General features: G+C 38.6%; 6 protein-coding genes and 2 long non-coding RNA genes across 19 annotated transcripts in view; 3 read left to right on the top strand and 5 right to left on the bottom strand.

Moving 5' to 3' along the window:
* The window catches only part of LOC122968699 (ras-GEF domain-containing family member 1B-B-like), a 14,205-nt gene extending 2,396 nt beyond the window's left edge, over nucleotides 1–11,809 (top strand). The window contains exons 2-14 of the mRNA XM_044334100.1: nucleotides 3,774–4,313; nucleotides 4,433–4,555; nucleotides 4,917–5,054; nucleotides 5,246–5,461; nucleotides 6,070–6,144; nucleotides 7,975–8,067; nucleotides 8,198–8,300; nucleotides 8,807–8,886; nucleotides 9,094–9,189; nucleotides 9,286–9,381; nucleotides 9,769–9,892; nucleotides 10,023–10,095; nucleotides 10,227–11,809. Of these exons, the coding sequence (XP_044190035.1) occupies nucleotides 3,780–4,313; nucleotides 4,433–4,555; nucleotides 4,917–5,054; nucleotides 5,246–5,461; nucleotides 6,070–6,144; nucleotides 7,975–8,067; nucleotides 8,198–8,300; nucleotides 8,807–8,886; nucleotides 9,094–9,189; nucleotides 9,286–9,381; nucleotides 9,769–9,892; nucleotides 10,023–10,095; nucleotides 10,227–10,260 (1,785 nt within the window). The 5' untranslated portion in view covers nucleotides 3,774–3,779 and the 3' untranslated portion in view covers nucleotides 10,261–11,809. The remainder of the gene's footprint in view (nucleotides 1–3,773; nucleotides 4,314–4,432; nucleotides 4,556–4,916; nucleotides 5,055–5,245; nucleotides 5,462–6,069; nucleotides 6,145–7,974; nucleotides 8,068–8,197; nucleotides 8,301–8,806; nucleotides 8,887–9,093; nucleotides 9,190–9,285; nucleotides 9,382–9,768; nucleotides 9,893–10,022; nucleotides 10,096–10,226) is intronic.
* Nucleotides 11,810–11,900: 91 nt separating this feature from the next.
* antxr2b (ANTXR cell adhesion molecule 2b) lies at nucleotides 11,901–27,458 on the bottom strand. Of its 5 annotated transcripts, none has more exons than XM_044334105.1 (18): nucleotides 27,371–27,458; nucleotides 26,096–26,265; nucleotides 21,569–21,640; nucleotides 20,489–20,560; nucleotides 20,229–20,310; nucleotides 19,894–19,998; nucleotides 19,529–19,597; nucleotides 18,342–18,422; nucleotides 18,171–18,231; nucleotides 17,890–17,985; nucleotides 17,015–17,084; nucleotides 15,399–15,477; nucleotides 14,807–14,902; nucleotides 14,601–14,651; nucleotides 13,438–13,533; nucleotides 13,124–13,297; nucleotides 12,801–12,881; nucleotides 11,901–12,054 (listed from the first exon to the last, which is right to left on the bottom strand). In XM_044334105.1, exons 4-18 carry the CDS (start codon nucleotides 20,551–20,553, stop codon nucleotides 12,016–12,018), a joined length of 1,245 nt encoding a protein of 414 aa, XP_044190040.1. In that variant the 5' UTR covers nucleotides 20,554–20,560; nucleotides 21,569–21,640; nucleotides 26,096–26,265; nucleotides 27,371–27,458; the 3' UTR covers nucleotides 11,901–12,015. The 5 variants fall into 5 exon arrangements, with proteins under 5 accessions (XP_044190040.1, XP_044190038.1, XP_044190039.1 ...); XM_044334103.1 differs by having other exon boundaries at nucleotides 26,152–26,265; XM_044334104.1 differs by lacking the exon at nucleotides 27,371–27,458 and adding an exon at nucleotides 26,677–26,761 and having other exon boundaries at nucleotides 26,152–26,265.
* LOC122968701 (progestin and adipoQ receptor family member 3-like) lies at nucleotides 26,690–34,628 on the top strand. Of its 2 annotated transcripts, XM_044334106.1 has the most exons (7): nucleotides 26,690–26,858; nucleotides 27,411–27,653; nucleotides 27,921–28,083; nucleotides 29,028–29,183; nucleotides 29,724–29,921; nucleotides 30,153–30,243; nucleotides 32,042–34,628. In XM_044334106.1, exons 2-7 carry the CDS (start codon nucleotides 27,457–27,459, stop codon nucleotides 32,182–32,184), a joined length of 948 nt encoding a protein of 315 aa, XP_044190041.1. In that variant the 5' UTR covers nucleotides 26,690–26,858; nucleotides 27,411–27,456; the 3' UTR covers nucleotides 32,185–34,628. The 2 variants fall into 2 exon arrangements, with proteins under 2 accessions (XP_044190041.1, XP_044190042.1); XM_044334107.1 differs by lacking the exon at nucleotides 29,028–29,183.
* Nucleotides 34,629–37,276: 2,648 nt separating this feature from the next.
* slc26a1 (solute carrier family 26 member 1) lies at nucleotides 37,277–50,075 on the bottom strand. Its single transcript, XM_044334097.1, has 8 exons — nucleotides 49,890–50,075; nucleotides 44,290–44,767; nucleotides 43,780–43,986; nucleotides 42,693–42,939; nucleotides 42,005–42,236; nucleotides 41,396–41,579; nucleotides 40,502–40,789; nucleotides 37,277–40,220 (listed from the first exon to the last, which is right to left on the bottom strand). The coding sequence occupies exons 2-8, from the start codon at nucleotides 44,689–44,691 to the stop codon at nucleotides 39,639–39,641; spliced, it is 2,142 nt and encodes a 713-aa protein (XP_044190032.1). The 5' UTR covers nucleotides 44,692–44,767; nucleotides 49,890–50,075; the 3' UTR covers nucleotides 37,277–39,638.
* A 5,402-nt stretch (nucleotides 50,076–55,477) lies between these two features.
* On the bottom strand, nucleotides 55,478–56,473 carry LOC122969051. The gene is made up of 2 exons (XR_006398923.1): nucleotides 56,347–56,473; nucleotides 55,478–56,195 (listed from the first exon to the last, which is right to left on the bottom strand). It is a non-coding gene; the product is annotated as an uncharacterized LOC122969051 (long non-coding RNA).
* A 7,286-nt stretch (nucleotides 56,474–63,759) lies between these two features.
* On the bottom strand, nucleotides 63,760–121,637 carry si:dkey-247m21.3 (5-hydroxytryptamine receptor 4). 6 transcript variants are annotated; one of them, XM_044334416.1, is made up of 6 exons: nucleotides 121,587–121,637; nucleotides 99,016–99,097; nucleotides 98,170–98,340; nucleotides 93,780–93,980; nucleotides 92,433–92,586; nucleotides 89,712–90,549 (listed from the first exon to the last, which is right to left on the bottom strand). In XM_044334416.1, exons 2-6 carry the CDS (start codon nucleotides 99,036–99,038, stop codon nucleotides 89,881–89,883), a joined length of 1,218 nt encoding a protein of 405 aa, XP_044190351.1. In that variant the 5' UTR covers nucleotides 99,039–99,097; nucleotides 121,587–121,637; the 3' UTR covers nucleotides 89,712–89,880. The 6 variants fall into 6 exon arrangements, with proteins under 6 accessions (XP_044190347.1, XP_044190350.1, XP_044190346.1 ...); XM_044334412.1 differs by lacking the exons at nucleotides 98,170–98,340; nucleotides 99,016–99,097; nucleotides 121,587–121,637 and adding exons at nucleotides 63,760–65,170; nucleotides 94,121–94,409 and having other exon boundaries at nucleotides 89,885–90,549; XM_044334415.1 differs by lacking the exons at nucleotides 98,170–98,340; nucleotides 99,016–99,097; nucleotides 121,587–121,637 and adding exons at nucleotides 71,695–71,806; nucleotides 94,121–94,408 and having other exon boundaries at nucleotides 89,885–90,549.
* On the top strand, nucleotides 108,629–116,070 carry LOC122968894. The gene is made up of 5 exons (XR_006398906.1): nucleotides 108,629–108,858; nucleotides 109,034–109,185; nucleotides 109,284–109,612; nucleotides 113,455–113,891; nucleotides 113,996–116,070. It is a non-coding gene; the product is annotated as an uncharacterized LOC122968894 (long non-coding RNA).
* Nucleotides 121,638–123,837: 2,200 nt separating the features above from the next.
* zcchc9 (zinc finger, CCHC domain containing 9) lies at nucleotides 123,838–129,351 on the bottom strand. Of its 2 annotated transcripts, none has more exons than XM_044334572.1 (6): nucleotides 129,242–129,351; nucleotides 126,235–126,645; nucleotides 125,921–126,071; nucleotides 125,750–125,842; nucleotides 125,600–125,668; nucleotides 123,838–124,112 (listed from the first exon to the last, which is right to left on the bottom strand). In XM_044334572.1, exons 2-6 carry the CDS (start codon nucleotides 126,628–126,630, stop codon nucleotides 124,000–124,002), a joined length of 822 nt encoding a protein of 273 aa, XP_044190507.1. In that variant the 5' UTR covers nucleotides 126,631–126,645; nucleotides 129,242–129,351; the 3' UTR covers nucleotides 123,838–123,999. The 2 variants fall into 2 exon arrangements, with proteins under 2 accessions (XP_044190507.1, XP_044190508.1); XM_044334573.1 differs by having other exon boundaries at nucleotides 126,235–126,660; nucleotides 129,242–129,283.
* Between the last annotated feature and the right edge of the window lie 14,828 nt (nucleotides 129,352–144,179).

Here is a 144,179-nt window from a genome sequence, read left to right as displayed (position 1 = left end):
CAGCTTTGTGAAAACCATGAGTAAGTGATATGAGCACAGCCTGGACTTTAACCTCGTTTATTGTAGGGAACAAGGCTGACCATGAAGGGTTTCCCTCAGACTAACATGCCTGTCTTGCTCACCCTTCTTACCTGTTGTAGCTTATTAGTCTCAAAGTACACGGGGAACAAAATAAAACAAATATTGCATGTCATTACAATGGCATGTACTACTCTGAACAGCTGATAAATTGTTTTACAGGTCCCCTTATCAGGCGCGCGCGCCATTTGTCCAGCCTGTTCTTTTCTCTCATGCCATCCATATTGTGTTAACCTACGTGCTGAACTCCACACAGGCGCCCCTGTTGTGAACACTGATAATGGCATGTATATCTGTGATGGAAAAGACGTGTTTTAAGGGGATTTCAAAGTAGGAGCATCATTGGAATTGATTAAACTATATACTGAACCTTCAAATACAATGGGCAATATGGGTAGATTTACAATAACGTTGAAGTATTTTCTAGCTTCTGGCTCTGCTTAAAGGCCTCAAAAAGTCACAAAAAGTCTTTGTTTTCCAACTAATCTTGTCTCCTTCAGCTCCTGTTATAGTTGAGCATCAGGGGGTTTCAGCACTGACTATTATTAGGTCAGAGAGCACGTAGATGCTTACAGGGGTCAATTGGCTTTGAATAAGGACAATTTAGAATGACTGGGTTAGCTCCAGTGTGCTTGCATGCAATGTTGCATAATTGCTATATAGTCCACTTTGCACTGTATATGTTCATACATAATACCTTTAAGTCTATTCAAGTCTCCTTTGCGCCAAAGGTTGGCTGCTGCCTTTTGACCCTTCAGCCACGTGTAGTAATATCTCCTTATGTCAATATGTGAGTTTCGATATGCTCCTTAACTAAAGTCACCAAGAGAAATTCCTGTATGTTTATTGCACTTGAGAAATAAAAGTGTGGTTTTATGGCACACAAACTCGCAGTTTATGATATCTATCAAGGTATAATAAGAGTTCACGCCTCACAGAAGAATGAGATAGCCTTTTTTACTGGTTGGACTGATATGAAAATGATCCTAGCCTCGGTACAGGCAGAGGCAGAGCGTCATGCTGTACAGGCTGATGGTAGCGAACAGAGTGTGTGAAAGCTGCTGTGTGTGTCTGATCTGCTGTGATCTGCTGTGATCTCTTCCTGGGGGTCTTTGTGTGGTTGTTAATGCCATGACAGGATAGATAATACCTCTATTGTTGAAGATCTCCCCCTCGTCCTCCCCCTCCTGTTATAACTGGCCTCAGCATAGCTGGGCGTACCTTTTAAAACCACATTATGTGACTTAGAAAAAAGTAATCTGCCTAAAAGGTTGAAAGATTGAGTTTGTTTTCAGCTTTCAAACTAACTGAAGGGAAGTTGGGGCTTTTGCAAATCTGCAGGGATACAAGAAGGAAGTGTTGTCCAGCTGTAAAACAAATGGATGAACACCTGCAACGCCCCCAATCAGTTTATTTTTGTCAGGGTCAAAAAAACCTCTAAAGCTTTCAAACAGTCATAGCACACTAAAACATTTTATGAAAAGCCAAACAAAGGCCACATTCATACAGTAGGACATTTGGACCACCAAATAGCGTTGTTGTGCACATGCCTCTTTGAAGCAGCATGAACAGTTTTCACTGGTTTAGATCCATTAACAGATGATATTTGCCTGCAGCTCCGCCTAAAGTTCGATTAGTTTTAACCTCTTGATGAACTGGGTTATGACATTTAAGTGGTGCACGCTACAGTTTGTGTCGCTTCGTCAACAGAGGAGGTATTGTCTGTTGTGTCACATTAGGAAAAAGGAAAAAGGCTTTAAAAATGTAGAATGCAACACACATGAAACTCTATCCTTGTGGTTTTGTCAGTACAATGTTATACCAAAACTGTACATTTCTGCCATTTCCTGTATTATTATTACCACATCAAACTCCTCCGTAAAAAGGCTGCAATCTTTCAGAGTTTACAGACAGAGAGAATGTAAACAATACTTTCAATATGAAATTATGCTCCCAAACGTCATCATTAAATTGTCCTTACGGAGTCCAACCTATGATTTAGAAAGAGTAAAAATTTCAATGCTGCAGCATAGAAGCCGCAACTACCCAAAGGGTCAGCTTTTTAGGAATTCAGTCTGGAAAATCCACTGGTTTAAAAGTTTTAATGTGTTTTTCTCGTCTATAAGGTCACCTTAGAGTACAAACAGAGGCTTGGAGGAAGAAAAAAAAGACATCCAAACTGGAGTAAATATTACTCAGTAGATTCTTATCTCAACTTGACCACCAGAGCCAAGCTCATGCAGATTACACATTGTAACTTTAGGAAGGTAAAGTCACTGTAATCTTTTAACCGAGTTAGAAGGAGAACAGCAGGCAGAGATCACAGAGTTCAGAAGACGGGCTGGCACTGGACTGGCTTACACTGGCATGACGCCAGGCGCTGTGGTATACGAAAGTGTGTGTGTGTGTCGCTCGAGCCATCATTTGTTTATGTGTGACATGTGTGTGTGTTTGGATTATACCGGCATGGGGCTAGGCGCCATAGTGGACAAGGGTATGTGTGTGTGTGTGTGTGTGGGTGTGTGTAAGATGTTGGCTCAGGCATACCCTCCTCTGTCGGCACTGTGATGGACAAACAAAAGTCTGCTGGATTCCTGCAGGGTTTTGTTTTCTGGCACAGTGTACGTGCATGTGTGTACATCACTGTGTGAGGTATGTATGAGTGTGTGTGCGGTTTGATTTACGCTGGCATGTGGTTCCTAGACAGACAACAGTAGCAGGATAAAGATGGCTCCAGAGTTAAAGCACGCCTCGGTGGTGATCTGGGATCAGCTTACCTACCTCAGATCCAATTATCCTCACCATTAAGACAAAAAAAAAAAAATCATTGCTGTCTTGAGGTCTTCCATCTGTCAGCCTGTTTTTTTCTTCATCATGCGGCATCGTTGTTGCCAACAAATTCAAGAACATGATTAAAGATGCAATGAATCAGAGGAAAAATCTGCCTATTTGTAGAAACTTCGTCAACAAATAACTTGTAATGGAAAGTGAATTTCACAACAATTCAAAGCCAAGAGGGATAAACAGAGGAGGGGTAAAATTATGTGATTAAGTGTAATTACTTTCACAGACACGTCTAAGTCTTTGCTTGTAGTGATCAAGTCTAACAGATATTTTCACAACCTGTGAATTAAACATCAGCCACATTCTCAGGGAGTGAGAAGTCAACCTGTAGCCCAACAGCAACAACACAATTACAGGAGATATTTGTAGTCATGGTTACAGAGTCACTTATAGAGCCACTTGTCTTGACTGGAAGATGGACAGTTCAGAGAGAAATTGTAATGTTCTACATAAAAGATGGCACTTTCACTTTTATGGAACTATAATTAATGTCACTGCTGAGACGATTGGTGAAATAATTGATAAGCCCATCGACAGAAGATTGATCAACAATCAAAAATGGATCAATGATTAATAGTGTTTAACTCATTATTATTAGTTGCTGGTTCCAGCTTCTGATATGTGAAGATTTGCTGCTTTTACATTGTTATATATATTGAAGAAATTTGAGTTTTGGACTGTTGATTGAACAACAAAAGCAATTTAAAGACATCACCTTGGTCTCTGGGAAATTGGGACAGACATTTTTCATTATTTTCTGACATCTGTAGATGATTAACTGATTTATCAACTAAAATAAAAAGATGAAGGAACACAATAATCAATCCTTATTTGTTCTGTCTTTTCTCCAGGTCATCATGCCTCCCACCACCCCGTACGCTGGAAAGTTCAGCTCTTGCGGTCTTTACAGCAACAACAACAACCATCCTCAGCCTCACAGCCCGTACCGCAACGGCACCGCCGCAAAGCCCGCGAAGGAAAACATCTACAACGGCGCCTACTCTACCGCAGAAAACCCCTACGACATCCCACAGCCTCGCACCGCCTATCGAAGCGCCTCTTTGGGTTCTTCGAGTGTGAAGGAGCATCATTACAACAGCTGCGCGGTTTCGGAGAACCCGTACTCCTCACCGCAGCCTCACAGCCCTCGCCAGCACAGCCCTCGCCAGCACAGCTCTTCCTGTCCGGGCCGTGCACACCGTCACACCAGCAGCAGCAGCGGCAGCGAGCAGTCCTGTCGGAGCAACGCCGCTCCGCCGAAAAGCCAGCTTTACGGACATGGCATCACGGCCAGCTATGGGGAGATGTGTTACCATGACAACAGTTTGGTTTCAGCATCTCTTGAGGCGCTGATCCAGCACCTGGTTCCCACAGTGGACTACTACCCTGATGTAAGTCCCAGTCAAAGTGTAATCTCTGCATGTTTGAATAAACACATTACCTAGTTGTAAATAGACTCATTCAGTGTGAGGAAAGATCTCTGAGAGCTGTTTTGTGTTTTCATCATCAGAGGTCATATGTGTTCACCTTCCTGCTGAGTTCGCGCCTCTTCCTGCACCCCTACGAGCTCATGACGAGGGTTTGTCACCTGTGTGTGGAGCAGCAGCGGTCCGGAGACGCCCTGCTGGATAAGGTGGGCAGATTACACACTAACACACATGCACACAGGTATAATTATTTCTCGCTCCCACACCACCTCACACCCATTATAATAACACTGTCACACTCTCTCACCCACAGACATAAACACTCAGAGCTCTGTAATTCTTTTTTGGGAGGAGATATTTATTGAATATTTCATGAGCAAAGACATTTCAGACGGACAGAGAGGATACAAAATGACACTGGGGAAATAAAAATGAAGGGAAAACATTCAGTGGGAACAATGACCTAAACAAATGTCATTACATTTAGATTCAGATATTGCTCATAAATGCTATTAAACGTTTCTGATTATATGCACTCAAACACATTTAACATACGATGTTTTTCAGATCCGTTTCCGCGAGGTGGCGCCTAAGCTGGTGCAGCTGCTGACCGAGTGGACGGAGACGTTTCCTTACGACTTCAGGGACGAGAGGATGATGCGCTGCCTCAAGGACATGACGCACCACGTGGCCCGAGGGGACGAGGTCAGTGTCATGTCCTCTGTATATACATTTTAAAACAATCCAAAACAAAGAAATGTGTAGAAAGCGAGACGTAACTAGAAAACGTCTACTGCAGGGTACAAATCTATGACTTATGTTGTTGACCTCTCGGCCCAACATCCGCCTAAATCTGTGTTTATGTTTCATTTTGTGCGTTTGTGTCATTGTTCCAGTACTCGTGGCGAGCCATGCAGCAGATGACCCAGCGGCTGATCAAACGCCTGTCAGCTCTCGGCCAGTACGAGGAAGCGGTGGCCGCGCTGAACGCCGTGGCGATGGAGCGTCCCGCCTCCCTGAAAAGCAAACAGGCATCCGGACAGCGAAGCGACGTACTGAGCGTGTGCGACGACCCCTTCATCCTCGCGCAGCAACTCACACACATTGAACTGGTAAGAAGTTAGATTTGGGAATAGAAACGTGTAATCATTGTGAGACTGAGAGGCGAATCTGTAGTTAGTTAGTTGTCTGGTGAAAAGTGTTCTTGCAGGACTTTGTGTTGTGTTGATTTTGTAACATTAGGAACACATTTTAAGGTTCACGCTCATCTAAGTGTTAAACAGCTAAGTTATTGAATTTTTGTTTTACGATTGTTATTTCTTGGTTTTACTGTTTTACCCATAAACCGCGTTGTGTGGTCTGTTTTACAGCAGTTGGTGCATAAAGAAAGGTTTATTAATATAGTCATTTTATATAAAGAGAAAGGGCTTTCAGTCATATACCATTTTTTGTGGCAACTTTAAATCACTTTTAAGAGTACAAATCTGGTTTGTGTGTGTGATCTTTTTTTTTGTAATGACCCTTTATTAAAGTCGTAACTCTCCCTGCGCATGAAGACATCTCTCCAGCATCTCCTTTTTCTCATTCTCTGTCTCCTACATCATTCTTTATTTTTCTTTTAGCTCATCTTCCTGTTTTTTTTTTCTGTCGTCATCTTCCTCTTACATGTTACTGTTATTGTTGTGTTTATGCTTTTCTTCATCCTGTTCTCTGCCTCCAGGACAGGCTGAGTTTTATCGGCCCCGAGGAGTTCATCCAAACATTCGCCATGAAGGATCCTCTTGAGAACCATAAGGTATAATTGAGTTTACAACGAACGAGCTAATGTCCATGAATTAGCTCTCTCTACAGTTTTTTCAGCTTCCTCTTGGCCACTACAGCGCACAACATTCGTTTTACACCATCCCATTAGACTTTGAACTTGTATCTTGGATCTATTGAATTTCCTTGTTAGTTATCGTATTTTTGTGTGTTTCTTTCCCCTCTAGTATCGCATGTTACTAATTGACAGAATTTATAGATGATTGAGCATTTGTTTACACGAGACGAAGATGTCAACAAGATATCATAATGAAACTGAATCATTCAAATCATAGAGGAGTTTTGTGTGTAAAGAAGACACATGACTTGTTTATAATTATCAGCATCAATGATATGATACAGAGAAGACCCAGTTTGTAGTTATTTTTAAGTCATTCTTAGTTATTTTGATTTCTAGCGTCTTGGTGGTTCTGCTCTGAGCCTAATTTGTGGTCCGCTTGAGTTCAAGTTAATTTGCTTTAGAAACCACATGAAAGATCCTCCCGGCAGATAGATGTGAATTTTTTTTTTTAATGTAGCTTTTGAAACTGCATCAAACACAGTATAAAAGAGCCATTCTGCGTACGTCTGAAGAGCTCTTTCCCTGCTAAGTGGTCCTGTGAGTCAGCTGAAGGGTTGTTTTTCAATCAGCGCTGCTGAGAACAAGCTTTCAGTCGGTGTTTGTGGCCGTGCTGCATCTCGGCCTTTACCGGTGCCGTGCCAGTTATATAAGATCCACTTTGTGTAAAAGAGCGGTTGAGTCAGCGCAAGGGGTCCTGAAGTGTAGAGGGGAAGTTTGGAGTAGAGTGGGCTGCCAGAGTTGTGTAAGCGTTTAATAGAGCCACGAATCTCCGGGATTACGTCATCACGGCCGATGTCAAGTTTATTTATACACAGCTTTTATAATGTTTATTTGTATAAAAGTGCCTCTGGCAAACAGGTTCACCACGGACCGTCTCACAGAAAACCAGAATAACCAAAAGCAGATGAAAAAAAAAAAAAGAGATGAAAATAACAGCAGACACATCACAGACTGCAGTGTGCAGGTTTCAGAGGTTGTGTGGGTGTGAGGGCTCTCAAGATCCATTTGCAAAGGAAATTACAGACTAGCAGCTGCCTGTTTCTAAGTATTACTTTATATAAAATGATTTATTGGACACTGATGATGTAGAATCTCATAGAGCTAATCATGTCAGGGTTTTGTTGTTTGTTGTCAAGTATAAAACGGACAATGCGCACAAATTGCAAAACAAAATCTTACAAAAAGAATATTGTTTCAGTTTGACAAAAAAACTCAATGTCCACTTGCTTGCCTCTTTCAGAGCTTTCAACTGCATTTAATGGTTTTCCTCTGCACACACAGTTTGCTCAGTATTTGTATTGTTCAGAGGAAGATGAGGAAGACCATGAAATGGGGTTGAAAGCTCTAGGAAAGGCTAGTAAATGGACCTTGAGTAAACATTTCTTTGTCAAACTTAAACAATATTCTTCCAAGATCAAGAGTAAGCGTTCACATTTGGGACTGTTTTTCCATATGGAATTTAAAAAAGACTTTAAGTCGTCTACCCATAATTCCCCACTACGTTTTTTCTAGATGTTTCACTTTATGTTCTCACTTCTAACAAACAGGACCAGTTTGCTTTTTAATGACTGAGACTTGTGTCTTCAGACATTTTTTACTGTTTGGATCGAACACTAAACACAATGAGATACTGACAGAAACATGATTTATAAATACCAATAAAACCTTGAAAATTGCATCTCTTTCATTCTGTGGACTGTGCTTGTGTTTTGACTGTGTTCTGTCCCTCCGACTGTGTTTCAGGGTTTCTTCCGGAAGCGTAAAACCAGCAACCTGGAGGCTTACGTAAACTGGTTCAACAGACTGAGTTACCTGGTGGCCACTGAGATCTGTATGGTACGTTGTTCTTAAAGGAACAGTTCAGCAATCTCTTTATCTCTGTCTGTCTGTTAAAATTGTACATATAATACAAAACCAGTGAGTGAGGAGTCTTTGATTCACCTCCTATTGTGTTCTCTCATTTCAGCCAGTGAAGAAGAAACATAGAGCGCGCATCATAGAGTTCTTCATCGATGTGGCTCAAGAGTGTTTTAACATCGGCAACTTCAACTCCCTCATGGCCATCATCAGTGAGTATTCTACAGACACTCACTTTTCATCAACAGATGATTTATAGCAGACAACATACCCCACCCCTACACAGCAGTAATGACAGATGATCTCTGGGAAATGCCTTACAGCATCACTACACTTCTTAAACTCCTGCCAGCACACGTTAAAGGAAGTAGAAACAATAGAAATCCAACATTAGCTCAAGGTTAATACTTAAAACTGAGTCACTGCTTCTTGTTAAGCCAATAATCAACATTATTCTTAATTTCACAAGCCACCCTGTTACAACTTGTAGTTTATGTAGGCGACGCTGCTATTGTAGTTCTCACCATTTCTTGATTGATTACCCAATAATCCAGTTGAATAGAGGTCACAGCTGAAGTTTGGATAACGCTAATTAATGATTCACAACAAAAAATCTGTTCAAGGAAGTTCAAACTGAACTAGTGGAGGCTTGAAGAGATCCAGCTTGTTACAATAAGTGTCAGGTTTTCAAACATACATCTCTCTCTGTGTTTCTCAGCTGGGATGAACATGAGTCCCGTTTCCAGACTTAAGAAGACCTGGAGTAAAGTCAACACTGACAAGTTTGAAATCTTGGAGGTGAGAAAACCTGCATACATGTATCACAATATATTATCTCACCATAAGCTATTGATAGTCTGGTATCTTCTCCCACTATATGTAGTCTCTATAGTGGTACCAGTACTGCTGTCTGCATTTAATGTATGTGTGTGATTTCTTTCTTCTGTTAAACTTTTCAAGCCTGTGTCTGTTTGTTGACTGTCTTTTCTGTCTGACCTCATTCAGCACCAGATGGACCCGTCCAGTAACTTCAGTAACTACCGCACTGCGCTCCGCGGTGCCACCCAGAGGTCTGAGACTGCGCACAGCATCCAAGAAAAGGTGAGAGAGCACACAGGATGGTTCTAGAAAGAAAAAAAGTGTCACATCCCTGATGTATAATGTGAATGTTAACTTTCTGTCATGTTTTATCTCCAGATTGTGATTCCTTTCTTCAGTCTCCTCATCAAAGACATCTACTTCCTGAATGAGGGCTGTGCCAGCAGGCTGCCCAATGGACACATCAACTTTGAAGTAGGTCCACAATTCAAGTTCAAAATTACACATAAAACAGAGCTCTGTGCTTTTGACTTGACTGTTGTCATCAATATTAACAGACAGCACTATTAAAAACACATTTTCAATCAGTAATATTTCATAATTCACTGTGGAATTATGTAACAGCTACACTAATAGTTTACTGTAGGCTTTGAGAAGAGGCTTATTGTCTTTCATGTTATTTTATGATGCCCCCTTGTGGCTAAAAAAGAGCAACACATTCTCCCTCTGAATTCTTTGTTTTTATTTATGCCATATGGTCTTTATGATTTAGTGCTATTTGAGGATATACAAGAGCCAACAAATTCATTTTTTAAAGTATTGTTAGCATGAATTAAGATTGTTGTCACTGTGTTTAAACAGAAACTGTGGGAGTTGGCGAAGCAAGTGAGCGAGTTCCTGGTTTGGCGTCAGGTTGCTTGCCCATTCAACAGAGACCGCCGGATCCTCCAGTACCTCGTCACCACACCTGTCTTCAGCGAAGATGGTCAGTATACAGTCTTACAGATCACTGCATTTATCTCCTCATATATAAATCATACAACTGTCAGTGGATGATAGCAGTTTTTCACTCAGTGGGACAACAAATTAAACTCAGGCTTGTTCGATTGTTGCAGAGCTGCATCTGGCCTCATATGAGAGTGAAGGACCTGAGAACAACATGGAGAAAGACAGTCGTAGATCTCTCAGGTGGGTGTACAATCACTGACTCACTCATACACACAAAATAACCAACCAACTCAAACATTGTGTATTTTATAATTATAATAATAACAATAATATTAACTATAATAACACTGATTATCTGCTCTCCTTTTCAGATCCTCCCTTCTGCATCGAGAGAATCGGTCGTAGGAGAAAGACAATCTCCTCTGCTCTAGTAGAGTGTAAATGAACGAGGTGATATAAAGCTACAGATTCTCCATATTTAATGGACACACTTTAACATTCCCACGGCCAAAGCTTATGTTTTGGACTTGGACAACAAACGCAGCTGGGATCATATTTTCACAGAAGAACAGTGGAATATATTATACGGGCTAATGATTTATAAATCAGACACTGCAACACTCCTTAATGAAATTCATTCAGTGCCAAAGGACCCCAATTGCTGCATTTATTACTTTAGCCCTCTGCCCTGCAAGTCTTCATGAACTGAAATCATTTTTTAAACGAATGAAGCGCCTGGATTACCGATTGGATCATCATCCGTGCTTTTTCTTCAACATCAGCTCTATCTGAGGCACTTAGAGGATATCAGACGACTGCAGAAGTAGTAAAAAAGTGTATGGATTTGGTTTATTTCTTCAGTGAACCTCCATCATGGCAACAAATGGCGCAATTTGTGATGACTTCTGCTAACAATCCAGCAAATAACAGTCTCATATTGTGGAAAGACTGAAGCTATGGAAGCATGAAGCATTTATTACATCATTAGCACTGCTTCTCTCTCAGTTGAGATCAATCAAAACTACAGCGAGAGGAGAAATCCGCTCTGAAAGGAAGAATTGGTCAACATTGATTTGTATTATAAATAACAGGCTAACAACTGCTTTTAGGAGTGGTGATGCTACATCGTTGTCTTGTTGAGTGCTTCAAAACCTGCACCACATCTACTCCATTTGCTCTAAGCACTACATTCGAGCCCTTTATCCAGTTTAATAATGCAAGTCAATACATCACCCACTTATTTCCAAACATATCGGAGACACTACTTTCATCAACCACAGTCTATTTGGTTCTGAACATGATCTCTTTTTGTGACGTGTGCACTTTGACGTGTGTATTGGTGATGCAAAATCGTGTGAGTGACGGAAACATCGTGCTAATCATGCAAAGCAAATCAAATGCACTTCAAGTACATCAGTGGGGTTTTGTGTATTGTATTATAGGACTATGTGACTCCTATTTTAAGGCGTCTTTCTACAGTATTAAGTTGTATTTTGTATCAGAAAATATGTTTTTCTTTATGTAATCTCTATGAAGTTTCACCATGAGCTTGTTGCTGATTGGTCAAATGTAAGCTATTTTGTTATAAACAACACCAGTTCATCTATGACAAAGAAGTGTGTTTGGGTCTGAATGGAGGGCAAGCTGATATGTGTATGTGCAGCTTCGATATAAACGGGAAACTCATCCTCCTCTTCATCTCATCTGTGATGATGTGAGCATGATTTGATTCTTTAAAATCTGCCTATGAATGAACGTGATTCTACATTTTTGTGTTTTTAAAAAAGCTCATTTTATGTTTCAAATGTTTTATAAAGTTCTTTTTTTTTCATGTAAGCTTTTTTCAATCTTTTTTGTGTATCATTTGTGTCACCGGTCAGGGTACTTATACTGAAGGTCTTTGTGAAAAGAGATTTATATTTTTTCTTTCAAATAAACAGAAAAACTGAATAGACTCACAGTTTGTTTGTCTGTTGGTTGAGTTTGAGATGATATACAAAAACAGGTAATAAAGCAGATTTTTGAACGCAATAGCAAGACCAGGGTACATGTAATGACATTTATTTACAAAACACTCTGAAATCCCAACATGTATACATCTCAGCGTACATGTCAGTCATCTTTGGCCAAAAACAGGAATGAAGTGACAGGTGTTGATCCTCAGTGACTCTGAACTCTGGTGAAGTTAATGCAGCGGCCCTGGACACAACAAAAGACAGACATCACAGACAGTCACTGCAGTAAAATATGAACAAAACAGAGTTTATTACAAAACGAGGCACAAAAAAGCCACTAATATCCATTATCTACCAAAATATCAACATAATTTGTCATTGAAGAGAGAAAGAGCCTTCAAAACAAGTAAAATGTGCATCTTCTGCATATGATGAAGGAACCTGCTACATATACATCACACCAATTCCTTATTTTTAAGGAACGCTTTGAAAATGCATCTTCACTCAAACTTTTTGACCTCACAAGGCCATTTAAGCCAAGTTGAACACAGCTGCTTGAAATGGCAGATAGCGCATTAAAGTTCAAAATATTGGCTTTTGTTTAGAGCGCTTACACCAGTCCATCAGAATAACAACTCACAAGGATATAAATGTGAATTGGGACAGTAAATACTAAGATTTAAGGGCCTGTAGTGTAATCATACAGTAATTTTGAAAGCACAGTGTTGACATTTAGACCGTTATTCATAAGAACTGTGTTGATGCAGCAAGCTGTTATTTGTTAGTAGATAACGAGAGGAGGTGGGCCGAGCTCTGTCATTTTCTGTAATTATCTAATCAAATCATCGCGGAGTCGAGAGGGTGGATCCAGTCAAATTAACTGGACAAAACTTTAACTCATAATGAATGTTCTGAATAGACAAGCAGCTGTGTTTTCCCTCTTAGACTTCAGTGTTTGTTTTTAAAGGGAATTCTGTAGACGTTTCTTACTTTGTCTTGATGTGTCGGCCTCATGATTGCCACTCTGTCATACTGTCTCCTCAGTAATGCCACCAATGCATCAAAACGTCCCTGAAGGTCGAGTCAAACAGAGCATAAAAATATAGATAAAGAAATTTATACAACAAGCACATAAAATGTATTGTATGTGTGTGTGTGTGTGTGTGTGAGGGAACAACAGCGATTCAGAATCAGAATCAGACACATATTTAAGCTTCAAATCAGTAAATATCTACAAATAAATAAATGAATAGAAACATCATCTAATGCACCTTTAATGTGGACTGTAATGATTAACAAGGCCGGTGTCTCACCTTGATGGGAGTGTACCATTTAGCTTGAGGTGATGGATTGTAGACTGGAGGAGGTCTTGGTGGGGGTCGGGGTATGATGGGCTCCTCCACCTCCTCTGGCATGGTGACCACAGCATTTTTGGCTTTCTCTAGCCGCGAGCCTTCCTCTGTGGACCCCTTCCCACCCCAACGCACCTACAGGATTCAAGTGCAAATGTCAGGTATCACAGACAGCATGGTGGCTACTGAACCAACACAGACGTGAATGCTTGATGGATGCTTGTAAAAATAACAACGAGAACGACTATGAATATTTAGTCTGTGTTATTATTTACCTCCATGCGTTTGATTCCTCCAGGCCCTCTGCCTCCATAGTATGAAGCATCCACTGTAGGCCACCTGTGTTTGGGTGAGAGATCCTCTTCTGGTTCCTTAAAAAAATATAACAGTTAATTAACATAACTTCACAGTGAGTTACTAGCCTGGTTTACTGTTTACCTTTTAAGCTTATTGTATTAAAGTTATAACCCCAAAATATGTGCTGTTGCCATCCAATATTGAAATGATGTTGTTAATTTTAGCCCAGGTTATAATTTATTTCTATAAATATTGAATGTGATGCAGTACCATTAATGATCACTAGATGCTGATTCCAGAAAATCTCAAGCAACATAAAGCTTTGATCAAAAACTCTCAACGTCTCTCTAATGCAAACTTTTTTTTTTTCCACATTATGGTCTAAGATGATAGTTCACTTTTATTTAGTATCTTGGTGGTGATAAAAAAATCTTGTTTTATCTAAAAGGGACAGACTGAAAGTTTTATTTGCTTGATTGCCTGTCAGACACAGCTGTGGTTACATTACCCTTCCTACAACACCACTCATTTTTTCATAATCATCCAACCTCATCAGAAATGACGGACATTTTACTAATAAATATAGTACTTAAGTAATCATATAACCACCTTTCATTTACATGAAATGAGCTTTAATCTCAACTAAACCACATAACAAAGCCTTTTCTTCTCAGGTAGAGCAGTAAACCTGCATGTCTCAAAGCTAACAGTAATGTACTTGAATGTAACACGCACATAAAGATCTTTTACTTAAATTCTGCTCTACATTGTAGTTGTTTTTCATGAGAAAATATGTTTGTAATTTAGGTTGGTACAAAACATCAACAGGCAGACAATACACAAACAATTTGCTCTGAGCAGCACGAATATTAATAAAAAATAAATGAATAATACAAAATATAGATTCCAACTCACTAATCCAGACACGGCCATAAAAATGTCCCAGTTAAAGATTAGTTGCTGATTACTAATCATCAATTACTAATCAAATGGCTTCTAAATAATTGCAATACAGTAGTTGCCCAAAATACAGTAGTCTTTGCCCAAATTTTGATTTTCTGTCTCCAGTCACAGCTAAGATGACTACATGTGGTACAACCCTGCACATAATCATGTTTTTGAACAGTGTGTGGTTACTCACAATTGCAGGAGGTGGGGGAGGGGGGCGAGAGGGTGGAGGGTCTCTAATCACCTGAAACAATGTGAAAGAGTAAAAAAAAAAACAACAGTCATTGAACATTGTCTATGGACAAAGAAATAAGCTGCCTGAACTGCGACACTTTAACTTGTGGGCTTTTCCGTTATAGCTCAAGTTTAAGGTTCATGCTTTCGCCTCAGTAAACTCACCACAGTGCAGCAGAGAGGCCAGAACCACCAGAGTAAACCCAGAGCCAATAACAGCAAGAGAGCCAACAGCAACCAGAGCACCCAGAACCCATCTGACTGTAATAAACACACATAAATCAGTTATGTTACACCATACACATGTAGATACGTTCATTTATCTTAATCTATTGCTACATATTGTAATTATTATGACACTGGCACCATCCACATGTGTGTGTCCTTATTTAAACACCAGACATTTTAACTCTAGAACACAATATTTTCCTTCAGTTACACAGATTTCATGATGTGTCATATTTGGCTGTCTTGCAATAGAAAGCAAATAGCAGAATTGCCTTTATTGTGATACAGTTGCAATTATTAGTAACTTATCATTATAGCATTGGATCACAGATTCATATATGAATCTCACCACTAGTGTAAATGTAGATAATTTATATAAATGAATGAATTCTTTATTTTCTGGTTATACCATTGAAATGACAAAATAAAAATAACAACCTCTGGCAACTGACACATTTTTCTTTGGAAAAATCTCCTTCAAACCAAAAAGTGAGGTTTTTTTTTGCTACTGTATATGGTTGATACTCACACATGTTGTGGCATAGATAGTGATGGGACTGGAGATGTAGGATTGTCCATTGTTCAGGCTAACCAGCACTTCAATTGATCTGGAATTATCAAACAAAATCACTGCAAACATCTGAAGAAGAGACTGTTCCTATACACCTGTCAATGCATACATGTGATGTTCACTGAACCTTCTGTGTAATGGAAAATACAGAACAGACCATGCTGAGAGGGTGCAGAATATATATTTTTAATCCAATCAGTTCTATCATGCTCTGGGTTTGATCTAAATTAACCACACACGCCTATTTTTGTTTTACATTATTCCTCTTTTCTGGTTAAGCAGCGAATATTTCTCAACTGTTCAGCCTCCTAATTAAGCAAAACAACCTAAATCATCTTAAAACACCAGCTCCAAAGTTAGCAAAGCACTAGCATATACAGTAGTAATGTATATTGGTAACCTTGTCAGCTTCCATGTTGACCTACCAACATCTTTAGTGCCAAGAACATTCACTCATTTAAAAAGGAAGTCTTTGCCTTTCATATTCTTATCAGATCCTGACCAGATTTCCTTGTTTGCCAATAAAGTTTGTGGTTACACCTTGTTTTGTTCAAAGTTTTGCTGAAATTGAACCAAACTGAGATTGTCTCAGCTCTGTTTCTAAGTATCAAACTATACACAAGTGACTCTGTGGGGAGGGAGAGTTGCAGGGAGGGTGAGACGTGATGGAAAGTGAGAGAAGACTAGGGACAGATAGAGAGAAAGAGCGCTGTTTGAAGTGGGTGAAGTCAAATCAGCTTTGGCTCGCTCTCTAAATGCCACAGAGATATTCTAGTCCGGCTGGCTTTGGTTCATCCAATACTTAGAGCTGTTCACAGATAGTTTTACTGTAAACACTGTTCTTGTTTCTCCATTACTCACACGCACAACAGATTTTTAGTTTCTAATTTCCACCTCCTGTATTTACACAGATGAAGGAAGACATTTTGGTTAATAAATGAAACTGATAAAATGTGTCATGATGATCTATAAATATTATTATCTTTGTTGTTTTATATATCAGTCAGTGCAACTTTTACTTTATTGCCAAGGATGTATTTAATGTCCACCAGCTTTGTGAAATGTTGCCTCACATTTGTGTTTTCCAACTGAACCAATGATGAACTTTCCTCATAATTCTGAGGTAGTGATGTTATAAAATGATGTCATGCCAAATAACTTCGAACAGAGCTGAATATTTTCTTTCATAAAGATTCATGTCTTTCAATATTTATGGTAAACACAGGCTTGTGTTGACAGTGAGAGAAAAGGAATTCAGACATGCTCATAACTCTAACATGTACCTGTATATTTTGCTAAACTAACTGATTTCAACCACAAGAATTTTAGTGTACAAGAAATAAACTAGACAGAAAAACATGGACAGATAGGACAAAAACAGACCATGTGACCATGCATAATAAAGGTTCCATCACTATTTTTGGTGTTCAAACACGATTCTGATTCTGGTGGAGTTTTTCATTTTGTCTTTATGAGACCTTACGTTGACCTTACAGTTTTTTGATGAGCAACTTACACACACTTCCAAAACTACCTGTATATGCGCGTGTGTGTACAAGTGTGTGTTCACTTACTGTCCGACCTCTTGCAGAACAGGGGCTGGACACAGCAGATAGCCGTCCCTAACTACAGTCGGCTTCTGGTCTGAGAAGGAAAAGAGACAGACAAACTGTGAGACCTGTTACTGTCTATAAACAAAGAATTCTCCTACAAAAACATAACAAACAATTTTGTCTCTTTGCACAGTCTCACTGGCTCGTAGAAATGCTGCTTATGGCATTTTGAAAATCAATCATAGAGTCTTCAGTCATAGGTTACATCTTTTATGTCATTTTATGTACAATACCTTGCTGTCATGATGTTACATGTATGTAAAAACAGAACAAATACTCCATAAACCTCCTAAACTGGTACATCAGTATCTATTTTGATTGAAATTTATATTCAAATTCAAATTCAGATTCATTTTTTAATTTCTTTCCCCTCATATATTATAAACATCACAGTCAGCGTCAAGGAATGCTAAATAAAAGCAAGAGAGAGATAGCAAAAGAAAGAGTGAGAACAACACCAGCATAAAAACAAGCGAGTAAAAGGCAGAAAAAAGAAGATATGATGCAGTCATGTGTTATTTCATCACGTCCTCTCAGTGATCCCACCCCCCTCTGTCCATCTATTAATAGACTAATGAGAAAGAGAACATCTCCCTCCCTCCCTCCGTTCAGTCTCATAATGTCTCCTCTGTTCTACGGCTGAAGTCAATAAAAAGCGGCCTCTGTTTCTGGATGTCATGACTCCGACTTTCCACTGCGGCACAGAGATCTGCACATTGTATCACGTTTCACTTCATAGATGTTCATATCCTAAAGTGCGTGACAGCATGTGGGCGAATGTGAACCTGTATCCTTGATAGATCTCAACAATTGAGCTACATAGATTGTTTACTCACTGTATGTGTTTTGATTGAAAGTGAGGAAGCAGAGGACGTTGTCCATCCTCTTCGATCCGCTGAAGGCACTTCCCCTCAGTACCACATTGAAAGACTCTGAGACACATCAAACACATCAGACTATAATATTGTTATTTCATTCAGACAAAAACAGCAAATACAGGGATTGATTAGTGACATGTTATGAGCATGTTTAAATCCAAAAAAAGATTTTAAAAGCTGTCTTATTGTATTTTTTGCTGCATTATTCAGATCTAACAAACCTTTTCAAACTAACTTACCATTTACACAAACACTTGACGGCTCTATTGTGAACATTTCTGTGCATGACTGTTTCAGGATCTGTGTGGAGGCATAGATACAGGCAACAGCTCAGGTTATAAGTCTGCATTCATGTTCACTCTAACTGTGTGCACATGAATGTTTTTGTGCATCTTTGTATGTGACCTCACCGAGCTGACGATGTCTTTGAGAGCGTGAAACCCGGACAGCACCGGGAACACTTGCTCTGTGCCGTCTGCTATTTCAGCAAGCTGCGATATAAATGAAAACAATACAGCCTTTAAACACAGCTTGTCCACATTTTATATATGATTGCATATGAGACAAACTTTACATTTCAGTGGTTTATTTCTTGCTGCCTCTCTGGGAGGTCCTCTGCTGCTTTCAGTTCAATGCTACAGCAGCATTTAGGGAGGAAAAGTCTTTCTAAGCGATGAAAGCTTCAGCCTGCTGCCTAGAGCTTTCATCTGCTTTAATGGTAGCAGAACAGGAAGCTGTCTGGCATTATTTAATTAGAGAGTGATGTAATTACTTCCTCCTCAGACCACGAAGTACACTGGGTCAGTAACCGGGCAGAAGATTGCTTACACCCGTTGACTACAAGAGACTTTCCTGATCATGAGTTATGCAGTTTTGAAGCCATGCAGATGTGCCCATTCATACTGATTATACAGATCAATAATGTGGTTATGATGAGATTAAGGTTGCTGCAACAGCAAACCAAACAGCACTTAGCTGTATTACAGTATTATATTTCTCAGTAGATGTAGTTACGAGTATTTCTTTGCATTGTTAATTTTATAAGAAATAATTTATAACCTGAATACTTTTTTTTATTTCTTGCAGTCAACACAGTCAGCAGAGAACACTTGGGTTCATTCTTATTCAGCATGAAAACAACTGTGAGGACACATTATTCTTCATCCTTACTTCTTTGCTCTCTTTCAACAACCCGATACCTGCACAGGAAGAATCAAAGCCTCTCCCAGGAAATGATAACTCAAAACAAGCTGCTTCACAAAATTTATTCCATGTTTTTACAAAAACCAAATGTAGCACAAACCATAAACTTTAAAGCTCTGCCAGCTGCTTGCTGATCTGTCCTAAGGGGGTTCCAGTTGAACTCAAAGAAACTAAGCAACAAGGTTAAGGTGTGTTAATCAATCTGGGACAGAAACAACAGACTATTGAGGTTCTGACCACCATCTAAACACACACAGAAAGACAAATAGAACCTCTGTGTTTAAACAAGCAACAGTATCACTAACAGAGGTTTTTTCTCACTGTGCTGCGTGCTCAGTGGTCAACAAGTATAAGTAAAGAGAGAGAGAGGAGTAAAAACATTAAGCCATCCCACCTGTTTGTGGTCAAAGTCCATGACCCCGACACAGTATACTCTGGCTCCAAACCCTCTGGCTTTGTCAGCCTGGAAAGCACAACACAAAGAGTGAAGTCTCTCTGTTTCTACATTTCTGATGAGCACATTTTAAGTCTCTTCAAGTTCATTTTATAATTTATTTGAATGGGGCTACTTGGAAAAAATAAAACGTTTGTTATTTTTAAGGAAAATGTCTCGTAAGTTCTTCTTCTAGCATAATTTTCACCTGCACAGTCTCATTTTCATCTTACTTGTCATCCACATCATTTTATCCATTATTGTTTGAATTATCACGACCACTACATCACCACCATTATTCTCACTAGTGTGTGTGTGTGTGTTACCTCCTGTACGCTCAGTTCATAGGGGTAGATATCCAGCTTGCCATCAGTCAGAACAATGATGATGCTGGATGACGGTGAAGTTTGTGCCATCATCTGCTCCGACACCTGACGGGTGAAAGTTGACAGTAATTCAGAGGAAGTAACTCTATGTTTTTAGGTATATTATGGTGGATTTTACAAACTCTGTTCTAAAACTAAATAAAATTTATTAACCTGATTTTTAAATCCCCCCTTTAAGTTCCCATCAAAAACAATCAAGTGACAATCTGTGTAAGGAATATTGTTCCCGGCAGTAATCAAAATGTTTAATGAGGCCTTTAGATGAGCGTGCGTACCGCTTTCATGCCTTCGTGCATGAACGTTTCACCAGCAGGTCTGATTTGGCTCAGCTCATTCAAACCCTCATCTATTTTGGACCTGTGCAGTCAGATCAAAAAACACAACACAACAAAGTTTAAATAAAGACTGATAAGAACCCAGTTTCTGTGTGATCTGGTTATCTGTGTTATGCTGCTGTTGTTCAGTGAGGAGGAGGAGGAAAGAGGGAGAGAGAGACAAAAAAGAGAGACAAGTTTTAAAAATAAAAAGAGCATACCTGTCCCCAGTTAGTGGCAGGATTACAGTTGCTCTGGATGAAAAGACGATGTAGGAAACCCTCATCCTGGGACTGACACACACACACACACACAAACAAACAAACAAACACAAACACACACACACACACACACACACCAATGAAGCTTGTGAATCAACCACATCAGAAACTATGATGTGTATCTTTTAAGGCCAAATGTTCTAAGATAGTTTGAGCCTAACGTCAACAAAAATGATTCCCATAAGTGCTATTATACTGTAGGCTACACATCATGATCATCTGTGCCAGCTTTGCTTTTGATTGGACGGAAAATTGATTGACTGTCGGTTGCCAAATTTCACATCCACACATTCTTACTTTTTTATCAAGACATATCAACATTTTAACAAATTATAATGCAGTGCATTGTAAAATAACATGACATCAAGCAGCACTCAATTCAAAAAATGTCTTCTTTTACTGAATGTGAATCACTAGGCAACATGGGTCAGTCTCAGTGCCTTGCTCAATCACTGATCTGCACATATAAGGGAACTGAACCCTTCATCTTGCCAGTTTTACTTCCTTGGTCTACCCTTCAGGCTGTGCGGGAACTGTCAAAACTGTCTGTTGTGGTCAGCACTAACCTTCAACATCTGGCTGGATATTTTGCTCTTATATTTAGTAGCCCGCTATTAAACCTAAAGATATCACACACACCCTCTGCACTATTACGCAAAGGGGTTTTGGAGCAGTTGGTCTTGTAAAACGTCTGCTGCCCAAAATAGACATGCCCTACTTTCTACTCACTACTACTGTTTGTATTGTAATCTAAAGACCTTCAGTATAGACACTCCTAACTGTCTAAATAGTCTGTTTCATTAGTTTAATTTCTGCTGTACGATTCTATTCTTAATGTGCCAAGTCATCTGTAAAGCACTTTCTAACTTTGTTTTGAAATGTGTAATATAAAGTTATGTATTATTCAAAATTTTATTTATATTAAAAGTTATTTATTGTATAAATATTCCTAAAATATAAGGACCTGGAGTTGGAGGAGAGACATTTACTGTGAAAGCACTAAATGGCCACTTTACTTACCTAACAAACCTGTTGGTGAGCTGCTCCACAAATCCATAGATCTCATCCCAGTGTCCTGACACACTGCCTGACCTGCAAAACAAGCAGTGCCAGAGTGATAAATCACACACACCCAAACGTTGAAATATCAAATGACCCAAAACAAGATTTAAAACTAACCCTGGAAATAAAAACAGACATGAATATAATGTCAATTCATCAATCAGAACTCCTCTATAAAGCTTATATTTTCTATAAGAACTACATAAATAAAGTTTGGATGCTGCATTAGACTGCACTGTGCCAAGTAAAGTGTTTCATTGAGTACAAGAGCCGTAATTTATGATAAAGTAAATTCAAACAGCAATGAAAGTGCAAATCGTATAAATACTTAAAATCAGAGGAGGCACAAATGTAATAATATATAGATTTATGTGTAAATTTCACATCTTAGCAGGTTTCCCAGACTCCCGTACAGCTCTCAGGCTCTAAAGCATCCAAACAGATATACACTTTGCATACAGAATACAGAATAAACACAGACTGGGTGTTGGTCAGTTTATTCTGTTCTTCCCAGTTTGACATTAGTAGTAAACAGAGAACAGATTGTTGCTGTTGGAATGTCAGTTAATGACTTGTATATTTAACTGCAACATAATACACTGATAAAACGCCCCAAACAATCATAGACAACACAGAGAAGATTAAAAGAAATCCTGCCAAACCTGCAGGGAAGCAGCAGAGGAACATGGAAAACTAAACACAGCCATACATGGAGAGGACTGAGTCAAAGACTGCCTGTGCACTGAGGTAACAAATATGAGATTAATATGTTGCTCTGTTTTATTCCTTTAAGCAAACACATGCATGCAAACAGATAAAAGTGACACAAACACAATCTGTATTCACTCACTTGTCTAAAACAAAATAAATATCAAACGCTCCATCGCAAGAAGCATCATCCCCATCATGCAACGATGAGTTCACAAACACACTCCCAAAAAGTAGGATTTTGCAACATATCCATAACCGATCCATAATCCATATGTTACATATCAGCAGTGAGTGCTTTTTTTTTAAAAAAAAAAATCCCCAAATCAGCCGGTATGGTTATGAGTCCTTCATCTTCACAACATCAGCCAGGCGGCTCACATGTTGAGTCACTGGTGTGTGTGACACTGGACATGTGGGATGTTCACGTTGAAGCTGATAATGCAATAAACGGGGCAGGGCACACAGCTGCTACAGCTGCACTGTACCACCAGCAATAAAACAGAGCAACACTTCCCTTAGGATTCTTCAAATTAAAAAGCAGGTATAAAAATATGCAGTCAAGTAATGAACCCATACAGAAAAAAGTTTCCTATCTTGTGCTTTAATACAATTCTGATTAGTATTTATGTGGCTTTGATATATTACTTTGCTATTTTTCTAACTTTTGGCCTACATTTTCAGGTCAAATATAAAGTTATTACATATTTATAAGATACAAATACACAGCATAAAGTAAATAGTGTGAGTATCAGTGGTGGAAAGTAACTAAGTACATTTAGTCAAGTAAGGTACAAAGGTACCATTTTGAGGTATTTTATACTTCCATTCAGTGGATTCATATTCTACATACAAAGCATATGATCAGCTCATAAAATATGATGCAGTGTTATAGATTAAGCAACCCAACAGTAAATCAATTCAAATCAGCTCCACCTCGACCAGCTACAACATTAAAATGCTGCTTAGTAATACATTGGTAATGATAATAAAATATTACACTCTGACAGGGGCCATTCAACAGCACAATGAATACTTTACTTAAGTAAAAGTAGAAATATTGTCGTCTAAAAATAATCAATTACAAGTAAAAGTCCTGAACTGAAAATTTTACTTAAGTGTTAGATGTAAAATGTGTTAAATCTTAAGTAAAAGTACAGAAGTATTATCAGCAAAATGTTCTTAAAGTATCAAAAGTAAAAGTACTTATTATGCATACTGTGTTATTATATTATTATAGTATATTATATTATTTGTTTCTTTCGCTAACAAATACATTTGAGAGTATTTTAATGTTGTAGTTTATCAATGTGGAGCCAATTTTAGATACTAGATTAATGGTAATAATACTGCATCTTATTTTATTAGCACCTTCAGTAGCATCAAATGGAAATACAAAGTACAAGTACCTCAACATTGTACTTTACAGTTGAGTAAATTTACTTAGTTACTTCACACAACTGCTAATGAATATATTTACTTTTGATGCTTTAAGCACATTTTGTTGCTAATACTCTTGTACTTAATGACATTTTAGAATGTAGAGCTTTTAATCATGATGGAATATTGTTATAATGAGGTCGGACTATTAGTATTTAATTAAAGTTCTTAGTTCAAGTAAAGAAGAATTCCTATATACAAAATTAAACTAATTTAATGTAATCTGCTGTATATGATGTTTTGTTACAAACACAATAAAATGTTGTGTGAAAAAGGTTTTTATTATATCTTTTACACCACTATGCATTGATGTGCCCTTTTATTTTGAAAGCAACATCGTCTACTTCCTGCTCCTGACATCTCACACTTGACATCTCTTTGCCCAAGCAGTTGGCAAAATATATAAATATAGTGACTGACTAAGATAACAAAAATACAAAGAATGGTAGATTGATGGGTCAGATTGCTTTATATAGCTATTACAGAACATATTTGGAGCCATAAATATTCCTGCGTTTTAAAATAGATGCCATGAGAACTGTTCTCTTCCTATTAAGAGATATCCTTTCCTCTTAGTGTCAATCAGGGTGCTATGTTTCAAGCTTTGATAAAAGTTTCCCCCTCAGTCAATTATCAGTTCAGTCATGGCTTATTACAATTCATGTTTTTGCCTCCAACATTTTTTCAGGACAAACAAGTGCATCATATTTCTGTAAATTTATTGCAGATGGAAAGTAGAATTGAATAGGCTAACACAACGCCCTTGGTATGTCAGAGTGATTTGTTGCGCTTTGCATGATTCAGAAAGTGACCTCCCAAAAGTAGAAATCAAATCTTCTCCTTTGTCTCTGGAGAGGATGCACTGACTGGGCTTGCTTTACAATTGTGCAATTATACCCACTTTTTATTTCTCTAAACAATGCCTCTTCAGCACCAGAACATGTCCATGCCCTTAAAAATGCACTTTATCATTATCACAGACAGATGTAGAATCCCCTTTCACAAACAAAACCTTTACACTGTCATTCACCATCGATCTGAGACTCTCAGAGCCTCCCAGGAGTTCTTTTGTGGTGTTGTGCCGTAATTATATACTTCATTTTACTGTTTGCAGAGATGTAATGCAATGACTGCCTGTGGCTTCCCAGTAGGTTTAATTTAAACTTTTAAGGAGGATGAAGTCATAACAGTAAAAAACTGAAATAATAACATACCAAAGTCATTGTATCAGGAAATGGCATCTCTGCTGTCTGTAATTGTGTAAACCAGGGATCCCCATTGAAAAGTTCATGGGTTTTTGTGATCTGTGTTTTATTTGTGGGTGTAGGATTGGTCTCTTTCTTTCTTCTCTTTTAAGACAAAATGCATTGTTTGATATACGGTTAAAAGAGGAAGAAACTCACTGGTTTCAACATTAAGCTCTTTCACTTTTCTTCAAACCAGGTTTAAGAAAGCTATTTATCCTTGAGATGTCGACTCACTGAAATACTTAGAGGCTAATAAATTAAATGTAGATGCAAGCTGCAGTCTAAGAGAGTCGGTGTGTCATACCAGAAATGTTTAAACTCTAAGCCAGTCAGTACAAACTCAAATCCACATAACTTTTGTTTTTTTAATTCTAGCTGAGATCCAAAAGTCTCCAAGGATACCAAACAAAAAACAATTAAAACAGTCAGGTGCCTAAATGAACACTGAAATGGGGTTTTCTTGCCAGAATCACTCCTCCTATTCATACTGGCCGTTAAATCCACAAGCCTCTTTTTGTGCAAAAATATATTTATTTATCTGAAGCTAATATGAAGCTTCAGCTGCCAAAATTATTCAAATCAAGTAACTATCTTTCAGTGTTTTGTGATTATACTTCCACTGTGTCTGAGGGAACACAAAAAAAGAATTTGATGCTAAAAAGACTGTAAATGTGGCAGATAGCCACTTGATATGACTAACCCAGGCTGCTGAAGCCTCATATAAGCTTAAGATAAACTTGTAAATACATTTTTGCAGTAAATGACTATGTGGACACACTGTGGATTTTGGCCCCCATCACTTACATTGAAAGCACATCTGAAGGGGATCTTTTAACAGCCAGTATGAACAGGAGAAATGATTACAGCGAGGAAAACCTCTTTCAGTGACATATTGGCACCTGACTGTTGTTTTAAGATAGACTTGAAACACTGTGAACCTATCCTTTAATTTGGGGAAAATATCTATATAATAAAACTCAAGACATCTAGGATATTTCCATTTGAAGGGGTGATGGAGCCGTTCCATTAGATGAGAAAGAAAATATATGTGATACTGTAAGACAGTGTGGTGAAAGATGATTTTTCCAACCTTAAAGCTACTTAAAGTGGATAAAAAGTTCCCTGTAAGAATCTGCAGGTGGCTACATGGATGTCAGAAGGTGGACTGGTCTTTCTTTCCAAGTTAAAGGAACTGTTGGAAGACAGGAGAGGTCATCAGTGTTGTCCAGATGTGAGATAAATGCTTTGCTTTGGCCTCAGCTGTAAAACAAAACAGAGACAGTGTTTCTTCATAACACTAACTGAAATTAGAACAATGTGTGAACAAATTAAATCCCCCCATCCAAGCCAAAACCAATGAATTTTAAAGGAGTGTTGACATGTCTATTAAATGAGAATCCTTTAAACGTTGTCAGTAAACAACCTACAATACAATTAAATTGTCACCAGAGGAAAAGGACATGATTCATTTTAGTTTTGGTGGAGATCTACTGGGAACTGGTCAAACCACTGCAATGAATGTAATTGCAGACTGTAAGACATTATTTTCCTTATCTAGAAAGGAGAGATGTGATTCTCAGCCTTGAAATTAATAAAATGTAGGTTTTAAGACATATTTTGCAGGTAAATTCAGCATACTGTTTGACCTACACTACAGTGACCCACACTTACCAGTTGGTGGCAGTAACATTTACTATCAACATCAAAGAGAGGACAGGTTTGGCTAGGCTGATGTTATCCAGTTGTTTAAGTTAGCTTCATGTGTCTAAAATGTGATTATTTTTAAGGTAATGCTAGCTTGATAGCCATCCGAACATGGCTCAATTGCCCGTACAAGGACATCGACAGTGATGGTGAGCTTTGTGACCCTGTTTTCAATCAGTTTAGTTGACTAAAAACAATGCAGGTCAAGGTTAGCATTGTACGCTAAGTTAGCTAGCCACCGAGAATTTAGCCTACAACCACAGCTAGACAGTGATAAAACGGTGTGACATAATGTTTCACTCAGTATGTCTATTTTGCTATATTTAAATATTTATCTCAAAGCGGGAGAGAAAACAACCTTTGTGGTAAACAAGAACGCTAGTCGGTAAACAGGTAAACTAGCTAAACTTTAGCTGGCTAACGTTGCATGTAAACAGGAAACATTAAATCACGTTTTGAAATGCCAAAACTGGCAGCTGTATCTCGATGACCTACAGGTTAGCTTTGTTTTCTGCCCTTGAATTTCTGCTCTTAAAAGACTGAGTTAGTTTTACCCGGCCCCAGTTTGAGCTTCTCATCATATTATTAGCATTTAGTTACATGCACTGTAGATATGAATGGAATTAAACGGAACTGAACGAAGCTGTTGCTTCTCACTGACCACATGTGTTTCCTTTCCTCTATCCTCTCTCTTAACGCAGTCTTCACCACCCTAGTTTGCCTTGTACCCGAGGAGCCGAGATCAAGATGCTGCTGAAGATGCCCCAGAAGCTGCTGAAGACTGCCCACTACATAGAGCTGGGCAGCTACCAGCACTGGCCGGTGCTGATACCTCAGAGGATAAGACTCTACACCTATGAACAAATCCCCCTCTTCCTCAAAGAAAACCCCTACATCACAGACGGCTACAGGGCTCACCTGCCCTCCAAACTCTGCCTGAGGAGGTGGGAGCACACTGGAAACAGATTTAAAGTTCCCCTCCACTCAAAAATATGTTTTTCTTTTGTTCCAACAGTTGTGTGTTTGAGCTTTTTGAGTGTTTTGAGCTGCATTTAAAAGATCCATGTTTTAAGATGTATATAAAATACTTAACTTTCAATAATAATTTGTGTCTGACATGGTTTTTCCTCAAAAAATATGTCAGATTTGCTTTGCTGTGTGTGTACAGACTTGTGCTTTTGCTCATAGATTTTGTCTCTTTTCTCTTTCAGCATTTTTATTCTATCTAATGAGACAGTGAATATCTGGAGCCACCTGCTGGGCTTCCTGCTCTTCTTCTCTCTGGGGGTCAATGACCTCTCCACAGTACTGCCAGCCTCCGGAGCTAACAGAGAGGACTATGTCATCTACGCTATAGGACTGTTCTGCTTCCAGGTAAAAGTTACAGCTGCACACCTCATGTTATCATGGTTTGCTCATATTAGCGTAAATCAAAGGTTGGTGGACGCTGCATGGCAAAAACTTGGATTTAAACCTGGAGAAGTTTATAAATCCCGTCCTTCTTGGTTAGACAGGAAATTGAATGCAAAGATGTTTTACTAGGTTTTTGACAGTCAAACAGTGTGCTCCAGGCTGAATAAAATGACACATCCTTAGCCCTCACAGCATCCATGCTCAGAAAAAGAATGATCTCAATCATATAGCTCTGTGTGTGTGTGTAATTTATTACTTAAACAGCAATTCCTGCTGGCTTGTTCATTTTTCTGAATATTTATCTTATATATATTATCTGAATAATGATGTACGCAGTTTCTTGTATTATCATATATTTGTGTGGCTTAACAAACTGACTTGTGTAGGTTTACGTTTCCTGCTGCAGGTTCATTCAGTTCACCTCTACCTGCTCAGGTGTGTAAGCTGTGTTATAAGTGTAACAGTTGTAAAGGTGGGACACAGTGTATCGTTGCACCATAAAGAGCTAAAATAGGAATGTTAGTGTAGTTCAGAGTCCCTGCTGGCAGCTGGTGAACTGTTCAATTATTGGTGTGTTAGCTGTGTTTGTGTTGTAGGTTGTGTAACTGCTGATAATGTGATTGGAGACTTGTTGATGTATAAATGACAAGTCAGTATGATTCCCACTTATTGTAGTATATGTTACACCCCCACTCCCCATCTTGAAACCCCTTTCTGTGCCTCCTAATCCTCATGTTGTGGGTATCTGGAATGTCATTATAAATCATTATATCTGGAGGTAAGTTGTTGTATTATACTTTATTATGACATAACTTCCATGTTTCTGAATAGAAAAAGATGACTTTTACATCATCTTTCAGCATGTAATGGTACTGTGTGTGTGTATATATATATGTTCATCCCAGGTGTGCATGTTGTGTTCAGTGGGGTATCACCTGTTCTCGTGCCACCGATCAGAGAAGACTTGCCGTCGCTGGCTGGCGTTGGACTATGCAGGCATCTCAGTTGGCATCTTGGGCTGTTATGTGCCTGGGATCTTCTACGCTTTCTACTGTAATGCTGTAAGTGTGAACGAAGATGCAAGGATGACGCTGTTAGCATGTTGGCCCTTAAGAGTGCTGTGGCTTTTGTTGAGCAGTTAACAATGCATGCGCACTGTCTGAACATGTTTAGGCAAAGCACATAGTAAGAATGTATGTTTGATCAACCAGTTTGATTTTGTTGGCTGAAGGCTATTGTAGAAGTGCATTTGCATCTTTAATATGATCTAAGGAGACAAAAGAAGCAAGATCTACATCACCCTCTGTCATAAATACACAACATGTTATTGTGATGCGACTTGGAGGAGATGTCGGGACCTCTAGCTCAAGAACACAGTAAAAGAGTTACAGATAAAAAGAAAAATTACATAATGGTGGTAATTCTAGATCCAGATAACCATCAGATAACCATCACAATATGACCTCTGGGCCAGGTGTGATCTATGCAACAAATTTAACAAACTATCATGATAATAAAAAAACTGATGTCTCATAAAACAAATGTCTTCCAGCTTTGATTGGACTGTATCTAATCTGATTTGTCGCTCTCTTGTCTTACAGTTTTGGCGGCAGGTGTACCTGCTGACTGTGCTGTCGCTGATCCTGGCAGTGTTCTGCGCTCAGGTCCACCCTCGTTACCTCAGCAACGACTGGCGACGGCTGCGGATGGCCATCTTCTGCTGTGTGGCGGGCATCAGTGTGATCCCAGCGTGCCACTGGGTCTGGCTCAATGGAGGGTTCACCACTGATGTCGTTCAGGTCAGGACGTTATCTGCTCATTTAACTTCAGTCTTGCTGCTTTGTTGCATTTATGTTGTTGCTGTGACATCTGGCAGATCCTATTTGCATGATTTAATTTTCAGTTGTCAATAGCAGCCTGACATGTTAGAAAACAAGCAAAGTGATTCACTCATGAATCTCAGCCCTCTCTTCTTCTTCTGACTGTTAAATGTTGAGTCATGCAAACTTTGGTTTTTGTTGTATGTGCAGCTCTTCCTGCCCCGTGTGATGGTGATGTACTTGATAGCTGGATCTGCCTTCCTGTTCTACGTCACTAAGATCCCTGAGCGCTATTTCCCTGGTGAGTCTCTGTTTTGTTTCTTCTTTGTCTCCCTGTATGAGTACAAACCTGAAGTGGAGGGCAGTAGCATTTAACCAACCAGCTTTGACACTGAGACAGCCGCTGAACTGAACAAGATGACTTGATTAATTGAAGTTACTGTTTGTTTATTAAAAAGTGAAGTGAAAATTAAGTGAAGGAGTTTAAGCTTTTAGATGAGTTTAAAACAAAATCACAGCTGTTTAGTCTAAACCCAGTTGCTGTGTCCTACACCTAAACGCCACTAGAGGTCATTGTATCTGAGGTTTAGACATGGTTTAACAGAATTTTAAGGTAATAAAATACAGTATAATGGCAGATTTCTACAGCTCAAACCATTTTGCTATATTGTAAAAGTTTAAATCTTTCACCTTGCATGAGTTTATGACGGCAGCAATATCATAAGTCTGACAATAATGTAACTGCACCACCACAGGTCCAATATCTGTAAGGTAGACATACAGTAAGTTTGTCAGTGATGTAGGCAGGTGAGACACATTAATTGTCAGCGGAGGCTTTTAGTCACAGGAAAAATAAACACAGATGAACTGTAAGACTGATTCCCTCGCTAAAATATTTTACAGATCACTACTACTGGGTACTGCGTACTGGGTTGTATGATATCATTTACATTTGTATTAGACTGATAAATTTTTGTTTTTGTGATAATCAGTGGTGCAAGTAGACTAGAAATAATAACACACACTGTATATTGTTCCAGTAGTATTTCTAAATTCTTTTCTCAGTAGTGAGTGATATGGTCAGCTGGGAAATCAGACAGCTGAAATGGATTCTCTTAATTACCACTTAACGAGAGAACACACACATCGCTTCTTCACATTTTTGATTTGTCATGGTAGGAAAAGCACAAGTGTTACTAATAACGTAAACAATGGCTCTGTTGTATTCAAGAGTCCCAGTAAGCCGTGACAGTATATCAGTGAGCCAGCATTCACAATACCAGGACCCTTAAACCGAAGCAGCTAAACATGACTCAGCCATCATTAATCTTATTATTCAAACATGCTTTTCCTACTTACTAAAATGTCTTCTGTGAAAAAAAGGCCTGTTTTGACACAGCAATCAGGTCCAATTTAGCACACAGCTGCGTTTAAACCTCTGCCAGGTTCCGGTTTAGTTGAAAAGCAGCAAACTAGTCAGATGCTAAGTGACACACAGCGAGGGCTTTAGTTTCTAATTGTAGGCATATCAGTGCTGTCAAGTCTGTTTTTATTTACAGAAAGAGTGAGATGAGAGAGAAGAGGGATAAAAGAATTAGGTCTTATACTAAGCATTTAAATTTTAAATAACGAATGTTTGTTTTGTATGAAAATTCTCTGTAACAGTTCCACCATATAAGTATTGTGTGCACATCCACAAAACCACTGTGGGAAAGGTGCTGGATAAAAAAAAATCAATACAATTACAATACAAGGACACTGGAATCACAGCTCCCTTTAATTTTATCTGTGACATTTTGACAAAGGACTTGACCTTTCCTCATGCAAATACCCACGAGAAGGAAATGAGGAACATAGATGGCAAAATGACCACCACTGACATCATAATCATCTAATCCCATTCATATGTGCCAGGAGTTCCTTCCCATTACAAGCTGAGTTTGCCAGTTGTCATGGAATTGTTGAGATATCCATTTTTTTCTGAGAACCATTTCCTCCTGAAATGTATTTGTATTTCTGTGACTTCTGAAAAAAGCACAAGAATTAGTATAAACAATACATACAGTATCTAGAGCTAATATTTTCCTCTCCTCTCCTAGGCCAGATGAACTACCTAGGCGCCAGTCACCAGCTGTGGCACATACTGGTGGTTGTGATGTTTTACTGGTGGCACCAGACTGCTGTACACATCATGCACTTCAGGCACAGCCAGTCCTGCCCAACCCGGACCAGCAGCAGCTAAGTGAAACAGATCAAATCATTTAAAAGGCAATTGATTGTAGATTGTAATAACCAACTAAACTCATTACATTAACACTCAAAACCTTCTCACCAGTTAGCTGCTGGTTAGAAGCTGCTAGCTAAAGGTTGGTCAACCACTCACTAACAGAAGCACCTGACTATTAACTGATTAGCTGCTTGTGCCCAGGCCAGCTATTAAAGGCCAGTATCCTTTCTTAAAGTCTACTTTATTCAACAGTAGACAGCAGCTAACAGTGGCTTGGAACTACTGTGAATTTTTAATTCTCTGAACAAAAGGGCAGTAGACCAGAGCCTGTATTAGTCAGTACTTTGGGACTGCTGGCTAGGAGTCAGAAAATCTACCAGATAGTAAGGTCAGTCTTCAGAGACTGTGATCTGATGTCAAAAAAATAAGGCATGTGGCCTTGCATCATAACCATTAGATCAATGCATGAAACAGGAATTTTAGTTTATTTGTAGAAACAGACTAAGCTTTGGTGTTTTTAAATGATAATCACATCTTCTCATGGTTGGTTTAGAGTTTGATCTTCTTCTTTTTGTTTGTACAGAGGTTTTGAAAAAAATAGCCACGATTCTTTTGAATCAAACATAGTAGCCAGTGTGAACAATGCCTTTTTTTTGCCTCTACTGTTGGTTTCTACAAGACTCAATTGTATGAAAATATCTTGATCCATGTCGGAAAGCACAGAAAAAAATAATGATGACGTCAAAGAAACAACTGGAAATTCAACATTTGGACACTGTGAATTGCTAGTCTCTGGGGAAAACTATGTGTCGCTGCCTCAAATATTTAAAGCTTTCGAACAAAAAAGTAGTAAGAGTCAATCAATGAGCAATCTGAAATATCTAATGAGGTCGGGAACTGAACAAGGAAACAATGTAGGAACCATATTTATTCTACAGTGCATTGGTTTCTTAGTATTACTTGATTTCTGTTGTTTTATTTTCGTCTTGTCCGTCATGTTTTGTCTTTGGAACAAATAGGGAGTCGGTTTTTGAAAAATACTTTGATAACTCTTTGCAATGGCCAAAGCCAGTATGTTAAAGCTGCACTGGGCAAGATGTCACACCAGCCCAAATCCCAGAGCAACAGAAACAATCAAAATGTTGTACAATCACCATAATCTTTGATCATCTGTCTCCTGACATACTGTTGATTGGTTTTGGGGTCCAGTTAGGGTTCACTGCTAAGACTTTACTGACTTGCCTATTGCAGCTTTAACATATAGAAAAGTACTGTGAAAACACAACAATATTAAGGGGATATTTACTTAAATATGACTAATCAGAATGCAATCTTGGCCAGTAGGCAAGTACTAAATTGCCTAAGGTTTACAACAATACCAATAATGCTGTGTTTTTTTTAGGGTTAGCAACAAAACATATTTTTTCACTTGCCACACAGCACTTTCATGAGCTCTGAGATGTATGCCACTACTCCAATACAGTGGAGGTGATTTGAGTTTGTGGAGAATGAAAAAATGACATTTTAAAAAGTCAACCGCAACACTTTTTTTTCCAGAAACGATGTCCTCTTTATTGTGGAATAATCTACAGAACACATGGTGTGCATGGTTAAATGTCACCAGATATGTGAATATTTGTTTTTTTCTGGAAAGTTGGGTGAACTGACCCTTGTTAGGTCGCACTGATGGGTCAACCACCTGCCATACCAGCCCCAGGGGTCATCAGTTATCAGCAGAAGAGGTTATCAGTTGTCACCCCTGTGGCCCTTTTCTCACTCCTCTCATACATGGCAAATAAAGACTGGGTTTATAAAAATATTGCTTAAATCAGGCCAGTGTAAAGTGCTTCAGGTACCTTTTTAACAGTCTAGTTCCTCAGCACACATTGGGACAATTGCACATTTTAATTTTTGGTGTGTTTTACATAAATTGTGTTTGTACTTCATTTGCCTTATTATCTTTGAGTATTTGTACTGTATATACACCTACTGTTACAATCTATTTTTGGTCAAGAGGTGAACATAAACCAGAACAAAAGGGTTAAATTCAGACAGTTATCATCTTGGTATTATCTTTTCTGTTGCACCACAAGGCCAGTATGTTTATTCTTTTTTATAGTACAGTTTGATGTTCAGAACAAGTTACACATTAATGTTGAGCACTTACTGCTGCAGGCTGCAGAGCTGGAGAATGCACTGTACAGGTGCTAGAAGAAGTGACTTTCTGTTGCCTTTTTGAGTTTGTTTTTGAACATGAACCCTCAGATTATTATGAACTGCTTGATCCTTTTTTTGAATGATCTCATGATTATTTTATCCTGTGTGTTTGCTTTTTTTCCCTTGAATATCATTTGTATGATAAAGCACTGGCGCTGACTTATGAGATGTATATTTATTTCAGTGCCTCTGCAAATATATTTTTAAACATTTTGAATGAATAAAGAATGCTGTAAAATAAACTGAGTCTTTGTGTTTCAGTAGCTCAGAATAACTTGTTGTTGTTTTGTTAATTTTTGTTTGTATTTTACTTTTAATAGCAGGATCACATTAACATCTGACAATTTCGTGTTTTCATGCTCATTCAGAGGACAAGTCTGACCACTTGGAGGGGAACTGATTACAGTTGGGTTACCTAATTACCATAATCTCATGTTGGTTACTGAGGGGGAGCATTATGTGCCTGGCAGGTGTCTTATTTTCTGCTATTCACATTAGTGAATGATAGAGGGCAGCGTTGCTTCAGAAGTTGCCCATTTACAAGAAAGAGTGGGGTTTTTCTGTTCACTCAAGTGGATCACTTCAATTAGCTGTTTGAAAATTACATGCTTGTTAAATACAAAGGCCCTCTGATGACTCAGTGGGTCACAGGTCATATCGTGTGTTCACACTGTCAGTCTCAGGGGCCTGAAGTGCCAGTCTGCACATCTCAGTTTCTTCAGTTTCTTCTCAGTTTCTTCATATTTATGTAGAAAAAAGCGCCCAAAATGTTCCTCATCTTGTGATTTCAGTCCTTTCTGATGGTAGTGCTGTCATCCAAAATGACTGGATTTTGCCCTGTGGCTTTATAAATATAATTGTGTTTGAAACATATATTCAATCACTGCATCACCCTGTGCAGTAATTAATATTTGTGCAAAAGGTGACTGGCAAAGGAATTTGCAGTTGGCTTAGAATTGGGTTTACAAGGAAATTTAAAGTGGCTATAATCAATATTTGAATATTAAGAATGGATCACATGACAAGGTGTCTTGGGTAGTGATGAATCTGTAAAGAGTTTATCAACTGACTCTGCAGTCCCCCTGCAGCTCTGATGAGCTTTATAGCATCTTTCAATTCAATGTTTTTGTTTTACGTCCCACACCTTTTCTATTTTTTTTCAATTAAAAGTTGGTATCATCAGTGTTGTGTTTACAGACTGCTTTTACTGCCTCCATGTGGCCAAAAAATCAGATATTGCAGGTTTAAGCATGAAAACATTTGAAAAAGTAACTAAGAACTGGACTGTTGGAGCTGAAATGCTGTTAGACTGTTTTAACTACGATAGCATAACTGGAAATTTCTACATGTGGAACCGATGCCAAGCTCTGAGGTATTCTGTTTCAAGAACCATAAAGATAAAGAGATGAGCCTTCTGAAACACGAACTGTCATCATAAAATAAATCCTTTAAGGGTTTATATATGATCAACATGATTATTGTTGTTAAATTTTGCAATACCTGTTGCAAAGATACCATTTGAACATTTTGAAACTTAGGGTGGTGTCACAAAGGTCAGTTTGTACTTGTCGTATGAAACTTTATGAGCTTAGTAAGCTTTTAATTAGGTTTGGGATAGATACACGTGTACATAGTTAAAATAAATGTGAGCCCACGTTTTAACCGAATTCATTGTACATGATTGTAATTTTGTAAACCACTATTTGTTTTTCACTGTTGCTAGTTTTGTTGCAGTAATAATATGTGTATATACTGTAGATCAAATGGTAGCTGTGACACGTGCATGGCTCATACATGTAAACACATTTAATCATTGACAATCTTTGTCCAGACAAACTGCTTACTCTTAGCATGTTTACAGTTAATAAGTAAAAGAAGGGCCCTTAAAATATACTTGAATGTCTAACTATTCTATGAATAATTACATGAAGTCTGTGTAAGCATGTGTCTTTGGGAGAGGATGTCACATTAAATCCTGTTGCAGTGCTGTCATTCAGAATGACTGAGCATAGAACAAGACATACTGTAAGTGTTTGTAAGTATAATTATTATCTTAGAAAATAATAGCCATGAGTATATTACCTTGTGGAATAATGGATATTTGTGTAGAGCATAATGTCTGACACAGCAGCACAGTGGTACCTGGTAAAGCTGTTTAATCATCATTTTGGGAAACAATCAACTTTTCATTTTGAGGACTTCATTTTTAAAATGTAGTTGACTGGAAAACTGTTCAATATCCTGCTTATCTTTTACAAATTAATATATGAATCTAGCTGTGTCTTTGCTTTTTGCCATTGATTGTTTTATTTTTAAATGCTTTTTTTTTATTTAAAGGGTCAGTCCACTCAAATCACAAAAAAAACCCCAAAAAACATTTGTGTGGTATCTAAACATGCAAATATTTTGATTTTATATGCTGATGTTTAGAGATATCTGCTTCTGAGACTTCTGCTGCACCCCCCAGTACAATGAAGGTGAAAGGAAATTTGTATTTGCTGCTCATGGACAAATTATAAAGACGTTTTTTAAAATTATTTTCATTAGTATTATTTCTGGAAAAACAGATTGTTGCTGTATTTTTCATGTCATTTGAAACTAAAACAGTAAAGTTGTTGGTCATAAAACCAAAACAATGAGCTGAAAGACACTAAAATGCACCATAAAGGTGAAGGGAATTGCAGAGTCAGGTGATAATTAATTTATAGTTGGTCACTATGAACGACCCTTTTCATATCACAGATAGTTATTTGATCTTTTGTTATTATAAAAATATTGATTAGTGCAGCTTTAATATACTTTTAGCAAAATAAGTAACAGTTGTCATTAATGGGTGTTCCCATGATAAATGTCTCTTTCTAAAGGCAATAATACAGTCACAGACACGATCTTTTCACTAAAAACTTTAATTTAATTCAAGTAGTTGGCATTAAGGCAGTGTATATATATGGATGTTGAATGTCAACACTATGTCAAAAATGAATGTCAGACAGACTTCCTCTAAAAAAGTTGATGCTCAGTAATGACTATCACAATTCCAGTTAAATTAATGCATGGAAAAATGACAAGTATATGAAAATACAAAATGGCCATTTTTTAAATTGACAAATGAGACATGTCTTGACATGAACATGTTCACATGGAAGTAAAAATACATCCTTTTTGAAAGATTACATATATTAGTAACAAAAGTTAAATTATTTCAGTCTAGATTTCACAATTTGCACAATACATAAAGAAAAGCGTGATTTAACTAAGATGCGACGTCTGCTCTTATTCTTGCCAGTCACAAAATATTTGATTTAACAAACCAATGGCAGTGACGCATTTAATCGAATATGTGGCATCACCTGCTGCCTTCAGTTTTTTCAATAAAAATATAAATTTCAGAAGCACCAAACGATGTCTTGCTTTCATCCAGCACCCGAGAAGAGATTTCAGATGTGTAAATCCTTTATTTTTATGAGAACAGATCATAAATCTGTTCCTGTTAGGTGACTAGAGTACAGGGCAAGAGTACAAGTATGTTGTAATGAACCCTGCTTTCAGATTGAGACTGAAAAAGCACACTGTTCTCGTGAGGACACATAAAGTGTTTCTCCCCGCCACGCACAAGCACTTTCCCTGTAAGTCAGGAAACGTTTAACTTTCCTTTGAGAAATGATTTTCAGGTCCAAGGTAATAGTCTCAATGTCTGGACTCTGGACTCCTGGAGTAGAGCCATTCTGGATTTTGTCTAAAGGATTGATGTTGAAACAACTTTCATCACATTACGCTCTGCTTTTGATATTGTGTTATATGAGAAACCCAGATATAAACAGCTTTAATTGTCTGAACACAAACTAATTTGGAAATGAAAGAAAACACATTTGTGACTAATAACATTCATACAAAACAACTGTGCAATAAAGCACTAAATTAGCAAGCATGTACAGATTAAATGCATATGAAAATGCCTCCTGTATTTACATTTATTGGACCTCATTTACTGATGTTACTCATGCTAAAGATCATGGGCAGTTCCCCCTGAAAAGTCTTCAGGGTCACTTAATATCAGACTCTGTGAAACCTTCAGATTTAGTGATTAAAAATAAGCCACAATAGCTCTCCGGGGTATAGAGTTATGTGTGCGTTCCTTTAGTCTTTCCTCCTGCTAAATCCCTTTCCTTCCTCACTAGGACTTGTGTTCAGCCAGGATGTTAGTTAGAGGAAATGAGGAAAGGAAGAGAGGAAAGATGTTGAGAGGAGGTGGGAGAAGTGACCACAACTGGCACGGTCAATTAGAGATGGAGCAGCCCTAATATAAACTTCAGTCCAACTGCTAAGCAAACAAGTTTATTATGCAACCAACTTAAAACAATCATCTCTCCTTTCCTTTATTATTATCTGACATTGAAACTGAACTACATAGCAACAAAAGGTGTAACAAATATGAAAACTGAGTCGACCAAGAAATATGGGGTATATAGGTATATATAGGCCATAAATTAAAATGTTTGACTTTTATGGGTATTGTGCTTCCTTATTTTTTTATAGGCCTACCTCTGAGGAAGGGTAGAAGGTTGTCTTGAAAAAACCAGTCCGCAATAGTGTTTTCACGCTAGTGATGAGTGAAAAACTGATATGAGTACTAAAAAACTAGTTATATTATTATGAAATCAGATAATCTGAGCAGCTTAAATGAATCTAGTTGGAGTTTGAGGACGTATGGAGGAGGAAAGGGCAGCTGCAGTTTATGTACATATAAAATGATTGGCTGAGAGAAGCCTTGGAAGGCATTGCATGCAATAGATCCTGTTTGTTGTAGGATTTCCCCCTTTAGAGCAATAGGGAACGCCACAGCCTTTTATTCTCCGGTAGGGCACAAATTATAAAAATAAATGCAGCTTTCTACTACATAGATAGCACAGTCTTATGAAATGACACTCTTTGCAGTAGTGGACTGCTCTTTAAATTTTAAACAGCTTTCAAGAAGGCTTTTTGGGTAGATCAGGTTTTTTTCTGGTTTGGGTATTTAATACAAAACATTACAAAAATTCTCAAGATACTCTTCCTAATGGGACACTTTTGGTACCCTGTATTTTCTTGAACAAAGCTTCCTAAAAGGCAATCTCAATGCTACCTGATGCAGCATTGTTACAGCTGGCAAGATAGCATACTGTACCCAAATTTCCTTTTAGGATTACATAAGAAAGGACAAGAAGAAATGGAACACATCACAATATTTTCTCTATTCCCTTCTTCCAGCTGCTCTACACCATGGAGTCTTCTGACTTGCTCTCTGCTGCTGAAGGCATACTGTTTGCATGAAGAACTGCAGCATGAACTGTATGAAACAGTAGGCTGCTCATGTCTTTGTCGTTCTTCCCAAAGAACTGTCCCTTCTGCAGGGTATCGATAACTGAGGTGTTACAGCTGGCGAAGAGCACGCTTACCCCGATCTCTTTATATTCATTGACCAGCCCCTTAAACGTGGCCATGCCTGTAGAGTCTATGAAAGGGATGGCAGAGCAGTCTAAAACAATCGTGTGGAAATCAAGTTCTCTTGGAACGAGTCCTACAACAACCTCTCCGTTGGTTTTATCCCCGTTTGCCTTGGCCTGCTGTGCGGACATCTCTTTGGCCTTCTTCTCTGCCTTTCTCCTCTTAGTCATCTCCAAGAAAGGTTCAACTCCCACAGTTTTGTAGAGGGATTTGAGGAAGGACTCCTTGTTGGCGTAGTAGAGAGGAGCCTGGAAGCGGAAAACCTGAACCCTAGGTGGTGGCATGAGGTTCTTGTACTCCTCCATGTCCTCATAAAGATCAGTGTCATTGGCCCGGCCGAGGAGAGAAACCTTACATCAGATGAGATGATGAGGTTATTAAAGTAGAACATGTTAGCCTTTCATGACATATTAGATATCAGCAAGTCAGTATGGTTGATATGGTGGAGGTTCTGGTTTGCAAAATCTGCAAATTTTCATGATTTTCTACCCTAACAGCAATGAAATGGTGGGCATTCAGAAAATTTGGTCACATTTAAAAATGGGATTAGCACAAAATGTCCTTTTTTTAAATCTCAAAATATTGTCATTTGTATCAGCTTTCATTCCATTATCAGCATCAAGTCACTCACCTTAGGGTTCTGGGTCTTGAAGATAATGCAGATCATGGAGAAGACGATTCCGACCAGGAGGCCCAGCTCCACACTGATCAGAGCTGTGGCTGACATGGCCACCAGCCAAACAATAGCGTCATTCCGGCTGGCACGCCACTTAGCCGGGATGTCCATGAACTTCCTCAGTGCCCCGCGAAGGCTGACAATGATGATACAAGCAAGAACACACTTCTGGAGAGCGTGGAAAAAAGGTGCGAAGAAGAGGAGGACGAGAAGGACAACCAGGGCGCTGATCAGACTCGATACCTGATGGAGGAGCAGAGAAATGAAGAAAAACAGAAACACAGGATGAAAGAGAGAGACTTTAGTGAACACTGTCTACAAAGTTAACATGAATTGATAAAATACTTTGTTTCATTGCTCTGAATGCTGAGGCTTTGCATGTGACCTCAAGACAGACTTAAGTGCTGTTTCTAGAAACTGTTTTTGCACAAAGGAAGTTACAACTTGCAACTTCAAGAATATGAAATCAGTATTTGCTTCATTCAGAACCTTTTCCACCTGCTTTTGACAGGACAAACCTTGTAGAAGCACAATGCGTGGCGCTTCCCATTTGTTGTCATTGCCATATTAACCATATGATTAATCATTAAGCAAATAAAGGTAGTAAGAGCATTTCTCCAGATCTTTGTAAGCATGAGACAGTGTTGTCAACTCATGAGTCTATTGCAAACTGGGAGCAACAAAGATCTATAGTGAATTACATAACGTCATAGAAAATGGTAGGTGGTTTCAACAAAAAGGTCACATTGATGCTTCAAAAGCACGCCATCTGTCAAGTCAAAACCAAGAAAATTATTGGACCAATAGTTAAAAAATGGTTTTGACCATTTTCTAAAGTTAGAAATTCACCTGTGTCTGGCAACCAGTTGAGTCCTTCACCATGGTTTTTGCCAGAGCTGCACTGGTGGTGAAACAGTGGAAGAAGGAGGGGATGATGTTACAGAAGCCGATGGCTAGCATCTCCTGGTTGGGACGAACTGTGTAGCCATTTTTCTTAGCAAACATCTCAGATAGCGACACCGTGAAGGCAAAACTAGATAGATAAAGATAAGATGACATTTTGTTGATCAGTTGAGATTGTGAATTAACCTTTGCCCTCATAAAAACATGTGCAGACCTTTTCAGAGCTGAAGTGAATGTGCATTTTGGGTGATCAGACTCAATTGTTGTCTTGCATGGACAAATTCACGTGTTTCAACAAAGCTATATATGGTGAAATTTGAAGAGTGGTTACCATCAATCAAATAATCCACTTTGCTTTTATTTGCAAAATGTAAACAATAAGGAGGACAGTGTCTGAAGTTTCGTGTATTTTGGCAAGATGATCAGATCTGTCTGGACAACGAGGGCATTTATTCCTGCCGCCCAGTAATCCAGCGACTAAATTGCATCTGTAACATCCCAGATAAGAGACATGTGTAAGCAAGCAAATAGAGTGTGAAATTGGTTGTACATTACCTAATGACAGCTAGAGGGATGGCATCCAGTGCCACTCGTGACATCAGACTAAAGTTTGGCACCTGGGGAGGGATGAATCCTGTGGGGATATGACCGGAAACACTGGAGCCGTAACGGCTGTTCAGCATCCCATAATGGCTGGCCAGTGTAGATCCGGCCACTACGATCAGCTCAGTTGGCAGAGGAATCTTTAGACGATCCTTGTAGCGCTCTTGGATCTCTTTCCCTGCCACTATAATTCAAAATGAGTGTTATTCCATATTAAAGTAAGAGTTGTCTCAGAGTACTGTACATCATACTCAAGGGAATCATTAAACACAGCAGATGTCTTGTATTTGTAGAATAAATATGGTTAATTGAATACATTTGGGAATCAAAAGTAGAAATGCCATTATTAATGCATCATGAATTTTGGTTTTATGGTTTCCATGATTTCATTCCTCATTTCATTTCATAATGTTTAGGTATTTATATCTTTTACCTCTCTGGCCATGTGCAATATTTTACATATCTTTTCTCTTTTGTTGTATATAAATTATTATTGTGTCTTTGATGTACCACTGTACTGTTTGTTGGTTACATATTGTATTAAGGGTTGATTGCAGCTGTATGTAGCACTATTGCCCAAGTCAAATTTCCCCTCAGGTACAATAAAGTATATCTTATCTTATTATCTTATCTTATTTACCTAAAACAGAGATACAGATAGTGCTAGTGATGAGGTCACAAAGGTTGGTATTTTGAATGTTGGCGAAGATGTTGAACCAGGTGACGACAACTGTGCCATAGCCCTGGTGACGAGGAATCTTTAGACCCAGCAAGTATTTAGCCTGCACGGTCAGGATGGTGAAAGAGGCTCCCGTGGCAAAACCATCCAGCATGGGAGATGAAAGGTACACAGAGACAAAGCCTAGCTGAAACAGGGCCATCATGACCTGGTGAGGAAATTGGGAGGCAGAGGAGGGCAGGGAGAGGAAGAGGGTGAAGAAGGGAGGGAGAAGGTGGATAAAAAAGTGAGTCACTTATCAAATTAAATAATCTCAACATTTTTTCTTCTACTGCCACCAGCTAGCTGACATTTTTGATTCAGAATGAAATGTCTCAATAATTATTGGATGGATTGCCATGACATTTGGTACAGATATTCATGTTCCCATACAATGAATTGTAATATTTTTGGTGATCCCCTCCTTTTCATCTAGTGCCATCATCAGTTAAAAACTTCACCTCGTCCAATAAGTAATAGCCTACCCATCAGCACAACCTTTACCTTTTGTTAAGTGCTAATTTAGCAAATGTCAGCGTGCACACTATGCTAAGATAGTGATCATGGTAATTATCTGCTAGTATTGTCATTATGAGCATGTTAGCATGCTGACATTAGCATTTAGCTCACTGAATTACTGTGCCTGCTGTATGTGCAACCTCATAGAGCCACTTGTGTTACATATGTAACTCTGGGGAGACATGTTTTCATGACTTTATCATGCAATCATCATCATCATCTTCATCCTGCTGTACCACAGAAACTGTAGCGGTAAGGCTTCATCATAAACTGCTTTGGCTGACTTTTCTTTCACTGCAGTTGGCTGATACTGGCTGAGTCTGGTTTCAGGTGCATTGGTGGCAACTGGAAAGTGAGTTTAGGTAGCCAGACATCTGAGAACTTGACCGAATAATAATTGAACCATCAATAACTATGAAATTCGTCTATCAATTTAACAGCATCACATTCATTCAAATACAAAGTTGTCCAGTAGCAACTGTTCCTTTACCTGATAGATACCAGCCAAGAATGTAATGGCAGCAGCGATGCTGATGGCGTAACACTCCTTCCCGCACTGCAGGCCCATTAGCTCCACACTATGCAGTTTACCTTCTGTGAGGTTGATGCCCAATGAACCATTTAACACATCAGGACCAGAAGCTGACACATCTTCACTGAGGTCAAAACCAGCCAGGAACACCTCCCTATCCACCACCTGCAGGTACGCAGAAATAGTAAAACCTAAGAATTACAGAGCTCCAGGTTGTTATAAAGTATTACTGGTTAAAACTGTTTTAAAAATATACTTTTTCTTTGTTTATCCTCTTGTCTTATGCATGGTTAATAATGCGTAATTCTCATTTTATAATAATCATTAATGATACATTTAATAAATCTTTATAAATTATGAATAAAATATTTTTTTTATTTAAACTGTTATTTTTTATTTACCAGAATAAAAGACACTGATCTGCTTGGACTTGAGTATTTCATTTCCAACTTATGATTCATTCATTACCTGTCCAACCATGAGGCTCATGAGGCTAAAGATCCCCACAGAAACATGCCTGGACGTCCCCATGATGAAGTAGATGATGTTGGCATAAAATGAGGTGTATAAGCCATAGATGGGCTCGACTCCAGCCAGCAGGCAGTAGGCTATGGCCTGCGGTACCAAGATGATACCCACAATGACTCCGGACATCACATCACCCCAGACATACTCTCTGAGCTTGTATTTAGGTAGCCAGCGCACCACAGGGAAGAACCCAGACAGGGTGGATCGGACTCTGGGCACAGAGCAAGTCACACTCTGCTTCAGCTTGGATTTGAGGACTGATACTGTGGGCTGTCGCTGGCGAACCCGCCGTTCCAGGAGAGGTTGTGAGGTGGTTTCTGTGACCTTGGTAACCTCCTCCATGGTCTCAGGAAGGTGGAGGAAGCAGCACGGTGATATGAAGAGGGAGGGGTGGAGGATAAGATGGTCAGCTGTGCTCCTTGGTCATCATAAAGGGGAAATAAAGTGGGAAAGGGGAGAGGGAGACACACAGTGACAGACAGATGCATACAGTGAATATCAGTGGAGATGATTTCAGTCAATAGATGAGATACTGTATAGTAAAGTCACTTTGACACTTATGTTAACTGTGGTCTATTTGAAATCGGTTATGGAAACTGGCTACTGTATGGTTATGAAGAGACTGATGGTAACGTGAAACTGTAAAATAGCGGAATAAATTAAGTCTTGACTGTCCACATTAAAGGTACCGTAAAGTGTTTTTTGTAAACAAACAAAAGTTATGTTTACATTCAGTGTTTCTTATCAAAAGGCATTGTGTGCATCCTTTAGATCTAACAAATGTGTTGAATGTATTTCCTTCCTTAAACTTTGAATATCACTTTGAAAATCAATAAATATTTTCAATTCTACATTGTTTACATCCATGTTCACTAGCTTGCAGTCTTCTTCCCTGCCTTTGCAAGTGTGTATTGCGATGCTTCTTTGCGTGTTACCACCACCAACTGTTGGATCAATGAAATAGTGCGAAACCGTGGGCAGCAATGTGTATCGAGTCACCCATGTGCTTGCATGAGAATGTGCATCCTCGTGCAATACAAACAAAATGAAGACCCACTCCTACAAATATTGCTTCATAGTGCTACTAGTTTTCAAAAACTCCACAGTGGACCGTTAAACTATTTTTCTGCCTAACTAAAATTACTTTAATTTGAATTTAGCTAATTCTAATTCTGTCTAACCTGGCAGGTCTACAGGTTGACTGAATTCTGTTAAAAATTCTAGCACAAAAAATGAAAAAAGGTCAACCTTCCCACTGAAAATACAGGGTCAAAATTTACAGTTCAATCTTTTATGGATTCCTCACAGATCTAGTGAAAAATAAATTTTGCTGACTTTAATGGACTCTTTGCTATATGATGAGATATTGTGATCTCCTTTACACAGACCATTGGTTGCTTAGTAACTCATTCTTGAATCAGTGAATGATAAGGATTACAGAATAAAGGAGTGGTACGGTGAATGGCTATCTAACCCAATGTACAAATAAAACACAACACAACCATTGTGTTAAACTTCAATGAACGGTTATGCAACAATGAAGGATGTGCAGTCTTTCTTGGTAAAGGACTAAGAGCTGGCCTGGGGTTAATTAGCTCCTTTTCACAGAACACCGGTTAGTCAGTGACTAAGACAATTTGGAACAGATCCTGCTACTAGTAGGAATATAATCCACTACAATCATCTATGCTGTAAATGTACATTTTTTATAATTGTTAGGCCATTTGGGCTTGGCTCATGATTATGGCCTGTCTCATACAAATTTCATCATATACGCAGATTTGAATACAGTATAGATAAGAGATACAGACTATAAAGTTAGTGCGCTAAAAGGTTTATCAGCCATGTCCTTAAAAATTCAGTTAGCTCTGGTTTAAAAGATGAATGCCTCAGATTCTTTTGTCTTTTAAGTTCTCAAGCCAGTCCTTCACCTGAACTGATATTTCATGTATTGATATTTGCACCATTCATAATATTGACTGTGTGCAGCACCTCTTGTTGGTTATCTATACCAATGTGTTTATATAGTGGTCTGATATGTGGGCTGAGGTTGAGAAAGGACAAGGTCATTATAAAGGTATGCCAGAGCGATTGGAGAGCTAAGAAAATGTCCATGTATAGACCTTAGTAATGTTAGTGCTGCTTACAGGAAAGAGAAATCTCTAAAAATGGAAAAGCATGCTGACTTTGCAACATTTTAGCCACACTAGCAGCGGGGCTGTAGGAATGGCAACGCTACTCCACCACTTAACAACTATTGGATTGATTACCATGAAATTTTGTATAAAAATTCATAATTCTCAGAGAATAGATTTCCATCTAGTGCCACCAGCAGGTCAAAGTTTTCATTTATGTTAAGAATTATATAAAAATCTACTTAATAGATAAGAACAACATTTTACACAAATATTCATGGTTCCCAGATGATAAATCCTAATGACTTTGGTGTTCCCCTGACTTTTCCTCTCACACCACCATGACAGTGTGCTAACATGCTAATATATAGCAGATATCATTTTTTCCATTTTAGTTTAACATGTTAGCATGCTAACATTTGCTTATTAACACAAAACAAAGTACAGCTGAGGCTGATTGGTCATAAACCACATTTAGCTCAAAGCACTGCGGTGCCTACATACAGCCTCACAGAGCCACTAGCATGGCATAGGACTCTTGGCATTGTTACTTTGCAAGTACAGTAAGTGGCCATTGCAACTTCTCTCAAAATGTGCTCTGCTATTAATTACTTATCTTTGCATACTGAAATTGTCAAAATTAATTGACATAAAATCTCAATACTATCAACTCCTGTGGGAAATATCTGGCTCTTTAGCTGCTAAATGCTTCACTACCAGCTAGTCTACAGCTAATTGTGTCTGTTTGCCGTTTAGTGCTGAGAAGGTAGTGTACAATGGTTGTTTTTAGAGGGTTTTTTTTCCCTGAACACAGCTGCCCACTGTGGCTGAATACTATGAGAGCGGTGATAGTGAACTGGAACAGTAAAGTTGCAGCTAAATGATGAACTGAAACTCATTAAAGCTCCGCAAAGCCGAAGGGAACTGCAGAGTCGGGTGATACTTCTCTGTAGATTCATCACTACAAATGACACCTCTGACATTACACATTGACATTTGATACATTGTTAATATAAAAAAACATAAATTACAGCTGCTTTAAAGTAGCCAAGATTTTTTTTCCTGTAGATTAAATTATAGGGCTGTGATGTATCCTACGTTTGTAGCATTACATGATGGTCTAAATTATGTTTTAATGGGTTTCCACAGGAAATTACTGCAATTGGGCTTTAAAAGCCATAACTGACACTACCTGTTTAGATTACACTTCATGAAACATATTTATGACACTCATGAATGACGCATGTTATCACAGGGTTCACAGAAAGCCTTTCTCACAAGGTTACAGTAGTTGTTTTCAGCTGAGATAACCCTGTCAAAGAAACCCTAAAACACAAATGACGTGTAATCTGCATCTGCCATCACCACAACACTGGTATGTGCTGTGATTTAGACTTCCTGTGGCAGCGCTGGCAACTCTCACAGACTGATATGGCAGAGGGATAATGAGCAGATAAATATTATTATTATGATTATATGATTATTTACATGAACATAACAACCATATTTAAGTTTATTTACACTTCTTGAGACAGAAATATAACTAGTTATGCACTGACGATGCTTCTTAGTAGCATTACTTTGCAGAACAATAAATGTTACTTTTGCATGAAAATGTCCCCTTAAAACAAACTAATACAGAGCCTGGTTTGTGTTTACATGAATGTCTCCTGATGTCTTTAACAGATAGAAGATGAAGGAGACAAATTATGAGCCTATATAGCTTTGAGGCTCAACACATAAAAAGGAAAAACATCTTACAAAAAGAGAGCAAGAACTATCTCGCATTTGTGTTGAACAGTCCCGCCAACAGATAAAAACTGTCCAATGAAACAAGGTTTTCTTTCGAGTGGAGAAACACAGACACCTGATAAATTGCTGAGCATGAGAGGAGTCACACTGAGGACCTCTTGGAAGCAAAAGATTAAATTTACTTCAGTGTCAACCTTCATCAGCGCTGAAAACAATTGATTAAATCTGTTGCTGTGACTGTTTCAAATCAATCCGCTCCGCCTTTAATCATGTGGTATAAAAGCGCCCCGCCAGTGCTTAGAAATGACCTGAAAGCTTCCTTTGAGGGTGGAGCTCGCCTTTCATGTATATTGAAGTCTTTTCCAACTAGTCGTTAAAAGTCTAGAAGAGGTGGAAATAACTTATTAGGATACTGACATCACAGCAAAATGACAGAAGGTAGATGAGTGACTGATACTGAGCTTTCGAGACAACATCTAGCTGATATTTCATGTATTTTTTTCACCAATTTACATCAAGTAATTTAAGGTCTTCAATGTCACATCAACAGAATATTTTTTTCCACAGATCACTGCATCAGAATCAGTAATTTTCCTTGATTTTGTCAAATTTATCCCTGACTGCGGTGACAAAGTCTATAAAGGACAATTAACAGAAAAATGATTGTGTTTTATAGGGATGCGCAGATATGTAAAAATCAAAACTATCAAAATATATATAATTCAAATTTTTTAATTTTGAAACATACAGTATTTAAGTGCCTTGATGAGTTTATGACTAAATTTGTGACTCATTCACATGCAGAGTTTCAATAAATGCTACACCACTGAAACAGTCTATTGTCCCCAGTAGAGTTTCAGTTGTAAAACACACTAATAAAGACACAACATGATGTAACTGTGAACAGTAATAGTTTCACCACTCCATGATGAAAGAAAAGGCTACTAAATTTGCACAGCAGTTAACAAGAGCGTGATTCTTCCAACATCAACTTTGCTTTGCAGGCAACAATGATTTAGATAACAGGTTGGTTTTGAGAGGATGCAAATCATTATCAGAATCTCCAAGTTTAACTGGACTTGCAGAGCTAGTCAAGTGACCAATTTGAAAACGTTGAAAATGATTTACATAGACAGAAGTTGCTCTTTGGAAGACCATACTATGAGAAATAGTTACTTAGTTCCATGTTCTTCAATGTGAAAGGTCTCATGTGGACCAGGCAACACCTCTTTCGAATTGTAAGAGGGAATTCCTGTCCAGAAATTGTTAATATAATACTCATGCAAAGGAGAATCAGTATTGTAGATACGCTCCAAATATTTCATTAAAAGACTTACCTGACATTCAAATATATTCTTTAAATTACTTTTGAAACAATGTGTATACTGTATGTGCACATCATTTCACTTGCAGGTTATCAGATAATTAAAACTGTGCTGACTCAGAAGCAACATAGCATCACTAATTATTTCCCACCTCTGGCGATATTACAGAGCTATTATCCAGATGCTTTCCTAAATTTCCGGATAGAATAGGAAAAAAAAACAAATATTGAAAGCATCATTTTTTGCGCATCTAAAGCTCCTCTGCTTCCAAAATCCAAATTTTAAGAACATGCTGTTCCAGTTAGTAAAGTTATGATTATGTACTCACCTGCAGAGTCACTGCCAAACAAGACCAGAGGTCTGATGTGTCGTATTTAAACCAGCTGTCTGCTGACTGTCTAAACTTCTTCTCACTTTCTGCCTGTGTCGCTCTCTCTCTTTTCTGCTCTCTATGTCTCTCTCTCTCTCTCTCTCTCTCTCTCTGATGTCCCACAGCAGGAGATGTGAGTGTGATCTCTGCTGGATAAATAGTGAGATAAGAGCAGCCCTTTGCTCACCCTCAAACTGTTCCCTATTGGCTTGATCACTGAGAGTGGGTGGGTCTTGTCATCATTTGCATTAACTGAAAAGTAAATTTGTGGGTGTGAAGAGGGCAGTTCTGGGCAACAGGTTAAATCAAGTCAATTTTTTACTGGATCACAGTGTTTATCTGTCCTGCTGTGTTTGCAAAGTGAAAATGAGCACAGACTCGTATGTCAGCATACTGTTTAAATACATCCTACAGACAGCATGAATTACACAGCAAACATGAGATAAGGCTCACCTGAGGTGCAACAGTATGACCTGCATGGGAAACAACCTATAACTGTATTTTCTCTTAAGTACACTCATGTCAAATGGATTAAGCATTGTGTGTGTTTAAAAAGTGGAACAAACGATGTTGTGTACCTGCCAGGTTCAATGAAACCTAACACACATGCTGGTTAAAAATAACACATAAGCAAAATTGTTGTTTTCTTTAATGTTATGATCCTGTTCTACATCTATATGTTAGATTATATCTTACTTATCATGTAGGTTAAGCATGCATGTATTAAAATGTGACCTGCACAGTAAGTTTTAACATAAATAAAAGTAATTCAATTACTTTTTGTTGTATTCTCATACTAGCACAATTTGTTGATCATTATAATGATAACCTAGCTAAATCTTACTTTCTGTTTTATATAACTGCTAACCTTTTTGCAGAGCATTACATACGTAGGAATTTGGGTTTTGCAAGTTTTCCTGACTAATAATTTTTCTCTTGTATGAAAATCAATCAAAATCAATCGAGTCAAAACTTGTGCAGTTCTCATGGTCACAGTGAAGTTATCATTGCAAAATAATGCAGTTGCAAGTTCAGACTGATTTAAAAAGTCTGCCTAATCTAATATTACCACACAAGAATTGCACAACACTGACAAAAATAAAGGCATCAGTGATGTCCACTGGGGATTATCTGCTTCAAGGTAGCTTCAAACAAGTCTCAGCATGTTTATTTTTGTGCTTCATAAAAAATAAAGAACTGCAATGACTGCTTGGTGTAGGAAAACAATCTACAGTCTAAACTTGGCAGCAATACAAGTTTTGCACAGTTTGTAGTAAGTGGGATAAATGTACATGAACACTGGTACTGTTTGTCCCGTCCTTTCAGCATACGGGGGTGTGTGGAATCTTTTTGACACACTTTGGTTTTAGGCCTTGTTGGGGACATGGTGTGTATGGTCACTTATGACCGGGCAGGAAACCAAAAATGTCATCTGTTATATTTTGTTATTTTATGGTATATTTTTGTATCTGCCGCTGTTGTAATTCAGGGTTTATACGTAACATTTAAAAGATAAACACTTGTAATGTGTGTGGGGATAAAGTAAATGTGAACATGACATCAACAAAACTAATAATTTGTTTATCTCTAATAACAAAATAAGAGTTTCAGAATTAAATAAAATTGGTCATAAAACATCTCTCAAACAGTGATAATGGGGCTCGAATTTAGTGTCTGAGACAAAAGTAGGTCTGTGTGTATGCATGGGTGGGTGTATTCCTGTCTGCATTATATCCACGACTGAATGGCATCATTGTCAGTGTTGGTGTAAAGACGTTTACTTCCGTCACAATGAGGACTGGAGTCAAATTTGTAGCACACCACAGAAACATCAATGTAGAGGTTTGTGTGTCTGTTTTTGGTATGTGTGTGTGTGTGTATGTGTGTGTGTTTGTGTGTGTATTTGGTTCTGTAACATGACCACATCCCTGCGCAACAAGCCTGAAACAAGACCACAACAAGACCTCTTGCTGACAAAAAGCTTGCAAACAACAATCACGAGATGTTAGGAGTTTCTGCCTGTCTTGTCATCTTTGTTGACCCCTCACCATACTGCAAAAACCTCTCATCCCATCCCGTCTGAGGGGATTACTGCACTGCCCCTTTAAATCCACCGGCAGCATCCATCTGTCTGCATGTCTGCTCCACCGTCTACGAGCTGCATCACCCGTCTATTATGATATCAGGATGTCATTTCTGCTTTTCTTTTCTATTGTAAGAAACAAGTCAGATAAGAGAAGACTCACCCAGAGAGAAGGAGCCGCTTGAATGAGTCCTGGAGGCAACATTTGCCATACCTCCCTGACTGGTGCCTCCTCATCCAACATCAGTCTGTTTTCCTGTATACCAACGTCTACTCTGCTGCTCAGTGACTGCTTCAGGCTTCTTCCTGCTTCCTTTTGCAAAGCATGATGGGAGTGGCACTCCCCCCCCCCCTCTCCCTGCACGCTGACTGGAGCCGAGTGCAGGGGGAGGGGAGCGAGATGCAGGAGGGAGGGCTGTGGATGATGGTTACCATGGTGATTAAGCCCCTGCTGATGCGTGTGTGTATAGATGACATCCGCTCAGTTTAAGTAAAAAAAAAGAAAAAAAGATTAATATGTACAAAAAGAGATGAATATGTATATGTTTCATGATTAATTGATGGTAATAGTGGGTCAAAAGGATGTTTCTTAACAAAAAACTGCACATATCTGTTTAATAAAAGCTTTGATCAGTGTGTTCAGACCCTTCCCTTGAAAATCTACTTGTGCACAGGAATTGATGCATTTAGAGGTATCCATAATGTCTCAGTAATATATTGTTATATCTGTTTACATAGTGGGGTATCATAAAACACAAAAAGCAACACATTAATAGTACTCAAAGATGCTTTCTCCCTCCTGATGTTGGAGTGGTTGACAGGAGAGGGTTTGAATATTCATATCAACAAAGATAGAGAAGAGCTCCACCTACGCAAGTCCATCAAAATTAAACGTGGTGTTTTGTTTACATGTTCAGTTTTGATGGACTTAAGCTTATCACTTAAAAGAGTGACACTGTTTTACCTTTAGAGGACTTGATGAGTGGTAAACATGGAGCACTTCCAACTCCGGCTTAAACAAACACAACTTTTTGGCAGGTAAAACAGCTCTGAACAATGCTACTGGTTTGTGTATTAAGCAAACACTGCAATTCAAATATTAACATATAAGAAGCTGATTGGCTCTCATCTAGAACTTGTGTGACTTGTTTTCATTAACGTAATGCATAACTGTAATGCATAAAGCTCCAGACCCTCCATCCCCCCAACAATAACACCGAATAATGTTAACTGTATATATATCGTTTTATCAGTTTAACTGTAGCCTGATGTCTGTTTATTTTTGTAAACAGATTTATTTATCTGTTAATTTATCTATTTATTTTGCACATGCACAGGTAACCATTACTGTTACATAGAACAGGCTTTACTGGTTTATTTAAATACATTAAGTTTACATAGTACACAAAAGCACTTAAACTCTCCTTATAACTGTCTTTTTTAACATGCTGACACTGTCTCTGTAATATTGTGCATATCTTTATTTTTGGTCAGTGTCTAGTAAACTTTGGGCACATTTTAAGTTGATATTCAGAGTGTTGATTTTCCTAAAGAGTTGAACTCAGGCAGGCAGAATTCAAACAAATCTAGTGTGAAGCAGTTAAGCAAATTCACAGCCAGAATTGATCAATAGGGTGTGAATATGATGGAGTCAAAGAGAAAGGTCAAGGGTTTAAAGAGACTGGTGCAATGCTTTCAATCAAGCGTGATAACGACATCATAAATCTTACTTTATAAGATAATAGGATATGATACAGTATTTCAAAGGTACAGCAACAACAAATTATACAATAATACTACACAATAATATTATAATAATAAAATATAATAATATATAATAATTTATAATAATAAACTTAATATAATAAACAAAATTAAAAAACAGCAATTTAAAAACAAAAGAAAAACACACATCATATAACAGAGGAGAATAAAATGAATTTACACAAAGATATAGACTCTCAGAAGTGGGATTACAAACAGTGACATATCAAACATTCATAAAAGTTTTCCAGATAATAAAACAGCAACATACTGTTGTATTGCTGTTTTAAGAAGAGATTTAAGAGACACTAAATATGTTGGCTATCTGATCTCTATAGGCAGACTGTTCCACAGTTTGCATGTTCTAACAGCAAAGGCCCAGTCACCTTTGGTCACTAGCTGAGACCTAGGAATAACCAGCAGAGCCCCATCCACCAATCTAAGTGAACGGCCAGGCACATAGGGGGTCAATAAGTCCTTGATGTGATTTGGAGTAAGGCCATTTGATAATGCGTCTTTGGTGCTTTGGTTTTAAAATTTGTGTCTTGCACAAAAAAGTCATTTTTCTGCAATGGATTCCAACCAAGAAACAAAAAACATCCTTCTCATGTGACTGTAGAAAAATGTTGTTATCAGATATAAGAGAAAAGGGTTCACAGATGCAGCTGGTGAGGCAACACCTTGCACCTTGCATAGTGACATTTCACATTTCAAGTAGGCCTGTCTGTGTGTTTCACAGGTGTTGAGCTATTAAAGAAAATTATCCTTCAGGTCTTGGCTTCGTATGTTGGGAAAACTAATGTGTCTGACCTTCTCTAAGCACAGATAGGAACTTTGAAAACCAAAGTTGTGTCCTAATATAACATTGTGACATCATCCTCCTCAAGGATTACAAGAACACAGTGCACAAGAGTTTATTCAAGGGGCCCCTCTTCTACTTATTAACTCCTTGAGTTGAGAGTCAATGGCTTACCTGTCAGGAATGTAAATGTTTAAGGAGGATTAGCTGTAACAAAGGAAAAGTCACGCACATGAAATACCTGCTGTTGAGTCTTTGCTCACTGAAAGTTAAAGACTCAGTTTGAGTCTTAGAAGAAGGTTAAAAAGGCATTCTGTTGACTCAGTAGAGCACACTTCACACATGAGTCATACTCACCGGTGCCATACACCTGTCTTTCCATTGTGCTTCATGATGGTTAAATAATAGAACCAAAACAACGGGGGGAAAAAATCTACTACAGGAAATCACACATTTTCATTTTCAGACACAACCTGTGACCTTTATTGATCATGTAATAATATCTTAATTGCAACCCAAACCTAACTTGAACCGTGAAATTGCGAATGGTATCAAATACACACACAGCATCTTTATTCAGACACATTTTGTTCAATTGATTCTATGGGAGATTGTGAAAGTGTTGACCGAAGTCTTGTTTGTTTTTTTCATTCAGGGAACATCATCCACATGTGGGTTTGCAGGAGTGTCAATGCAGCCTGTTTTTTGAGGTGTTCCTATCTGGAGTGTAATTATTACAGAACATCTCCCTTGTAGACTTAATAGACTAACAAAATAATTATATTTTAGTTAAAATGTCACCAGCAAAAAGAAAAAAAAATAACTACTGCGGTTTGTTGGTTAAGCAGAAAAAAATATCCATGTGTAACAACTGTGTACAAAAAACAAAAAAATACAAGGTTGGTTTCACAGCCAAAAAATCTTTAATCATTAACTTTAAGTTGGTTGCTCTTCTCATGCTACATATTACATACTGTGCAGGATGTAGCATGCTTTTAACAAATATTTTAACAGCTTATCAGCAATGAACAATCATTGGAGTAAGGAAAAAGATCATTTATATAACACACTAAAAGAAAGTGTTGGAAATAGTTTTTTTCTTTCTTTCTTTCCAGTTTCTCCATGTACACTCCAACTGACCTGATGGGTCATTGATGGCACCTGTGCCTGGATATTTAACTGACCCGAAACCAGGAATCTGTAAGAACTATTGAAAGTCTGAAGGACTGAAGCATTTACTGTTGATTGATTTGCACTTTTTGTGCTATGCAGAGAAGTTGTAAGGAAAAATATTTTTACTATTTTTTAGGCTGTTTTTGTGCAGATAAACCATTTAAGTTTTAACAATAAAATGATTCAGTGGTGAAGAGGGCAGTATAGAGCACAATAAGTATAAAATGTGTAGAAATCATAAAACAAAGCAACATAAATCCAAAAAAATAAAGGACAGTTATGGTTCAGGGGTGGATTTAGTCATTTTGGGGCCTAAGGCAAACACAGGCATGGGGCCCTCCACATCCCTTGTTCTCCCCCTTTATCAATCCTTCAGTAAGACCTATTTATAACTTCTTCTCTTTACCAGTCTTCACACGGCATGTCCAGACATTGGGAATTGCATCTGTAAAAAAAAACCCACAACAAACATATTCAGTTTGACAAATGCACCCACTGTAAAATCTTATTTTCATAAACAGTATGATCTCTGTACGATAATATTGTACTTTATTGTTCATTCATATGGGAGACCTGTATTGGTTGTCATCATTTACCTTGGTTTTCTGATAGAATCTCCTTAGCGGACCTGATTGCTGTTCCCCAAATTGAATTGTTTATGGCCTTCTGTCTTCTATCTTGTGCTATTAAATTGAGAAAAAAAAAACACAAGACAATAAGAGGTCAATTATGGAGACACAAAAATAATAAACATAATATTGTTTGAAATTTTCTCTTTGTCTTTCTCTTACCCTCCCTTGAATGTATTTTTTCATTTACATTGGTTGAGTTCTTGCTTTCTCTCCAATAATCAACTCAGCTTTAGTGGGTGGGGAATATATGGAGGGAATCTTAGGGTGATTGCTACTCAGTAGTTTTTGATTATCCGTATCGCCATCTTCATCATAGTCATAGTTATCATGGAGAATGAACACAGCACTTTAGTGATGTTAGTATCCTCAGTAGGAAAAGGTTGTTACCTTTGGCAATTTTGCTAAAAACTTTCTGCTTTCTTCCCGCTTCCTCTTTTTTTATCTGTTGGCAGTCAATGCAGCTAGTGTGTGTTAAACAAAAGAGTCGTGTGTCAGGTCTTTATAACGAGATGAACATGCAACGTTTTAGTTTCTTAAGCCAAAAATCACATGCACGCTGTATCCCACTGCATCAACTTCCATCAAACCTGACAACACCACATCAGCTAGTTTGCTTCACTTGTTTACATAAAACATTGTTAATCAGCTAGCTAGCTAGCTAATTAGTAAGGGAAGCTTAAATTAATGTCCGAACATGAGCATCAAATCAGCCTATTAATTCAAGTATTGAGCCATCAAACACATCTTCAAATCACCAACATTCTCCAAGAGAAATATTTCATCAGATTAATTTATTTGTACTAGTCAGGGTGTCTACTGATTAGGCTGTAATCAGTAGACGAGTGTTCGTTCACCCCATTGAGTGTACAAAAATATTTATATACCGTCAATGGTTCACCCCTGGCGGATTCAGCAGGCTCTGGGTGACTGACTCATAGTGACTCGGGTCATTTCCGCAGATGTGCAGTAAGATTATGGTATAGTCCAATGTAGGGAGAATATAAATGTAACATTTTCACAGCAGACATTTGGACTTGTCATAGTAAGAAAAGCAAAGTTGTTACTGATAACGATGGCTCTCTTTTATTTAGGTGTCCGAGTTAGTCAGGACAGTGTGACAGTGAGCTAGTATGTACAATGGACCCTGAAACTGACTTCTGTGAAAAAGACCTTCTGCTGCAACTTTATCTCCACAATATGAAGTCACTGTCAACCTGAACACTTTCAACAACAAAAGCCAATTTGAGTTTCTAGTGTTGCAGCTACATCTAGTGGTGGTATAGTAAAGAGATGATAATGTTGGAACTGCTATTACAGCAACTGATGCTGCTTTCTTTCTGCAATCTAATAACTGAACACGCACATACACATACACACAGTCAGTGTCTATACTGTGTGTTATTGCATTATTCACTGTCAAGGTGGTTCCACAATATTTGCAAGCAGGATGTGGGTCACAGCTGTGATGTACCTTGTCAACATGTTGATGCTCTAATGGATATAGGTGGGATTTTTATTTAAAGAGCCCCTCCATACATGTTTTAAGACATATAAAAAAACTTAAATAATTTATAGAAAATTGTGCCTGATAGGGGTTTCCCACAAAAAAAGTTTAGTCCACTAAAAATTCTTAAAGTGACGTACTCCTTCGCCCTCACTGAAAAATCAAGACTCTATGAATATGCAAATATTTTTAGTTTCAAAAATTTAACTGCTGGACACAAGATGTCTCCCACTTCACTGTTGAGTCCATTCTCAGTGTATGTGCACTTGTGTAAGTTGAATACTGGACCACGATTGGCTCAAACTAGTTGTGATTCTCATTAAGTACATGCCTGAAAATCAGATTTAAGATGAGCACAGAGAAACTTTCCACTTTCAGCAGATGAATGTGAAAACAGTCTTCTAACGTTAAACTTTAGCACATAGATTATTCTGCACCGTGAAGCTCAAACATCCAACTGTAGGAACATTTTTGAGTGCAGGGGGACTTTTTTTCACTTATCCAAGTAGGCATAGGATCGATGAACAGTCTCAATCGTAAGGTATGGTATGGTCCTTCACATGCTACTCAGTTGTAGCTTTAGGTAAGTATAGTCTGGATAAAATACTGACCTGTAGATGATGTGATAACAGCCCATTTTGTTGGGCTTTTTGTCTGTATGGCCTTCAAAGAAGGACTGTGTTTTCACGCTTTTCACCAGGTCATCAAACACCCTTGCATGTCAATTTCACAAAAATAAAATCAGTATTGTGTCTGCTCTTCTAAACTGTCCTAGAGCTAGGAACTTAACCAGCCTCAGGGTTTCTGCTTTGGTCTTCAGGCTGACCTCTTACCTCCACATGGCAGAAGATAAGCAATAAAACCCCTGGAAGGCTTTATTTTTTTAAAAAAAAAATCACATTTTAAATCCTTGAGCAAATTGTTTTTTCAATGGACACCTCAGATGGAGAGGCAGATTAGGCTGGCGTCACACAGGAACAAAAAACATCTCTTGTTGCAACTCAGATGAATAATTTCTTGCGGCCCATAGAAGGATAAAATATTGGATCTGTTGCGCATGGGGTTCAAAATAATTTTGTGTTGATCTTAGTCTTAGTCAAGATGCTTTTAGAAAACCCAAGTCCAGTTTTGGCACTGCTGTGCGATGAGACAAAGCCTTGAGATCTTCATGCTTCTAACGGTGAATCCATGTAAGCCAGGACTTTTGAGAGGGCTCACAGAATAATGAATTCCTCCTCTGGATTTTCCCTAATTGGTTAATGGCCAGCAGATTTGGGGTCAGCGCCAATCAACCCAGCAAATCAGCTCAAAGATTGTTCTCGGCGGCGGAGGGAATGATTTGGGATAATCGTGTTTGCCGTTACTAATGGGGGGCTTTGTGTATAATCACCGCCCGCCACCACCAACAATAATAAAGTCTTGTTAAAAATATGTTTCAGGCCCACACAGAGCAATATTAGAGATACTTTTGTTTTCTTTTGAAGACAGGAGCACTTCACGCAGCTCAAGTTATGATGTGATAATCATCAACAGAACTGTACAAAGACTAAAATAGTCTTCCACCTTCCTAAAATGGGGAAAATGTATCTGCGTAAATAAAGAAATGTGAGTATTCACCATATTTGATGGGTGAAGTCATTCTCAAAATGGAAGTTGGGCCCCTCCAGGTGATCACAAAATGAATTTTGGAGGATATGATAAGCACGAAAGGACACAGTGTTATTACTGTGCAAATGTATTGATGTGTGTGTTGCTTTTACAATTTTTAGCATTTTAAATATAACCTGCAGGACTGGACTGTTATGATTAGTCACTTTTCTCTTATTTTTCAGAATATATACTAATCCACAGATCTACTGTAAGTGTGAACAGCTAAAAAAACCTACCATACCAAAGTATGTCCACTATGGATCCCTGGAGTGTAGAAAAACATGTTCTCGATAAATATTTTTTTCTTTCTATGACCACTCTAGGTCTCAGTAGTCCAGTAACTATCTCCATGTAGAAAAAAAGACACTGTTCATACAGAATTCTTTGAATTATAGTCTGTCATTACATTTGTATACATACATATTTGAAATATAAGGTTTTTGGGCACTTTTGGCTCCATAAAACAAAGCAAAATACACTGAAACAAGTGTTGTTTGACTGAAAGAAAAGTCCACTTATTTGGTTTTAGACTTTAGTTATAGCTTGGTTTTAGCAGTCATGATGGTTTGATGTATGAAATGGTTTTAATCATCATGTTATGTGCTGATGAAGGCAACGCGATGTGCTGAAAGCTCTGGAAAAAACAAGTGGGCCTTGTGATAAAATTTTTTATCTCTGTTTGCTTTTTCCAAGATCGAATGAAAATTCAAGCTCAAGTTTCATTGTGTTTTTGGTTGAACTGGATGAACTTTAAAATGAAGAGAAACCTTGAAGCTGCACTACTCCATATTTTATACTAACAATGGATCAAAATTACTATGTTACATGTGAGAGGTGTTGCTCGTAGTACAAGCCCACAGGGAATTATCACTCTCAGCTATACGGAGTATTTCTTTCAGTTTATTGTTTTACTTTTAGGGGCCACAACTTTACTATTTTGGTTCACTGCCACTGCTTGAATCAACAATATTTCCAGCAGAAGCGGGCAGCTGTTTTCAGCGAAAAAGTTCTGATAAACCCACTGTACATGCCACAAAAAAAAAAACAGATGGACAAAGTTAGCAACTAGCTGATGAACATAGTGCTGCATTTAAAAAGCCAGATACTTCCTTTTGGGAATTGGTGTGGAGCAAAACAGAAAAAAGAAGAGTCAGTATTGGACTTGCATTTCAGGTGGCCAGAAACAGAACGCCAAATGAATGCTAATGCTGCTCTATGTCTGCTGAATGAATCAAAACATTGTCATATTCTCTGTTTATTTGTAACCTCCATCTCACACAATAAACATGAAATACAGGGCACAGTGGACTATCAAATGTTGTCACATAGTAACAAGACATCATTTTATCTTTGAAGCTGGACATTGCAGTTGTGCTTTGAAAATAAAATAAATGGAAAGATGATGAGTTAACTGCTGTTTTTTGAGAAATTAAAATGCAGGTATCAGTGACAAAAAAAAGCAGACGGTCAAGTTGATTTAACACCTCTGTATGTTGATCTCCAAAATATGTTGCGATACACAAAGAGTGTGAGTATCAAACATTGAATGGGAGTTAAGCCTGTGTTGTAAAGGCATTTTTGATTTACCTTTGGAGCAAATGACTGTAACTGTGTGGTTAGTGAATAAAATGGAGCAGGTGGCCAATCAAAACACTCAGATATTTTCTTAGGAGTAGGTAGAGACCAAATAAGAGCTAAAATAAGATTGAATATCGACCAGAAACACAACTCCAATTCAACATCTGGGCTGTGCTTCTGTAAATTTGTTTTGGAGTCTTTCTGCCCTCTAGTGGTCAAAATCACTTAATGCAGCTTTAAAACACATCCTATCCCTCAATCAACTTTAACACCCAGACAAAGTTTTTATTCTTTGTTTTTAGTGACATTAGATCTGAACATTCACCTCATTGTAAATGAGCTTATCATCTCTATTTAGGAAAACATACAGCCATTGCTTTAGTGTAACTCTCCTCATGTAGAGGAAAGTTCACTGTGGAGACACCAACAGAAAGTGCTGCATAACGTGTGTGTCAGTGCAAAATTAACCAGTTTTAATTATTTTTTGTAGCCTTTAAAATAATGGGGAAATGTGCATGAACTGAAATGCAGATTCCTTTACTGAAGGGATTTGTAACAATGGTTTCAACTGAACATTTAATAATGTAGCAGGTAAAACAATATTGGATTTGAGGACCACAACTGATATCAAGTTATTTATTTCATTAATTGGTGCTTTATATGTTCATTTCTAATTTGTTTTTTATCTTTATTAATTTCAATGTAAAAAAAAGTTGAGAAATTGTGCCTTTTTGATTTATTACCATGTACAGTGAGTGAAATTGTGATTGTAAACTGACATTTAGGTATTTATGAAAGAAATCTGCAAAGATGTGATGAGTTTATCAGGATTAAAAAAAACAATTCAGTCTTTAAAAACACAATTGCCCATTTAAGAACAAAATGAACAAAAAACAAAATGTATAAATTGTAATGTTGCTGAATATTTATAATCATGTCACAGGGTGATACAATGAAAAATAAATAGCTCAGTCATTCTCAGAGCAGACGAGACAGGTTGTGAAATTAATTTACTCTTCCTTCAGTGGATCTGTTATCACATGTTCTACAGCACAACATATTGGTTTTAACAAGTTTAGTCTCAGGATTAAAGCCAAATTGGGTAAATGAATCTGTGACAGGATCATTTCCATTTCATTCAACCGTGTCATGGTGATTTCCAGCTGCTTCCATCCAGCTGCAGGTTCAGTTTCCACAGTGTGGGACCAAGAAAAACAAGAAACATTTGACATTTGATGAGAGGCCACATGTAGCTATTAGTCGGTGGAATCCAAACTACTTCTGAGGTTTTCATGTGGTCATGTTGTGGCTGTGTGCAAAAATGTTTGTTTATTCACTATGTGTAATACTACTTCCTGTTTCAAGCTGTGTGTCCTTCATATAGTATGATCCTTTCCTGGTGGGAACAGTTCTGTCATGGACAGTACACATTCATGCCACAAGCTTTAAGTTAGTTAGTTTTTTACAAAACCAACATGACATCATAATCAGGTGCCACTGATTGGAACTCAAACTCAACTTATTTACCATGAAAGTTTTAGGGAAGTATTTCATTACCACGTTTTTATGATGCTGTATTTCATCACAAACCATGATGTCCATTTCTAATTCTGCTCAGTACATGAATTTTGTTTACAGCTTTTCCAAACAATATAAAATGGTGGATAAGAATAAAAACGTCCACTTGTGAAGTTGCATCCAGCAGTTTCAGAGTGCTGTCTTCGAGTCATATTTAAGGGGACCTATTATGCTTTTCCTTATTTTTTGTCTTATATTAGTGTTTCCCCTATATTCATTCTGAGCGCCGCTGCTAAAATTTCACATGATCATTAATATCAATGGGCTACTAATGATTTTCACTCGCACACTGTGCGAGCATGATAACACCCTATGTTATCGTGGGATTGCTTTGAGTCATACACGAGTGCATCAAACTCCAGAATCCTCCCTCTCCTCATTCTTTAAAGGACATCTATGTGAAAGGTACTACTATAAGAGTATTGTAGCTCTGTTAAGGAATAGGGCAGTGCATAATGTATGTGCGTAGCGAGTGTGTGGTTGAGCAAGTAGAGTGAGCGTCAGAAAAGTGATGTCGAATGTGGGTGGAGCAGAAGAAAAGATTAGCAGTAAATTGTCAATCTGGCAGTAAATGTACAGTACAGGCTACAGTGTGTCAGTTAAGCCCTGCAGCTTCAACAGACCAAGAAAAGTCTCGTCTGTTGTTTCCCCAACTGCTGAAAAAGTCAAGGAGGTTAGCCCAGAAGTTAGCGACAATGGGTTAGTGTAACTGACCAGGTTCACTTGATATGGACTGACCTTTTAGGCAGACCAGCTATTCTCATTTTAGTGTCAGTCTCAGCCACTCCTAAACGGACAAAATGTCTGGCTGCTGGGTCTCTCCTGAGTTTTGGTCAGCACCCCCCCAACCCCTAAAGCAGTCAAACTAGGGGAAACACTGCATATATAATGTTACAATGTCGGATGTTCATATTAAACATGGTCAAAGTGTCAAATAACGAGGTAAACTTATGTAGAAGTAAACCCTGTGAGCAAAAAGCACAGGCTTCAGACTGCTGAACGTTTTTTTCTATTTTCAGCCTTAGTGGATGTCACCTTGTGACAGATTTCTTTAAATGGTCATTTGATTGATGCACAGCACACAAGTTCACTGCTCCGCTCCACTAACATGGCATTTTTCCATTGTTTTGGGGGTAGTCACGCTGGGTGATGACTTGAGTTGAGCTGGCATACTGTGAGTGTTTTTCCATTACACAGCACAGCAAAGTAAAATAAGTTGTTACCCTCTTGGAGGTATGCTGGTCTTCTGCAGCTCATCATCAAACATCATCATCACTGTACCTGTTTCTGCTTGTACTATTCCTCTCTGCATTATTTCTCATCTGCTGAACAAATAGCTCCAAATATCTCTGTATCTTGTTGTGTCAACCTGTGATGAACACGTTTCATTTCCTGCAAATTCTTCACAATAAAAGTTTCCTGTTATTTAGTCATTTAAACGCTTTTAATATGAAGCAGTAAAGCAGGAAATGTTGAGTTTTCATCGGCAGTAACTCAACACAACTCTGATATGTCTGGAAAGCAAAATAGAGAGGGCTCAGAGGCTAAACTGAGGGGCTGCATAAAGGGCCAGTTTAAGATAAATAAGGAGTTTTTTGAACTGTGAATCATGCAAAGTTACTCTAGTGGAGTCCAAAAACAAAAATATAGAGCTGGAAATGAGCATAATAGGTCCCCTTTAAATATCATTGATGCTGATAAAATGTAAGCATACAAATAGTTTTACAACAAAGTGAACTGTAATCTAGTAGGACCTGCAGTCACCTGTAAGACCGGCTGGCAGTAAGCTCTAACTTGTTTCTCTTTTACAAACATGGCACAAAAAGATGCCAGCTTTAAGATGTTATGGAATGTCATCAAAGAGGTTTAAAAGCAGAAGAGACATCTCCCATTGTGATAGCCAGAGTTCGGTTAGTAGTCAGCTCCTTTTTCTGATTTGAAACTGCTGACTTGATCTTTACATCCCATGATCCAGATGTTTGACTGACCAGAACAGTTCTTTGGATTTTAAAATGAGGGTGCAACATGTTGGTGGTGTGTCTGTCCATGGACACACGTAGTCTATATGCTTAATTTTGCTAATTTAGAGTCAGATTTGACTTTCTGCACCCAGCAATAGTCCCACTAACCTCTGGATTACCCCGCAGCATCAACATATATAAAAAAGTAATGATGAAGCTGAATCATAGAGTGGATATCCTGGTAAGACAACATCCTCATAATTGGAACAGTCAGGTCTGATCACAGCAGACTGTTCACAGAGAAGTCTCAAAGGTCCTCCACATCTGAATATATCACAGCTCCGTCATCAGTAAGGTGACATCATCCTGCCTCTGTCATTGCTAAGATGACATCATCGCAGGCCTCCTACTGCAAAGTCATCCTCATAGTGTCCCTAGAGAGTCCTGGGACTCCTGCTCGTTGGCCAGTATCGTGCGTCCGTTGTCGCTGTAGCTCCGGTTTGGCAGGAAGGACAATCTGAAAGAGAGACAAAGATGTCTTTAGTGAATTTTAGTTTAAGTGTTAAACCAGGCAATTCCTGAACAAAAATTCTGCTTTAACAATCAAATTAAAAAATAAATTAAATAGCCTGAATGTAAGAAAAGGTTTGGAGGGAAGGTTTCAGTCAAGGCAGTCAAAGTTGCAACACAGGTCTGCTGGCAGAAATAAGTTTCTGTGGCAGAGTCAGTGGGAACAGAAGATTAAGAGGCATGGGAAATAAGACAAGAGCGACTGGGAACCGTTGTCAACATTCTTCTCAAAGTAGGTGCCAGAGTCCTCTGCATGGGGGAGCAAGAGGAGGGAGACATGAGAAATAGGATACAAGCAGATAATAATAGTTTAAAATGGTAAAAAGAGGGTATGGAATTTGTTTTTGCAGTGCAGCAGTTTATTTAAAGTAGCAATAAAAAAATACATAACATGGCAAAAATGAATAATAATTGGTGATTTAGTCAGTGTACTGTATATTTTCACTGGTCTATTTACAAGCAGATGGATTGAGCTCAAGAAAACAAAAGCAAAATGCATTTGTTTATAATCTGAATACATGTTTATCCATGATGTTCTGGAAGAAAACACACAAACATGGGAATTGTGACAAAAAAGCAGTAAGTACATATTGATTATATTGACATTTTGAAATACATTGAGCTAATACTGACCTTTTACTAAAGATCAGATATTGGCCTGTTAGTTTTGTATTCCAATTGGAGTGGTAAAATTAGATTTTCTTCCACCAGTGGTCACGCTGACTGTAAACAAGTCCAGTTTAACCCAGTTATCTAAAACCACTAATGTGAGACTGAAAATGAAGTTTGAAAAAACATGAAAATCCTGAAAGCTGTGCCTTACAGCTACAAAATCATATCAGTTAGTTTAGCAGACACACTCTGTGGTGTCTTATATCACTGTAAATACCCTCTATAGCCTCTATTGGTCTACTTAAAGAGCAACTTAACACTAGTTGAACATCTTGTATTTGCTGACCTTCAGTGGCTGAAGTTCCCACCTTGCTCTCTTTTTTTCCAAAAACAAAGATTCATGCCATTGGAATAATTCGAAATATATATATATATATATATATATATATATATATATATATATATATTCACTAACTTTAAAATTTCATTAACACTAATTTTGTGCAAATCTTCTTGACCATAAATCATACTATTCTGCCCTCTACAGGTGAAATAATGTTTCAATTTTGACCAACCTATATGAGTGAAAACAAGCAATCTACAATGCACTGCATGATTATTATGGATAGAGGGAAGATGTTCACTTTTGAACTGATAATTACTTCCTCTTCCAAACTCATATTCAGTGATAGTAATGTAATATATTAGGAAGAAAAATTAGTATCAGAGTGACAAGAGTCAATTATGCTTTTTATGAAGTTGCATGGAAGCTTTACAAAACCCTCAAAATATTGTGATTCAAATTCCTCATAGTTGCAGGGATGACCATTTTGCTGGTGGTTTAGAACATGCTAAACATTTGAATGTCCCACTGAAAGAATGGAGAGTAATGAGTGTTTCCACCAGTGTGCCTTTGGTTAAACTATAAATTACTCTTTATTTAAATTTACATCTCAGTAAAATTCAGAAACCCTGCACTAGCCTGAAGTGGCTCTGGAGGAAACTTTTCCTTCTGTGTGAAGACTGTAGGACCTCACGAGCAAGGACCTACTGGAAAACGTCCGGGTTGAATCCTTCTGGTAAGTCCTCATGTTTAGTGAGTTGTTATCAGATAATTCACCACACACACACAGAGTTCTATGTGGAGGCATCTCCAAAGTGGGTGAGGAGGCGACGAGGGAAAGATAAACACAAATGTTCTGTAACTTCTGCTCCTCTGTTTTATGTGTTTTCTGTACTGGGAGTCTGTTTACTGTCCAAACAGCTCTGTCTCTCTGTCTCTCTCTTGCCTGCCTGCCAGTCAGTCAGTCAGTCAGTCAGTCAGTCAGTCAGTCAGTCAGTCAGTCAGTCAGTCATTCACATAGTTGTGGACGAGTTTCCCCAACAGCCACTGGGGTAGGGATTAGTAATAGACGACATCACCCTGAAATACTGAGGAGGAAATTCAGGGAAACAGGCCAGATTACAAATAAACTTGGAATGAGAGTCTGAGGTCAGAAACTTCTCCTCAAAACTCCAATGCTGTCGCAATTACATTTATGTATCACTAATGTGTATTTGCAATACATTTTGAAGGTAATGTAATTGTGGCCTGGATAGGGTTCACTGGCAACATTTTGTTCCAAAGCGGGAAGTGTGACCCTCTTATACCTAGTGAAAAGTCCTGAGGAGGAGCTCGGGGTGGATGGTTGGGTGTAAAAACCAGAGACTGATGGGAAAAGATCTATCTCTTGCTTCAAGTTGGAGTCGACTTAAGTTGCCTTCTACTGCCTGCTACTGGACCAAGACCTCAGTCTTTCCTTATCTCTAACCAAGTGCTTTTAGTTCCCTAAACATAATCAAAGAAACATTAATCAAGCTTGAGTCGCCAGGAGTTTACGTTTATTAAAAGCATGTAACGTCACCAAACATTTTTCTTCAAAAGTTTAACTCAGTAACTTATGTTTAAGACAGTTTGGAGTTCAGTCTTTGCTTTTGATTTAACACCACTCACTGGTGAAGAGTAAAGTTTATCTGAAACTAAAATGCACATATCCTGCTTTTCAGATAAACAAATTTGATACAGTGGTTGGGTTATTTATTATTGATTTAATGGGTTATTTAACTGGAGCAGAGCACATTAATAAACATTGCTGTAATTGTGCCACAGTTAGCCAAAAGACTGTTTTTCATTTGCAGTCCCTGGACAGATATTACATAGTCATGCTGAAAAAGACTGTTAAATTAAAACAGCGGCTAAAATATGAGAATATTAGCATACAGAACAAAAGTATTTATAGCATATTCTCTGCTGAAGCATTCTTCAACTTTAGTAACATAGTAGTCTGAAAAACTTGATCGATAGCCAACAGCTTCCCTTTGGAGCCACAAGTCCCAAGTCAACAACAAACCTCTGCCAACAACAGCTGTCCCCACTGCCTTGAGGAGTTTATTGAGTTTATTTTAATTGAATTGTCATGCAGAAATCCTTAAATAGCCCCTCTTGCAGCTGAATTTTTTTCATCTATTGCTCTTTATGAGTTAAAAGAAAACCCTGCTTATCTGTAAGATCTGACCCTGAGATCGGCATTATGTGAAAACTACATGCAACATCTTTGTGGGGATGAAGATCAAAACCACATCCTTTGTAACTGTAGCAGCATTAAATTTATACTGCTTTGGATTAGGCTTCATCCTGCAGCTTAAGAATGATTTACATTTGCAAATTCATCATGTACAGTTTGACCAAAAGCACTAATATACCGCTGATATAGTACAGCAAAGATGTTGTTTATACTTCTCATCACCACAAATTAATTCACTTTACTAATTCAGTTGAGATACAGGTCACTTTGCTGTACTTACATATATGGTATTGTTCATACTGTAGGCAAAACACAGCCATGTTATCCTTAAATCTTATCTGTGAGGCCAAAGCAGATGTTTTGACTACATATCAGATGATGTATGACACTTAAACACATACACATTAAATATATTAGTTCACTATACTGCATATATCTTGCCTCTGACATTAAGTGTAGCAGCTTTTAACTGGAGGCAGTGTGGCTTCAATTTGTTGAGTCTCATCTGTAGCATTAAAAAAAACCCCTGAAACAGTTATTTTTCCCCTCATAACTGAACATTCCTAGACTTAAAAAAATGGGGAAATGGAGTGTTGGAACTTTCCCACAAGTTAAATCAAATCTTATAACATCAGTTTCATGAAGAAACCACAGGGCTAACACTGTTTAGTGGTTCAGTCCCTCCAGAGATTTCCACTAATCTGTCTCGCTTTCTGCTTTTTCACTAACCGGCTTGAGAAAAAAGAGGATAAAAAAAGGTGACAGGAAAATAAATAAGATTTCTCTTGCTATACATGTGCATTTTGGTGATTTTCCGTCGATTTGTATAGTTTGAGGGCAGTGAAACATTTTATGAAGCTGTCAGCTGTCAAGTATGATACAATAAAAACTTTTAGGGAACACCAAAGCATCCTGCATGGTCACAAGGACAGAGAAGAGAAACGTCATGTGGTGTTTTACTAATTTTTCTCATGGGAATCTTCAAATATCTAATGTGTGTTTCTGTTCTGTTACTGCAGTATAAACTGAACCTGAAGTGAACTGCAGGGGTGAGGACAGCAGGACTAACATACACTGAAGCAAATCCTGTTTGTTGGTGGATATACAGCACAATGTTTAGCTCCCTTTTTAGCCATGTCATGCTGGCAGGATTGCTCTAGGAATGGTCATGTCAGTCTGTCTACCACTTTGGTCTAGACTGAAATATCTCAACGACTATTGGAGAAATTGCCATGAAATCCCCCTGATTTATCATCTGGACCCACCGACAGGTCAGCATTTTTAACAACATCTACTAGAGGTTTTGGCACACAGACATGACTGGCTCCCAAACAATAAATCCTTCTGACTCTGGTGATCCCCTGACTTTTCCTCTGTAGCACCACCGTTAACATTTGTGGGTTTTAGTGAAACTATTGGATGAATTTCCATGAAATTTGGTACACATGTTCATGTTCCCCACATGATGAACTGTAAAAACTTTGGTGATTCCTTAACTTTTCATTGACTGTCACTATCAGGTCAAAATTTAAATGTGTCCAATACTTTGGTTTTTGACCAAATAGGAAGACGGCGAACATGGTAAACATTATACCTGTTTAATATCAGCGTGTTAGCATTGTCACTGTGACCTTGTTAGCATGCTGATGTTATTTAATGGACCAATGAGTAGAATTTAGTGGCATCTAACTAAAAAAACTAAAAGGCCATATCTAGAGCCGGTGTTTGGTTTGTCCATTCTGGACTACAGTAGAAACATGGCGGTGCAACATGGAGAGCTCAGTGGAAGAGGACCCGCTACCTATGTAGATACAAAGGGCTCAGTCTAACTTAACGAAAAATATGTTTCTTATTTTCAAGTGATTATAACTAATTAAAACATACTTATTATATGAATATTATATTCCATTTCTGCCAAGTCTGTTCTGCTAGATGACACTAAACTCTACACACTGCACCTTTAAGTACAGCCTCACAGAGCCGGTAGCATGGCTGTTGTCTCTTTGTCTTGTTTCTAACATGTTTGCCACATTCATCTGAGCTAAAAATGATTTAATCATTTCAAGCTGTAGTCCATGGATTTAAATACATTTTTTTCATCCTGATTGCACAAAAGAATCAAAGAAATCAAATAACTCTTAAGTCATAAATTCTTTAATTTGGCATCTTTAGAAGCTTGGGTAAGGGTTTCTGAGCTGATTTTTATTTGAATCCTATGAGAAAAAAACTGCGACTGTATCGACACAAACCTCAATCACAGGGTTTTTCCTCAGGTTTTTCCTCTGGTCCAAAAACAGAGAGCTAAGCCTTTAAAATAAGCTGTAATTTAAATGTCATCCAATACATTTTAAATACATATAAGGCATATATTTTTTTAATCCACAAACTGAAGATCTTTAAGCTGAGGGAATCTGTTGCTTAGTAGCAGCTCTCAGAAAAAAAGGCAAGTTATAAACAGCTCAGTGCAGGTCATATTCAACTTATAGTACTATTCATTACTGCATCTGGCATCTGCAGGCTGCCAGCTTTGCTGTTATCTGTTAGTTAGTTTGATCTGTGGCTGAATTCCAGTCTGACAAATTGAAGCTGTGGATCAAAACACGCTTCAAAAGGCTACATGCTTAGGAAAAGATCCTGAGAAAGCAGGAAATTTGACTTCCTTGATCTGATTTAAAGGAATTTAATTCATTTGTGGTGGTTGGTGGGGTTTACTGACAGCAAGCATTGCAGATGAGACTTTTTAAAACTATATTTATTTATTTATTTTGTTTATGTTGGCTGTTTCCTCTACTCCTAGCTGTGTGGTGTCAACAGTTTCTACTGCTTCAGGCTGTTGATTGTGTTCTGTGTCATTTTTTCCCAGTAAACTTCCCATGGTGGCCCACTTACTGGTCTTGCTATGACATTTGGATATTAGACAAAAAAGGCTTTTGGCTTTTATAAAATAGAAAAAAAGAAAATCACAGAAAAAAAAATACAAGCTACTAATTAACAGAGGCAAGTTCACTTTCAACTTTATAAACCTTTAAGGATGCTTTTCCCCAAGGCATAGTGAAATCCTGACCCTGAAATGTCACTATATGACCATTTCCAGGTAGACAGTGTTATCATCACAATGATAATATATGCACAGTTTTTAATTTGAATTGATTTCTGATCTAAAAAAATAAAGTTTCAAAGCCACATTCAATACCTGTCATCTGATTAAGATGCGGTTCAAATATATTTAAACACTGCAAAACAAGCATTTCATGCAAAGACACAATACATGTGAACATATTGTACAACTTTATCAATCTTGGCCTTTTGTGCTTCCATGTCTTTTGTGAGAGTAAAAATCTCAGGTACAATCCTCTTGTTGCTTTTAAAAGCTATAAAAAGACGGGTTTCCTGCAGTTTCTTCCTGTCTGCAAGAAATAATAAAAAAAAAAAAACCCTCTTAACAGTTTTACAACTGGAAGCACATGTGAAATAGGATACATTTCCACTTTGTACACCACTCCAATTGCCAAATTCCCTGTCTCCTTCTCAGTCACAACACAAAACCACAATCTCGTACAGCAGGCACCGAGTCACTTGCATGAAAACATCATCTGATCTGTGACGTCACCTCAAGTGAGATCAACATGAGATAGAGGAAAGGTTTGTGTTCCTTTGATTTTGTGCTAATATCTTTCGGGGACATTAAATAATCAAATTTCACTCTTATCTCCTCACTTTCGGAGCTTAAGTAGTGAGGTTGGAGCGCTGATGAGGAAGGAAGATAAGGTGTGTTTTTCCACAGGAACACAGAGGATCATGGCATCGGTGTTACAAGTGAGCCTGTGACCGTCAGGTTGCAGTTTTAAATCCCTTGACCAGTTGAGCAGACGTTACTGGAGGAGGTTTTACTGCTTTAAATCTGAGGTTTCTGACCTCAGACCACTTTAACTTACTACTGTATGACCATTTACTGAAGCATAAAGGCCTACTGTGTTTAAAGAATTTCAGCCTGAACACATGGAGTCAGACAGACAAATAGAGTTATTATTGATAATAGTGTTATTATTTCCAATTTGCTCATTAATATAGAAATGTCAAAATAACCACACTGAGGTCATTTTACCAAGAACTGTCTACCTCAGACAGGATGAGAAAGCACTTTTGGAGGAAGATATCTCCATAGAAGGAATCAAAAAAACAGTTGGTAGTCTCAGGATAGGAAAGGCCCCAGGGAATGATGGGTTTTCAGTAGATTTCAGTTGGAAATTCGTGGATGAACTTGCCCCAAGCTATTGGTCGCTTATCGAGATGCTCTACAAAGAGTCAGGCTACCTGAGAGCATGAGGTCAGCAATTATTACACTACTGCATAAAAGGAAAGAGATCCACAGCAATGTGCTAATTACCGCCCTATATCTCTAATTAATGTGTCACCAAAGTCTCAGCAACTAGATTGGAAGAGATCCTGCCACATATCCATCAGGATCAGGTAGGGTTTATGTGAGGCAGGAGCTCTGCCGAAAATCTTTGTAGACTGTTGCATATTATGTGGAAGACAAGAAATTATGACATGCCAATAGTTGCCTTCTCATGAGGTGCTGAGAAAGCATTTGATAGAGTGGAGATCCCTTTTTTGTTTTATAATTTAGAAAAATTTGGATTTGGACCATTATTTAGGAAGTGGGTGGAATTAATGTATAATAATCCAGCCACAGTATTAACCAATGGGATTATGTCATCTCAAATCAAGTTAAACTGTAGTGTTTGTCAAAGATTGCCTTTGTCACCTTACATTTTTGCCATATTTCTTGAACCCTTAGCTTTAGCCTGACAGAAGGTAGGAAGAACACAAGCTTTTTCTTTATGCAGATGATGTTTTATTGATATCTAGAGACCTTGAAGCTGCTGTACCAGAAATGTGTTCAGTTATAAACTCATTTTCTGAGATATCTGGATATACAGTTAACTGGTTTAAATCAGAAGCCATGCCACTATCAAAGATGTGCCCTCCATATATCAGAAAAAAATGGAACTTTTAAAGGGATGCCAGAAGCCTTAAAATATCAATGCATCAAATTAACACCAAGTCTGAAAAAAATAATGGAAGCCAACATATTATCAGTCATTCCAAAAACCCAAATTTTATTAAAAAAAACAAGGATAAATTGAATATTTCCTTGATTGGTAGATTTAATTTGGTAAAAATAATTACTAATTACTCAAAACATGTAATGTGACGATAGAGAAGTTTATTTGCGCAGGAAGAAAAGCCATGAACCTAAGAAACTGTTTACAGATAAGAGTCTTTTTGGTGATAAATGGATTAAGTCTGGTATTCATACTCTTGATGATGTGATGGGAGAAAATGGATTCAGATCCTCTGACAAAATTAAAAGTAATATAATTTTCATAACTCCGAATTTTGGAGATTTCTACAAATTAGACATTGCATTCTCTCAAATAAAGAACACATTCTGCACAGTACAACTGGAATTCAGTTAAGCGAATTAAATTTTCACTTAAGATAGGACATAAATAGAAAAGCATCAAAATTCTATGAATATATTAGAAGTACACAACTGTGAAAATTACATGAACTAAAATATGCTGGGTAAGGGACCAAGATCAGGAGATTTCAGAAGATAACTGGAAAAAACCTTTTGCAAAATGGTATTGTTACTCACGTCAAATACAGTCACAACTTAATTTTATAAGATGTTAAATAGATCATACTGGATTCCTGCCAAAATAGCAAACTTAGAAACAATGATAGATGTTGGAGATATAATATAAAGATGGGAACTCTGGTGCAAATGTTATACGATTGTGATAAAACAGACAAACATGTAAGATGAAATAATTTCTTTCTTGAATAAGAACTTTGAATACACTTGATCAAAAGCACAATATGTCTCTTTTGAGACACCAGACGATGTCCATGTCAAACCAGAAATCATGGTGCAGTTTAGCTATGATAACAGAGTGTAGGATAACTCTATGCCACCGGAAATCATCTACCTTATCCACTTTTAAAGAATGGATAGAGGTATTAAGAACTATGGTAACTTATGAGTGGGATACTTACAGGGCAGCTGGAGAAGATTTATTTAATGAAGTACATTTTTGTGTTCTGTGTTTTGTGGTCTGGCTAGATTTGAATGTTATCACTGGACTGCAGATTTTTTTTCTTATAGTTGTTAACAAAAAGACTGGACAGACCCTGAATAAAGACATATTATATGTCTGTATGTATGTTCATGTGATTGTAATAATGCAACTGTTATCTAAATGTAAATGTATGACTAAAACATTAATTGAAAAAAAAGTCAAAATAGTTGAAACTTTAAATAATAAATTAAGACTTTTACTTCTCTGTCCTTATTTCTGTCGTACCACACGAGAGCAGAAATAGAACAACAAGTACAGACTGAAGCATAGCTTGGACAGCTCCAACACTCGGGAGGATTTCGCTGGCTAATTGTCAGTGTGAATTCACTCTGATACCCTGGAATCTGGGCCAGTATGGTTTTAGTATTTCCAGTACAACAAAAATGTTGGACAGATGAACGGGTGATTGAAAGGTGCAACTTGGGACCCGAAATCCAAGTAGGACTTCAGCTGCTCGCTTCAGATTCCTCGGTCAGTGAGTGTTTGTGATTGGCACCTGAACTGACATGCATGAACAAAATGGTTTTATACTGTGCTTTGATTTCACAAGAGATGTGATCCTAAAAACAAAACAAAGGCTGAAACACAGAAACAGGAAGCTGAAGTGTAACCTCTGTGCTATGATATATGAGCTTTTTACCAGGTATCACGCTGCCATGTATTAGTTGGATTTGTTTTTGTTTTGACATGTAAGATTATGGATGTAATACAGGACAGTCAACCATATTAATAACACATTACATGCTTTTAGAGACAAATAACTCCCTCCTCCTTGATATTTGTTTTGACCTGGTGATAAATGCATAAGATATACATGTATCTGCTGACCTCGTCCAGGTCCATCTAACGTCAGAGGCATTGGTTTCTTTCAAAAACCTCAAGTCATAAGAGTCTTGTCTCTCTTCTTGAGACCAAACAGATTGAAAACACCACAGAGTGAAACATCGAGGGGCACAACAGAACATCACCTTTAAACAGAGAGCATGATAATTAAAACAGATACATGACCAATAGACTGAGCATTCACACAGTAGCCAAATGCATCTTCAAGCACACACGACAAAATCCTAAAATAAACATACAATAATAAAAGGTCAACCATGTCAACCTCTCCAGAGGCTAATTAAATAGAAATTTCAAGAGAGAGAGAAAGTGACAGACGATTGATGAAGGTCCGAGTCAAATTTGATTCCTCCAACATTCCAACATCAAAACATGTTCTGGGAGACCTGGGACGCTCAACTGGAGTGTCTAGGTTTCTCAAAAACATTAAAAACACTGATCAGACACTACTCACTACAACTAGATTTAAAGGGCAAAGAAGTGTTTTTAAAAAAAATAAAGTTGTGGACCAAAACAACATGGACTGCACCACAAACTGCTTTGGCACCAAGCAACACTGGTGTCCTGCAGCCCTTTTATAAGCATGATCTGGGTTTCTAGGACAGAAAATCCTCCTCTTACAAGGACTTGACACTTCATCACCACATCTTTCAACAGATCCTATAAAGAACAGGCTCTCTTTTACTAAATGAATGCAATGCAGTCCTGATTACATATATAACGTCATTTTTATTTTCACACTGGCGGGTGTTCTGATTTGATCACTCTGGTTAAATGTCTATATTGAATTTCTTACAACGGATGTGATCATTCATTTCACTTCTTTTCATTATGTATTTGTTCCACTCATGGTAATGCATGATAAAAGATTCATGATCAAAACACAACTCAATTTATACATGACGGAAAAGGAAAACAAGAAAATCTTATTTTGCCTGCTCTTTACTCAAAACATAAATAAACAATAGACGTAGATGGTCTGTCAATTACAGTTACTTAACAACCAACACTTACAGTAACATGAGAAAAACAACAATCAAAAGCCAAACACAATAATTCACCATCAACTAAGGAAACCCATTACCTGACAACTTCATATAGTCTGATTATTCTTTCTTTATACATTTTCTTGAGCTGAAAGATATTTATACAACTCTTTAATTCATTCTGTAGAAATTTCCACAGTTTGATGCCAACAACTGCAATACACATCTGCTTTAAAGTAGTCATGCATACTGATGCTTAAAATTAAATTTCCTTCTATGGTCCTTGTATTAACTGTACAGACTCGTGTCATATACCAAGCACTAGCTATAAGAAAACAAAGACAATCCCCTCCTTTCTAAAAACAGAGCTTGTTTTGTTAGAAGAATGAGAATGATTTCATCTGACCAAGTTTTGGACCTGATCCCCTTGTCCCATTGAAGTAAAACCAGCTCACTTCCTGCTCAGAGATGAACCACCTGATAGTGAGATGCTGCTTCAATTTTAAATCCTGTACTGTATATGTGTGTATTTGCATATGTGTGTGTGTGTGTGTGTGTGTGTGTGTGTGTGTGTGTGTGTGTGAGGGCAGCAAAATGGAAGATGATCTAATTTGTCGCTCATTTGCATTTTTATTCACATATTCACTTGTCCTGTTTGAAACCTTGTCCAGTCATTAAAACCTAACTTTATCTCTTGTGACTCATAGCAAAACATTGATGAATATGATGCAGTGATTATAACACAGCAGCATTTCTCAACCTTTTCTGACTCTCACTTTTGGATACTTATACCACATTTTACTCCACTTTGAACTATTTTCAAAGGTCTACTATCAATGGATAGACTGTTTTTTTTCTAATATAAAATCACCTTAAAAAGCAGATTTGCAGAGACTTAAGACTTGCTTGATTTAGGCAAACCATCACAGTGAAAATTATGTGGCTTTATCTGCTTGTCAGGACGATTAGTGCATTCAGGGACAACCAATTTTTCATCACTTCCTGCATGTGCTTCACAGTAATGTGAAGACAGAGATAGTCCTTTACTGTAAAACTGGAAGTGTTGACAATATTAACAATACATTAATTTATTTAGTTTTTCTAAAAGTATATTTTCTGCACAAAGTAACAGTCAGAAAATGAGGATTGATGTGACATCTTACTAACAACAGAAGTTTAGCAGCTGGAGCAATGGACCATATTCACACAGTGGCCATTTTCCCTCTGATGTCAAGTAAAGCCTGTGCAAGAATGGTGAGATGGTCACTTGAACTTCATTTTTTATATGTAAAATTGAACTGATAAGCGTTACACTGACCAACAGTTGTAGTTTTACTTCTTTTTGGGACCACGGTGTGAATATGGTCCATAACCACCATGGAGGAGCTGTGTAGCATTAGTTCAGCAGTTTGGTTTGAGAGGAAAAAGATTAAAAAAAAGACTGAGCCAAGCCATGCACATTTGAATTGGTTAGACAAAGATCAGCAGTCGCATGTAATGAAGCTGTATGACACCTTTTCTCTCAGCTGTTCTGTGGACAAACTGGAGTGACTGCAGCATTGGCTCTGATCACAGTTGACTCACAGCAGCTCAGCGCTGTTAGCAAGCAATCCTACAGTATAAACCATGATGCGCCTCATGTTAACTTATATAAGAATAATCCCAGTGAGTTCCATGCAGTGAGGAAACACTACAAATTTTATATTTGGGGAAAAGAGAACGCTTGTATTGGATCGGACTCAGTATCGGCAGATACCTTAGGTATCAGAATTGGGAGAAAAAAGTTGGATTGCTAATTCAGACAAGTGGCAAATTAAAGGAGAAAACCTGATACATTGAATGGAGAAACATATCAAATGCAGATGTTCCTGTACAGGGTAGGACAGGTCACTACGAACGCCTGCAGGAAAATTTGGACCAATGTGTTAGAGCCTGTTTACTTTACCAAATGGCAATAACAAAATATTTCTATAAATGTTCCCTGCAAATGTTTTTGTCCTAGTTTTTGTTCATTTAATAGTGATATGAACAGAAACCATTGGCTAATTTGAAGAAAGGAAAACGATCTAAAAGCCTTAGGTAATGGTCAGCAATTGTAGTTAATGGGCAAAACATGCAAAAACACCTGAATTGTCTTTTTTGGATGTTTAAACCATGATGCGTCTCCAACTGCAATTCAGTCCGCTTTTCCCATTCTGATAGCCAGTCACTGTATCTATCTATACCCGAGAATGAAGACTGTTTTTATTTAATAAAACCCAATTAAAGGAAAATTAAGTGATCGACTTGTAGCCTAACACAGAGTTTTATCTGGCTGTACCAGAAACGTGGGACCGAGCTCCAAGGACTGCAGAACTCCTGGCTGATAACTACTGCACACCTCAGACGAAAAACATGCATGTCTAAATATGTTTCTGTCAGTCAAACACACGCAGACTTGTCAGTCACCATAAATTAAGTATGAAAAATAAGACTGTCCAGATTCAATCTTTTGGCAAAAGCCGAAGCAGTCAGAAACTGTCTGTAGGCAAAATCCTTCAGTATCTTAAAAGCAGCAGAAGAACATCAGCGCTGATGGATTATGTCAGATCTGACAGCGGAAGAGACGCCTCGTTTCAAGATGTCCGTCATCTTCCATTGTCCCAAATTAGGATGCATCAGCAGCATGCCACTAATTTCTAAATATATTCAAGTTTATCACGGTCAGTGTTTCAGAACACCCCATGGTTTCTTGGAGCATCTGCTTCAGAATGCTGCAGCCACATTAAGTACAAATTGTTCAAAATGAAATGCCAATGGAGAGCACTGTCATTGTGAGGGAAAAAGAAAATCTTTGTCCCGTCAAATTTTCTGGCCATGCACCAGAACTTAACCAGATGGACCACACTCTTACTGATTTCAATTTTCTGCAATTTTCTCACCCCACAATTTCCCAAGACTTCTATCTATGGGAGAAAAAGTCAGAAAAATGTCATGTGGAAAGTTTTGCAAAATGCCAGATAATACAGTACGCCTTCTATTACCTGAAAGGAAAAGCAAAATGAAAAAAGTAAATAAATACAGATATTGTATATGAGACTGCAACCTGCAAAGTGTCAATTCAGAGAGCAGTGAGTTGTTTTTGAAACTGAAAACTTCCTCAAGCCATAACTGCTTGAATTAGGTTGTATTACACATTAAGTTAACCATCATCTGAAAACACCATCATCTAGTCTGGAAAAAAGAACTCCTTACATTTCAGATGTTGTGATAGTCTCAGTTTTTGTTTTTGCTTAATGCTTATGGAAAATTTACCCAAAAACATGTAGCTTTATTGGAATTCAAAACCAACGGATGAAATTCCCAGTGAAATCAGGCTGTGACCCATTTGGATGACTAATGTGTGAGTTAAGAAAAACTGTTTATCTTTTTCAACACTCAGGGGAAAAGTTTTTTAAAAAACTCGTATATTAAACGTATATTTCATTGGAGGGCTTACATCACACAGTAAATCATAGTAAAGTGGGAGATAATCTGAAATCTGATGTGCATTTTAGCACAGTGTGTGAAGAAGCTCAGTGGCTAATAGCAAAGGGCTAAACTGAACTATGTGAATGTGTGTGACTGAGAAAATAGACCATCAAACCTCTCTGAACTGATAAACAGAAAACCTAGAGAACATCAGTTACGGTGTGTGCTGACACTGAGGTAGCATAATGAAGGAAGTATGACACCTGCTAATCAGATTTGTGGACAGAAGTGACCCTGTTTGGCCTCGGCCAAGACATCCATGCTTTTATTGCCTTATGTTTTGGCCACTGTCAGTCTCAAAATACAGTAATAAGCTGCGGCTTTTACCAAAATCAAATTAAAGTTAATATGAAATACGGGAGAAAAAAACAGAGAAGTTTATAATTCTCTGACAGTGAATAAATTCTGATCCATTTCACAACCTGCATCTCCAGTCCTCAGGAAACCCCTGTACATACTGTTAATTCTTGACCAAATTAACTCCCGAGAACCCAGGATTATCATATATTGTCAAGTGTGTGCTTGTGTGTCAATAAACTGTCTCCTACAGTATATTGTATGTAAAAGAAAGAAAGAAAGACGCATTCTCAGAAACCTCATTAACACTACAGTGCAGCTGTTGTAGTTAAATACTAAAGTTTGATCATGAAATACCATGATTAAAGTACTATAACTGGATCAACTTATCTGCTTAGTCTACTGTTCCTCTGTGAAGCAAAATATTTTCATAGAATAAATGTGAAAAAAGCACAGTGCAAAATCTAAAAAAAAAAAAAAAAAGGTATGTGGTTCAACAAATGTCTTGAACAAACGTCTTCAAGGTCTCAAATCACAGTGCAGAGCAGCATTCAACAGGTGGAGTCTGCAACAGATATTCCCTCATTGCCCTGATAACCTCAAGTGAGCACTGTGCAGATAGTCATATTGTTCATTCATTAACCACTCAGAAAAACTTCATTTATGGCAAGAAATCCTGGGAAAAGTGCCATATGTAATAGGAGATCATTCAACCCTTCTTCACACAAAAATGGGAACTGGACGTGTAAACAGCCGTCAGTTACAGCTGCCATCTTTGGTTGACAGAGATCATTTATTATCTTTTTTTTGTTATGTGTCATTATTTATAGGTTTTTGTTGTACTGCTGTGTGCCCATTAAATTGAGTTTCTATCACTCCCATACTCACGAAATACATCTAACTGTACATTTTACAACCTATAAAACACTTGCACCAACCTGCTAACCAGCTATCAGATGTTCCTTACACACACACACACATAGAAACAGTTTATGGTTCATCAAGCAACAATTTATGGTTTGGCATGCAGGGAAAGCTCTGACTGAGAACACAACGTCCAAACTGTTTCCTAGAAAACTGAACTAAACTGAATTGGACAGAATTGAACTGAGTTATATCTTCATTGCCCCTTTGAGGCAAATTTGCTCTGCAGACAGACTTTAAAGTAAAAACACGTGATCAGAACAATGAAAACAAATGAACAAACAAATCCTGACAATCCCCAAATTTAATATGAACTCACTTACGCAAAACGCACATGCTCACTCAGATTTAAACTGAGCCTTTATATCGTCCGCACCAGACACGAAGCCATTATTTTTCTCTCTTTTGAGCAGACGGAGAGATGTCAAGTATGTGATTCACCTGAAGCCAAAACAAGATCAGCAGTTAAATATTGACTAGAGACTTCTGGCACTCACAACATCACTGAAGCTCAATTGTACTGTTGTGAAGTTGAAAATGGGAGTCTGATGCAAGTCCAGACTGTTTCTCTTGAAATATGAACACACACACACACACACACACACACACAAACACACTAGAGCTGCAATAATCAATCAATTAATCAATGAGTTGCCAACTATTAAATTAAGCACCAACTATTTTGATAATCAATTCATTGTTTTGATTCATTTTTCAAGAAAAAAATGTCCAAATTCTTCTTGCTTGTTTCTAGCTTCTTAAATGTGTTTTTTTTCTGGTTTTGTTAGTCTTCTATGACAGTAAACTGAACATCTTTGGGTTGTGGACAAAACAAGACAATTGAGGATGTCACCATGGGCTTTTGGAAACAGTGATCAACATTTTTCACCATTTTACGGACCAAACAACGAATTAGTTAGTCGAGAAAATAATCAACACATTAACGAAAATAATCATTATTTGCAGCCCTAAAACACACAATTTATCTCTGCGATTCTTTGAAGAGTCATTTTGTTCCTAGCAGATATATGACCGCGAGGTAAACAAAAACTAAAACTCACATCCATTACAGGAAATAACCCCCAAAACACAAGGGATTATGGATAGCAGCAGACTGACATGTGATTGGCAGCAGGCGAATCATCAGACTCACTTGTGTCTGACCTGGCAGGACGACAGGTTCAAACTCTGTCCGGTAAATAAAGCCCTTGTGAGTCGTGATTTTTTCCCAAATTCAGGCCGAAGGCACCTAAGGACACCAAAACTCAGCAAAGTGACTTTTTGCAAGCGTAATCACATCCTTACTCATCCTCACATATTTTTCTTGCTTGTGTTGTTGGTGACATCAGCTGGAAAAGATGCCAGCTTTAGTAATTCAGCGTGCTCACAGAACGATGGGAAACTGTGATAGTCTAAGTCCTCAGAAGCCCCATTAGAAGTCTGGCAAGAGATCTGATGCAAAGTTCAATCATAACTTTTCAACGTCCTGAAATAAAGTTAAAGTAAGATTTATTTTCCTGTTCAGTGTTGTTTGTAGCACAGTATATCTCTATCAGGCCGACAGTCAGCTGAAGTGAAGTCCTTTGGGAGATGTTGGCCGCGGATCAGTGTCTTTTGACTGAGTTATAAGTAGCGTGCTCATGACAGGGTGTTTCACATCTCCCTGTTGGTTTTCTCATCAACTTACTTACTTTCATTTTTCTTATTTGTTTTTCGCAAGTGCACAACTGACATTCTGACAGTTAGAAATTTTGCATTTTTGTAACCAAATGAAAATTTTAGCTTAAAGAATTGAAAAGAAATACACTGTGATTACAGGAAGCTTGAATATGCTTAGTTAAGATGTGCATGATAGGAACAATTGTGGGTGAAACACTGTCATGTAGTTATGATTTTATCACTTTAAAATTAAGTGAGGGATATGACGATATTGTTTTTATTTGTTGTACTTTAAAGTGTCTATAATCAATATTTGATCACAACTGATCACATGACTACTTGTATGTGAAAGGGGTTGCTCATTGCGATGAGTCAACAGAGAGGTATCACACCACTATGCAGTTCCCCTCAGCTCTATGGAGTGTTTTAGCTTCTTTCAGCTCATTGTTTTGCTTTTCAAGAACCTGAACTGTTTTGGTTCACTCTCACTGCTCTCATCAGCCTTGTCTCCAGGTGTAGCAGGCAGCTGTTTTCAGTGAAAAAGCTCTGTTAAACTGACTGCATTCTACCTGCTCAGCATCAAAGTAGTTTTTAGAGCAGTAGCCAGTGATTTACAGACTTCTCTTGCTTGGGTTTCACCTCACGCAACATACACACTGCCTTATCCTCTTGGTAGACGTAGTTGGGGCTCATTAATCAAAGATAATGCAGTAAAAGACAAGATTCTTTGTAGTAAAGATTGAAATAAAACATTATTTATGGAGTTTAAAGATTCAGTGTTGACATTTGAGATAGTAATTTGAATTACATAACATCATAACATTATTTATCATTAAGTATCAAGGCTTCATCTAAGACATTATAGGTGATTTTAGGGTAAGCGCATTATAATACAGTGATTAATGTGGCTTTTTTTGTACATTACCATTATTTTGGAAACCATGATAATCAATTCAATCATAATTTGCTAATAATCTGAAACCAAACTGATGTCCTTATTTTACCATACTAAGCTTCACTATATCTGCTGGCATGAACAGATAGTAGTTGTACAAATATTGTTTTTTATTTTTGAACTGACATTCATAGCTGGCAAACATGTAGTCTGAGTTTCCAGTCAGTGAAATAACATCCAAACAAAAGTCGTTGGAGCCCAAAATCATATTCAAAAACAAAAACAAAGTAACCCTTTTGTTCCTCTCAGAAAATAGACTGCCTTAATAGAATTTCAAAGAGCTGATTTGCCCAGGTGGGTCCATTCTATGGTCAAATTTGTCACCAAGGAAACTATGTTTCTATCACAGAGGACAAAGCACAGCCAGAGACAAATGGAGAGACTGAGGGAGAGATAAGTTTCATTTACAATCACAGATGAGTTCAGAGCATCAAAACTGTCCAAAACCAGGGAAGAAGAGACTCAACAGCAGCACAAAGTGGAACAGAAAGGGCAGCATTCAAGATAGACTGGGTCTGTGTATTTTTTGATCATTTAGATGCGTCAGTTTTTAATGTTTTACTCTCCCATTTCTTTCTTTTATTAGAATTGTAAAGTAAAAAAGATAAGCAACATGAATTCTGTTTTTTAAAAAAACAAAAATCAGCATATTAAAGAGAAAGGTCTCTTTATTCTCTCACTCTACTCTCAATTTAAGGCAAAATGTACAAATCTTAAATTGATTCAATTCATCTTTTGATCATAATTTTTTGAAATAATCAAAAAAAGATCAACTTGGTGGAGAGAGAGAGAGACAGGTTAGAAATGATGAGAGAAAGAAGTTTAACTAATTATAGCATCAGACGCACATTTTCAACAAAAAAAGGAAAGAAAGAAAAGATAAAATCTTTGACAGAGAGAGCAAGAGCACGCGATGCAGAGAAGAGCAGCTGGAGGATTTTTGGTTTCAATCAAACAATAATAAATCCTACAGGTTGCATAATAAATCACAGACTGGAGTGTTTACATTTCTCCGGCGTGTCTGTCTAAACCAAGACTGTAGTCGACAAAACATGCTCCTTTTCACCAGTGACCTGCTTCTCACTCATACAGTTACACACCTTCACACATGCAGTGGGTGTTGAAGACTGTTCAGTGAAGTCTCAAGTTTTGAGCTGGTAAAATCACAGAACAAATACAGAAATGAGCAAGAAAGCAATACTTGGAGACCTAAAATACTCACACTTGACTTGCAATTTGCTTATGAGGACTTGTGACTTGATTTGGATTTTGACAGCTCACATGAGCTACAGTACAGTTGTTACCAGTGTATTAAAGGCGTAATCCACTGATTTTGTATGTTGTATTTACAATAAGTTGAGCTACCTGCAAGAGACTGATAGCATCTTCTAGTTAGACCCTGTCTGCCTGGAGAATACCCACATTTTCCAAACTCCACACCCCCAGTTTGTACAGTAACTTCAATTTTGTAGTCTCAACATAACCGCCAATGAAATTACTATGACATCATCACTAGAGCTATTTTATCCGACTTGACAAGCTCCTCCGGAGCTGCAGAAAACATTCTACATATGTTTTGTAGTTCTCCTTCTGACTAATAAATCAACCTTGATGTGCAAAATCGATTGACTGCCTTTTTCAATATAACCCAACAATCATTTGTTGGTTTAACAGCTTTCTGGTTTCCTTATTTTATTATGTCAACAGTTTTTATAACTATTTTACACTGCATTTTTGTCCTCATAGCTCATTTGTCTTCCTCCCTGCTGAATTCCTCTGCATAGACCTAATTTCCCTACATGGAGCCGAATGTTTCATCCTATCTTAATAATCAAAACACAGACACATTCAGGAAGGAAAAACAGAAAAGATTCATACACTGATTGAGCGTGACAGCACAGCCTTGAGGCAAGAGTCATCTTACTCATCACCCAGATGACCTTCATTCCAGAGAGATTTGAAATTCTACTGTTTTCAAATCACTCAACAGCTGTGCTTTGCTTTGGCATTGGCTGCCAGATAGTTGAATCATATAACAATCATATAAAAGTGATTACACAGAGCTGATAGTGGTGGCCGCTGCTCGGCTGTGTTTGTAGAAGTCAACAGGACTTGTGGTCTCCATGTGGAGCTTGAGGCGAATTCAGGACGGATCACACTGAACTTGAGTAACTGTTACAGGAAGAGTTTGACACTCTGAGTTGTAGTTTGTTATTTTTCCAACCAGACACTTGACATTTACGGGAAACAAGCTTTCATAATAGTACTTAGGCTTACCAAAAACGTTTAATGATATAGTTCTTTCAGCTTACCTGCACAGCTTTAACTGTAAAAGGTTGACAGGTAGTTTATAATCTGGGTCTGAATTGTATCACTCTCTTATATTGCAGCTTTCATTCTTGTTTCATTCACTCCCATACTTGAGTTCAAGCTGGCACATTCAGCCCACACTGTTATAGGTATTAATGTCAGCTGCTTTGAGGGAGGTAAAATGACAGAGCATAGAGAAACTACATAGGGCCAGAGGAGAGATGAGATTAAACTGATTGGGTTACTTCTGTAGAAAAAAAAAAGCGTTTACAGCCCAGATTTTTAACTAACAGAATCAATCATTTTGCTGCTGTGTTAGTCTCTAATACATTTTTTTTTGTTTTGAGTCACTATCAGCTTAAAGCACAGCTGCAATATTTATCATTAACTTTATATAGCACCATTCTGACAAAGTTAAATGGTGTTTCATCTTAAAAGCAAATCACATTAAGAACATGGCATTTACTTGCAAATCAATGGTAGAAAAATAAGCAGTTAAAGGTATTAGGGATTAGTTTCAAATCTACTCTTTACTTTAAAAAAATATCAGAAATCACATGACTATAACAAATTACTACATAATGTGTTGCATTTATATATATATTTGTGGCAAATATGCAACTGCCCTTAATTAGGTAATTAAAGGTGCAATTAAGAGTTCTGGCTTTTACACAGCGATGAGTATCTCATCTTTACAGTCAGGTGTGTTTTACCTAAAAAAATCCATCCATTTGAATCAACTACAACTGAACATTACAGTAAAAATGCTCCAGTAAACTGGCATTTACTGTTATTTGCACATCCTCCATCATCCTGCACATCCAAGGTTTATAAAAGCAAAATTGTCTGACCTTCCAGTGTCATACAGTGAACAAACAATGCTTGAACACTCATCAAATGTGACAAAAAAACTTAAGGACAATGCAAATTACTCTACTATAGAAACAACAGTTAAAAGAAGAGGCTAAAATACTGTATTTACTGGAGTGACACAAGGACACGAGGGGCTGTGAGACTGTATTTACTCAACAGCTTTAACCTGTTTCAGGTGGTCTAGATGTCTTTTACACTCTCTCTACTAGTGGGCACAACACAAGATCTTTGTTATGACTCTAATCACACACAAGTGTCCACTATCAGCAGTGTGTGTGCGTTTGTCTGTTTGTTATAGGACCACGCAGGAAAATGGCCTCAGGATTTTCATTGTGGAAAAAGATCATATCGAGGTGGAGTTTGTGACCACTAGTAACGCTATGGAGCAATCGTTTTGCAAGTGGATCCTCATTTTGTTTGTTCTCATGCTGCTACACAAGGATGCACATTCCAAAAAATGATTTCTCACTATTTCACTGATCTATATGTGGTGGTGATGCGTAAAAAAAAGGCATGGAAGAAGATTGCAAGAGAGTAAACCTGGATGTAAACAATGTAGGTTTTTAACTTCAGTTTTGCAATTGTTTTATATATAATATAATATCAGTATTTTAATTCAATTTTCCTCCTTTGTCACTATACTCTATAATCTAAGACTTCAGTAGACTGAGACTAGAAAACGAATTTCTGACCACAAAATAAAGTAGACAACTGCTTTATAAGCTGCAGCAAGCTGAAGGCTGTTTACAGTGTTTAGAAGACAAAAAAATCTATTCGTGCCTCCATCCACCACCGATTTCAAGGGCAGCGAAGAAAACAATCAATGGCTGACTGAAAGTGGGGAAATCATTATAATAAGCATATACCATACTTTCAAAGATGGTCCACAGCAATGTAAAGTGTGTGCAATTTAGTTAATGCCTTAAACATTCAAAAAAACACAATTGTGATCCTCGAAAGAACAAACTGGCCTCTTTTTTGCTTGGAGTCCAACATACCGACCGTTTTTTGGCATGTGCGCACAGAAACACATACAGTACACACAGAGACAAAGAAAAGATGAAGACACTTTTTTGTAATCTAAAAGAGAAGCAGCCACACACATCATAGCCATCCACCCACAGATTGTTTCTTAACGCCCAGACCTCACTGACAAAATTATTCGACAGGATTTCTCCTCCGGTCATTTCAGCAGTAAGTTTCCAGTATCCTGCCGGCGGTAATCTGATTATCTGAGTCTGTTTTCTGTCCAAGACACATTTTAAGAGAGGACATGAGATTGGAGTTAACACTGTTTGCCTTACTGTTTCCTACACACACAGACAGAAAGCACAAAAATTCACACAGACACCAAACATACACACACACTGTACACACATTACAACTAAAACCACTACTGTACGACTGGAACAGAGATATCAGGTCAGTATGTGTGTCTCCCCTATGCACACATGCATAGGGGAGACACACATTGAAACATACACACACATAGAAACAAACAAAATGACACTTATTTAGCATAAAAGTGTGTACTTACGTGCACTGTGTGTCTGCATATGTTCACAAGACTTTTAGTCAATATCGGAGGGTTTCACTCACATGTCTGTGCTCTTACATGTTTTGTATGAATTAATATATCAGCTGTGTGGTGTATCTATCTGTGTATGTGTGTGTTTAAGTGCGTATGTCTTTGTTTCTCTGCAGTGGTGAAGTGCTTGTGTTTAAGTTAAACAGTGCAGACACAAGCAGGTCACCTCCTCCATCATTCTCTCCACTCGAAGGAACTGAGAGCACCAATGCAACTAAATCACCACCGTTAACGTCAACAGAAACCCCGCTGTAAAAAAAGCACTGTTAGGCTGTCATTGTGGTATTATACATGATCATTCAATTGTAGATTCTAAAGAAAAAAAAACACATTTGGAAAAATTGAAGTTGATCATTATCTCAACACCTCAGATGAGTCAAGGCTTACAAAAATGTACTGGTCCATGTACAAACAACTTCAGATGATGCATATCTTTAACGGAAACATGAGGTTTACTTTAAAGCCAACATGCATTTAGTAAGAGCAAGTTGTCAGTTGTTTTTTTTTTAACTGATGGCTTTACAAAGGCAATAAATAAAAAGGAAATTAAATTTAAAGTCAGGGAATGATTCAACTATTAAATTCATGTGGCAAAATGTCTCAGTCTAAGATAATTTTCTTTTTCTGGTTAAATGTCCCATCTGCAGGTCATTACAGTTGCTAAACATCTATCATTTACACATTCGTGTAAGACACGTGGCCTAAATGAAAATAATGTGAAAGGAACAGTGCTGCATCTTTGGGCTAACATTTGAAATTGCTGCAACAAAAGGGCGCAAACAAAATGTTGCTAAAATCTGGTTGTCAAACATAAGAACAGAGGGACAAAAAGGAGTCCAATCTAGCACCGTCTGCTAAATTGTACAGCACAACAAAGATACACAAATGCAAATAAAACAGACTTTCCCATAGTCCAAGGACACTCTTTGCAGCAAGAGAAAAATGAACCTAGTTCCTGCTTGAAGCCTTGATTTCTTCTTTAAATGACTTTTACCAGTGAGGACAGCAAGACAATAAACACACAAGCACGCTCTCAGATCCATCACCCATTTACTCACACTCAAACATTCACTAACTCTCGAAACAAAATTGCCATGCAGTCTGGGAAAAAAGGATGTGATGTGAAAATGTGATGTTAAAGGTTGTATTCGTCGTAGGTTAATACATATTTTGTAGTGTAATATTGCATAGCACCGTTTCAACTGGCCAACCATGCAAATTCACTTGTTGTCAAGAGGACCTGTCAAAGTTAACCTTTGGAACTTGAACAGGGACAGGAAAGTAAATGTTGAATTCATCAGCCTCATTGGCCTAAATGTATTGAATAAAATATGGAGGAAATGTTAGCAGAAACTGGTGCGAATGTGACTGTTTCTTTACTTTTTGTTTACCTCAGTGCCATAGATGTCCCGTTGACTGACGCAGCTGAGCACACTCTGTGGGTGTGTCCGTAGGAGTAGCTCCCCTGCCGTACGTACCGCTCATCCCCACAGCAGAGAATCACCAGAAACGCCCTCCGAAACGCCCGGTTCAGGAAGGCGTACAGGAAAGGGTTCAGTCCTGAGTTAATATACCCGAGCCATAACCAGGCTGTCCACAGCTGCCAGGGCACTGAGTAGTGGATGAAGGGGTCCACCACGTTGGTGATGAAGAACGGTGCCCAGCATAGGCAAAAACACCCCATTATAACTGCCAGTGTCTTTGCCGCCTTTGTCTCAACACGCAAGCGGCTATTTGTCATGGGAGCCTTCTCTGAAGAGGAGGAGCCCATTGTTGTTCTAAAGCGGTAGTGCTCTGACGGATCTGAGGAAGTGGAGGACCTCACAGTCATGATCGGAGCTGTTCCGGTCATGGGAGCTGAGCCGGCACGTTGTAGCGTCTCTATCTGCCGTACGTGGGTCATGGCGGTGACGTAGATTCGTTGGTAAGCCAGGACCATGAGGGCCAACGGGACATAGAAGGCCACTGCAGAGCAGATCAGGGCGTAGGGTCGGTTGACCAGAAACACACAGCTTGTGTCGTTGGAACCTCCAGTCAAGGCTCGCCTCTCCTCTATCTGAAAAAGACCCAGACACAAAAATAGCGAAGATGTGACATGATGAATAAGCAGTAAATAATCAGTGACTTTAATTGACCTCTGCTGGTGACCAGTAGGAATTGCAATAACTTCAATAGGTTTCAAACAATACACAGTGGTCAGCATTAGCAACCTGTATGCAACTGAATTTGATCACTGTGAATCACATTCTGAAGTGAGTTAGAGAAGTTAATAGCATTTTGGGAAATACTCTTTTTTGCTTGAATTCCCAGAGTTAGAGTCATGTACCTGCATTAAGTTTGGAGCTAGTCAGGAGGTGATTCACCTTGCTTAGCATAAAGACTGGAAGCAAGGCAAGACAGCTGCCTGGCTCTTTCCAACTTTAAAAGTTGTTTTTAAATAGCTGTTTGTGTACAGAAAAACCAAAAGAGATACAATGTGTGCTACAGAGGTGTTAATATGCTTATTTTTGAAACTTAGCCAAGCTAGCTGTTTCCCTTGCTTCCAGTATTTATGCTGAGCTAAGCTAATTACCTCCTGGCTCCAGCTTCCTATTTTATGAACAGACACCAGACTGATATCAATCCTCTCATTTAACTAAGAAAGCAAATAAGCATATTTCCCAAAATGTTGAACTATTCCTTTAAGCAAAGATTTCTATACAACTTTGTTGCATTGTGAAATAAGTATATTTTTATTTTTTGCTAAAAAGATATTTAGCCTAAGTGGCCAGTTACCCATATCTCTATTCTCAATTGAAAATATGGGGGTTGAAAATCAGAGAAAATCAGAGAAAGAGAAGCACCTCTAATTTTGATGCCCATAAATTGCAGCCCTTGGTGAAGTAGTTGGACTTTGGTGCTGATAAAATACACTGGTAATTTTGTGTGATGTGGTAGTAGAATCCTAATCTACAGTACATATTGTGTATTTAAGTACATTTCAAGGGTATGAGTGCACAGTATTTTAAATCACTATGCCACCAGGAGTGTAAAATCTTTCTCTTTCTTTTGTAAAACTGGAGCAGACACCAGTTCATACCAAACAGACATAATGTACTGTATCGTTTAACTTGTGTCACAATAATTAAATCAGTTTTTGCGGCTTTGTGACAGCTCGAGTAAGAAGTTTCAAACAATTCCTTTTGAGGCAGAACAGGAGCGCAATGGAAATTTTTGGAATTTTTTCCCCTATTGGAGAGAGACAAGTGACCAAAAAGAGGCAGACATATACACAACATGAAAAATGACAAACTAAAATTGTGTGTTTAATTAAGGAAAATGTATTAATCTGACTGAATGTGCAGACATAAGTCATGTCAAATCCTTCGCAATATTTCTGAGACAAATTTGACCACAGGACATTCAGCCAGCTTTTAAAAACAAGGACTGTTGTTTGGATGCTCTCCTGACTGAGAGAAAGAGAAAAGAGCCGTGTATTTCATTAAGTCTGGCTGAATAAATTCATCTATCCCTGTCTGCCTCTGGGAGTCCTGCAGCTCATTTCAAGGCAGCTCTGAAATAACCTCACGCCAAAACATATCTAAACCAGCAGAAAATGCTTGTTAAAGTGATGTCGTTGCTTGCAGCAAAAGAGCCTCCACAGGGACTGAAATTGTTTTGTGATCACTGCATTACCGTGTCATTGTTCAAGGGATTGGAAATGTTATTAGAACAGAGAATATTGGAAAGGTTTATGCTGCATTTGCCCTCACAGAAAGAACATCTCTCTCTTTAAGCCTTTGAGGGAGGTATATGAACTCTTCAGTGTGATACTTTGTTAAAATATAATGTTGGCTATATTTGGGTTGATGCAGGATTGTAATACATTTTTTAATAATAATTTGTCTCTGAGTTCATTATTGTGTCCTTGGTTTCTGATCTTCATTGCTGAGGACTCACTATGTCCTCGATGCCGATGGCGTTCCAGCTTTGCATGATGGGTAGGAAGGAGATGAACGTAGGGATGAGCCAGCAGCCGCTGAGCATCACTGCCACTCGGGCCGGGGTCATCTTGTGTCTGTAGACCAGTGGCTGGCAGCAGATAGCGTAATACCTGAAATAACACACTCACACACATTAGGAGTAATACTCATTTTTCTAAAAACTGTAAATAAAGAAATGCAATGCTGTCCTAACTGTTAATTCAAGATGATAAAAGATCTGGCATCCTGTTTTATTAATTACATTTCAATCTCTATTTGTCATTTTAGTTATCCCCTATACTGTATAGGCTTCATTTGATTTGGATGGCCTTCCAAAATACAGTATTTGCCTCTACCCAAAAACACTTACCAAATTAGGAAAAATTGTATAGACCTGTAGGAAAATCATGGGGGAGCAGCAGGCTGACCTGTACCACCTGTACCTGACCAAGTTGACTGAGAAGGCAGACAAGGTCTGCATGGTTACGTCCCATCCACTTTCAGTGGAGTTCCAGCCACTCCTGTCTGGTCAGAGGTATAGATATTCCAAAATCTGAACCAACTGAGCAAAAAAACTATTCCCATGGCAATAACTCAATTAAACAAGATGCTGGGGAAATACATGGACTAGGGGAGTGCACATCCCCTAGAGAGATAGGGGATGTGCATTATACTATTATTTTATTTTATAAAAAATAAAAACTAATTTTATCTATTTATTTCTATTACAATTATTTGTATATAGTTATTGACATGCACTTTAAATGCCTGCCTAGACTGTGATAATATTTATGATGGCAGCTATAAAATTTCTTGGACTATTGTTGTCTTTGTTTATCTGATGTGCTTTTAATGTGTCTATATGTTTTGTGCTGTACCACAAATCACTTCCTGGAGGACAGTAATGTTTTTCTAAGTCTATAGTCTTATTGTTGGAATAGTTGCTGTACATAAATATTTCGATTTTTCTTTTCCCTTTTGTTATTGCCTTTTTCCCCACTCACAGGCCCTAATGCACCCCCACTTTTTGTCATTATTTTATCATTATATAAAATCTTTTTTTTGATAAGTTTCCCTATGCTGCCTAGGACACTGTACACAAGTAAACTTGACTTGAAACTCTTATTGTGATTGTTTTTTCACTAGTGATCCTCATTGTTGTTTGCACCAGGATTGCAAGGATTGTGTGTTAATTGCAATCATTTATAATTACTTGTCTTTTGTGCTCTGAATGAAACTGCATCTTTTTAGGCTTCAGGTCTACGTCTCAGAGTTAGATATGCGCATCTCTCACATCTTAACACATACACATAACTACACAAACCTGTCCAGTGCAATGCAACAGAGGTGCAGGATGGATGCTGTAGTCAACAGGACATCCAGAGACGTTCGAACTAGGCAAAAGATCTCTCCGTATCGCCACTGGCCGGTGGTCAGCTCGATTGCAGCGAAGGGCATCACCACCAGTGCAACTAACAAGTCAGCAAACGCCAGTGATACAATGAAGTAGTTAGTCTTCTTCTTCCTGGGAGAGGAGAGGAAATAAGTTAGAATCAAGAAATTATCCCTAAAATCATCTCTCTATCATTATCTAGTTTTGAATTTATAAAACTAACAAGAGAGTGAAAAATACCTTGAAAACTGGTTTTCCAGATAAATGCATACCTCAGAAAGAAAAGGTCTGGAGTGCTCAGAAGTTCAAACAAGTGTGATGAAGGTGCTCTTTGGTAGGGAACACAAAAGTCAAAAAAGAAGAAAAGTCCAAGGCACTCTTCTGGCAAAACATTTTAAAGCCTTTATTCAGATGGATATTTCACGGTGAAATTCTTAAAAACATCGGCAATACTTGTACATGTTAAAATGGAGCTGGGTTACAACCCACATGTAGCGGCACAAACAGCCTTCTTCAGGGTGTAGCTCTCAGCACACAGTTTCCTCTTTTGTTGATGCAAGATAATTGCAAACACCTGAACAGAAAGCCAATGAACTCACAGGTGACAAGTGCAAAATGTGACCACTAGATGGCTCTACAAAATGTATAGAAGGAAGAAAAGGATAATAAGAAAAAATAATGAGAACAAAATAAGAAAAAAGTAGATAAAAAACAATGAGAATATATACCCATCTACAGCATCATAGGCACCAGACTACATGCATCAGAACAACTATAAGAAAAGACTGAAATCAATTTCTGAGATAAAATCACAACTCTCTGAAATGTATGATGACCAGAAGAAATTGCCGTTAGAAAACAAACTCAAACAGGATACTGAGAAACTTACAAATTGAGTCAAAGAGAGATGGAAATGACTACAAAGAGGGCAAGATTTACAGGTGGACCAGACCAACTTACCAGAACACACAACAGCGGAGATCTGTGTCTTTCAACTTCACCAGCAGTGATGAAGAATCCACCTCTAATCTCACTGCATCCTCCCCAGCTGCCTCATCTACATCTGATTTTTTGGACGAGTGGCCCAAACCCACAAGATCTATCATAAAAAGAACAAAACAAGGAGGGGCAGGAGATGTACAAGCAGCGGAGGAGCCTCAGGAATCAGAGCAAGAAAATATGGTAATTAATATATCGGAGACACCCCTTCCCCCAGATTGTATCAGTGTGTTGTCAAAAGGACTCTCTTTTTCCCCCACCTACCACACTAATGAGTTTAATACCAAGGTGGATCTATTTGAATCTAACACAGCCTCCATCTGAAGGTGTGGTACCACCAAAACACGCCAAAGAAATGTCATCACAGCCCCAAGTTCTCTTTTCAGACCTAAGTCTCATTTTATTCCTCCAGTATCAAATGCCACTCTGACTGCCTTCACAAAAAAGATTGACTTTGACATTGAGAATTTGTTACACCTGATAAGACTGTTAGAGAGAATTTGAAGAAAATCTCCCAAAAATTGCCTTGGATTGTTTAGCCAAGACTGAGTCAATTATCATAAAACCAGCTGACAAAGGAGGAGCAGTGATGGTAATGGATAAGGACAAATATGTTGAAGAAGCCTTACAGCAATTGGATAGCCCAGAATATTATCATAAACTACACAAGAGCATGACTTCTTGTGGTGTGCACATCCTAGGAAACCCACTTTTTACAAGCTTCCCAACGTTCATAAGAATCTTGAATCCCCGTGGAGGCCTATTATATCATTTAATGGATCCCTTACAGAGCCTGCCTCTCCGTTTGTGGGCTTTTAAACCTTTGGCTCAACAACTGCCTTCATACATATAGTGCACTACTCATGTTCCGAAGGTCTTACATGAAATTAGAATTCCTGTTAATTGTCTCTTGGTAACTTTGGATGTGGGGTCCTTATACACTAATATTGACCATAATAATGGATTGAAAGCTCTGCAACCCTCCCTACGGAGCAGGCCCACAGATGTTTTGCCTCCTTCTGAGTTAATTCTTCGGCTTACAGAATGGACTCTTAAAATAATGTATTTCTTTTCCAAGACCAACTGTATACTCAGGATCAGGGTACTGCTATGGGGGCTTGTTTTGTTCCTAATTATACTAACCCTTTTTTAGGTTTATGGGAAAAGGACCTGTACCTTTGGGCTAATTCCAATGTCTTTGACGTATTTGTGACACGAACCGAGTTTGAAAAGCAGGCTATAATCTTGTCAGACTGTTTTGCACTGAGAGGCTATATCAGTCAATCAATCAATCAATCAATCAGACTTTATTTGTATAGCACTTTTCATACAAATACAATGTAACACAAAGAGCTTAACACAATAAAAACAATACAATCAATACCCCCCACCCCCCAATTCTCTTGAATTTGCAATTAGGAAACACCAGAGGTAGGATAAAAATTTAAAATTCAGAATACGAAAAGAAAGAAAAAAAGAAAGAGATGTATTAAAGTGAACAAAGCCAGAAATATAGAACAAAAACTTTCGAGGATGCTTACAAAAAACAGCATACCCAGGACTAAATGAAGAAATTGATTTTCTTTCTCGTAGTTGTTCTGATGCATGTAGTCTGGTGCCTGTGCCGTTGTAGATGGGTATTATTCTTATTGTTTTTGTCTGTACATCTGTTTTTTTCCTATTTTGCTCTCTTTATTTTTTCTTATTATCCTTTTCTTCCTTCTATACCAAGTGGCAACCTCCGGGGCTGAAAAATGAAGCCAATGCGGAAGTGCCAAAAACCTGCATTCTTTCTAATGGCCATCAGGGGGCGACTCCACTGGCTGCAAAAAAAAGTCTGATTGTACAGAAGTCTATGAGAAAATGACCCTACTTCTCTCTTGATTTATTACCTCAGTAAACTGTTTCCTAATGAGTTTATGGCCTCAATCGCTAATTTCAAGTCTTCTTCAATACAGCATGATGTTCATTTTGTAAATTATGGCCCCATTTAGAGTAAAATAGACAATAAAGCAGTGCATGCTTTAGGGCATGGCTACGTTGTGATTGACAAGTCACTACCATGGCAACAACGTTGCTTATGTAATGTAACCATTGCGTACAGGCGTAGCTGCTGCTGTTTCATATTGTGTTTTCAGTTCACTGAAGTTAAATGTAACATTGTGGTCACCTAAAAAAAGTCTTGTTAAGCGTTTAGTTGTAATAAAAGACCCATCAATGAGTCGGATGATCAGTTTTTCTGGTGAGTACATTTTGTTTTAACGGTTTTAGGCCTGTTTTTCGCTAGCGAAAAATTTGCGTAAGCATTAGCATTATCACTGTTAACCATAAATTGTAAATGCACCGTGCTAACCAAGCTAGCAATTAGTGCCATGGTCAGCTCAACCCTCTCGTCCAAATATGGTCACTTTTGGCTCCAAAAATCAAACATGTCCATAATCCAAGATGGCGATGGTCAAATCGCAAAAATGTCACCGTGACTACGTCCATGTTTGTTACAGTCTGTGCTCTATACATTTTATAGAGCCATCTAGTGGTCACACTTTGCATATGTCACCTATGAGTTCATTGGCTTTCTGTTCAGGTGTTTGCAATTATCTTGCATCTACAAAAGGGGAAATTGTGTGCTGAGAGCTACACTCTGAAGAAAGCTGTTTGTGCTGTTATGTGTGGGTTGTAACCCAGCTCTATTTTAACATGCACAAGTATTACCAATGTTTGACTGAATATCAGGCCAAACCAGATTTGCCAGTACTATGTGTGACAGACATCTTTGCTGATTTTATATTGCCGCCTGTGGCATTTTCTGTGTGCTGTTTCCCAGAATGCCTTACATGAATATGTTGTTTTCAGTACAAATAACAGGAAAGAAATGCTTTAACTCTGGCTTTGTCCCTTTGTGTTTGGTGCGCTTGTCTCATTAAAGTCACATTTGACTTTAATGCCAACCATTTTCCTTACCTTTTTAGATCAGTTTCTAACCTGGCAGTTAATGGTTTCCATTTATTTTAGTCCACTATAATAATCAGTCTGACAGACTAGAAGTTTGATTGAGATAGGTAATCCATGGCAGTTAACATGTAGGTGCCTTTATTTAAAAAAAAAAAAAAAAATCAAAGTTACATTAATATTGTTATCATCGTGCAGCTGTGAGTGGGAACCTTTAAAAGGTGATTAATGGTCATGGCTCGATTTAAGTTTACGGTGGGTGTGTTTTGTATGAATTCTGACGACTACAGATTGACTTCTTATTTCACGAAGTGTTTAAGCCACACTGGACTACTGTTACTGCTTCCAATGGTGAAAAAGGCAACAGGCTCACCGTAGGTGTCGATCCTTGCAGAGCGCCACCATAACCAGCAGGTTTCCAAACACTGTCATGATGATGATGATGGAGAGGAAGATGCTGAGAACAATCGTCTCTAGCAAACTCAGGAATTCCTGCTGCTGCTCCTGTTGTTTATCACCTGTGGTTAATATGTCATCCAACAAACTGCAGAATAATAAAAAAAGAAACCCATAACTTTGTCAGTTAGCATTCTGAAACTTTCATATATTCATCGTCCTCTCATACCTAAATGTTAAATTTAAAAAAAACAACCCATTACACTACCTGTGCCCTGTGTTCAAATAAATGTCAATTTAACCATATTTCTGCTGACCATTCACAGCATGTCCAATGAGATTACAGCTGACTAAGAAGCTAGGTAGCTTGTGTCTCTGGGTTTCTGAAAATTCGATCACAGTCTTAAAATTAGGTGTGCTTTATTTCAGCAAGAATTTAACTGTACTTTCTCATAAATCATACAATGATACATCAGTGTTGAGCTAAGCTCTTGGCACAGAGTCTGCACAATGCTGTGTGGTGAGCTCAGCCATGACCGCTTGTCACACGTGGTTGGCTTAAGACTTTGCTACTTAATCTGATTGTAGGTTTGAATTTGTTTGCAAAATTACCCTTAAACCTTAATAAGCAATTAGTAGCAATTATTAATTCAAATGAAACGAGACCAATTACAAAGTTCATTGTACATTTAGGCTGAGATTATAGTAAATTCATATTTACTGTTTAAAGATGCTTAAATTAACCCAGTTTTAAAGAGCAGGGTTTGGAAAAAACATGTTTAGTTGATCATTTAGGATGAGCTTTAATGTATTTATGACTTACAGTTGAGGTGATGCTGTGGCCATCACTGGTAATCTGCATTGAGGTCAGCAGAGGAGAGTCCTCATCACCCCATGTTCTTGCCCTGTTGACACACACATGCACACACACGCTACGTAATTGTCCTGTCTCTTGCAGTAAGTCTGCATTTTTCTGGAAATGGTAGCTAGCTTGTGTGAACAAACAGGCTGGATTTCTAGTTATTTGTCGATCTTGCCGCTGCGTTAAGTCACCAAAAATGTGATATTTGCTCCTAAAATAAGTAACTGGATCACAGCTTGAAAGTGAGTAATATTTATAAGGCAAATAGACTGCAACAGGCAGCAGCTGTCTCTGCCAGATTCCATCAGGATGTTAGTTTGTCTTTGTAATGCAATACTAATACCATGCTTTAGTGAGTACCACAAGGGAAATTCTCCTTTCTTATTCCCCTGTCAAGGGAGGTTAAAGGTCAAATATCACTGCCTGAACAGTACCTCAGGGACTAGTAGAGATTCAGCATATTCTGGTTTTCCCTGTGAAAAGACAGTCTGCCTGACCCCACGGCCCTTATTTAATCTGGTAAATAAGATAAACATATAGATTTTACCAACAACAGCCTGAGGTAATGAGAAGACAATTAGTTTACAAACAGATGAGGGGGGTTAAAGCACTATCTCACTCTCCACATGGACTCTACTTTACTGTCTTTTTTTCAGTCAAATCAATAAATTCTGATTCTGATCACAATAGAGCCTTTTTTCTTCTGCTTGGCTAATTGCAGCTCTCTAATGAAGTCCATGAGCATCAGTGGATGCTCTGGAAATCAATCCTAAAAGAACAAAGAATTCCAAGACTGGAAATGAAACATCATTCTACAAAATGCAGAAAACAAACACACTGTATCCACAAGAAGCTAAGTTGTCAGTATCTTCTATTGCATGTCTTGGTGGCAATTTTGAAAATAATTATTTTATTAAGAAAATGTTACTGCTTAGGGGTGTAATTGTTCAATGGTTCAGCCTCATCCCACTTCTTCTTCCCTTGACTCCATCACTTCTGTCGTTCTGGGCCCAAATAACAAGAAGTTACTTCCAGGCTTCAAAATGTCAGTAATTGTAATGTCCGTCTCATGTAACATTCATGTTTTTTTATTTTCCTTTGTTATCCTGTTACTACTAAAATGTATTTTGCTTTACTATTTCTGTGCATCTATCTGGCACTGGTAACATGGTGTAGTTGACAGGTCAAAATCAGTTTTAAGGGATATGACAAAAAAGGTTTGAGGTTTGAGTCATTTTATGGTTAATTTATGTTCTTGAGTAACAGGAGAGGGCCTTTTATCAGTATAGCTGTAGATGCCTTATCAGTTTTAAGCACCTATTACAACATCTGCTGCGTCTCTGCTTTTTTATGACCACTGTCTTGTCTTATCGCAATCGAGGGTCAATATTATCCCTGGCAAACTGTGACAGCCGGCAATCCTGTCAACAACACTTACTTCCTGTAGACAGAACACCATTTACTATATGTGATCTGATAACTCTCAGTTCTATGACCTGGTACCATCAGTGCAATATTGGCTATTGATACTTTTTTATTCTTATGTAAGCATAGTTTACTAGACTGAATCTTGTCATGAAATCAGAGAACTTAAGACTGACTCAGTTCAGAAGACAATTACAGCATTGGTCTGTGAAACTGGTCTTGATTTTTTTGCTGGTCCCAACCAGCCAAAAGGGCTGAGATTCCCTGATCTATTCAACAGCTTTTCCAGCTCTGACTTGTGCAGAGTTTGTGTTTTAGACACATACATAATAAAATTCATGGGATTGTGGATACATATATATTTTCTTACATTTGACCTTACTTTGCACCCCTTGAATCTGCAAGGGATGTACTGAAAGTAGCACTGAAAATTGAAGTTGAGAGCAGGGGTGACAAGAGTGTGACAGAGTGTGTTTGCTTTTCTATCAATAGCTCCACTTCCTTGAGGAGAGAAGTGAGATAACACAACCCAGAGAGATTACATCAAAGCCTCATTGTTGAAGAGCATACATGCCATCTGTACTTACAAGGGCCAATAATACACTATGTTCTTGTTTCTGAACACGTGAAGACCATGAAGACAGATTACAAAATGATGTGGCCCCTGGGCATAATTGCAGTAAAGCTCCCCTGCCATCACCATCTTTGGTGGTCAAGTATCCCTATAGTTTGATTCCTAAACAGTGGTATGTGTGTCCCAAGGGGTACTAATGTAGTTAAAAAAAAACAAAAAATCCCAACATACTCATGTTTAAGAGCGGCAGCCTCAGTCCTCAGTCCATGTCTACCAACACAGAATGCGTTCAGGAACAGTGTTGAGTGTAGCTCATCAATACTTTGGCAGAGCTCAGAGCCCAATAAACAATCACTGTTGTTACTATGGTTAAAATAGACTTGAAGACTAAAAAAACACTTTGGGTTGTGAAACGTGAGCCTACACGAGGCCTGTGTAGACAACTGTGTTGATTCTAATACAAGATTAGAATAGAAGCACTGAAAAATGTGGCTGAAATGTTTTCTGTGTAGACAAACTGACTGCATGGGACACCCCACCACCACCACCACCACCACCAGCCTGAGCCATATGTAACACCCTGACACCACCCTCTGCTGTTGACAGTGAGTGAAAACCAATTAGCAAGAAAGCAGAGAAGTTGAAACAGAAAGTTAAAAATCATGATAAATGGTTGTTCAAACCTGCTTCAGCAACTCTAAGAGGTAGCAATGCCAATTCAAACTTGACCAAATATACACAAAAAAGAGACCAGGCCTAAACATAAACAACACCATAATCTGTAAAAATTTCCTAACATTTTGTTGACGAACGGATATTTCAGCTCATCTGACAGGACTGTGGGGGTTTGTCAGACAAAGAAGGTTTAGAACCACTGTCTTAATCTGACTTAAGGGTTCAATCTACTTTAATCAAATTTGGTCTATATGAAGTGTCATCCGACCAAATCTAAAGACAAAATACAAGTGTTAATACTTGGTCTGAATGGCCACATGTTATATGATGAACGGTACAAATAGGAATAATGGTGCACAATTTTGATCAGTCTATTTAGGGCATTCACGGTGTCACACTCAATGGTATACATGAAAAGTGACGGAAGTAGTTTTTATCAAGTATGAAAAAAGAGATCTTGAGTAAGTAGTTCAAATCCAAGCGGCAACCTCCGGGACTGAAAAATGAAGCCAATGCAGAAGTGCCAAAAACTGCAGTTCCTTGAATGGCCACTTGAGGCTGGCTCCAAAAGCGAGTCAATCCCCATAGACCCCCATGTTAAAATGCCCAACTTTACAGCAGAAATAAACATGTTTACAGCCTGGTACAAAAAAGGTTTTGGTCTCTATAGCTAATTTCATGACAACTGTACGGGGGGTGAATTTTTTTATAACTCACCCGTTTAAATTTTATTAAGCCGTAAAGTTATGCATAAGGTGTGACAGGTCAACCAGCCGCTCGGTGGTTTGTATCAGCCATTCGGCCCACTTCTTTGCCCATTTTTGATTGGCTGGGAATTAGGCAGAGTCACGTACTGCCTCACTTTGAGCTTCAAAACCGCTCTTCAGAAACCAACGAGTGACGTCACAGTAACTACGTCCATATTTTTATACAGTCTATGTTCAAACGCTGCCTACTTTCCAATAAGCATACTGATTTGAAGCATACTGACTTTTTTATGGGGGCTCTGACCCCTTGTGCCCCTGGGCTGGTCCCTGCTAGACCTGCTCTGTAATCCATCCATGATCAGAATACAAGAACACTAATTATGCATAGACAGTAAATAAAATCAAATGTCAAGTTACTGATGAAATAATTCAGCTCAACAATGGTGCACAGATTGGACGGTGTTCAGATTTCCATTCCCGTTACAACACCCAATTTTCAATAACACAAAAAATTACTGATTGCTGTTTGCATCTTAAATGGTCCATAGAGGAAACTGTAATCAGCATGATACTCTCACTCTCTCTCTCTAACACATACGCGTGCACACACACACACACACACACACACACACACACACACACACACACACACACACACACTCACAAGCACACAGAAATCATCGTTGGACAACAAAACTAACACTACCCACTCCTCTACTCGTTGCTCACTCAGTTACTCACACATCGGACTCTAAGGAATGAGAAAATATTTGCTCAATCTGAATTTCAACGATCAGAAAAAAGAACAGGGAAAGAAAGAAGGAGTGAGAGGAGAGTGGAGCCCTATTTCTGACAAGTTGCTGCGGGGTCTCCTGTGTGATGTGCGTCCAGGGAGGCGTGTTTTCACAGCTCACTGTGTCCATTTCACATGAGACTGACACGGAGCTGAGCTGTACAGAAAGAACTCTGGAGAGCAGAGGGAAAGGAGAGAATAGATTGCTATTTTGGCAGTTTTTTATATTTCCTGCACAGCCTGAAGTACGGTTGTTATTAGTTATTGTTTATATTACTGATCAAACTGTGTCTAGTGATTTTATTTTATTTTTTTTATCATAATCCTTAGTCGTTGTTATTGATTATAATCAACACTCTGGCAATAAATACCACACTAAATCGAAATGCATTACCCTAAATTAAAAAAGTCAAAGAGAGACAGTCGGACATGCAGGTTGAGTTTCTCATAGGTAATACAGCTTTGAAAATAGAAGTAACCTCACTGGGTTTGTAAACCAAAAACCAATTTGATGTGCAAAAAGTCACTTTTGTTTTATGTCAGAGGAACACGGAAGTGCAAAAACTGTGCTGCAGTCAACTTGCTGACCGCGTCGTTAAATTCATTACATTAAGTTTTTTTCAGCTGCCTTAATTTTTTGCCACACTATAGCATCATAACTCTAGAGATACCAAAGTTGTCTGTCAGTCGGTCCGCCACTTTGGTCCAGACTGAAATATATCAATGTATTTTGTAGAGACATTCATGGTCCTCAGAAGATGAATCCTACTGAGGCTGGAAATCAATTAGAGTCAACTATTGGAGGGATTCAAATTTGGTACACACATCTGTGGTGTCAAGAGGAAGAATCCTGATTACCTTTCCTCTTACATCATGAGGTTGACTTTTGCGGTTTTAAGTGAATTGTCTCAACAACTACTTGCTGTTAAATATGTTGCAGATATTCATGTCACATCATCATGTCATCATATCACCAGATTAGAATTGAAATTTGTCCAATAGTTTGTTTTATGACAAATACCTGCAGAACTAATGGCATTCCCATCAGACTCAGCTGTAGTTTGTGTTTAGTGCTAAATGGTCTAGCATGCTAACACATTGAACTAAGATGGTAAACATGGTAACAATTATGTCTACTGCCTGCTAGCATTTTCACTGTAAGCATGCTGTAAGCCATGCAAAGGCTAACAGAAGAGATCAGTTCAAGTCAAGACATTTCATCACATACAATATCGATAACTTCTTGTAGAATAATCCTAAACAGAATATATTATCTATTATTTAGACAGACAGACAGACAGACAGACAGATAGATAGTTAGATAGATAGATAGATAGATAGATAGATAGATAGATAGATAGATAGATAGATAGATAGATAGATAGATAGATAGATAGATAGATAGATAGACAGATAGACAGATAGATGGATATGGACTGATTGATAAACAAAAACAACAAGACAGACAGATGTAGAAGGACTGAGTCATGGGCTGCACAACCTGCGTAGCTGACAGACGTCTGAAAACCTGACTGATTCAAGACATCCCTAGAAAGATGTAGTTTTCTCTTGATGCTATCCCATCCTGTCTTACATTGGAAGATGCAGCTGCTGGTATCAGATCTGCCTTCCCTTCAACAGCTACAATGGCACTCACTCTCTGTTGACAGTCAGTGACAACAGGTGTTGTTAAAAGGTGTAAAGTGGTGTAATTTTATTCTTTTTTTCTGTAACAACATTTGTAATAACTGTCTGGCACTGCCTTTGGCATTCAATATGAAATGTGTTTTTACAAAAAAACAGTTATTGCACTTTATGCCACACACAAACCTACACACTCCCAAGCAAAATGTCAAATCTTTGAAAAGTTACTTTAAGTCTTGTTAAAAGAGATGTGTCCAACACTCTCTGTGTCTTTTTTTCCTTATCATGTCTCCACACAAACACACACTTGCACACACACACAGATATTCCACTATATAAACAAAGATTTTCCAGCATGTGTTATACTGAAATCTAAACAAGTATAATTTGCAATGTGCTCTTCTTGACAATGTTCCCGGGAGTGATGCTGAAATTATTTGTACTGTAACAAAGGTCAAAAAGTTGAAAATCATATTAATTTGATTAAACAGTAGTGTGTTGTGACAAATGCATTGCTGTGAACACAACAAATGCAGCAAATTAAATGCACTTTAACTCTCCACTCACTTGTTTTCTTTTCAGGTGGGAAGTAAATACTTCTCACATAATTTCACACCTCAGACTGTGAGAGGACTGAACCGTGTGTATGTTTGTGTGTGCGCACATTTGTTGATTTGTATGTGGAGGAGACTCTGGTCCTGTTGCCAGGAGACTGAGAGGTATCATGCTCTCCAGTCTATCCTCCTGCAATTTTAAATGTTTGAGTAAGAAAGGCTGACTTTTAAACCAACTACTGCCAGAACAGATGCTCTCACCTGAAGCTGTGAGGTAGCTGTTGATCAGTGTTGATACACATTAAAGGGCAGTAGAGCTGAAAATGTTGTGGAAAATATCAAATTGCAATTTTTGACTGATATTACAATTGTTTTGTAGTTGTGGTCTACATAGTTTTAAACAAGATATGATTTTCAAGCAAGATTCCAAGCATTATCACAAAAGTGTCATGTTGAGACTTACAGTATCTTGAGTCAGATTAAATAAAGCAGTTGTTTTTTGTATTTTGCATGTACCTGCCATTACTAAATAATTTTCAATTTTAATTGTGCCATCACAAATGGTGCTAAATTTAGTGATAACAGCTACATATAGTAGTTATGCCAGTAGCCAGTTATGGTAAAAATGCAAACTGTTGATATTTCTGATATCTGACTGGCGACACCAAATGCTGTGGACAGCTCTGCTCTATAGCTGTCCACAGATAACAAGACACTGTTAATTAAATCATAATTAAAATCGAAGCTCTTGCAATGAGAAAATTGCACTCTCTCAATTCTCAATCTTTAACATTGCTAATTACTCATTCAGCCTTGGAAGGCGGGGTTATAGGATAAAACTGTTGATATTCTACATTCTTCTTATTACCAACAAATTGAATGAAAGACCATATGCAACAATTAATCAATCCTACTAACAAGTATTGTCTTTCTAGCTAAAGCCTGATATATTCTTCCATGCCATAGACTTCCTCTATTGTTCAAAAACTATTAAAAACACATCAATGAGCCACACTGTTGTACTGGGTGACACGAGCACTGTAGTAAAACCCACATAAGCTGTACTTAAATACTCAATAGCTCAACAAATCTGCAGCTGAAAATAATCCCCAACAAATCCACTATTTACTCTGGTTTGAATAATGTTGGCTAAAAACTACAGTCCCAACCTGTTTTAGGAAATGATTTAGCCTTTAAAAAAACTACATTTGTGACTTCTTTTTAATATTTAGTCTTCACTAGGATCCAATAGGCTTTTCGATGAGAGCCAAAGACAAGGTGGGTAGTAAGTAAGTATTGAGAGAAGGACTAAAGCAATGTTGATTTTGGGTTTTTTTAAATGTAATTTGTTGAATATTAGAAAAGTAAGGAATATCATCAGTCTTATCCTTGAGGAGAAAATATAAACAGTACTACATGTATCATTCAATCCAAATTACTACTATTATTATTATTATTATTATTATTATTATTATTATTATCATTATTATTTCACTTTCCCTGAACCTGTAACCTTCATTTTATGATTCGTATCTTGTATTGCATGCAGATAGTTTGTGTAGGTGAAGAAAGTGATAGCAACAGCACAGGAAGAGCAAGAGTTTTCCAGTCAAGTAAATAAGCACTCCTCAAACTGCTCTGAGTAGCTGCTTTGCATATTTATTTTTTCTGCTATTTTGAGTACAGAAATGGGTCTTTCTGCCTCCTCTGCAATGACTCTTTTGCTGTACAATTGCTAAGCATCAGTGCAAACGGCGGCCCTAAAAAGAGGCATTTCTTTTAGGACTAACATCAAACCTTTCCCATCATAGAAAGTCAAAACCTGTGACTGTGACAATATTTTTGGAGTGTATCTTTAAACAGTTGCCAAATGTTACTGATTGGTATGGTGATGAGGACTCAGTAGTGGTGGAGGTGGTGGAGGTGTTATTTACTCATATGTTAAGACCTGCAAACAACATTTGCTGAATTTCTTTTTTGAAATAAATGCACTTTGAGCCTCATACAGAAGCCAAAATGTGTTTATGGGTGTTACAGTGGGTCGTACCTTTAGTACCTAAGGGCAGGGGTATGCTTCCACCACATGAAAAGATAAAAAGTGTTTATGGCTGTTCCACACTCAAAGGCAGGGTGAAAATCTGGCCATCACAGAGAGGGGTAAGCTACGATAATTGTTTAAATATGGGGACAACGATACACATCTTTAGACAGCCTCTCTATCAAGACATTCATTGTGTTGCACTCATTTGAACACATGAAAAGTGACAGCAATAGTTCTACTAAGAATGAAAAAAGAGAGCTTGAGAAAGAACTTCAAACCCTGCTTATTTTCTCACTTCCTCACACCTGACCAATCACTCTGTATTAAAGTCATATCCCTCTATAAATGAAGGCTACAACATCACACACAGTTTCACAAGTCTAGAGCCCTTTCTGCTCAATTGACATGGAACCACTGGGAAGATGACTAATGTTTTTGCCACTGTCTCTGACTGCAGCAGAATTCAAAGAGTACAAAACAGAAAGCAGAACTCCTGTCAGTTTAACTCAGCAATAATCAGCCAACAGCAAAAAACACTATCCAGTCTCGCACACACACAAACACACACAACTGACCGCAGCAGCAGGAAACAGAGGAATTGGAGAAATGACAATTTTTGTTTGCTCAAGAACAAATTGGTTTGGGATGCCAATCAAAACCATGAAATAACTCACCAGCAGCAGCAGCAGGCGGCACACCAACACACAGCACACACACATACTTTCTATGGGTTGGAAAGGCTTCTACAGTAGAAGGATGTAACACTAAACTCTTGACTGTAACCAGTACACATTAAATTCTTAAATCTGCGGTGGAAAGAACATTAAGAGCGCACTGGATGTCACTAAAACCCTTGTGGAAAAACATATTTAAGTGGTGATCTCTCAGATCCATGTTTTGTCTCCATCTTTGTTGCTCAGCACTTGTTGCTGTATTCTTCAATGTAATGCCCAGGGATCACCTGTCGATCAGATAAATGACCTCTACCTTTGCATTTTCTATTGATTAAGTTTGAGCTTATTTTATGAAATGTGACCCACAGAGGGTGAAGTGTGACCTCCACACCACACACTGGGTTTGGTTTTATTTTTTTCTCTATATTTGAAAATGCATTTTTTTGTTGCTTCCTGATTAGGAGACCAATTGTGTGTGTAACACAAACCACACCCATGTGAGATATGGGAATGAAGATCACCCTTCCTGCCCAGCTGCCAACTATTTGGACTCAATTACTGAAATTATCTCAATGGTTTGTAACTTGGTGTCCTTCACTATAACGGCAGCCCAAAAGAACAGGTGAAAAAAACCTCATCAACATGAAGCAGAGAAGAGCAGAGGGCTATTGTTGAGGGAGCTGGTCTGGATCAAGAGCAAAGCATGTGCAAAGCAAGGTGAGCCCTGGTGGTAGAGAGTTTTAGCCTGGCCTGGCATGTTTTTAAGTAATTTGTCTTTTAATGGAAGGATGAACGTTTTTTAATAGAAAACTAACCAAGAGGAATTAACCTCTGGATGAATACACTGGGAATGTGCAATAGACTAATTATTTTTGAGGGACCAACATTATAGGGGGAAGCCAAAGGAAGGAAGCCCGACTGTGTCAAGTCAGGAGGTGGCAAACCTGGCTGGAGCAGCCAACAGCTGGAGAGAAAGGACATCAGGATTTGAACTCCCAGAAGCTTGAGTGGAAGTGCCTCACCCATAAATCAAGGCCTGTCTAGGTGGGTGGATTTTTTTTTTTCAGAAATACAGACCATGACTGCACAAAAACGCACCTGTGGCCTGTTCCTTTGATTAACCCACCTCTCTGTGTCTAGAGCCAGTCCAGTCCAGCCTGCAGTGTCCCTGGGCCCTTGAGTGCAAGCCTGAACAACTTCAACCCTCATTTTCTGACTATAACTGTATCCCCAAAAGAAAATAAACTGATGTTCAGACCTGCCTTCAGAGTTGGTGTAGTGGTTTCTTACCTGGTCGCTCTTAGGACTCTTTTTTTTCAGAGGCTTGAGGCCCCATCCCTCTAGGTCCCACCATCATAGAAGACACACAGAAGACTTCAAGCTGCCCCCAGAGACCAGGCTTGGAACACGGCCTTGGGGACCTAAAACCGGCCAGGGCACCAGAGGGACCAACAAGAGCGACCTATCTCCAGTAAGTGTGACATTAGCGGACATATGGCGAGGGAGTGTAGGGTGACAACACCCAACAAGTAATTCCAGCCACTACAGACCTGGTGGCTGGAAATGATGGCAATGGTCCAACCCAGACAAACCGTTCACGATTCATAGGGACATGTCATCAGGTAAAGGTGTTAACTAAGGGCAAAAAAATCACATTTTTGCTGGACACTTGGTCTAATGTGATATTAATGTCTGAAGCCTGTTTTAAGAGACTGTTTGAAGAGCAGAAGCTGGGGGATGAAAGCAACCTCGATTGGCTGAAGCTGCGGTAAGCAAATGGGTTGGCAATCCCTTATGTGGGCTATGCAGTAACTGAAGTACAAGTGGGGGACATTGTTTTGAAGGACATGGGGATTGTGATTTTGGAGAGTGATCCAAACAACCCAAATGCATTACCCATCCTGGGCATGAATGTCATTGTTCCATGCTGGGATATTCTCTTCTCTAAGCCACAGGTACAGATGCAGGCATGGCCCCCTGAAGCTACTGCTAACACTCAACATGTGTGGGCAACAGCTTTTGAAGACTGCCAGAGAATTCAGGCTGCCACTCCTGCACAACAGACAGGGACTCTTTGCACAGCTTATTGCCACCCAGTGATGATCTTTAGACAGATTGAGCCAGTAATTTGGGCCAGGGCTCCATCCACATTGAAGAAAAAACATTGTATTTTGGTGGAACCACTTGAGGGCCCTAGTACAGTTGCAGTTGCCCAATCACTGGGAATGGTCTGGAGGAGCAGAGTCCCCATCAAGGTGAGGAACCTTAACCCTTTTCCTGTCACCTTAGGTTATCAGCATTTTTTCCATGGAAAGCATCCAAATCCAAAAACTCCTTGAAATTACCCTTGAACAAACCAGGCCAGGCATTGTAGAAGTTGGCGTGTACAAGGTGAGCTAACCAGAATCTTTGCAAATATAGAGGCCATGATATACAGAAACCAAGATCTGTCCACAGACAAACAGGAGAAATTGAGAAGCCTGCTCAAAGTGTGGACATGTCTTTGTTGTGCATGAAGAGGGCTATGGCCAGACGGATGTAATCAAGGCCTCCATCCCCACAGGTATGGCACCCCCAATTACAGCATTACCGGCCTATCCCCTCTACTATGTACCAGGAAGTGCGAGAGCTATTGAATAAAATGATTCAATCTGGGTTGGTTAGGGAGAGCACCAGTCCCAAGGCACCTGGGCCACCAATTGTCCTGGTATGCAAAAAGAATGATGAACTAAGATTTTGTGGTCTATTGGAAGCTAAATGCAGTTACACATGAAGATGCTCACCACCTTCCTAGAACTGAAGACACTTTGACAACATTGACAAAAGCTAAGTACTACTCTACACTTGAATTGGCAAGTGACTATTGGCAAGTGAGTTTCTGAAGTTGATAGAGAGAACTGCTTTTTGTACCCCTTTTGGGCTGTATAAATTTGAAAGGATGCCATTTGGCCTCTGTAATGCTCCTGCAACAATCCAAAGATTGATGCAAAGCTGCCTAGGGAGTCAAATCACAGTCTGCCCTGATATATCTAGATGATGTGATAGTATACTCACCAGATTTTGACACCCATTTACATCACCTTGAATCAGTGTTTGAATGACTGAAAAGCTACTGATTGAAATAACGCCCAGACAAATGAGTTTTATTTCAGAAACAGGTCAAGTTCTTGCATCACCTTGTGAGCAGTGATGGTGTGGCCCTGTCCCAGACAAGATTGTCAGTGAACAGAATTGGCCAGCCCCACAGACAATCCATCAGGTGCACTCCTTTTCTTGGCTTTACAGGATATTATCACCGGTTCATTGCTGGATTTGCAAGTGTTGCTAGGCCAATTTACTCTCCACTGATTGGAGTACCTAAGAACAAAAAACAGAATATCCCCATAAAATCGGATGAGAACTGCCAACAATTGTTTAACTTGCTGAAACAGAAACTGTTAGAAGCACCCATCCTAGCTCTTGCAGATTGTAAACTACCCTTCCGGCTGTACACCAATGCCAGTACTGTGGGCCTCAGGGCAGTGCTATCTCAAGTACAGTAGAGGAAGGAACGAGTGATAGCCTATGCCAGTAGAAGTTTATCACCCACAGAGTGGAATAACTCTGACTATAGCTCCTTCAAATTGGAACTGCTGGCTTTGAAATGGCCAGTGACTGAAAAGGTGCAACCTCAAGACCTAACACCCCTGCAGACTACACTGGAACCAGCACATTTGAGGGTTGTGAAGGTTGACTGGGATTCAGGATACTGGAAACAACAGGAGCACTCCACCCTTCAAAAGCTGGCTTGAGGAAGTAGGCCATCTCAGGAGGGAAGGCATCAAGAAGCCACCACAGTCCTGCGCTATATACAACAATCTCCGGTTTCAGCTGCTGGAGGGTGTATCAGTGAGAAAAATGCTACACCCTAGCTCACGAGGTATATCACCAAATCCTTGTTCCCCTATAGGAGCAACCACTGGAAGGCTTTCCATGGGCATCAGGGTGTAGCAAAGACCCCTTTGACTTTACATCAGAGTTTTTACAAGGATGTGTCAGTTTGGATAGACTCCAGTGAACGATGTGTGCGCCATAAAGGTCACTGTGATGGTAAGGTCCATCTTGTCCCTCTCCATGCACATGCACCATTGCAAATTGTTGCTGTTGACTTTCTGACACAAGGTAGACCAGCAGACTTCTACCAGTATATCCTAGCTGCAACTGATGTGTTCACTAAATATGCTTGAGCAATACCTACCAGAGACCAGACAGCTTCAACCACAGCAAAGAAGGTGTTAAAACATATTATTCAACCAATGGGATGCCCAGAATAGCTACACTCAGATCAAGGTGCCACTGTCAGAAAACACGGTCAGAGTTTCAGTCGGACATTATTGAACATGTTGGCAACATTGGATGAAGAGAAACACACCAGGTAGGTGCAATACATACCAGAACTGCTTCAGGCCTATAACAACTCTGTTCATGCATCCACTGGATACATCCCCCACTATCTGATGTTTGGATGGAATGCCCACCTGCCAATCGAGCTGTCCATGGGTACAGCAAGAGCTACGGAGAGCACAACTACCCAGGAGTGGGTCAGAAGGCATCATGAGCAGCTGATGCTGGCCTTCCATATGGTAGAAGAACCCACCCAGAAAGTCACAACCCAGATGAAGGAGAGGTATGATGCTACAGCCAAAGCTACCCCATTGCTCCTAGGAGAGAGGATTCTAGTCCACGTGACAAAATGGGCAAGGTAAATTGGCAGTACACTGGGAAGAACATATCCAGATTGTAGTTGGCTAGCCTGACCCTACTAACCCGACATGTAAAATACAGCTGAAGGGTAAACACAGTCCTGTCCGAGCGGTTCATTGTAATAGGCTGCAAGTATGTCCTTTTTCATCCTGATACCTGCTCACACACAAGTAGTGCACTGGAAGCAGATACCACAGCCACCCGGGATGCAGCAACGGCACCATATGAATAGTTTCTGTGATTTTACCCATAAAGTTGCCCAGTATAGGCATCAAAAAGTTGGGGAGTGTGTCATGAAATGTGACACACAGAGGATCAAGTGAAGGAACTGCCACACCACACACTAGGTTTGGTTTTATTTTTTTCTCTGTATTTGAAAGTGCATGTTTTTTTTCTTTTTTCTTTTTTTGCTTCCTGATTAGGAGAACAGTTGTGTGTGTGTGTGACACAAACCACACCCATACGAGATATGGAAGTGGAGATCACCCTTCCTGCCCAGCTGCCAGCTATATGGAGTCAATTACTGAAATTATCTCATTGGTGTGTTGCTTGGTGTCCTTCCCTATAAAGGCAGCCCAGAACAACAGGCAAAAAAACCCCTGATCAACATGAAGCAGAGGGAGGCAGAGGGGCATTGCTGAGGGAGCTGGTCTGAATCAAGAGCACTGCACATGCAAAAGAAAGTAAGCCCTGGTGGTAGAGTTTGAGCCTGGCCTGGCATGTTTTTAAGTAATTAGAATTTTAATGGAAGGATGGACATTTTTTAATAGAAAATTAACCAAGTGGGATTCACTTGTGCATGAATACAATGGGAATGTGCAATAGACTAATTATTTCTGAGAGACCAACACTGTAAGGGGAAGCCCAAGGAAGGAAGCCCAACTGTGCCAAGTCAGGAGGTGGCAAACCTGGCTGGAGCAGCGAACAGCTGGAGAGAAAGAACACCAGGATTTGAACTCCCAGGAGCTAAAGTGGAAGTGCTTCCCCATAACCCAAGGCCCGTCTGGGTGGGTGGATTTTTTTTTTTTTCTTTTCAGAAATACAGACTATGACGTCCAGTCAAAGGCACCTTTGGCCTGTTCCTTTGATTAACCCACCTCTCTGTGTCTAGGGCCAGTCCAATCCAGCCTGCAGTGTCCCTGGGCCCTTGTGTGCAAGCCTGAACTTCAACCCACATTCTCGGACGATAACTGTGTCCCCAAAAGAAAATTGATGTTCAGACCTGCCTTCAGAGTTGGTGTAGTGGTTTCTTACCCGGTCACTCTTAGGTCTCTTTTTCTTTTTTTTTTTTGAAATTGCATAGCAGCAATCTTTGTAACACTTATAGATAACACTCTTTTCTATGTCAGTACAGCCCTGATGGCAAACACTGCCAGCAGCCCCGGTCCAGTGTTTGGTATGTTACTAGAAAGTGGATCAACTCATTACATACTCTTGGAAAAGTACTTGCATTACTTTATCAATTGCTCAACAGCAAAAGTAATTAGGTACATTAGGCTACCTGTTACATTACATTTGGTAGAGGTTAGCTACTTCCCCACACCTCCACATTAGTCTGGATGGATAAAGACCAAAATTGATATCAATCCATCAAACTCCCAGGAGGACTATGAACAAGCTGACCCCCATACTTTCGAAGTAACTGAACACCACTGAAATTCAAATTGTAATCCTCTCTCTTCATGTTGTAGAAAAATAATAACATTACTGTAATATGCTATTAAGTAATGCGTTAATGCCCAGATCTTCAATGTAAAGCACATTAAAGAGCTTTACTGTTATACAGTAGGGTAAGGGTTATATCAGTAAGTAAAACTGCACATTTGTCAGATGAGGAAAAAGATGGAATACCTGGTTCTGCAGTGATAGCACCTCAAACTCACAACCTTCTGTTGACAAGTGGGCCACTAGCCTAGAATAGTTATGACAGATCCTGTTGGATAAGTCTGCTGGGAATTAAGTCATTATCTCAAACCTGGGTCTAATGTTAGGTAGAAAATAGATTAAAAATCAAATACACACCCCACTAGCTGGCATTGTATCTTTTTGATTCTGCACATAATCTCTGTAGATGTGGCATGGCATATGATGTGATGTGCAAACAGGACGGTTAATCTGGTGGGTTTTTATAAACTACCAGCCTGTGTAAAAAATAGCTGAACAACCAGGCAGCATCTGGAGACACTTAGCCAAGTTTAAAGACCATATTTGGCAGCTAAAATAAATAAAGAGATTGGTGAAATTTTGGAAACCAGTGTGGCTGGAGAACAGATTTAGTTTTCTTGAGTTTCAGCTCCCAAGTTGAAAAGTGCCATTTGTGAGAAAACCCTCCACTCTTGCTTGTATTAAATTATTTAATTTGAGGAAGGACACTATCTTACTTTTTCTGATACCACTGATATGATTGAAGATAATCTTACTAATTGTTAATAGCTTTAAGCATTGGAGGGAATGATGTAAAGAAAATGATAAAAGTATTTTCAATCATCTACAGTCATCTTCTGTATGTGAACATGAATATGTCATTATACTGTATTTTCTTAATATGGACCCCAGGAAGAGTAGTTGTTGCCAAGGGAACAACTAAATGGGATCCAAATAAAGAATAAACAATATTCTCAAAAAGCCATGAGTTAAATATTATATCTAAAAATCATCTGTACACCCACTGTGTAGCAATATGAATCTGCTGCTTCAACAAGGTTAGACAAAACCTTAAACATATCCTCAAATCAACACTGTCACGGACAATTACTATCAAAAGGCCCTCATTTTCTCCCTCAGTGTAGAGGCGCTGACTTTTCCATGCGCTCACAGGGATGCACTAAATCACACACTAGCCTGCTAGCGTGACTGGAGCAAGATGCAACTCTCAGCGGATGGAGCATGTCTTCTGAATAAAGCTGTGTGGGTGAGGGTAATGGGTTGTGAGTGGGTAATTGAGCGTGCTAGGCTCATCACAATGAGGGTGCCAGCTCACTGGATGGAGGGGGTAAAAGGAGAATGACTGCAGAATATAGAGAATAACACACAAACATGTGCACTCAAGCACACACACACACACAAAGCCATACATGCACAAATGTGAGCAGACTGTGGAAATAAAAGCATCTACCCAGTCATCACCCAGTCTGTGCCTCCCCATGGGTTTAGTTAGGACTGATCAGTTTTCCACTTTCTCATAGCACCACTGTCCACATCAATATCTCCTTATCCACATGCTCTGCCGGGAAATTGTGCTTAAAATACGCACAAGAAAACAATTACATGGCAACCAATAAAGAAGGGAAAAAAATAACAACAAAAAGCTTCTTCTCATAAAGATTTTACACCAAATTAAACAATATAATTAAAAAAACCTCTTTATAATTCTGTCAGTCACTCTTTATTAATTCATTTGACAGATGTATGATGTTTAAGATGTTTAACTTGATGCTTTGCATGGCCCTCTTTTCATACTGCATACAGTAAGTCTATTTATTTAAATAAAACTTGTTTCTACAGTGTAGGGCCACATGACATTCTTATTTTACTGTCATAATATTCAACTAAAAATTGTAATCTTAAAGTTTTCCCCACACCAGTGAACGTACAACATGCTGTGTATGAGTAACTTCACCGTAACTCACAGAACAAACTCATGCACTCACATTCAACTCATGCACTTGACAAAAAATTTTGCTGTACTTGTTGCACTAAAAAAGAAACCCTCTACTGTACTAATATTACCTGCTTCTTTCAAAATGCAACTTGTTGTCCGGGAATAGCTCAATCAGAACTTTTATCATCCTGTTAACCTGTAAACCTGAAATATAATCCTAACTCCATTAAGAGATAAACTTATAGTATGAACAGCTAAATCACTGTGGTGGGATAGTTAAGGTTTCACTTCAGCACAAGAAGAACAGCTGATTATTATCTATTTCAGATGCTAAGGAGGAACTGAGTTTTGTATTTGTTCTTTTTTATGTGTGTACTTGAATTTTGCCACGTTCACTGCTTAAATACATTTAGGCATTAATAGATGACTGAAACCACAGATCCCAGTTTAAGGGAAACCCTGCATGCGCTCCCACACAGGGATGTCAGAAAATGTCAAAAAAGCATCAAATAATTGGAGACTGATGGCTGAACATCAACAGACAAGGACGTAACTAAGTGATTTTATTGACTGTATGGGTTCAGCAAATGCTACCACAGTTTCAGCTTCAGAGAGTCTGCAATTTGAGCATATTCAAACATTATTGGTTGCCTGCAAAATCAATCACAAAAATGCACTGTTTATTATCAGTTTGCTTGGAAACCTGTGCTTTTTAAGTTTTCCTTGCACTTGGTCTGCAACTAATGGTTATTACACATTATTGATTGATTTGTGGAGCAGTTTTCATATTCATCTATTTGTTTAGTATCCATAACATCTTGGGAAAAATGCCCATCACAGTTTCCCAGACCCTAAGGCAGTGTCTTGAAATAGCTTCTTTTGTTCTACCAACTGTCCGAGAAAATACCCACAAGAATATAAAACAGAAAAAATGGCAAATCTTTGTGAAGCTGGTGAATGTTTGGCATGTCTGCTTTATATATGACTTGAATGATTAATTGATAAAGTTGCAAAAGTATTGCCATCACTGTCTCTTGATACCAACAGAAATCTCACATTCCTCCTTTCTACACCTAGACCTGCGGAAACTTGCTGAGCTCTCTGAGATGCTTGTTCAGGTGTAGGTGTAGTTACATGTATCTCAGTGGGTGGGGTCAGAACCAGTCCCATGTTAGTTAACATATGGCACTGATCTCCTTCTGTGCAGCTGTAAATGGCTTATTGTGTGAAAAAAGAATAACAACTAGGCTCACTGTGTGCAGACAAACCACAAGGAACATTAAGTAGGCGATAGGACCAAGTCAAAGTGCTCATATCAGTGTTGACAGCACTGAGTTGAATTTACACTATTGCCTATTTGACAACTTATCTCTGTTGATAACCAAGAGTCAAAACGGATGTGGTGCCACGCATGAGGTTGGGTGACAATGATAATGAATAAAGCCTGGTTAGCCATAGGAACCAGGCTAATAAGTCGGTGTTGGTACAGACAACCTAAAATTAGCCTGAAGGTGGTGGCTTTCTCCTACAAGTCTACAGAGAGAGGCTAATAAGGACAGCGCAGTAGGCGATAGCAAGGACAAGACATTAACTGTTTCTAGTAAAGACAGAGAGCAGGGCTGATCCACAAAATCACTTTTCTCTGTGACTAAAATACTGTACTACCTTCATTTGCCAGTGACAGGTTACTTGAGTACACTCACTGTCTCTCAGCACCAGTTTCTTTCACCTGCCTGATTCATTTACAGATACTCATATCTGGGAACTGGCCAGGGCTATCAGCCTGCATATGGCTACTGGCCAGTGTTGGAATTGTACTTGGATGAGGCAGGAGTGCTTATTTCTTCTAAAATGATAGAAATCAAATCATTTGATCCAGATTCAAATTCTGTAGCAATAAATTGTTTAATAACTGTAAATCACCATCACTGCTTGCTTTCACAAATTGCCTTTTATTTATTTTGTCTTCTTCCCAGATGCTGCCAGAGGTTACACAACTGGGACCACTTATTCCTGGGAAACAATCTAAGGGAAGATAAGTGATGAGGTTGGTTGTTGGTTATTCTATTGGGGCAAATGTTGTGTGTTTAAGTGATAACACAGTGTGAATTCCATGTAATATGTTTTGTAGATGTGCCAAAAGATGTTGGCAAGCTAATGCTGGTTTGGACAAGATATCCTGAAAATAGGAGCCTCGTCACAGGAATGCAATTAAAGTGATTTATAATCAGAGAGGGGATTTAAACAATGACCTTTTAAATGACACCACTGTTTCCTTTCTTTTAAAATTCTACATCTCATGTAATAGTTTAGGCTTGCATCAGTCCAACTAAATATAAGTCATCCCTTTACTTAATACTTTAGCAAAGACTGCAGGGAAACAATCAGAACAGAAGGAGTGGGCTGTGGGTTTTCATGGTCGTCTTGTTAAGCTGCCATTTAATTTTTTTTTATTATGTTTGATTACATCACTGAAATGGGAAACATTTCAAGTGATTGAATGAGTCTTAAAATCTGCTGTCCACGTTTTTTAAATTTGCCTCAAGCTTCATGAAAACAATATGCTGGTCTCATGAAATCTCACAAAATATTACTCACATGCAATTAATACACTCTGTTGACAAGCAGAAATACATTTCCTACTGTGAGAAGGTACATAAAAATAGAGTATGTTAGAACTAGCTTGACATTAAACTATTGCAGCAAATAAGCAACAGTTTGTGATTTACAGAATGGAAAACATAACATGAGAAAACAGAGGAAATAAATGTAAAAAATGTCCCTTAGTCTAACCTTAACAGTTACCTATTTTTTTCACATGAATGGGTGAGAATATTATGTCTAGTAAAAACACACAGGTTATGCTGTCCTCCCAAGAAAAATGGCAGTTGTTTCAGCTAACGCCCAAAAATGACACGTTTACATTTAAATGTAAGATCAGAAGATGCTTATATATGATGTTCTGGAGGGCAATAACAAATGACATGATGTACTTGTATTTGTTTTTTTGCTTTGTGAATCTGTGTCGGTGCATCAGCTTGTCTGTCTGCATGTCTCTGCTCACTAGTACAGGATCATGTGACATGTAAATGTGTGAAGTGGAACCAGTGTCACCTGGAAAGGTTAGGATAACTTTATGCAGCTGCACTCTTTGGTCACACAAGTTGGTGTTAGGCTGGCTTAGAGAAAGTTACCATAGGTTTAAGTTAGAATTAAAAAAAAAAGTTCAAACACACATCACTTCCTTACTTTCCAGAATACTATTCAAATGTCAACCTCCTGTTTCTGGTTGTGACTCCATGCAGTCCTTTCCTTATGATCCCTGTCACTATTTATAGCCCGTCCACCTTCTGTGCCTTGTTGAACATTAAGCTCTTTTCACAACCCTTCATGAAATTAGAAACTTGCTTTTCAAATCTTTTCCACAACAAAAAACATCTCTGTCCCTCCCTTTTTTTCATCCCTCTCTTTATCTTGAACACACACAAACACATGCACGTGCTCACATAGTGTAAACATTACAATCTACGGTGTATCAGAGCAGTTATCTCACTGTTGCCCGGTATTCACTGTTTACAATCAATTAAAAGCTTAATCAACTGGAAAGCAGCCAAATACACAGCAGCAGTATCTGCCTTGCCTACTGAAGTGCATCACCTATATCAATAAACTGTGTACATGAGCATCTGTGTGCATACAATAATGTGTGTGTGTGTGTGTGGTTCATGTTTCTAATAGGCAAACCATAATAAAGTAATAAGGAAGGAGAAATTGCAGCATATCTGTGATGAAATGTCAGCGATCAGGTAACTGTGTTCGGCGGAAATTGAACAAGAACAAACCTTTTCATGTGTCCTGACAGCCAGCAAATGCTTTTTGAGATACTGACATGAAACGACGAATGTTTTTTGTAAATTTTTCAGCAAGCCAAAATAAAGACCCAGAGGACGCGCTTATCTTCTTTTCCCCTCACAAATGCCAGTTTTTTCCACATATCACACACAACTACTGTATGTTTATCCATCCATACTCTCAGATGGACACACCTCTGACTCATATGATAGAAGTCATATAATAAAACAAGTGATAAGACTTGCTGAGCCAAAGGAGGTTCAACTAAAGTTTAAGCACTTATTCTGGGGACAAGTTTCTCTGAATGTGTACTAAATATAAAACAAAAACTTTCTCTGCTTGAAGCCCCATTAACTTATTCTCCTGTGCCCCAATTGACATTTTCCTCTCAAAAGCTAACCTTAATGTGTCTACCTGTATAAAATATATATACCTGCACACTATATTTCTGTCAACAACAAGTCTTTGTACCTTTACACTGAGACTTTTCGTGATTGAAAGAAAACAACAAATAGTCACACTACAGCTGGTTAAATCATGAGCAAGGGGCAGATAATCAGATCAATGTGTTATCATGAACCTTTAAAAAGTAAATACACAGTTTATAGAGTAGAATAGTACCATACTGATGTGCAGTAAGTTAAAAGATATATATATAGTACCTTAAAGTGACCATGAATGTAGTTCAAAGATCATCATTTCTGGTTTGAAAGTGAGCAACATATATAGTAGAGAGAATTCGTCCAATAAATACATAATTTGTAAAAAATCATAAATATAACACGTTTTTGAAACTACATGCCAAGTAAATAGTTGTACTTAAGCATGTGAATGAGTCAAATAGTGAAGGGCAACATTAAAATTATAAACACCTAAAATGATGTGCGTTATATCTGGTGATTGCAGCCTGATTAATAAAGGAGCTTGATGGAGAGATGATGTCTGTGTCAATCAATGAATTGATGGCGATTAAAAAAATGTAGAACAAATCACTGTCTCATGCAGGCAAAGAGTATAAAATAACCTACTCTAATTCGAGTTTTCGATTCATTACATTTTATTTGACTTAGGCAGCGCTGTCGTTATCATCTGGACAGAAGTGTTTTAAGTTTCACTCAATGAACAAAACATGTCTCTTAACAGAAGAAACTTTAACTGTAAAAGCCTACAAACCGGGAAATCCTTTGCAAACATGTCTTTTTCCTTCCTTTCACCTCTGTTGAACTTTTAAAAAACATAACCCGTTTACCTGTGCCGGGCTGTTCGCCTCCGTTCCTCCGACCCAGACGCTGCGGTGGGTGTTAAAGGATCTCATATTCCGGTTTAAATGGGGGAAGAAAACCTGCCGCGTGCCCACAGAGCGCGAGCTGCAGATGAGTGACACTGAGCGACAGTCTGCCTCGTGCCATCGAGAGGAGAGGCAGAGAGAGAGAGAGAGAGAGAGAGAGAGAGAGAGAGAGAGAGAGAGAGTGAGAGAGAGAGAGAGAGAGAGAGAGAGAGAGAGAGAGCAGAGCAGTTAATACTGTATTGATTTAATTTAATACTGATTATTGATATGGATATACTGTACTTTATCTAATATTGTGTTGTTGCTAATATTACTGTTTTTGTGTATTGTCCAAATATTTGGTCAATTTGTACTTTGATGCTTTGGGAAAATAAAATAGTTCTTGTAACTTTCATGCCAATAAAGCATTGGCATGGGACAGACAGAGAGAGAGAGAGAGAGAGAGAGAGAGAGAGAGAGAGAGAGAGAGAGAGAGAGAGAGAGAGAGAGAGAGATGCAAGTAGCAGGTTAGAGATGGTGAGAGAAAGAGGTGTAACTACTTATAGCAATAAGACACATTTTCAACAAAAAAAAGAAAGAAAGAAAGGATACAATCTTAGACAGAGGGAGAGAGAGAGAAAGAGAGAGAGCACGCGATGCAGAGAGGAGCAGCTGGAGGGTTTTTGGTTTCAATCAAACAGTAATAAAACATACAGGTCTCATAATAAATCACAGACTGGAGTGTTTACACTTCTCTGAGAGAGACAGATGGAGAGTTGGAGAGAGAGAGAGAGAGAGAGAGAGAGAGAGAGAGAGAGAGAGAGAGAGAGAGAGAGAGAGAGAGAGAGAGAGAGAGAGAGAGTTTGTACTACTTTGTACAATGTGCTTTGGCAATACTGTACTTCAATATGGTCATGCCAATAAAGCCTCACTAAATTGAATTGAACTGAGAGAGAGAGAGAGAGAGAGAGAGAGAGAGAGAGAGAGAGAGAGAGAGAGAGAGAGAGATTAATAGATCTTAACATAATGTTTTATTGTTTGTATGTTAAAAACTGAACTTTTCCCTGTTTGTACTACCTTATTACCTTGTACAATGTGCTTTGGCAATACAGTACCTCAATATAGTCATGCCAATAAAGCCTCAATTCAATGAAAGAGAGAGAGAGAGAGAGACAGACAGACATAGAGAGAGAGAGAGAGAGAGAGAGAGAGGGAGAGAGAGAGAGAGAGAGAGAGAGAGAGACGTAATCGATGCTGCCATCTTGTGGCCTTATAATGCGATGAGACGAGACACCGCTGATAACTGAAACAATTCAAAGCAGGGGCCCAGTAGACATGTAAAACTATCAAACAGTACCGGCACTGACATTAAAGGAATAGTTATACACTTTGGGAAATTATTATTTTTCAATTATTTTAAAATAATTCTTATCATTTTAAGCTTTCTTACGGAAAGTTAGATGCTACGTGTACAGTAACATATTCAGCTGCTGATGCCAGGTGATATTCGTTTGTTATTCTCTTTTAATATCTGAAGCAAGATTTTGTAAGTAAATTATGGAGGACCACAAGTGTCACAGAAATAGTAATAAAGCGTTTCATTAATTAATAAGTAATTGTATAATAAAAACAGGAATTAATCAATTGGTTTACAAATTAATTAATTAATTAATAAAGAAACACACTAAATTACAAAGTTAAGTGTTTTTCTTAAATAACACTTTAAATTACAAATTATTTGATAGTTTAATGGGCATTAAAAAGAATTATAAAAAGAATTTACAAATGAAATAATTATTCATCAACAAATTGTCCAAATTAAAAAGGGATTTACAAAAACAAAAAGTCAATAAGCACATCATTTAAAAATACATGAATGAACTCCTAGATACATGCAGTTACTGCATGATAAAAAGATAAATAACTGAATTTGCAAACTGAATTACAGCTTTTAATTGGGCATTTAAAAGGGCAGCTCCCTTTCCCATTTGCATTTCCTTTTCCTATTGGCTAACATATTGGCTACTACTTTCTATTCAATAAGATTAGGTTGATACATGTAGTGGCTTCTTCCAAAAGGGTTCACTCATTCACATGCTTTCAACAGGCACAGTTTGCACAATATTCTACTACACCCCATGGTAGCTTGGTGGTGAAGTGCCGCCATAAAACCATAAAACTAATAATCAATCACAATTATTGTTCCAGCACCAGAATAAAGGAAAGCTGTAAATACACAGAAGCAACGCTTTATTGAAAGGATGTCCGTTATACAAAACGGGAAATAGAAATCCGAAGTCCAGTTCACTACATGTGAACAGTAAATAATCCGTTTATCAGAGTCCAGACGGTGACATTGGTCAGAGAGAACAGAGTCAGAGTGTTGCAGACGATCTCAGAACGTCACCACTTTAGTCTGCTTGGGTTTGGCTTTCTTCACTGGAACATGAACCTCCTCATGGTCTGCACTCATATTGTTGGACAACCAGCCCACAGTCACAGAGTTTGCTGGAAGGACACAGTGAGGGAAATGTTAAAGCTCAGACACAACAGCAGCCACGCAGATATTAAACTGAATATAAGATGGTATTTTTAGGATGCCAATGTCTGTCTGTTGGCCCAACTAACCCATGAATTTTCAAAGTCTTGACTCTGTGGCTCCTCCTCAGAAAAAATGGAGACAATGCCTCTGATCTACCGTCTCCCGAGCCAATTTTAAGTTGTGATGATTGAGTTTTGTCTGTATGTCTGCTGGTTTTCAATATAGGACAAATGTGGGTATATGAAGGATAAGGGAGAGCTTCAAGAGTGCCATTAGTGATGTCATAAAATATTGAAAAAAAGCTCATATTCATCAATTATTCCTTGTTCTTAGTCTGAGTTTGATTTGGATGATAAACATGCTCTCAGTTTTGGAACTACAGCTCCCAAAATGCTTTGGTGGATGTTGCTGTGGGCTACAAACTTAAGTCCCGTTTCTTTAGCCTACATTTGTTCACATTTAGTCAAATAGCGTTAATTAAAAGTCTGCTGAATCAGCTTTTGGCAGCCCCTCTTTGCAGTGTAGCCATGGATGTACAGACAACTATCACTGGATTACTTTGATATGGAAGAAAACTTAAAAATGTGATGATTCTCAGGCAAATTTTGAAGACCCCTTTTTGGTGAATTTATGGAGGTTTATTGGAAATGGACATCAGAGATGATGATATCCTCAGGAAGTGTAAGTCACACTGAATCTGTTCAGATTTGACTGAGTTAAGACTTAAAGAGGGAGTATGAGTTTTGACAAGTTTTCTCTCCCTCTGCATCCTCCTGAGGAGGTAAAACATCTGACCTACTAGAACTACTGTGGATGGATTACTATTAGAGATGCAATGATTAGTCAGTTGACAGAAAATGCATCTTTTACTTTAAGAAAAAAAAGGTCCAAATTATCTGATTCAAGCTTCTTAAATGTGAATATTTTCTGGTTTCTTTAGTCCTCTGTGACAGTAAACTGAATATCTTTGGGTTGTGGAATGTTGGTCAGGACAAAACAAGACATTTGAGGACATCTTGGGCTTTGGGAAACAGCGACGGCCATTTTTCACCATTTTTGACTAAATGACTAATCAATTGATCGAAAAAATGATCGATAGATTAATTGATAATGAAAATAATCATTAGTTGCCGCCCTAATTACAAGGACATTTTATACAGATATTCATGGTCCCCAGAGGATGAATCTTACTGACTGTAGTGAACCTCTGACTTATAAAAACATACGTCTTACTACTATAATGTGTAAGACCAAGAAAAGACGAAAATTCTTACATTTGAGAAGTTTGAACCAGCAAATATACGCTTAAAAAGCGCCTTAAACTATTAATCTATTACCAAAATAGTTGCAGATAAATTTTCTTTCAATGAATCACCTAATTGTTGCAGCTCCATTTGTCTTATTTTCAGGTTAATATGATAGTTTGAAGACCAAAGAGGAAAAGGAGACTCACTTGAGGCCTGGTGCTCTGGACAATCCTTCTGAAAATGTTCCACTGAGCCACAAACACGACAGCAGCCTCCTGCAGACACAAATATTCAGTCAAACTGCTATGAAGTGAATTATCATGCAAACAGTGTGGTGAGTTTCTGCCTGAGTGTACCTTGTGCATACATTCCTTTAGGATTATCAGGGCAGGAGCGTGACAAGTGTCCGGTCTGACCACAGATGAAGCATTTAGCATATGGGTATTCACCTGATGGAGAGAACATTAAACATGATTACATCAGGATTAAACTCAAATCTCTGACAAATGTCTCCACGTTGTCCTCACCAAGAGCAGGGTCGACTTTAGCTCTGCATTTCTGGATTTCATGTTCGGTGGAGCCGCAGCGGTAGCAGATGCCTCGGCCCATCTCCTCGTCTCTGTCCGCCTCTGGACAGTCGGCCAAACCGTGACCCGGCTTCCTGCAGTTAAAACACAGCTGGGGAGAAGAGAACAAGAAGGTCAGGACTCCTCTGGAGCGCCCCTAAATATCAGCACAGATAGGTGTCATATAACAAGGTAAAATAATAATATCTTTAACTCCTCGTACTAAAAGTATGACCAAACATGAATATCTGTAAACGTGGTGTGAAATCACTCACCATGTTGCTCTTCTTGTCATTCTGCCTCTTTATCCGTCTGTCCTCTCTCCTCTGGTCTTTCTTCAGAGCGATGTGCACCTCCTGCTTAAGCTGCTGCTCTCCCTCCCTCCCTCCTTTATCAGTTCTAGGCAGCGACTGTCCGCTCTGCTGCAGATACTCCAAGAACCCGTTCACGTCCTCATTCTCGTAGTCCTTTTTCTTACGGTTGGGTTTATGCACAGCGGAGCCGCCGGGCTGAGTCCCTCTCAGATGATCCCTCTGAGCTCCGTGTTTAATACCTGAGCCTCCCGGGTGACCTCCTCTCCCTCCTCCTCCTCCCCCTTTCAACTTATTCCATGGAGTGGCCTCTGCTGGTTTGTGTTTGTGGACGTTATTGGCTCTCGCCCACCTCGTCATGACTGCACAGTCTGGCTGAAAAACATAACACTTCAAATTTAAGTTAGAGTAACCGAAACCGACATTATGACTCTAACTGACCTAAATTTAGTTATATCAATATGTTTGATAAATTCATTCCTTCACACAGGCTGTCCACCTGCGGTTCAAAGTGATATAATCAACCAAACGTGTCCAGTGAAGACAAAGACTCAAGTGTTGGGTACAGGACAATACAGGTGACACAGATAATGGCTTTATTACTGAATAATGTAATTATCCTATGGGATGACTTGTATGATGTATAAATGTATAAAATTTGGTTTTCAACTATTCCTGTTTGGCCCATAACGAAAGTGCAAGCTGAAACGTTGGGCTTTGATTCAGCATGATGCGGTTTAAAACAGAAGTTGATGAAATGAGCAAGTCTGTATGCGGTCCTCCTCATTCAACCACTTTGTCTTCAGTCAACTCGAAACAGGACAAAATGAAGATAAAATCAATTAAATGAAGATAAAGATCTGACTGATGGGATATTGAGAGAAAAACTGTGATTCAATCTGTAATATTACTTATTTTGATTGTTGAAAGAGATGTTAAATTGAGCCATATTTTCCTCTCAATTTCCCATTTTAGCAAACAAATACCTAAATGTGTTCTTAACTACTGAATATGGTAGCCTAAATAAATATCACTCTTTCATAATTAATGATTTTCTGTTTATTTTTTCAGTAGAAATAATTAATAAGAGCCCCACTGTGAGGATGGAAAAAACAAAAACTTTACATGAGTAAAACCAACAGTGGTGGAAAAAATGGTTTTGGATCTTTTACTTGTGTAAAAGTAGAACTACCACACTCTGAAAATACTCTGTTAAAATAAAAGTACTACATTTAAATTGTACTGTAGTTAAAATACACTGCAGGTACAATCAGAAAAATGTATTAGATGTAAAGTATTACAGTAGTTATGCAGAATGGCCCCGTTCAGAGTGACTGTTATTATTGATGTATGAATCTAGGCAGCTTTACAATGTTGTAGCTGGTCGAGAGGGAGGTTAATTTAATTTCCTCACTTTCTGTTGGGTAGTTTGATCTATAAAATCATATTTTGTAAACTGAAAACACGTTTTGTATGTGAAATCTTAACCTGTACAGTAAACTAAAGCTGTCAGACAAATGTAGTGAGGTAAAAAGTACAAAGTTTCCCTATAACATATAGTGGAGCAGCAGTATAAAGTAGCATTCAACCACACCAGTAAGGTAAAAGTACTTTAAAACTGAACTTGAAAGTGCTTTACTGACTTTCCATCACTGCAGATGTAACATATGCCTCTTGCATGTCACATTAAATACATCATTTGAGCTTTAAATGGTCACTATGTCTAATAGCAAAATCTTATAATATAGAATATAATTTTGTCAGTAATTTTACCTTTATTTAATAGTTGTAAGGTGTACATATTTGTGTTATTTTCATATTTGTATGCTGTTATCTTATATTTCATATTTAATACTTGGCTACATAGTATCCAAGGTAACGATGCAGCTATAAAGCCCATCACCGGGGAACAATTCAGACCGGGCTTGTATCCCCCAGGTGAGTGTGTGACTGTTAAATGGAAACCTGTAAATATTAATGTATAGCTGATCTGAGAGAGAATTAATTACTAATTATAACTATATTGACATTCAGCGTGATTATCTACGTGTACTGATTCATCGGTATCAGTAGTAGTCAATTTGTAATATAGCCTAGTAAGTCTTTGATCTTGGTCAAGGTTAGACCGTTGGCCCTGTAATTTGTTATTTAACGGTTATTAAGCTTCGTCACAGGAATCATTTATTACTATTGTAAGTTTCCTTTAATTATGGTTTTATCTATATTAAATAGTTTAACTGAGACCGGGGTTGTATCCCACAGATCCCGAAGTGCTTGTAAGCAATAAACAGGCATCATTGAATCGACATCGGAGCATCTGTGTGTCTTCGTTGGAGTCAACTAACGTTACTAACTGTCAGCCGTTAGTCCTCCATCATCTTTACAACACAACGCAGAGACTGTAGGCTGTCACTATTATCAGCAATATAAAAGAAACTTAACAGGGGCATTATAACTGTGAGGTTAATACAATCCCCCGATACACAGAGCAAGTGTTAGAGGTCTCCTATCAAAGTATATTCGTATTACAGATGTTTATAGTGTCTACCATTTCATTGTCCAGTTATTTCAGGAACAACAATAAATAAACTTGCTTTTTTTTTATAACTCTGGATGTTAAATTTATCGAAATAAAGTCTTATGTTAAACGAAAATTCCTCTCGTGTTTAATCCGGTTAGTTTATAATTTCAACATTGTGCGTAGAAATTATAATACACACATAACAAACTAACTTAACTGACGTATTTTATATATTGTTATTATATGTTACATTAACATGTGGCACAGCTTGGTTCAGTAGCTGCGAGCTAACGTTAAATCACACCACGTTACTTTAGTTTTTACGATTGTATAGCAGTGAATGTTAGTGAATAGAAAGCCGATTAGAAAAAAATGTTAATCCGGTCGGCACGTTATTGATTTATAGACTTTCCTCATATGAAATAAAGTAAACGGTATTTAAAATGTTACCTTGTGCGATGTGTTTGTGTTTTTGCCCGGAAGTGTTGGGCTCTCCTTCTTCTTCTTCTTCTTCCTGTTTAATGACGAATTGCCACCTTTCGGAGCACTATCGCCACCAACTGTTGAATTACATAGCTCTTAAGTCCTTGTTATTAAACCAGTGCTTTGTAGATAAGTGAAGACATGTTTTAAGATAGAATTTCCAGAATCATTTGTAAAGAGCGTTTTCAAGTCCATACCTTCAACCCTTTTATGTTCCAATTCATTATTTAACAGCTGTCTTTGTGTTGTATATTTGAGAAGATGAAAAAAGACGTGATCCACAGTTTCCATATTAATGCAGCCATCACAAGTTCCCGTTACATTTCATACAAAAGTCTGTGATTTCAGTGGTGGTGGAAATGGAATTTACTGACATACTGTGCTTCAGTACAATTTTTAGGTACTTGTGCTTTACTTGAGTATTTCCATTTCATGATACTTCATGCTTCCACTCCCCTACATTTCAGAGGGAAATATTGTGTTTTCTACTTCGCTACATTTATTTGACAGGTTTAGTTACTTTTCAGATGAAGATTTGACACAATGCTTAATATAACAACCTCTTAAAATGCAACACTGATAAAGATTCAACCTGTGGTTTTCAACATTTTTGGCCTTTGATGACTTACAAATAACAGTGTGTAGTTGGAGACACATTTCAGATGTTTATGATTTGTTAACAGCTCCACCAAATCATGATTGTTCCCTCTAAACTTTTCACATGGTTTAATTTCAATAAATGTTTAAATGATCCGATATTTCACCAAAAATCAAAGATTAGAGTAAAAGTCCAAAAACTGAAAACAAATTTGTGTATCAGAACTTTGTTTTTTCTTCTTTCCTCTCCCATTAATCATCTCACAACCCCACAGATTTATATGGTGACCCTTTGGAGGGAGCCGACCCCTAGGTTGGGAACCACTGGACTAAACTAGACAACTGTATATAACGTAGGTCAGACTAGCTCCATCTCCAGCAGCTACAACAGTAACATGCTGCTTACAAACTGATTCTTCAGTATTAATAATCTAACAAGTCTGTCATATATAATAATATATCAGAGGTCAGTGGGGTCAGAGGGACCAGAGCGCTACTTTTATTTTCATACTGTAACTACATTTTCCTGCTTCCCTTTTCCTACTTATATACTTTTACTTAAGCAAGATTTTTCATGAAGGGCCTTTACTTGTAATGGAGTGTTTTTACATCACTTTATTGGTACTTTTACTTGAGTAAAGAATCTGAGTACTTCTTTCATCACCGTGTGATTCAAAAAACCCTCATTTATTTGTGGATCATTACCAGAATCAGGTTTATGTCGTAATATGAAGATTAAATAGGAGAAATATTTACTTCCCAAAATGTCTGCAGTTATTTCTGAGTGTAAAACAATCACATTGACATTTAAAAAAATGCTAAATACTAGAATACAACCAGTCAAAGGGTGCTGCCTGTGCCTAGCAACGGTTGCTGAGCAACAGTTGCTGAGCAATGGTCATTGCTTGGATTTATGGAAAAGGCAGTTCTTTTGACATCACATTTTGGGATTCCTTTGATCGCTGTGACATACTTGAATCCTATGATGCACTGATGTTGTAAGACGCTTAAATACAAGTAAGTACCTCTCAATCACTGCCTGCATTTCTACTCGTGTTTAACTCAGACATTAGTGCGTGAAAACGGAGCCCAGTGCAGTTCAAACAACAGATCAAGTATCAAGCATAGAAGACCACATCATAACAATCACCATGAATACAACAGGAAGCTTGTGCTCGGAGATGCCAGAGGTCACAGTCGACACTTTTCGCCCACTGATCCAAAACTTTGTTGAAAGGATTACAGAGAACCAGTGGACACTGCTGAAATCTGGTTCTCCTGACAGTGCCACCAAAATCGTCTTAGCTGAGCTGCTGTTGGAAATTATACAAGCAGTGACAAACACCTTTTTGGCCAAATTCAAGAACACATCTGTGGCAATTTCCAAGGAGCAAGTTCAGGTCAAACTGGGTGACACACTGGCTCAGAGCTTTGCTGATGCTCTGGACATAGTGGACCAAGAAGAGTGTGTCAGCCCCCAAAACCTGACAAACCTGCTGGCTAAAGAGGTTGCAGAGAGTGTCAGCTCTGCCCTTTCTGCTCAGAAGACCGTTAAGCCTGGAATAAACCAGCACATCACTACCCCCCACAGACTGAACAACATGCTCAAACATGCCTCCAAAATGCTTAAAAAGTTTGCCGCTAAGATTGAAATTTGCACACCCTGTGCACACCGGCAGACAGCAAGCCAGACTGCCTCCCAAAAGACGACCAGCTCAGAGCTGGTAATGGAGGATCTGGAGGACATGGACTACAAAAGCATCTGTCAGTTACACGGGGAAGAGCCACAAAGTATGGAGGAGGAACCACAAACCATGGAGGATGAGCCACAAGACCCAAAGGAAGACTCATTTGTGGCTGAAACAGCTAGAGTAGTCGAGGGAATAATTGAGAAAGCTGTTCGTGAGATCACAGAGCGTCTTTTGCAGGATATAACAGATTCAGAGTACGAGCTCCTGAAGTCTGAATCCTCTTTTGACATTGAGGTTGTGTCAAAAGACATCACTGAACTCATCACCAGCGAGGAGAGGACTTCAACTCCAGGATCCAAAGAGAAGCCCAGATGGTCTCTTAAAAGGGTAGGCAGCATTATAAAGGCCTTCTTTGTGAAGCTCCTCACTAAAATGTCTTTACATCGCATTGTGACACAAATAAAGAGCAAATTCCACCACAAGTCCAAAGCTGAAAGCAGCCAGTCGATGCAGTCTCTCATGGATGGTTTCGACGCGCTGCTTAAGGTGGAAGATGGGGGCAAGCAGAAAGACAAAGGCGGGAATGAGCTTTGCGTATTTCCCAGATACAAAAATCTTTCTGGGAATAACATTGTGGTGGTCACCAAAAAACTCACTGAAATGGTGTACTGCTACATCACATATGGGGCCATGATGCCAGAGATCATCCCAGAAGCAATCAGGAGGAAGGCAGCGGCTGTTCCTCGGGTTGATGCTGCCATGTATGATGACATACGGAAGAAAGTGCGCTGCTTCCTGGCTCTGATCAACTGGTGGCAGAAAACCCAGGCTGCCAGCCACTCTGACAAACTCACACTGGCTTTACAAGACACTGAGTTGGTGGCACAGAGTACCTTACCAGAGGTCAATGCAGAGGAGAATGCACAGGAAGTTGCAGCAGAGCAGGACAGCAACAAGTTGTCAGTCAGGTTCCTCGTGGACAAGCTGGTTTATCGGCTGTACAACAAGGCCAAGCTGAGGCACACTACAAAACAGCCAGCGGTCATCATTCAGCGTCTCTTCCAGAGGATATGGGCCAAAGTCGAGAGAGCAGAATTAAGAATAACCCCAGAAACTTTGAAAGACCTTGACAAGGCAGTGTTCAAAGACCTGGTGAAGGTGTGCGGCTGTCCAACGAATGTGCTGACTTTGATCAACTTAGAGGAGCCAGCGATCGAAAAATTCATCACCGACTGTTTCTGTCGCCGCTTTATTGAGAAGAAACAGAGTGCCATCTCTAAGTTCTTCTCATCGTTGGGAAAAGCCCTCTCCAAGCCCTTCAGACGGGTGAAGGTCGGGTTTATATAGGGAGGGTTATTTTAGGGGGTTTAGGGGGTTATTTAAGCCTTCATGTTGAAGGGAAAAAGTGAGCTGGGGGTTACTTTTTTCCTTCAACATGAATGCAGTAAAGAGCTTCAGTCCTGCCTTACCTCTATGTGAGGTAGGACTGGAGCTCTCAGGGTCATCTCAGGGGTTAACTGGTTCTACATCTGAGGGACTCTCCTTCAGATGTACAACTACCCCGGGTGCTCCGGTTTCCTCCCACTTTTCTTCAAAACAATTCATCATTTGGACACTCTAAATAGCCCCCAAAAAGCTAATTAGTTTCATGAGTATAAAAATGGAAAAAGTCATTCAAGGCCGACTGTGTCTACTGATAGCGTTGTTGCTGCTCTCATCTCAGTTGATTTTCCTATATATATCACATTACTGTGGATTAATTGTGGATTAATATCTGCTGTATATTTAAACTTTCGCTAGTTTTACACAAGCACTCTCAGCGCTTTTCTCTTAGCGACTTTTCTCGCTAATCGCACAAGTTGTTAGTCACTTTAGCTCTGCAGCTAGCACTAGCAGCTAACTTAAACTAAGTAGTTAGCGATGGCTTCTCTCTCTCCCTCTCGTTCTTCTGCTCTCTCTTGCTCGGTGTGTCAAATGTTTAGTTATTCCTCTGCCTCCTTTAGTGATAGTGGTAAGTGTAATAAGTGTAGTTTATTTGCAGCACTGGAGGCAAGGCTTAGTGAATTGGAAGCGCGGCTCCGCACCATGGAAAAACAATCAGCTGCTAATATAGTTAGCCAGCCCCTAGTATCCGGTGCGGGCCGACCTGGCGTAGCTCCCACTCCCCCGGCAGCTCCCGAGCAGCCGGGAAGCCAGGGCAGCTGGGTGACTGTCCGAAGGAAGCATAGCCCTAAGCAGAAGCCCACGGTTCACCACCAACCAGTTCATGTTTCTAACAGGTTCTCCCCACTCAGCAACACACCCGCTGAGAAACAAACTCTGATTATTGGCAGCTCCATAGTCAGAAATGTGAAGTTAGCGACACCAGCAGCTATAGTTAAATGTATTCCTGGGGCCAGAGCGGGCGACATTGAGTCAAATTTAAAACTGCTGGCTAAGAATAAACGTAAATATGGTACGATTGTCATCCATGTCGGCGGTAATGACTCCCGATTACGCCAATCGGAGATCACCAAGATTAATGTTGAGTCGGTGTGTACATTTGCAAAAACTATGTCGGACTCCGTAATTTTCTCTGGACCGCTGCCTAATCTGACCAGTGATGACATGTATAGCCGTATGTCACAATTCAACCGCTGGTTGTCGAGGTGGTGTCCAGCAAACGATGTGGGCTTCATAGATAATTGGCAGACTTTCTGGGGAAGACCTGGTCTGATTAGGAGAGACGGCATACATCCCACTTTGGATGGAGCTGCTCTCATATCCAGAAATATGGCCCAGTTTATTAGTAAACCAAAACCATGACAACCCAGAGTTGCAGTCCTACACGCTTCTCTGCGCTTCCATTAGAGCAGTTACCCACCCAAAACCACATAGAGACTGTGTCTGTCCCCCGACCACATAAATCAATTAAATCCAAAGTAAACAAAAGAAGAGTCATTCATGAAAATCTAGTAAAAATTAAAAACACTACTGCAATAGTACAACAAAATAAGATAATTAAATGTGCACTCTTGAACATTAGATCTCTTTCATTTAAAGCCGTTTTAGTAAACGATTTAATTTCAGATCATCATATTGATTTATTTTGTCTCACTGAAACCTGTTTGTGTCATGAAGAATATGTCAGCCTAAATGAATCCACTCCCCCCAGTCATATTAATACTCATATTCCTCGGGGCACTGGCCGAGGAGGAGGAGTTGCGGCCATTTTCAGCTCAAGCCTGGTCGTCAACCCTAGACCTAAATTTAATTATAACTCATTCGAAAGCCTTGTTCTTAGTCTCTCTCAGCCAACCTGGAAAACTTTACAGCCAGTTCTATTTGTTATAGTGTATCGTCCTCCTGGCCAGTACTCTGAATTCCTATCTGAATTCTCAGAGTTTTTGTCGTATTTAGTCCTTAGTACAGATAAAGTAATTATAGTAGGTGATTTTAATATTCATGTGGACGTTGATAATGACAGTCTCAGCACTGCATTTATCTCATTATTAGACTCAATTGGCTTCTCTCAGTGTGTAAATAATCCCACTCACCGTCTTAACCACACCCTAGACCTTGTTCTGGCTTATGGGATTGAAATTGAACATTTAATAATTTTTCCACAAAATCCTATTTTATCAGATCATTTTTTAATAACTTTTGAATTCCTATTACTGGATTATACACCACTAGACAAAAATGTCCTCACTAGATGTCTCTCTGATAGTGTTGTAGATAAATTTAAGGAAGCAATTCCGTCAGTACTGAATTCACTGCCATGTCTCAATACTACAGAGGACTCTTATGTTAACTTCAGTCCCTCCCAAATTGATAATCTTATTGATAGTGCTGCAGGCTCACTAAGACAAACACTCGACTCCATCGCCCCCTTAAAAAAGAAGATAATAAAACATAAGAGGGTAGCTCCATGGTATAACTCCCAAACCCGCAAATTAAAGCAAACATCGCGAAAATTGGAAAGGATTTGGCGTTCCACCAAAGTAGAAGAATCTCTCTTAGTCTGGCAAGATAGTCTTAAAACATATAGGAAGGCCCTCTGTAATGCCAGAGCCGCCTATTACTCAGCATTAATAGAAGAGAATAAAAACTGCCCTAGGTTCCTTTTCAGCACTTTGGCCAGGCTGACAAAGAGTCATAACTCTACTGATCCATGTATTCCTATAGCTCTCAGTAGTAACGACTTTATGAGCTTCTTTAATGATAAAATTCTAACTATTAGAGACAAAATTAACCACCTCCTGCCCTCAACAGGCACCGTTCTCTCCCCAAACACAGGAACCTTGGTAACGGCAGTAAATCCTGACATATATTTGGACTGTTTTTCTCCAGTAGACTTGTCTGAACTAACTTCAATGATCTGTTCAGCTAAACCATCAACCTGTCTCTTAGATCCCATCCCAACTAGGCTGCTTAAGGAAGCCTTACCCTTAGTGAGCACTTCTTTACTAGATATGATCAATCTGTCTTTAGTAACAGGCTATGTACCACAGTCTTTTAAAGTAGCTGTAATTAAACTTCTTCTTAAGAAGCCTACTCTTGATTCAGGTGTTTTAGCCAATTATAGATCTATATCTAACCTTCCATTTCTATCTAAGATCCTTGAGAAAGCAGTCTCTAATCAGTTATGTGACTTTCTACATAACAATAGTTTATTTGAGGATTTTCAGTCAGGATTTAGAGCGCATCATAGCACAGAGACAGCACTGGTGAAAGTCACAAATGACCTCCTAACTGCATCGGACAAAGGATTTGTCTCTATACTTGTCCTGTTAGATCTTAGTGCTGCATTTGACACAATTGACCATCAAATCCTTTTGCAGAGACTGGAACATTTAATTGGCATTAAAGGAACTGCATTAAGCTGGTTTAAGTCCTATTTATCAGACCGATTTCAGTTTGTACATGTGAATGATGAATCCTCCGTGAAGGCAAAAGTTAGACACGGAGTTCCACAAGGTTCTGTACTTGGACCAATTCTATTCACCTTGTATATGCTTCCTTTAGGTAATATTATTAAGAAACACTCCATAAATTTTCATTGTTACGCAGATGACACCCAATTATATTTATCAGTGAAGCCAGATGAACCCAATCAGTTAAACAAACTCCAAACATGCCTTAACGACATAAAGACCTGGATGACCTGCAATTTTCTACTACTAAATTCAGATAAAACTGAAGTTATTGTGCTTGGCCCTAAACACCTTAGAAACACATTATCTAATGATAAAGCTACTCTGGATGGCATTACCCTGGCCTCCAGCACCACCGTAAGGAATCTGGGAGTTATCTTTGATCAGGATATGTCCTTTAACTCCCACATAAATCAAATCTCAAGGACTGCCTTTTTTCACTTACGTAATATCACAAAAATCAGGCACATCCTGTCCCTAAAAGATGCAGAAAAACTAGTTCACGCACTTGTTACTTCTAGGCTGGATTATTGCAATTCCTTATTATCAGGCTGCCCTAACAAGTCTCTAAAGACTCTCCAACTGGTCCAGAATGCAGCTGCACGTGTTCTGACTAAAACTAGAAAAAGAGACCACATTTCTCCCATTTTAGCTTCACTACATTGGCTTCCTGTTAAATTTAGAATAGAATTTAAAATCCTTCTCCTAACTTACAAAGCCCTTAATGGTCAGGCACCATCATATCTTGAAGAGCTCATAATACCGTATCATCCCACTAGAACACTGCGCTCCCAGTATGCAGGCTTACTTGTGGTCCCTACAGTCTCTAAAAGTAGAATGGGAGGCAGAGCCTTCAGCTATCAGGCTCCTCTTCTATGGAACCATCTACCGGATTCAGTCCGGGGTGCAGACACCCTCTCTATGTTTAAGAGTAGGCTTAAAACTTTCCTTTTTGATAAAGCTTATAGTTAGGGCCGACCAGGCTCGCCTTGGATCAGCCCTTAGTTATGCTGCTATAGGCCTAGACTGCTGGGGGACTTCCCATGATGCACTGAGCTCCTCTCTCCTCCTCTCCATCTGTATGCATTCATGTAACATCAATGCATGTCACTAACTTTGCTTCTTCCCCGGAGTTTTTTGTGCTTTCTCATCTCACAGGAAAAGCTGAGTCCCGGGCCGAACCTTCGCGGTCCTTCACAGTCCTGATGGCATCCTTCCCTGGCTGTTGCTGCTCGTGCTTGTTGTTGTTGTTGTTGTGATTTTTTTTCTTCTGTCCCCCCTCCCCCTTTCCCTCTCTCTTTCTCTCTCTCAACCCAACCGGTCAAAGCAGATGGCCGCCCACCAAGAGCCGGGGTCTGCTTGAGGTTTCTACCCGTTAAAGGGGAGTTTTTCCTTACCGCTGTCGCCAAGTGCTTGCTCATGGGGGAATTGTTGGGTCTCTGTATATTAAAGAGTATGGTCTTGACCTGCTCTATGTGAAAAGTGCCTTGAGATGACTTCTGTTGTGATATGGCGCTATATAAATAAAAATTGATTGATTGATTGATTGAAAAATGTCTAAATTCTAATATCTGCTTTGAAATCACTCTTTTCTTATCATTTGCATTTGATCATTTGATTCAGTTTCACTAAGGCCAAACTTGTGTAGAAAATACTTAGGAAACTCTGTGTTCTTTTGCATTTGTGTCACATCAAAATAGGTGGTAGACAAGTTAGGGTTAGGGGCTTTAAGCTAAGGTATGTTTCAAATATTCAGTTTTATCACACAATTCATTTTTATCTACCTTCAAAAGCTCCCTTCCTCAAATATTAGACTTTACTCTGGAAAATAACAAATTACATTTACTCATGTACTGTACTTAAGTACAATTTTGATGTACTTGTACTTTACTTGAGTATTTCCATTTGATGATACTTTATACATTTCAGAAGGAAATATTGTCCTTTCTACTCCACTACATTTATTTGACAGTTAGTTAGTTAGTTACTTTTCAGATTAAGATTTGACACAATGCTTTTAAAACACAACACATTGTTAAGGATGAAACCAGTGGTTTCAAGCCCTTTTGGCTTTTGTCATCTTACAAAAAGCAGTGTGTAGTTAGGGTCACATTTCAGATGTCTATGAGTTGTTAGCAGCTCCACCAAATCATGATTTTTCCCACTAAACTTCTCACATGGTTTCATTATTGAAATGAAAATCAATAATGGGTCATATAGTAAAGTGGGTGAGTTGTGTAGGTTTAGGGTGAGTCTGCAAGACTGCAGCTAGACCCTTCTCACTTACACACTGATGATTCAGTATTAATAATCTAATGATGTCATATATAATATATCACTCAGAGGGACCAAACCACTGCTTTTACTTGAATTCTTTAACTTTGTTTTGCTGCTTTTGTACTTTTACTTATGTAGGATTTTTCATTCATCCATCCATTATTTGTAATGGTTTTTTTTTTACATTGCTGTATTGGTACTTTTACTCAAGTAAAGGATCTGAGTACCTTCAACACTGCTCTTTACATGAGCACAGTAAACAGTATATACAATATAATAAATATGCCACTGAGTATGGCCATTTTGCATAATGAGTACTTTTACTTAATACGTTAGGTAAATTTTGCAACTAATACTTTTATATGTTTAGTTAATATTTTTAATGCAGGACTTTTATATGTAAATTGGAGCATTTTTATGCTGTGGTATAGAGAATGTGAAGTTGATGTCAACACTGTTTTGAATTTTGGGTCCGCTCTATGTTGTGAGAATCATGAGGATCCCACTGCCTTTCTGTTGGTGAGTTGGAGCTATGAATTGGTTACTTTTAACAACATTCCTGCATCAATGAAAGTGTGTTCTGCAGCTTACACGTGTAGGTATTTGTAGCATTGTGTACGGGATGCTTAAAGTAAGTGAAATCCATTGAGAAGTTTAAAACAAGGCTGTAACCTAAAGATATTACAGTGAAATTCACAGTTCAGAGGTAGTAGAGCTGATGCAAGCTGAGCACGTGCTGACTACTGATTTAAATATGTTTTGCACAAGTAACCCCTGTGAATAAATATGTTGCACCAGTTTGGACCAGAGCTTCATTCTGAACCTGTAACACACTCAAACTAACTGGCTAAGATTTAGTGTTAGTTAATCCCCTGTTAGCAATCAGCTATAAGTTTGATAGTTAGTAACTGCTTGTTATTAACTCATACACTTCTGCCTTTTTGTCTCACAGTAACATTACATTTTTTATGGCCAGCAGTTTACTCTCATTTCACATCCATCAATTTTATACAATCCATCAAATATGTAACATTTAAACTTCAGAACATTTTGTTTTATACAGCCAGCAAAGAGGGGCAGAGCATTACAGTGAGTGATGAAGATCACAGCAGCAACATGGGATGCCTGAAGAGAGTAAAGCTTGATGCAGGACTGAAACAGAAGCTGCAGGACATCCACCAACCGTTCCTTAGATGAATATTATCCTTTCAGTCTCCCCAGCCAGTAGAGACAGTCCAGTCTTGTCCACACCAGTCCAGTCCACATCAACCAAAATGTAATAATAAACCATTGATGACAATTCTACTGGCCTTGTATTACATTACAGATGTGTAATATGGGGTTAACTTTTAACATTAATACTAAGAAAAAGAAGAGAGGAATCACAGCCAGGTCTGCTCAGGTAACAAGAACATTAATAAAATATAAATGTTTATGATTTCTGTGAATGTTCAAACTTTTGTCCATCTCTACATTTCTTACAAAGACTGTAGCAGAGTGCACATGAACAGCAGAGGGTCTGCTGTCAAGGCTGGAGGTGTCTTCATCTTCTGCACTGTACAGAGGCTGTGGCACAGGCTGCTTTTGTAAATACAATCACAGGTAAATTAATTGTAGATCAGTTTGAGCTCAAGGTAAGTTTATGTGACCACTGAAATACAAATGATAACTAACTTTCCTCCTTCGTTCAGTATGATTATTATTGTCACTTCAAAATTAACTTTGCTGAAGTTCAGATAATTATTGTTCTTCACGCTGAACAGACACTTCATTGCTGTCTGTTCTTTGACTGTCTAGTAAGTTTTGTATTTTGTTTGGTTTAATAATTGAGTCAGAAAGAGGAGTGCCACCTTACCTTTGCATGTATAACTGTGCTCTTGCAGTTTGCTTGCTTGTGAATTAGCAGATCACTCAGCTGCACCCAGCCACTGCAAAGCTGTTCATGAGCTTCTAGGAATTTGTAACTTTTAAATTATTTAATGATTTAACCAACTTTCTAGCTATACAAAACAAAAGGTCAGCACACAACTACCATAGCACCATAGCAGGCACAGGCAGGTAACAGAGCACGTTCCTCCCATGATGGCGCCCCCGTCCCAACATGCAACACGGTGTGACGTACCTTCACATTCGCTATTGCTACTTTTACTTCAGTTAAATATCTCAATACTTCTACCACTGATTAAAGGTGAACTCCACTGATTTTCCACCTCAGTGTGTGGAGAATGTATCAACGCCGGCTGCAAGTGTCTGCTGACACAGCTGACAGCATCATCAAAGCCGCCTGCATCCTGACAAACTACCCCCGTAGTACAGATGGGAACCACAGCGCTGATGTTTAGGATGAAGGTGCTGATGATGTGGACGGCAGCGTGTTGGGTTGCCATTAGGAGTATTTGGGGGAATAGAGAATCAGCTGAGGCACTCTGGGTTTGGGATGTGTTCCACCAGTATTTCACCTCTCCAGCTGGCCAAGTCCCATGGCAATATGACCATATGCACTGTAGTCTCCCTTAACTGCTCCACTGTGTAGATTTCTCCTTCAAGCCTTTATGAAGTTATGAACTAAACTTGTAAATATTGATTTAGCTATAGTCTTTAATGTTTAAGTTGTACATGTACATAATTTGTAATAAATTATTCAAGATTAAATTTAACTCTTAGTGCTTCAAATAAATACAATATATATACCCAATGTCTTGTTCATGATATTGATTAAATATCTAGGGTTCAGTATGGAAAATGTAAGCTCAGCTGGCAAAAATTATAAAAGGAGTTACCTCAAACTGCACAGGTAAATAATATGCATCCTCAAATACAATATAAGGCATTTTAAGGCACCTGTTCCTTACATTGTATTTGAAGATGCATATTGTTAAACAACATTAAGGCTAATGCTTTCTTCTTTGTTTGTTAAAGTGTTTATTTAAAACCTAGTTTCTAAGTTGCCTTTCAACTGCAAAAATGACATGTTGCTAAAGTAAATGTAATGATTCTATTTTCTCAAATATATGGTTGTGCTCATAAGTTTACATATCCTGGCAGAATTTTAGAAATATTGGCTATTTTTTGGAAATATGACTGATTATGCTTAAAACGTTCCGTTTATTTAGGGATATTGGACAGGTGAAGCCGTTTATTTTCACATAATTGTGTGTGCCCTTTTTAAATCATAATGATAACTGAAATCATCCAAATGGCCTTGATCAAAAGTTTCCACACCTGTGACTTGTTTGATTGTAATTAGTGTCTGTATATAAACAGTCAATGAGTTTCTTGGCTCTTGAGAGACCCCTGCACATTCATCCAGGGCTGCTCTGACTTTACTGGATACCAAGCCATGGGGAAAGCAAAAGAACTGCCAAAGGACCTGCGAGAAAACATAGTTGAACTTTACAAATCAGGAAAAGGATATAAAAAGATATCCTAAGATTTGAAAATGCCAATCAGTAGTGTTCCAGCTCTGATAAGGAAGAGGAAAATTAGGGGTTCTTTTTTTAACCCTGTTGGACAGAGGGAAAGCATTTTCCACAATTAAGGTTTACCTGGCTGCTATTTCAGTTCGCCACATAGGCTTGGGTGGAAAACCAGCTAGCCAACATCCTTTGGTGTGCTGCTTTATGAATGGGGTGCGCCGTAAAGTCCCAGTTTCTAGGCCCCTGTTACCAATATGGGATTTGTCAGTTGTGTTAGATGCTCTCTCATAACATCTGTTTGAACCTTTGGAGGGAATGGGATTAAAGTTTCTCTCACTCAAAACTGCATTACTCTTAGCTCTGACTATGGCACTGTAAACGCATCCGGCCTGTACGCAGTTTGCTCCTGGGTTCTCTATAGTATGTTTACGGCCTAACCCGGCTTTTGTACCTAAGGTGGTGGAGTCTGTGTTTAGGTGCCCCACAGTGGAGCTTGGGGCTTTTCACCCTCCACCGTTTGCAACAGCGGAAGAATGCAGGATGAATACTTTTTGTCCTGTGCGAGCGTTATGTGGACAGGACAGCAAGTTTCAGGAGACACAACCAGCTGTTTGTGTCTTGGGCTACACCCCACAAGGGAAAACCACTGTCCCGCCAGAGGCTGGCCCACTGGATTGTGGAGGGTATAGAGCTGGCTTACAGGTGTAACGGCAGGCAGCCACCCATAAGATTAAAGGCACACTCCACCAGGGGCATGACTATGAAATCCCTGCTCTTCCTTTTGGTTTCCTTAGCAGCAGACTGTGGAGTTGCAGTTGCAGTCGTCTCTCCTTCACTCTCCTCTGCTTCCTCCTGCTCTGGATGGTCTAGATTGCTGTATACCCTGCCAAAAAATATCTGATAAGTCATCCCATGTCAAATTAATGGACCTCCTCTACACCAATGTCACCCTTATGGGGTGTTATGTGCTATAGTAAAATGATGAAATAGTTTTATTCATTAACTTGTTATCCACTCAATTGTCATCCTTTTCCCTTGACTGTAGACCACAGCTTTATAAACTTGGAAAACCTAAGACTATAGCTACCTTCTAAAAGCTATTGACATCTCAAGGAAAGACATGGCATCCATGTATTTCCACCTCTTCTTTTGTTTCCCTAGCTGGCTACTCTTTGTCTCTTTCTCCTCTCTTTTCTTCCTGACATATGTGTCCCTGAGGTTCTTCCAGAGTTTCTTAGCATCTGCAACTAAAATCATAAACAGCATGTTCAATACGATATTAAAATATATCATGTCAGCATTTAAACACAAAGTAGCAGGTCAAATAATACCTGAAATATGACACTGGAGCACTCATGTAAAGCTTGTGTGTGCTCTAATATGTAGGCCAACATGGCTGCAAGATAAAGATAATCCATCACATCCTCCACTCCACAACCCACCACCGTGAACAGTCACCTGCTTCAGGCTAGTGTGTTCCAGTAAGGAACAAGCTCATGCCGTTCATTTACCACCGGTCCAGTTTGATAGCTTAGCTACTAAACTTTTGAAATCTTGTCATCAATTCAGCACTACACCATAGGTGCTGATGAGTGGATGGCCCAGCTAGGGAGGTTTGCCATCACAGGAATTTGGTCCTCTGAACATGGCAACAGACCAGCTCCAAGACAGAAGAAATGTCATGATCTTGGAAAAGGCAAAACATTTATCTTTAAGTCCAGTTGTAGCATACCCTTTCAGACAAGTTCAGATGAATTCGTTATTTAGGTTTGTTTGTTAGTTAGGTTTGATATCTTGCAGACTGAGAAGTGTCTACTTTGTCACGGAGGGCAGATATGTCTGTTTAGAGGAACACACAGTCGTGTCTATGGATTTCAGTCTGTAAAGGTACTGACAATACATTCAAGTATAGTGGAACTGTGTGCTAATTGTAATGAATTATTATTTTATATTATTTAACCATAAAGCAGATACCATCATCATCTCCCCGACAGGCTGTTCCAGCTGG

Source organism: Thunnus albacares, chromosome 18 (assembly GCF_914725855.1).
Source record: "Thunnus albacares chromosome 18, fThuAlb1.1, whole genome shotgun sequence".
NCBI classification, from domain to species: domain Eukaryota; kingdom Metazoa; phylum Chordata; class Actinopteri; order Scombriformes; family Scombridae; genus Thunnus; species Thunnus albacares.
Note: the sequence above shows the minus strand (reverse complement) of the source record. Positions and strands in the feature narration are given on the sequence as shown.

Excerpts from the sequence above, each read along its gene's own strand:
- si:dkey-247m21.3 (XM_044334411.1), bottom strand. The coding sequence starts at position 93,913 with ATGCCCTTCGCTGCAATCGAGCTGACCACCGGCCAGTGGCGATACGGA. Across the intron at positions 92,587-93,779 it reads TGTTGCATTGCACTGGACAG|GTATTACGCTATCTGCTGCC; the intron begins GTTTGTGTAGTT and ends GTGTTATTTCAG. Across the intron at positions 88,151-89,884 it reads GGGACATCTATGGCACTGAG|AAAACAGACTCAGATAATCA; the intron begins GTAAACAAAAAG and ends TGTCTTGGACAG.
- slc26a1 (XM_044334097.1), bottom strand. The coding sequence starts at position 44,691 with ATGGAGGAGGTTACCAAGGTCACAGAAACCACCTCACAACCTCTCCTG. Across the intron at positions 41,580-42,004 it reads ATCCCTCTAGCTGTCATTAG|TTTTGCCTTCACGGTGTCGC; the intron begins GTAATGTACAAC and ends TTATCTATCTAG. Across the intron at positions 40,790-41,395 it reads CAACTGGTTGCCAGACACAG|GTATCGAGTCTGATCAGCGC; the intron begins GTGAATTTCTAA and ends CTCCTCCATCAG.
- zcchc9 (XM_044334572.1), bottom strand. The coding sequence starts at position 126,630 with ATGACGAGGTGGGCGAGAGCCAATAACGTCCACAAACACAAACCAGCA. Across the intron at positions 126,072-126,234 it reads ATGACAAGAAGAGCAACATG|CTGTGTTTTAACTGCAGGAA; the intron begins GTGAGTGATTTC and ends TCTTCTCCCCAG. Across the intron at positions 125,843-125,920 it reads TAAAGTCGACCCTGCTCTTG|GTGAATACCCATATGCTAAA; the intron begins GTGAGGACAACG and ends TCTCTCCATCAG.
- LOC122968701 (XM_044334106.1), top strand. The coding sequence starts at position 27,457 with ATGCTGCTGAAGATGCCCCAGAAGCTGCTGAAGACTGCCCACTACATA. Across the intron at positions 29,184-29,723 it reads ACGCTTTCTACTGTAATGCT|TTTTGGCGGCAGGTGTACCT; the intron begins GTAAGTGTGAAC and ends CTTGTCTTACAG. Across the intron at positions 29,922-30,152 it reads TCACCACTGATGTCGTTCAG|CTCTTCCTGCCCCGTGTGAT; the intron begins GTCAGGACGTTA and ends TTGTATGTGCAG.
- antxr2b (XM_044334101.1), bottom strand. The coding sequence starts at position 22,585 with ATGGATCGGTTATGGATATGTTGCAAAATCCTACTTTTTGGGAGTGTG. Across the intron at positions 20,561-21,568 it reads CTCACCAACAGGTTTGTTAG|TCCCAGGATGAGGGTTTCCT; the intron begins GTAAGTAAAGTG and ends TGTGTGTGTCAG. Across the intron at positions 17,986-18,170 it reads GTCAAGTGTTTGTGTAAATG|AGTCTTTCAATGTGGTACTG; the intron begins GTAAGTTAGTTT and ends GATGTGTCTCAG.